General features: G+C 32.3%; 12 protein-coding genes across 18 annotated transcripts; 11 read left to right on the forward strand and 1 right to left on the reverse strand.

The window, feature by feature from the left end:
• The first annotated feature begins 1,730 nt into the window (after nt 1–1,730).
• Nucleotides 1,731–43,448, forward strand: LOC126847522 (FH1/FH2 domain-containing protein 3). Of its 3 annotated transcripts, XM_050587828.1 has the most exons (24): nt 1,736–2,114; nt 2,196–2,270; nt 3,059–3,659; nt 4,689–6,467; nt 6,545–6,630; nt 29,564–29,673; nt 33,478–33,536; nt 33,849–33,916; nt 34,211–34,316; nt 35,350–35,556; nt 35,617–35,797; nt 35,867–35,989; nt 36,190–36,356; nt 36,651–36,779; nt 37,116–37,316; nt 37,389–37,696; nt 38,655–38,792; nt 39,194–39,352; nt 39,416–39,853; nt 39,931–40,073; nt 40,152–40,543; nt 41,773–41,916; nt 42,018–42,096; nt 43,003–43,447. In XM_050587828.1, the coding sequence occupies exons 1-23, from the start codon at nt 2,088–2,090 to the stop codon at nt 42,089–42,091; spliced, it is 5,715 nt and encodes a 1,904-aa protein (XP_050443785.1). In that variant the 5' UTR covers nt 1,736–2,087; the 3' UTR covers nt 42,092–42,096; nt 43,003–43,447. The 3 variants fall into 3 exon arrangements, with proteins under 3 accessions (XP_050443786.1, XP_050443784.1, XP_050443785.1); XM_050587829.1 differs by lacking the exon at nt 36,651–36,779 and having other exon boundaries at nt 1,731–2,114; nt 38,655–38,793; nt 39,192–39,352; nt 43,003–43,448; XM_050587827.1 differs by lacking the exon at nt 42,018–42,096 and having other exon boundaries at nt 1,732–2,114; nt 38,655–38,793; nt 39,192–39,352.
• On the reverse strand, nt 43,186–55,241 carry LOC126847531 (probable chitinase 10). The gene is made up of 7 exons (XM_050587840.1): nt 55,101–55,241; nt 54,840–55,025; nt 45,788–45,999; nt 45,426–45,701; nt 43,922–44,107; nt 43,718–43,840; nt 43,186–43,648 (listed from the first exon to the last, which is right to left on the reverse strand). The coding sequence occupies exons 1-7, from the start codon at nt 55,171–55,173 to the stop codon at nt 43,487–43,489; spliced, it is 1,218 nt and encodes a 405-aa protein (XP_050443797.1). The 5' UTR covers nt 55,174–55,241; the 3' UTR covers nt 43,186–43,486.
• On the forward strand, nt 47,224–53,572 carry LOC126847530 (uncharacterized). Its single transcript, XM_050587839.1, has 2 exons — nt 47,224–47,523; nt 52,226–53,572. Exons 1-2 carry the CDS (start codon nt 47,365–47,367, stop codon nt 53,558–53,560), a joined length of 1,494 nt encoding a protein of 497 aa, XP_050443796.1. The 5' UTR covers nt 47,224–47,364; the 3' UTR covers nt 53,561–53,572.
• A 2,226-nt stretch (nt 55,242–57,467) lies between the features above and the next one.
• On the forward strand, nt 57,468–64,151 carry LOC126847533 (cathepsin B-like cysteine proteinase 5). 4 transcript variants are annotated; one of them, XM_050587843.1, is made up of 7 exons: nt 57,468–57,697; nt 57,772–57,987; nt 59,203–59,403; nt 59,618–59,759; nt 59,843–59,956; nt 60,137–60,265; nt 63,964–64,151. In XM_050587843.1, the coding sequence occupies exons 1-7, from the start codon at nt 57,560–57,562 to the stop codon at nt 64,047–64,049; spliced, it is 1,026 nt and encodes a 341-aa protein (XP_050443800.1). In that variant the 5' UTR covers nt 57,468–57,559; the 3' UTR covers nt 64,050–64,151. The 4 variants fall into 4 exon arrangements, with proteins under 4 accessions (XP_050443800.1, XP_050443799.1, XP_050443798.1 ...); XM_050587842.1 differs by lacking the exon at nt 63,964–64,151 and having other exon boundaries at nt 57,470–57,697; nt 60,137–60,472; XM_050587841.1 differs by lacking the exons at nt 57,772–57,987; nt 59,203–59,403; nt 59,618–59,759; nt 59,843–59,956; nt 60,137–60,265 and adding exons at nt 61,726–61,941; nt 62,906–63,106; nt 63,326–63,467; nt 63,551–63,664 and having other exon boundaries at nt 57,473–57,697; nt 63,835–64,151.
• Nucleotides 64,152–68,924: 4,773 nt separating this feature from the next.
• LOC126847528 (putative uncharacterized protein DDB_G0282133) lies at nt 68,925–71,578 on the forward strand. The gene is made up of 3 exons (XM_050587837.1): nt 68,925–69,067; nt 69,887–70,518; nt 70,610–71,578. Exons 1-3 carry the CDS (start codon nt 69,007–69,009, stop codon nt 71,516–71,518), a joined length of 1,602 nt encoding a protein of 533 aa, XP_050443794.1. The 5' UTR covers nt 68,925–69,006; the 3' UTR covers nt 71,519–71,578.
• A 3,364-nt stretch (nt 71,579–74,942) lies between these two features.
• LOC126847529 (putative uncharacterized protein DDB_G0282133) lies at nt 74,943–77,549 on the forward strand. The gene is made up of 3 exons (XM_050587838.1): nt 74,943–75,046; nt 75,866–76,497; nt 76,589–77,549. Exons 1-3 carry the CDS (start codon nt 74,986–74,988, stop codon nt 77,495–77,497), a joined length of 1,602 nt encoding a protein of 533 aa, XP_050443795.1. The 5' UTR covers nt 74,943–74,985; the 3' UTR covers nt 77,498–77,549.
• Nucleotides 77,550–82,770: 5,221 nt separating this feature from the next.
• LOC126847535 (uncharacterized) lies at nt 82,771–87,594 on the forward strand. Its single transcript, XM_050587846.1, has 4 exons — nt 82,771–82,911; nt 86,206–86,400; nt 86,938–87,222; nt 87,332–87,594. The coding sequence occupies exons 1-4, from the start codon at nt 82,864–82,866 to the stop codon at nt 87,389–87,391; spliced, it is 588 nt and encodes a 195-aa protein (XP_050443803.1). The 5' UTR covers nt 82,771–82,863; the 3' UTR covers nt 87,392–87,594.
• A 1,065-nt stretch (nt 87,595–88,659) lies between these two features.
• LOC126847534 (uncharacterized) lies at nt 88,660–91,120 on the forward strand. The gene is made up of 3 exons (XM_050587845.1): nt 88,660–88,987; nt 89,130–89,321; nt 90,595–91,120. Exons 1-3 carry the CDS (start codon nt 88,910–88,912, stop codon nt 90,982–90,984), a joined length of 660 nt encoding a protein of 219 aa, XP_050443802.1. The 5' UTR covers nt 88,660–88,909; the 3' UTR covers nt 90,985–91,120.
• A 9,510-nt stretch (nt 91,121–100,630) lies between these two features.
• Nucleotides 100,631–105,871, forward strand: LOC126847526 (glucose dehydrogenase [FAD, quinone]-like). The gene is made up of 6 exons (XM_050587835.1): nt 100,631–100,852; nt 102,121–102,347; nt 102,439–102,609; nt 103,394–104,112; nt 104,185–104,472; nt 105,014–105,871. The coding sequence occupies exons 2-6, from the start codon at nt 102,149–102,151 to the stop codon at nt 105,491–105,493; spliced, it is 1,857 nt and encodes a 618-aa protein (XP_050443792.1). The 5' UTR covers nt 100,631–100,852; nt 102,121–102,148; the 3' UTR covers nt 105,494–105,871.
• A 3,950-nt stretch (nt 105,872–109,821) lies between these two features.
• Nucleotides 109,822–116,926, forward strand: LOC126847524 (glucose dehydrogenase [FAD, quinone]-like). Its single transcript, XM_050587832.1, has 4 exons — nt 109,822–110,229; nt 111,513–111,993; nt 113,214–113,718; nt 114,059–116,926. Exons 1-4 carry the CDS (start codon nt 109,981–109,983, stop codon nt 114,756–114,758), a joined length of 1,935 nt encoding a protein of 644 aa, XP_050443789.1. The 5' UTR covers nt 109,822–109,980; the 3' UTR covers nt 114,759–116,926.
• A 147-nt stretch (nt 116,927–117,073) lies between these two features.
• Nucleotides 117,074–125,474, forward strand: LOC126847527 (glucose dehydrogenase [FAD, quinone]-like). Its single transcript, XM_050587836.1, has 3 exons — nt 117,074–118,116; nt 123,553–124,058; nt 124,347–125,474. Exons 1-3 carry the CDS (start codon nt 117,387–117,389, stop codon nt 124,956–124,958), a joined length of 1,848 nt encoding a protein of 615 aa, XP_050443793.1. The 5' UTR covers nt 117,074–117,386; the 3' UTR covers nt 124,959–125,474.
• Nucleotides 125,475–130,408: 4,934 nt separating this feature from the next.
• LOC126847523 (glucose dehydrogenase [FAD, quinone]-like) lies at nt 130,409–139,334 on the forward strand. 2 transcript variants are annotated; one of them, XM_050587831.1, is made up of 8 exons: nt 130,409–130,602; nt 133,050–133,287; nt 133,399–133,521; nt 135,411–135,666; nt 135,742–135,899; nt 136,498–137,048; nt 137,687–137,952; nt 138,948–139,334. In XM_050587831.1, the coding sequence occupies exons 2-8, from the start codon at nt 133,114–133,116 to the stop codon at nt 139,316–139,318; spliced, it is 1,899 nt and encodes a 632-aa protein (XP_050443788.1). In that variant the 5' UTR covers nt 130,409–130,602; nt 133,050–133,113; the 3' UTR covers nt 139,319–139,334. The 2 variants fall into 2 exon arrangements, with proteins under 2 accessions (XP_050443788.1, XP_050443787.1); XM_050587830.1 differs by having other exon boundaries at nt 133,050–133,521.
• The last annotated feature ends 4,845 nt before the right edge of the window (nt 139,335–144,179 follow it).

A 144,179-nucleotide genomic window follows, 5' to 3' on the forward strand; every position in this document is an offset into this window, starting at 1 on the left:
GACCAATGTCAAATAATGTCCAATTCAGGGTAATGATTTTATCGTGAACCACTGTATATTTCATAGGGTTTAATAAGAATGTGATCTCAATTGTTCACATTATTGTTTTTTACCCCTCACACTTAAAGAGTCAGTCTTAGGTTTATACTTTAATTTTAATAAGGGTTCAACGTTGTTTACATAAAAACGATTTGTTTGTTATACAAGTGTTTTGTGCTATAATTATATATAATATATAAAAATTCACACCGTATGCATTGGTGCTTGTTGGTTTATTATTCTGAATCACATAAAAACATGTTGTTGCAAACTCAATAATACCATACATTTTTCAGTACTCATATACTATACATATATGCATAAGTTATATTCCGCTTCAGATTAATGTAAACAAAATGAATCCCAGAAATAACGTCACCGAGCTATTATGAAAATTATAATTTTTATAGTTTTTATAGGTAGTAAACAACAGCTTTAAAATTTGGCTTACAATCTCATAATAATTTTCATACATTATATGAAAATGTCATTTTCATGACAAATATAATTCATACATATATGTTTAATTTTCATAATAGCATAATATTAATCCTACTGTACTGTGCTGTTACTTGTTGAATGTAGAACATAGATAGTAGAAAAATATGATAACTAGATTAATGATAATAATATTATGTATTATCATCATAGCAGCAGTTAACAACCTACTTTAGAAAATATGAATTTAAATAAAGCCAGTAAACTAGCAAAGAGGCTTACAGTAATTACGGTTTTTTTTTTAAATTATACATCAGCTAACTTTTTAATGAAAACGCCCATTAGTTTATTTGTTAAGCTTGTGTACACTTTCGACTTTATTACACTCTAAAAATAAGCATCGTACTTTTCCTTAAGCGCCGCCGCACGTACACTCACTGCAATACTTCAAATACCTATACCGTTTAATCATACATAAGGCCAATGGTGTTGTTCTTAAAGAATGCCTACCGAAGAATAGATGAGTGGTCAATCAAATTCGCTATTTGATAATATTTATATATTATTTTTGTTCAAATACCTAACTATAGCTGCAATGTCAAACTTACATTAGGAATTCATATTGAAGGCATGGAAACGGCTAGGCCTTGTGTGTGATCATCACACACTATGTATTAATGTCTTATATTATATAGCTTTTGATTGGTGTGTTATCTGTGTCTGTCTTCGGTTTAGTCATGATAAATAGGGAAATGCGTTTCGCTCTATTTTCGTATATAAAAAGGAAAATATTAAAATATAATTCTAACGCATTTTTTTTCTTTCGTGCCGTGTACGTGTTAGAAGTATAAAAAACACTATTGTACATAAATTTATACAAATGTGTTTTGGCAACGACCGCCACACAGATACACTGGTATATTATTATTTTGGCAGTTTCCACCGCGGAACTGAACATTATTGTATTCTGGGACTAATGCTTGCGGTTTCGGGATAGAAGGAGGAGAGGCCTGGCGTGATAGACAGACACACAGAATGCTAGTTTGCCAAATTTCCTCAATTGCAATCTTCCAAATGGACGGCATTTTATAATTTTTATATCTTAACAGACACGCACAGTGTAGGTCGGTCTTTCCTCGTTGGCAGCGGTCCGCTCTATTCTCCAGAACTTTCCATTTTGTTTTAAAAGTTTACAATATAATAATATGTTCTTTTTCGAATATTACAACAGCTTTTGTTTTCCATCTTTTTTTTTTTTTAATAAGTACATTTTATTCGTGTCGAGATAAATCGTTTTGTCAACCGAATACCAGATAACCGGGTTAGGTTACCCGGTTACCGTTACCAGGTACCCACCACACACGTGATTTGCGCACAAGCGTTGTGTGTAATTTTCGTGGTTTTCAATTAGATTTGGCTTCAAGTTCGCACTAGGCACTTTGCGACCAATACAAAAATAACCATTACGGGATCAGTGGACGTTCATAGCTGTTGGCACGCGTTCAATACTCCGGTGCACATTGCGTTGTTGACATTTCATATCCAGCAGTCGAACTGTAGCCGCTGCTATACACGCCTTGCCTTGATGATAATAATATGCAACCGTGAGCATGACGTCGTCGTATCGAAGCTCCAGAGTAAGTACACACAAGCTATTTATCATAATCACTTAATAATAATATAAATTCATCTATTTCACTTCACCCTCCCCCCAACAGCCGCCATGGAGGTCCCCGAGCCAGAGCTATCCGTCGACAGCGGAACGCCCTTCTTCCACGTCATCGTCTTCGTCGGTAAGTACTGATGGCCGGGTTGCACCAAATATTTACACAGAGATAAACTCGTTTAACTGCAGTTGTAATAAAATATTCTGTCGCATAAACTATGTTTTAAACATTTTATCTGTTGTCAAAAATGTACTTTATCACGAGTTAAATTTTACAGGGTGATTTAACGCTGTGTAAAAATGTATGTATAGTTAAATTTTGTTATCAATGTTTTCAGCGTTAAAGTGGTGATAACGGAAATGTGCGTTATCAGTTTATCATTGATTGGACCCTGTATGTTAATAATATTAACTCCTATTGCTGATACCAGCTGTAGATAAGTTTTGCCGGTTCTGGCTCACCTGGCACCTCGTGAAACCTAACGTATTCAAACTAACCTTACCTAACCTAACCTAACATAACCTACCGCCCCTTTCTCCTCTCTCTACTCGACTACAAGGAATGAATGTCTGAGAGGTGGAGAAATGGGAGGTAGGTTATGTTAGGTTAGGTTGGGTTAGGTTTCACCAGGTGCCAGGTGAGCCAGAACCGGCAAAACATAATATCTACTGATACCATTTATTCGTTAACCAGCATACCGGTAGGTAATAACCCGAATATAAAACAACGATTGAGAAACACTTGTAAATTTAACACATATCAATTTAACAAAAGATAAAGTTTAACAAAAGTTAGTTTATTATGGTGTTAAATAATATTAACCGATAGATAACGACCATTTTGGTGCAACCGGGCATAAGTGTGTAATGCGTTAAGTTTTGCTGCGATGCAACGCCTATGCCGAAATTTTTCAGGGCACCAACCCGAGTCGTTTCCTAAGCGGCAGTTCGTACCGTGCCTTGACCGGAAATTCGGCACTACCGACCCGTACTTACGGCGATTCCGGTTCCGTCACAGCACTTAAGGACAAATTTTCCACCATGGCCAGAGACAAAGCGGTGTTGGCCGACAAACGGATGCGGATAGCCGCGTCCGGCTTTGGCCAGAAACCGTCGTCGTTGAAACCGGGCACGACCAGCGGCCGGTACGGGTCGTCGCCGGCCAGGAGTCCGGTCAAGGAGCACCCTGTGACAGTGTTCGGGGTGTGTAACGTGCCGGAAATCCCCACCGAGAACCCCGCCGACGTCTTGGTATCCGTGGTAACGCGGGGCACGTCTCCTACGCCGCCGGCTCACAGTACGTTCCTTCGGAGCAAGCACGCCGGCCAACAAGAGGTCACCATGTCGATGGTACCGCGCAAATTCCAACGGGGCACGGTACACGTTAACTTGCAGACTGACGAGAAATTCCTAAGGAGTATGCCCAGTGTAAGAATGTCGTCGATACCCGTCGCCGGTACTAGGTACAAAGGCAACAGGCCCGGATATAATTCCGGTTCGACCAGTGAAAATTCAGGTAGTATGATATGCACGGCTTAGTATACAGGGTGTTCCAGCGTGAAAGATAAGTAATAGGTGATTCGAAATCTGGGAGACCCCCAAATAAGCCCCCCGTTTTCATTTTTTCGATAAATTAAAAGTATCGACAGTTAAGTAAAACAATAATGACTTTAAAAAAAAAAAAAATATTCCTTGTTATTCAGTAGAAAAAGTTCACCTTAAAAGAGGGGGAGTCTTATTTGGCCCCTAACTCAAAAAATGATAAGAGAAAAATTATTAGATACAAGAAATAAGAAGTAAATGATAAGTGTTAAAGGTTGTTAAGTTTGTTAAGAGATAGGTGATAAATGATAAGATAGTAGAAGTAAACACAGTATATATATATATATATATATATATAATAAACTAGATTGCTAACTGTACATGCCACCAATAGAGAAGATTGAAGCAGCCACTTTCCGCCATCTTGGTGGGAATTAGAACCTTATCACGTGAAAATAATATATGTTTATCACAATCACAGATATATATTATGTTGATATAATAATATATAAAGATATATATATATATTATCCATTGATAACACACATAAATCCCACCAGAATGGCGGACCGTCGGCTTCAATTCTTATTGCTAGTTAGCAATCTAGTTTACTATATATATATCTGTGGAAGTAAATAATTAGAAACAAGAGATAATAAATAAATGATAACATATTAGTGATAAGTGATGAATGATAAGAGACTAGAGGTAAGAAATAAATAATAAGATAAGTGATAAGAGAAGAGTTAGGGGCCGAAAGGGAATGAAAATGATGTGACCCCTCTTTTAAGGTGAGCTTTTCGCACTGAATAACAGGGAATAACTTTTTTTCTTTTTAAGTCATTATTTTTTTACTTAACTGTCGAAACTTTCAATTTTTTGAAAACGGGGGGCTTATCTGGGGGTCCCCCTGATGTCGATTCACCTTTTACTTATCTTTCATGCTGGAACACCCTGTACAGCGTGCATTTTTAACGGGGTTTTTTTTGTTTTTGCCGTTTAGGTCAAGACCAGGATTCGCATTTTTCAGACTCTTCCAACCAGAGCAAGTGTCGTTCGAGCGGGGCTGATTCGTCGAAACTACCTCAACCCAATAGGACTAGGAAAAGGTCATCGGAAAAAAGTCGCGAGGAGCTGTCCATCAGTCGTTCCCCGTCGGTTTCGAGTACGGCCGAAGAAAAACCCCCGTCCGGTCGGAAAGCGGAAGAACCTAAATTAGTCACCGTTAGGAGTATTGCACCGGTCACGGGTGTAGCGGTTATCTCGGAAACGCCAAGACCGCAGTATCCGATAAAGAAACCCACGGACTGTTCGGATCAAACTTCTTGGTGGTTGCAAGATTTGAGTAATAAAGAAAGCGTCAACAACAAACAACAACAGTCGTCCGTGGACAGTAATGGCTATAGCAGGGAACATAGTTCGGACAGTTCGTACTCGAGTAAAATTCCTACTTATAACATCAGAAAAATGGACTCGTCCGACAGACACCAATGGTTAAAAGAGGCGACTGAGCCCGCGGTAAACCACGAAGACGCGCTGTCGTATCCGGAGAGTACGTCGTGCTCGGAATCGCTGAAAAGTAATTCTACCTCGAGCAGAAATCCTTCGTACGGTCTAAGAAAAATGGATTCTTCCGACAGAAATCAATGGTTATTAGATGCGGTCCAACACGACCCTTCGTTGTCGCACAGTGACAGTATGTCCAGAAGCCCGACAAATGGTTTCAGGCGCATTGACAATGCCGATGAAAAACAATGGCTGAACGAGGTGGAAAGACAAGAAGCCATTCTACAAAATTCTCTATTGTATGGAGACAAATCGGATGCCAGTACTTTATCAGTGAAAAGTCCCGCGCACAAAGTCAGGAAGATGGATTCGTTCGAAGCTCCGTGGTGGTTGAACGATGAGAAAAATACTACTGACGAGTCGAAGCCAGGTGACCAGAATGTGTCTTATGGAGTGAGAAAAATGGATTCGTTTGACAGTCCTTGGTGGCTGTCTGCAGACGAATGCCAACAAGCAAACTCTGCCAGCGATAATTCGCTGGACAAACCCAACTCGCACCGCGGTAATGCTAATCAGTGGAGTCTAAACAACGGGTTCGGGCCTCAAGAACACCATACCAAGCAAAATGGAAATCTATACTCGGACGAAACCGACAATTGTCTGGACGTAAGACGTTTGTATGCGTGGCATAACGACGACCCGTCGTCGATTAAGACATCAGACTTTACCGAGCCGCAGTGGTGGGCAGACAACTACCAAAACACCGATACAAGCGTGTCTACCGACAGTCCTGGATGCAAAAAAAACCCAATGACAGCAGCGTGTAGTCCACCATTAGCACCGGTCAGAGGTGTCAGAAAAATGGACTCGTACGAAAGCCCGTCGTGGTTGGCCAGCGAAGAGTCAGAATCGCCAAGTCATGAACCGAAATACACCACGACAAGTACGGGAGACGCTTTGAGTTGTGGTTCGAAACAAAATAACGAATCGGTCGACAGTAGTCCAGATTGGTGGGGCGAACAAAACGACAGCGACGACGATTTCGTCCGGGTGAAAAGGACGTCCATAAGAATAAAAAAAATCGAAAGTGTCGATAGTGTCAAAGAAGAAGAACCCGCGGAAGACAGGCCTGCCAGCGGGGCGAAGGAACCGAACTTGCAAGACGAACTGGACCAGTTAATGTTGTTCATCGGCGGCTGTAGAAACATAGATGAGATATTGGGAAACGAAGAACCACCGCCTGCAGCCCCGACAACTCCGCCGGACAGCGATTCGGGTAAACGCAAATTCGTATAGAAAAACAAATGTGTAAAACGCAATTTAAACTATGTTTTTTTTCTTATCTTTATACAGACGACTGTGTAGAAATTGGAGTCGATCAAGTTCACATTCACGACAGCCGAGCACAAACTTCGACCATACAAAACAAACTCTGTACGGTAAGCGCATAATATTATAATATATTTTTAACAGATCGACCGTCTTTTAGTGTTCGCAACAAATCACACTGGCCAACACGGTGTATCGCCTTAATTGGATTATTTTTTTGTTACACTGATATGATAGTATTCTAAAAAAAAAAAAAAAAAATTATTCTATTCAATACATTTACAAAAAAAATGATCAACAGTAGTTTTTAACGTTGTGTTTGGTTTTATTTATATTTTCGGTGCATTATGCAAATGTAATTGGGACAATTTTTATCATATTCAAGTTAGGTTAGTATTGGACTGTATTTATTAAAGTATCAAAACATACTATGCTTGTCAGTCGATATTGGATTTCCGTTATTATTACACTCTATTATTCTGTAATAGCACTATTACTCTTATTAAAAATTACATTGCACGCAACGATTTTGGAACAAGAACCAAAAATACATCTGTTTTGTTGAATCTAAATCTGACTTCAGAATTATATTACTCTAGCACGTCCAGTTATTTATTAAAACACCCTAACAACATTGTAAGAAATACAGCTTTATGGTAAAGTGTTCTTTACGTTTGAAACATTTTCTAAAATTAATTGTAAGTAGAGTTCTAAATGGAGAACCGACAATTAATCGTACCAACGTTAAGAATTGGGCATTTTTCGATGGAAAAAATAATACATTATTGCAATTACTATTTCATTTTTAATTTATTCGAATAATGTAATAACTGTAGTTTTAAAGTAGATATTAATAAATATTTATTAATTATTAGGAGGAAGTGTTACCGCAATAAAAACATAAAAACATCAAAAATAATAATAACAAAATAATCTGGTTAATTAATCTGCCTATATTAAAATTGGATAGATGAGTGTGTATTATTATTATGTACCCTTAATTAATTAGTTTTAAATTTGGTTTTTAACAAGTAAACGAGAAAATTGAGGGTATTGAAATAGAATGGTATAAAATAGAAGTAATTGGTAATAATTAAAGAGGCGCATAATAAAGAAAAAATGTGTTCGACCCTAACAGGTGTTGATAGTGTGGAGGGAATCGGATATGACTTGGGGGGGGGGGCTAACTTCCTTATCAGGTGCCTAACAGGTGTTTTTGTGTATATCCCGTTGCTTGTGGGTTTTGCTGTTAGTTATATTATATTTTTAAGGTTATTGGGTACCGGCCAATTTTTAAGGAGTTTTGTATAGGCAATATTTAAGAAAAAAATGGTTTTTAATCAATTTCGACCGTGTCAATTAATTTACCGGTTTATTTGTACAAGCGTCGTGGTATTATTGTGTATTATTTTTAATTTAAATAATTTTGCCATTTTAGTTGATTTTTCCATCAAAAGCGATAAGACTTTTGAAAACACATTTGAATATACAACGATCGGACCGATTGAAGTTAAATGGGTAGTTTTCGACGAAAAAATTGGCCGGTACCCAATAGCCTTAAGTATAAATAAATGTAATTTATTATTCAAATAATAAGTCTCTGTAATATTTTTAACGGTATTTGCGAGTAATTTTCTAAGACACGTAGGTACGCTTTCACTTATTGTTTGTTTTGTTTTTTTCCAACACTCTGACGTCCTCGTCGGCGCCGGCCGGTAGTTAATAGGTATGCACAACAAACAAAGCGTAATCATATTATTAAAAAAAAAAAAAGAACATAATAAATAAAATATACAAAACAAACACACACAAGCCGATACCGCACCGGCCGTGTCTATTTTACCCACAACGTATCCGGTAGTAGTATTTTTCGAGGTACCTACCGTCTCTTTGCAGGTCGCCTTATGTACAGGTCTTGTGTTGTACCTGTACATCAGCTGCTCAGGTATAAGATCGGTTAGGTTAGAGTACCAACGTGGTGTGTGGGAGGGGAACACGGCGGTTCACCGCGGTGCAGCTGACCACACCGGGCCGGCTGCGGGGCGACGGCAGGCGGCGTCCCGGTAAAAGACAACAGTCAGGTCCGCGCAACCGATCTCAGTGCACCGCGCGCGCTCCGCCACGGCCTAGCAAGTGTGTGTCTCGTTTTTTAAGGTTTTCAATACGATATCGTTATTGGTACAACAGTGCTCCCGGTTATGTCGTAGGAACTTAGACAAACAAATAATAATTTACCGCTTTGCAAAACCATGTCGTTGACTTGCCGCGTGCAATACGTGGACGACACGGACCCGTTCGAGTACTCGGCAAACGTGCCAGAGCCTCAGCGAGCGCCGCCTTTGCACTCGTTTTGCCTGACTTTGCCTTTGATCAACCAGATGGCCGCAGTGCACAGGGTGCTCCGAGCCCCGCACAGGGTAAGTGATTTGGGATCAGGAACATATTATTTGTTATAGGCACCCCGAGAAACCCCAATCGATCCCGAAATCGTGTACTTAAAACACTTCAAAATAACCTCGTGTACGCCCCCAATGCTATATGGAACCCCATTTAGCTTTCATCAGTAGGATGGCTTTTTTGCTCGAGAGGAGTTGTTTCACAGCTGTGGTGAATATAGCAGCGATATCTGCCACGGGATTCAACGTTGTGCAGTTTTGTCTAATGTGTATTAATATACGTGCTGCTGCTTGTCACCAAATCTCGAGACTTTGCAATGCACTCGCTTTGGAGACGGGTTCGGGTGCCGGTCGGTGGTCGACCTTGAGACAGGCGGATGCATCGCGCGCGGTGTTATGGATAAATGATAATAATAGGTATTAGAGTGACGATGCGGTGTCGCGTTGGTCGCATGATAATAAATTGATAACAATATAATGCGAAACCCAAAAACTATATTCTCAGACAAGGTATTATAATATGTTGGGTCGGACAAAAAAATAAATAAAAATGTATCTTGTAAATCGAAGCGTTCAGTCTGTGCCTAACGGCGGCTATTATATTGTTATGCGAGTAATACATAAATAATAGGCAAAGATTTTCTATACTCTGTACAGTGTACTTGAGAAGTGAGAGAGGGACCACGAATCAGGATATGTTTGTAATCACTGTAAGGACTTTTGTAAACACACAATACGATTGCACATTTTTAGACGTGTCCAAGTTTTTGTAGTTTTTGACAGTTTTAAATTCGTGAAGAATTTTGTATGCAAATTCGGTCTTTTCGTGGGAAATGTTTTCAACAACCAAGTAGGATATTTTCTACATACATATTTGTATTTTCACGGAAAGTTGAAATGATAAGAATCAAAATGATACCAGTTTTGTTTTACAATTGTTTAAGGAGTTATTGAAACAATTAACATCACCTGTATTGTTAAATATTTTGCTCGATGCGTCCAAATTGTCCATCTCAAGACATAACCGCCGGTGTACTTACTTGGTTTTCAACACAGAATCTGGTGTAGCACATCATGAGAAGCACGGTAATTTTTTCGCATGACCCTCGTTGCACGCAAATCGGAAAAATCGTGCGGCTAAAATATGTGATTAGAACTCGCTTTCTACGCGGTCGATATTTCCAGACATTAGACGGTATTATTATTATGGTTATGGTTATAGGCTATCGTTGTCGGTGCTGGCCAGGTAAACATTATTGTCTTAATAAAGACAGGTGTTTTCTCTAAAATAGAAATAACCCATTAAAAACAATATATAATATACATATAACTAGTTAATTTCTCGAACAAACGAATGTATTATATATTATTATAATATATCAGCTATACCTCCTACTCCTTGTTTGTTTTTGAAAAAAAAAAAAAAAACTATTACCACCAGATAGTACCCAATACAATGGAAATTATTGTACGAAACGCATTTGCCCGCACGTAGCCTGCTGTGCGATTTAGTTGGACTTTGGCGTTAGATAAGAATAAGAATAATATCGTAACGGTTTTACGCGATTGTCACCTGATAATAATTTTGCTTATTTTTGTACCGTACCGTAGATCTTGACTCTGGTGTATATTTTGTTACCTGGAAAAAAAATAATATTACTCAGGTTAATAAGCTGTTAAACTTCAGGCTCGGATTAGGATCACCAATGTGTGTAATTATCATTCACATCAAACCCAAAGAATGATTGATTTTATTTTTGTACGTTTGAATGAATTTCTAAAAGGAATCTTGCATACATTTTTTATATACATTTTCCATTTGCTGGATTCATAACTGGACTATAAAAGTAATGTAGAATTTAGCAAAATTACATTAGACATATTTTCTGATCTTTGTTGGTATATCACTTGTTATGTTGGAATATATTGTAATAATGGAAGCGATTTAATGGAATCAAGTTAACGACGTCCTAGAGAAAAAATCTAAGGTCAGATTTGGATTAAAAAAAAAATATTAAGTACAATTTACATATTTTGAGTTCTAGAAAAAGGGAAAATTTTGTTTTACAATGCTGATAATTAAGTTCAAATTGCAAAAGTATATAAAAGTAGGTTGGACATTAATTGTTAGACATAACTGAAATGAATATAATGCTAAATTTCTACAAATGATAGATAGGAACTCCCTTCAAATGCGTCACCATGATTAAAACACAATAAGTCAATACTAAAACTAATGTATTAAGAATAAATTACAAGTCGTTTGTTCTAATATTCCATGTTTCGGGTTTGGATTTCTGGATAGGTCTTTTTAAACATTTAAATGCGTTTTAATTAATGTAAACAATATGTCAAAAATAGGTTAATGAATTACATATAATGTAAACATCAAAACTTTTAAAACCTAATTCATTTTTGCGTGTTTAATGGTTTTATTATTATTCATAAAATTTGAGTTGTTGCCAAAAAAAAAAGAAGAAAACACGAGTTGCAAAATAATTGATAGCTTATGTGTCATCGCGCATTGCGTTTAGAGTACCAAAATAACAAAAATCGTGTAAAATATAATTTTTTCCACAATAATAATTTCGCTTATCAAAAGTGATTGCAATGTCTGCCAGCAAACCTATTATATTTTAAGGTTAACAAGTATAAAATAAAAACATAGCCACTAGATAAATGCGTCAACGTAAAAATCTGTAACGGCTTAGGCACTTGTTCTTTATTATAAAAAAAAAAAATAATAAAGTCGTTTTCTTTTTTTCCCCTCTATATTCTATTGTTGTCTTATAATCTTTCAAGTAGATCTTTTCACCGGCAATAATAATAATATTGTAAATAATTGCAGTGAACAATAATTTACCAAGAAATCGAGCATAAAACAGATAATAAAGCAGAGCTAAAAAATTAATTAAGTGGCGTTTGCCACAATCCACTTTTTTTTTTGTTGATCATTATTTTAATATTATGTAGTCTATTTAAATGAAAAACATAATTTAAATGTTTTGTTTTACAAAATATTCTCAGGAGTGATTGCTCATCAATGGGTTCTTATCAATGATTTCTTATCAATGATTTCTTATCAATAATTTCTTATCATACCTATGCCAATAATAATAATTTACTTTTGAATTTTTTGTTGATAAATTAACAATAAAAGTTTTTGTTGTTTATCTACTGGAAATCTAGAACTTTGATTATGGCTTCGGTTAAGTCAAGGTAGGTACCAAAGTATCACCACTTCCCCGCAAGTTGGTCAGAAGCTTTTTTAAATAAATATTGCAAATCCATAACATTTTTTATAACTATCCGAACTTTTTTAGAATAGTTTTGAAAATGAAATGAAATAGTGTGTAGAAAGTGGTCTAAAGTTATACATCCGGTAAAAACAGCCATATGAGGTTACATATTGAATTTTAGTTTTTTTATTTGGGATTCATGTAAACACCCGTTGGTTAATAAAAAAACCTGGTTTATTGGTTTACATCTAAAAGTGTGTTGCACTGCTAAACGCGCTGGTAAACAAGGCGTAAGAGAGTTTTATTTTATTGCTATTCTATTCCAACTAATTCAAGCGTTTATCGAGCACCGTTCCAGCGTTTGTAATAACAAATATCATATTATTATGTGTCTAATACAATATAACCAGTTGTGCGCACACACGGTGAATTTTTAGTCAAACCGTGTAAATTTGTATATTATGTTGTTTGAAATAAAGATTTATCGTGGAGAGTCTCTCTGGCGACCAACAACAGAGCTAATTGTGGCTAGTATACATAGTTACCTTATGATATATTTTAGTACTTGGTAAACGTCTAATTTATTATCTATATATTATATTTTATTCAAAGGTCACTCGGGGTTATATTTAAGAATGCAGCAGATAACTGTTTTCCGCCGTTTACAAAAATAAACTTCGCAAAACTCGCCTGCGAACCGCGTTTTATTTTGTGAGATAAAATTTATAGTTCTTCTTCTTTCGGGAAAAATCTTATTATGATTTCTCTCAAAATCTATATATTTTGTGAACTGCGATAAACAACAATCCGATTTTGGCATCGGCTACACGTAAATAAATAATCTATACAAATTATTACTCAGTATGATAACAATACACTCAATACGGTTTTTTATACATATGTAAGTACAGTGTTTACAGTGGGCAATTTTTTTAACCAACTAGTAATCTAATTAAAATTTAAAAAAATCAATCACCATAAGTAAATTAACTTGAATTGATTAAATTTATTGAAAAAAAAATAATTTGATTTAACTATTTAACTATGTAGCTACTTCTGAAGAACTAAAGATTCTTTATTATAGAAACTAATTTAATCAACAGTTCCCCATGAAAAATTAAATAATATGTGTTCACGATTGATTTAGTTTCAACTAACCAACTATTTTTTTTTAAACTAACTTAAATAATTTTGATTTATATGTATTACTTGGAATTAAATTGTTATATTAAACTATTATATAGTTGGATTATATCTTTTGTTATACATATATTCCAATTTCTTTGATGATTTGTGAAATAGCACATTTAAGATGTACCCAATACGGATTCAATTTATTTGAGATTAAGAATTTTAATCATCATAGTACTTTCGATCAATCGATTATTTCTTTTTTAATTTTATATAATTATAATTATTTTTTATATAGTACACCTGTTTAGTTGATACAAATTTGATGAGTAGTAAATTTTGATGTCCACCAAATACCGAATGAATAATTTGTTTTGTTAAATAAATAAATTTATTGGAAGTCTAGCGATTGATGTCCAAACTGTGTTTGTATTGTTACATAGTTTATTCTGAATACCTACCTAATTAGATTTTGTTGTTATGATATCTACATAGATCCATACTTTTGTATAGTTTAAAACATACCGCGCACGTGTTGGGTTATGTATATATATATATATTATATTGTATTATGCACAGTGTGTACTCTACATTTTTCGACAAAAATATTATAATGAGACTCTCCAAACGCTATGGGAACTGTCGGGCGCGTTTGTGACTCGTGTACCTACACCTATTTGGAGGGAAAAAAAGTTTTAAAAAATGAAGTTAATAAAAAAAGAACCTAACCAGAACACAACTACACACAATGTACGGCTTAGGACTAACGAACTACAGAGCTAGATCATTGTTGAACGCTCCTGTTGGCCCAGGTTTTTTTTTTTTTTAATAATTATTATTGTTAACTCGATTTACATAACGAGGGCGAAACGCATTTCCTTTCGTCTGTTGGGTGCACACAAACTGCCAGACTTGTAGTATTATATGATAAATGGGTGTTGCACACGTGGGAAAGATCATAATATATAAATTACAATACATAATATTTGTATAGTGCGATACGGAACTAAACGACAAGAGTAGGTATGTGAAGTTGGTGTTGCTACTCATCATATCTATCTATGTATGTCTGAACGGTTTACACATTATATATTTATGAAGATAAATTAGTAGTCATATTTGCGGCCTCAAAAGTATGGAATTTTAATTATTATTGTAGGTATATTACGCTTGATTTGTTCTGGAAAGTTACATATACATAATATGTCTTGTTATTTGGTAAATTACATTTGTTATTTAGTCGATTTATAAAAAAAGTACATTGATCATTGAAAATTAGCAAAATATAATAATTTCAACTAGTTATTTATTGAATATATACTGAGTCGGTGCAAATAATTAAATACACAAGTGAACTTGGAACCCCCACCCCCTAATGCCTTAGTAGTTGAGGAATTTTCTTTGTAATATAAATAAATACACTTAATATTATTTCTATTATATACATATATTTTAAAGCCTATATTAAAAAAAAAATATAAGCAAATTTTATTATTCTGTTTATAATAATTAACATTCAAGAAAACGATGGTATACATATTTTAAGTACAAAATAGTTGAATCTAACAATTATAAATTATAGTTGTTGCTTGTTAGATAATAACAACTATTATAAAAAATAATTATTATAATAGTACATAATGGCATTCACGCAATTCTGATAATTGCTCATACCGTTTGGTTTATTAAAGAAACAAATAATAAATTGCACTCTTTTGTTTTGATACAAATCACATAACGTTCCAGTATTCGATTTTAGGTATTTGTATAATATATGAATCATAGTTTTCTTTGGGTAAGCCTAGCCCAACCTATGTGAGACAAAGTCATAAAAATTGAGTATATTATGATATTTTCTGTTTGAAATCGGTTTTCTTAAATTACATTTTTTTTTTTTAATAATATCCGATTAACTGTACAATGTGTTAGTAGTTAAGGTAAGGATAAACAAGCTGGAAGAAACGTTTTACTTTTTGAAAAATTTCACCTATAATTCGTTCATAAATAAATTGTCAATAAATGAAAAAAACATAATGGCTAATGAAACTGATACTGACCGGGTCTTTCATTTCGTTAGTCAGTGTCTTAGGAGACATTGTTGTTGTAAAGAAATCTCAGGATGTACGCTGGGATGAGCATTGAACCCATTTAGCAAATTCCCCAATATTATTCTTGCTCTGCACCGCCCTCGTCATTCCACGAGTCGTTCACATGGGCATAATGCAAATGATCACACGGCCCAGGAATACATAATGGCATTGGCGACCTCCAGACGCTATTTTTTTATTAATTCCTTTTTTTTTGCTAAGCAAACATTCGGATCGAATGACTATAAAATCGGATCGTAAACCTTTAGTATTTTTTTTTTTAATTGTATCCGTTGATAGAGATAACCCCAAAAAAGAAATCTTTTAGTATAATCTATTAATTAGGTACCTATCGCCTGCCACTGTCTGTACCTTGTAAAATGTCTCGAGATCAGTATTGAGTGAATTGTGTTGGAATAAAAATGAGATTAATTCAATCACGTTTGTAATGGTGAACGAATTGACAAAATTTAAATTTTTATTGGTTACCGAAATATATTAAAATATAATAAATATTTTAAAAGACACTTTGTTTATAATAAACAGTTATTTATACTCATACATTTCATAGTCACCCACACACTACATTTATATCTCCATTGTAATAATTTTTATTTTCTTCCACTTTAGAGTTCTATAGTTTAACAATAATTAGGTATTTTGTTTTGAAATTTTAAATGAAGTATTTAAATTGTATGTTTATGTCAATAATGCGATTTATGGCAACACAAAATATGTGCGGATCACTTTATATTTATTATTTTTTTAAATAAAGTTGGTTACATACATATTATTACTAAGATGATTATTTTGTTCGAATATTGTTATTTAATTAGCATTGCGAATACAATAAATTTTAAATAATAATTTGTTTTCGCCGAACACAACATTTATTTTTATATTTATTATAATTTATGAACTGTTTTCAATAATTCTATATTTTAATATTCCCAAATGAATAAAATAATATATGTATTTTATTCGTTATTTTTCTTCTATTACATTACAATTTGCTAATGATTGTATACAAATTTTAGCTTTCTGTCGAGTTTTTTTTTTATCGAAAAATCGCATTGGCGTTGAATTAACAAGTTATTCGACGCCCACTTAAATTTGTTTAAAATACAAAAAAAAATATTTTTTTTTGCCAGGGCTAAAACATTCTTAAGGAAGCGTACGGTTGTTGTTTTTGGTTAATTTTGTTTGCTTACTCCGTTCGAGCTCTCTGACGCGATGAATAATAATAACTTGTACATATGAATAAGATAATAATAATATGAAAAACGATAGCATGCCAGAATGGTAATATAAAGTAAACACAAGTATCTGCATACGTTATTAGCTAACATTTATAAACTTAACCGTTAAGAATGAAAGGGTTTCTGTATTATTCACTATGTCTATAAGAATCATATTATCAATGCATATAATAATAATAATTAAAGATTATTACATTGTTGTTCTTGTCGTCCGATAGCGTGGTTTTATTAAGTACCAACACCAGTATATGTACTACTATCATATTATTATCGTGGTTAATGTTCTTAATAATTAAACGAACAATGGGTCGTTTTTGAATTGCTTCGGACGTTTTACTTCCTGTATACTTTTTTTTTTTATACGTCGGTCGGCGTTAATTATTATTTATCGGTTTCATTATATTGTCAAAGACTTGTGAATGAAATTAGTCTCGGTCAATAATCATTAAAATAAAGTATTCGAAATTATAAATGTACTTGGAACATTTTCAATCAACTGTATTCAAAATACCTAAGGTTACTTTTTTCAAAAAAAAAATTATTTAAAGCGCTGTTTTTCGAGTTATTCATTGTTTAAAATAATATATATTAAATAAATTGTTACAAATGTATTTATGTATCAAATGTTAAAAAATATCATCTTAGTAAAGTAAATCCGTTTATTGCTACTTCTTGTTCCTTTCCTCGCTGCATTTATATATTTAAAACATTTTAGTAATGTGTGTGTCATTGAAAAGTAATATTTAATTGCAATTGTCAATATTTGAAGAGTGAATTTGTCAAACGTTCCACCAAGTGCCAAAGTATAAAAATTTAACTTTATAATTTGATTTGTATTTAATTCATTACCGGAAACACTTAAACATATTTTTAAGTGTTAAATGTGATTGCTTTTTTAATTTTTATAAATAACTATTCCTCGCTTGAAAAATTTACAAAAAATTGTTTCCGGTAATGAATCAAATACAAATAAAATTATTAAGTTTAATTTTTATACTCTGGCACTTGGAACGTTTGACAAATTCACTTTTCATTTATATTATTACTATTATTTTTATTAGGTATAAATGTTTAACTCCTTTTAAGGCAAATGGGGTTAAAAGTTCTAATTAAAATTGATTATTTATTATTGTAGTTAAATTTAGTTAGTTTTTTGTATTGCTTTACTTCATGTAAATAATTTTTTAATTTTAATTAGTTTCTTTTTTTTGGCTCTTACGTTCCCTTGCCATGGCCGGGTATTATATAACTTCATTACTAGTACATTTACATTTTTCAAATTTCGTTACTCTTCACACACACACATACACACACACACACATTATTAAATTATGCTCATATCCTATAATAATAATATGTATATATGATATCTTTGTGTTTGTTCAAATATAATATAATTTAAGGCATTGTATATATTATAACTACTAGAAATTACCGTACATAGAACGGGGCATGGTGTTTTTAAATAAAAGAAAAACCAACTATAATTTATCTCTGTTACTCTTTTCCTCTTTACAAGTATTATTGTTTTTTTAATTTTTTTATTACCTATACAACGAAAAGAAGTCGTAAGTCACTAAACATGTAAAACGCAACTGCCCATAAGCCTAACTGATGAGACTCGTTAAGATGAAATGAACAGACACGGTTCGTGGTCGTGGATATCATTCGTTCAATAGTTCAATCTGGACGTAGACATGTATTATTCAGATTATATACATTACCGTTGTATGTGGTCCATTTACCACCGGCGGCATGAGTGCCAGTGTAAATGGGGTCTGTACCTACTACATCTGGAGGTGTTGAAAATATCAAACTAGAGCCATAAGAGATGGCTGTGGGGCTTCTTTACTCACTTTGTAGTCAAGTATTCAAAATTGGAATACACAAAGCTTCTTGTGTAATAAATATTTTTAGTACGTTTGGACCTAATCAAAATTATTTATTCGACTTGCATAATGTCTATATTTTCGTGCCGGACAACAATAATAATAATTATTATTATTACTATGAGTAAAGTTAAAGTTGTACAGGGAAAAATATGATCCGGTCATTTCCCATTGCACAGTATAATAGCGCAGTTAAAAAGGGTTTATGCGATTACCGAGAAAAAATGGGCGTCTTCGATATAATATTATATTATGTACAAATAATAGAACACATTTGAAGAAAGTATAAAATCAAGAATGTGGTGAAGAGTGTTAAAAATCATGACTTAGTTTGAGTTCACAGTTTTACGGGGTCATTTAGGGTCGACAGCCGACGCGACACGACCTGTGTTGAGTCTTTACTTGTATTTGTTTACTGTAACTGATATTAGGTATATACTTTATTATACATGTATAGCAATACAAGGAGAGGCGTCTTGGTGTCTGATGTTTCAGTCTTTATTTTTTTTGTTTTAATCATTTTAAAAGCAGAAAAATTAAAAGTTTTAAACAGTTTTTTTTTTTATTAAGATTGATGTCAGACGATTGTCTCGTGCTTGATAATTATTGTATATGCAAATAATTGTCATCAAATGCCATGTAAATATTGTAATAGTGTCAATTAACATGTTTTAATAGGCGATAAATTCGATAAAAATATAATAACCATTAAATAGTAGTAGGTAGACACAGTATATATGTATTGGAATAGAATAGTAATTGCCATAATAATATATGGAATTATTTCACACCGAACGAATAATAATAATATATATTATTTCACAATTTGCATTTTAAAAGGTGGAAGAATGTCACGTCTCCAGACCACAGCAGGTTTGGTGTCATTTGTACATGAACGAAAAACTGGTTTTCTTTATGTACAAATTTACACTTTTCTCATCTCAGACGGATCCACGAGTCGCACACGCCGCTTTGGTTATGCCATTCGACATATTATTTGATTTGATTTAATGACCGTAAGTCGGCGGCTAGACTTTTAAATATTTTCCAATTAATCGGCTTAATCCTCCATTGTGGCGAAAAAAAAAAATACTTGGGGGAAAAGGATTGCGGTGTGTCGCAATGGATTTATTATGGTGGGTTCAAAAGCACTTAAAACGACTGAATTTTCCGGTCGATTTGGCACGTCGATTCAGCCGGTACGCGCGTGACAAAAATTGAGGTATATTATATTTTTTTCCTTTTAGTTTTTTTTCCCTCCCGTCTTAAGTAAGGTGTATCCAACGTGATTATTTTTAGAGAAGTAAGCGTACACCGTAGTAGTGTGTAGGAGGCGAGAATCGTCCGTCTTCTATATGCCATCCGACCGGGTTCGAGCTCTGACCCACTTTTCCAGGGTGTCGGCCGTTGTTCTGCTGGCAACGCAATCGAATTTGTCCTAGTCGATAGATTTTCGTTATTTTAAAGTGATTAATTTTCATAAACCGACGCGTTTCAGTCGTGACGTTGTTGTTTCATACGCATTTTCTTAGTAGCTTGAATAAAAAAAAAAAAAAAAACAAAGAAACCCAGCAGGGAGGTCGGAGGACTTTAAAAATCACTTTTAAATAAACGCTACAGACTTGCTACTACACGAAGCAATCGTGCCGGTGGTTAAAATGTTAACAAAAACAAAAAAAAAGGAACCCTAATTATTGAAAACGTTCTACAGAAAAACATTGATATGTTATATGGTATATCTTATCAATTATCTGTTATCAGTTATCTGTTATCAATATCCGTTATCTCTAACTGATAGTAAAAGTGTACGAGTTCAAAATGCATAAGTTAGTTTTTTTTGTGCAATTATTTCGATATATTTCAATGTTACAAAAGTACCTATCCAAGATGTACAAAATAATAATCAAATAGTTAATATATTGGAACTATACTAGCCTGTACAAGTTTAGCCGAAGGGATCAATGAGTAGTTAAGTGCAGTTGGTGAGAATATAAAAATAGCGCAATTCATTGAATATAATATCTTCCAACATAATTGTTGTATGTCTGTCATTATTTTCGGTGCAACGCTCTTGTAATGTCAACAGCTAATTTTAGAGTTTTAAAAAAGACTACATTTTATTCGATTTTTAGATCGTTTATTTTTGTTACAACAAATGGGTTTTTTAAAACTATATTATTATTGTTATACTTGCATACAATAGTTAGAAAAAAAAGAAACATTTACCGGGTCTGCGGTAGATACCTTTTCTATGCCAAGAGATAAAAACCGTTTCTAAATATAACAGTATGACGATATCAAAGTAAATTTTAAATAATAAATATAATACAAAATTAAACATTCACTTTGTGGGATCGTCACACGAAGGGAAATAGAACGTATAATAATATAGTGTTGATTATATTCTCAGTGTGTGTGTGTGTTTACACAACCGACTTGACTAATGTTTTTTTACCACACCCTTAAACTTTTTTACCGTAACATGAATAAGCCAGCTGCCATAGTGTTTGCTTTGAAATTTGTAAACAAAAGACAAATGAAATAGTAGTTAACGGAAATTAAAAAAAAACCTGTTTTTAGAATAGTCAATATAATAATTTAGAATGAATTTAAAACGAATACGCCTAGCATTTTGTTAGATATTCTCTTAATTATTTAAAATATCTAATAATAGCATTGTATACTTTTTTAACAGTTAGCTAAACAGGAAAACTCGGATAATTTTTTTTTTTCGGATAATACACGAAAGATGTGTATTGTATTATTACTGTTGACTGTTGTTGTACAAATAGGTAATATTGTTATTCCAATAAATAAGTACGGTTACTGCGGAATATACTGAGAAGCCTCACTACACATAGAGAAACCTTTAAAAAACCTAGTTGGAACATAATAATTTTGGCTTGTTGTAATATCTCTGTATCAGAACTGTTATTTATACACTTAGTTTTTGACATTTTGCAAGATGGACATATTTTTTTACGGAAAAAAATGTCAAGTTCTAAAAAAAAAAAACATGACATTTTTTTGTAATTTTATATTAGCATGAATGGAAATAGAAACAATTACAAAAACATGTCCGAACATCCTACAACTTTTGTCAAAATGTATTTAATATAGAAATAAAATAACGGGGTTTATTTATAACAAAAAAAAAAAAATAAGTCCAAATTACTCGAATCAAAAACTAAGGTTGTTTGAAATGACAGTTGAAAAATACCCAAGATAGTCCAGCTGTAGAATTTTACTATATTTTGCGGCTTTAGGCTTTCATTATCATCGAAATAATAGTCAGTAAAAAATTTCTAAAAATTGGTAATTTTTTTTTTAAGGTCAGACGAATGAATATAAAATTATTAAAATAAAAAAATCAATTATTCAATACACCTATTTTTCAATAAATAGTAAAAGTTTCATTAAGCCGAAAGTTTTTATTCATTCATTGGTCGTGGACTCATAGTGTAGCATATAAATATAATTAAATTTAGTCAGTAATTGTTTTCCTTATTTTAAATGTTTTTTTTAGTAATTAATTTGTTTAATTAAATCGCTAAAAGAAAAATTTAAAAGCATTTAAATAGTGCATATTTTAGAGTTTTTAAGTGCTTGCATATTAAGTGTTTTTTTAGAGCTACAAGTCCTCTGCTCTAAGTCTGATACCTATTGTAGTTTGTGTATTTTTTTCTATTTCAATTTTCTTTAGATTTTTTCTGTTAAATTATATTTTTATATATAATATCCCTTATAATTTGTGCAGATTTTTCAATACATAATATAGTCCACGCATATAGTTCTTAATGTATGTGTATATATTATGTGTATCGTGAGTTTCAAAACTAGTCTCCTATAGGACTTTTCTTTTCTCCACACGCCCTCTGCTGAATATGTTCGTTCTGTGCCCGTTGCATAGGTATTATAATATACAAATATACATGTCGTGTATCAGAAACACTGTTTCCACTACCACACACTACTCCAAGCTCGGCGGTTAGGTTAAGCTGGCGCAAAAAACAATACTTTTCTCGGGTGCATGCGTGCATGAAAAAAAAAATAATAACACTTACCATATAAGAATAAAATGGAGAACCAAGGGGGGAATTGAATCGCATTATACCGCAGCCTCCTACCGGTGTTACTCGTTGGTTTTGCCAACCGTTGTGTTGTGTGTTAGACATTATTGTTAGACACTCATAAGACACACGGGCAAAAGTGTATTAAAAGACAATTGCGTACCTACGGTTTGCTGCGGTTAATAGTAAATAATATAATATTATTATTTTCCATGGATATAGAGAAAATTGCTGTCGAGAGATGGGAGCGAATAGGGCTAGGAAATGACGGTGAACACACTCTTAGATGAAATAATTTATAATATTATATGTAGGTATAGTCATAATATAATAGCGAGAGACGGTAAAAGTCGTGTTGCCTAGTCAACAACCGGTTTGTATACTATATCAACACACACTCACAATATATATATATATTCTTCTTTATTCTTCTCATCTCAAGTAAGTCCGTGTGGTAACTGCGGTGTAATCCAGTTGTGTTGGTCTGTCCAAGCACAAGGGTTTTATATTTTTTATCCTATAACCGCACTCGAATCGTTTTAACAATCAAACTCTCCCGTTTTTGAGCTGTCCACAAAACGTTTATCGCCAAATTACAATCACAAATAAAAAATAATTACACAATTCGTTTGTTAATCGAAACAAAAAGGAAAGTATTGAAATGCCCCAATGCTGAATGTTATATTAAAATGAACTCCGAAAGTCTCTCTCAATTTACGAAAAGTATATTTTAATAATATTCCAACTGTGCGAAACGATTGGTTTTACAAAACAAATTAGAATGAAAATTTTAATTTGAAAAAAAACATGACCAGGCAAAATTATGTATTATTAGTTTTGCTAACCAACGGATTTATGATGTTTTAAATTGCTTTATTTTATTCTAATATATCTTGATCATGATTATTTCTATGGGTCCAGAAGTACTCATAGACCACATTAGTATAGTTATTATAGCAAATCAACAATGTTAACGTTTCCAATTAAATAATGTAAATCGGTGAACATAAATTGTCAGTGTACATTATAAAATATTATGTATTTGGGTCTTGTGCAAATATTTTAAAAAATGACGGAAACATTGGTGGATTAAAGATTTGTCTTAACTTGTGCTTAAGACAGACGTGTTATATATTTAATTAATATACAGTTTACGAATCATTATTTGAAAAATATAAATTTATTTATAACTAAAATTTACATCTGTTCGCTGTTGACCTTCGCGCGAATAATTACAAACTGACATCAAATGCGGTCAATCATTCTTATTTTTTTGAGATAAAAATAAATAATAATAAAAATCTCTCTCTCGTGCCTCGTCCGGATAGATAATTACGTGAGTTTTTACTAAAACCAAAACAATGCAATTATTACTTCAAATTTTTAATCGAATAAGTCACAAAGAACCGCACAGATGTTCAACAATTAATACTTGGTCCACTGCAATATAAAAAAAAAAGTTTAGCTTATCGGTTATTATATAAAAATGTAGGTTTAGTGATCAAAATTGTAAGTAAAAAACACTACTATTATGGTGATAATTTATTAACGTTTTCTTTGGAATATAGCAGTAAAATTTAATAGCTATAAATATAAATATACATATAGGTATTTTTGAACTTGCCAAGATGGCTGTCGTGGATAACGTCATATACATAATATGTATGTGTCGTGTGAAGATGTAAAATAGACTTTTGGTTAATTTAAAAAAATAGTAATTTAGATTCCCATCGACAGCTGCGCGTAGTATTGGGTTACATGCACATATATAGATTTTGTTGAAAATATTATATATTATACTAAGCCGCCGGTGTGTGCATTTATATGCTTTGTGTGCAACCTTGAACTTTTCAAAAGAAACCTTATTTTTTAATCTGCGGCTTTTTAGAGCGTGGGCACCGCCTTATAAAAGTCCTCGGTACACGTTGAGAACAGACGCATTGGGATTTCTTGTAAAAAAATTCTATATTTTATTAAGATTGATTAACGGCAGTATACACACAAACTGGATTTTAATCGGCGTATCGCATATTATAGTAATTATTCGCTCCCACTGTCGTCTCCCACATGTCCGGTTGTTGTTGTAGGCGTCCGAGCACGTAGACCCGATAAATTTGTCACCGGTTTTGCATAACTAGTATCTCGTCTACATAATGTGCAATGTAATTATCATAATAATTATTATTATTGTACCATAGGGGGTGGCTATAGTGGTTTTAATGTGTCGCAAACTGTGGGACTATAAAGTCAGTCTGCCTAGTTAAAATACCGTTCAATACATAGTAGCGATGATAACTTATCAGATAATAGTATCTTGAAAAAAAAAAACAAAAATATTTTAAGATAAGGACACATGAAATCAGTGTGAACCACAGATCGAGTGCTAAAATTTCTTTATCATATTTAAATCGTATGGTTGATAAGAAGTTTGTACCTACAACAATATTGTAATATAACTGCACAATAATTTATATTAATTCATGCGGCTACACTGATACTTTTGCGCAGCCCTTATCAGTCTTTGGCCGAGTGAGCTATCCGTTTTTATATACATAGCTTGTGATAAGGAGTAAATACTTTTTCTTTTTTATCGTACACAGTACTAATCGCTCAACCGATGTGGACTTTTTTTGTCTTTTGTATGGCCATACTGGTTTTAGTCCTACTATTTACTTCACTGTCGCATACAAGCTATAGTATATTTGTTAGTTCATCTCTTTATATTGTTTTTACTCTACGGTCTGTACCGAATTTTCACAACGAATCGGATCCGTTTAACCGTTTATAAAAAAAAAAAACTCATTTATTTCTATTGTTACATATTATATCAAACGCCGCCGTGTGTGCTCTCCAGAAGTTTATGTTATACTACACCGTTTACTCGAGTCAGAACATCAACTGCTCCACTACCCCACCCGTGTCCTGGCCGGTGGTACGTCATTCGATATCCCTTCACCTGTTCACCTTATAATAATATCTGCTGTGCCTACGTTTTGATTTATAACGAATCCGAAAAATCCGGACGATGCACAGAGACCGTCCGTGTAACCGGAACACATTATATTTGTATCACGCCCCCTTTTGGGCTGCTGACCTTGTACCGCCGTGTCTTGTATTATGTGAATACACCACGTTCGGTCGCTTCTTCAACGGTGTCTCTTGCGTCGCCCCATTTCTGTGCGGATCGGGTTTCGTCTGAAAAATAGTAGATATTATGCCAATAGCGGTTTCTCCACATAATAGATAAAAGCAGAAGGGTCACTTTTAAAGTAAACAAAAACGTGGCGGCTATGTTGAAAGGGCATGTGTACAATGACCGTGCCCTTACCTTTTCTTATCTATTCAGTACTATCAGTTTAAAATATTGATATTACGGTTTGTATTTTATAAAATATATTTGTTTAAATTAGTTATAACTTAAATTTATTAAATTGCTAATACATATTATTAAAACCTCTCGAACCAATTTTTCTAGTCATTAAGTCAAATTATTGTTTTGACTTTCGTATAAAAATTATATTCTACATTTAGTTTTACGAAAATGGTCACACTGCGACGCTCTAAGCCAAAGTATCTTCCACGTGTTAATTTTTATCATGCTAAATTTCCATTCACTTTGCGAGTGAATTAAAAAAATTGATCGTTTAGTATTATATAGTAGTTGATAAAATCAATTAGTTAAAAAACTGTGTACAACTCATCGTATTCGGATACCTGAAACCGACGACACTGTTGTAATATGTTGAAAGCGTATATTTTGGATATCTTTTAAGAATATCACAATATGTTAATCCATGTTAGACCATCAAAGAAATTGGCTCCTCTGTAAACTATAATTATTCAACTATACATATACTAAATATCTATTAAATAAAAAAAACATAAAAAAATTAGATAGTTGAAACTAACTCGATGCCAATTAAATATTTGATTTTTAATAAAGGGCTGTAGTTGATTAAATATTTATTATTTAGTTCTCAAAAAGTAACTAGTTCAATTTCATTAAACAATTAAAAATCTGTTAACTAATTTTAATTTACTCATCACACTCGTGTCTGATAATTAATTATTCAGTTTTAATCAGATTAACAGCCGATTGAAAAATTGCTTAAAACTGCCTGAAATCAAATATCAAGTTTATAAGTTGATTTAGTGATGTGTTTGAATAGAACAAAAAAACGTTTTCATTTGATTTTTTTCACTGTAATAAAGCAACTTGTCTTAATTATTTAATTTACTCGTTCATTGAAATTTCAATATTTAATATATTTTGTTCAATAATACAATTTTGAAATAAACAGTTATGTTCTATTTTATGTTTTTTTTTCCTTCGTTTTTTGGAACTTTAAATAAGATAACCCTTTTTATCGAGATTTAAGTACCGAATTTAAGCCGTTTTCACTGCACCGAGTGTGATAATGTGGAATTTTAGGCAAACGCTCTTGTTGAATATTATCATTTTTTTTTATTCATGAATTATGCGCTACATTATTTGTAACTCGATTTGGTCGTAAACAATTATTCCTGAAATGGATTTTCATTCTGTAACACACACACACTGCAGTGGGCACCATTACTTTTGATCGATCTCGGTTATAATTTATATTATGGCTGTTAACGTTTAATGCGGTTTGGGCGTCCAACTACTCGTTACAATAATCTTAAAAGTCCAAAGAGCAGTTTTGAAATTATACGGTGCCTATTCAAGTCTCATACAGTCATCATGACTAAGGATGATCTCTCTAAAGAAAGGACAATAAAATCGTAGTGTGGAACAATGGCTAATTGTAGCTTTACGCGGTTTACAAATTGCCCTTTTTTTTTGATATTATCACATAGTTATGATATTTTGTATTTTTTTGTAAGGGCAAGCATGCAAGTATAACTAATTAAAACGTTACATTATGGGCGTACGAGCAATGGTGTACACATACAGTCAATCATACTGTTAAGTATATAATTATGCTAATTAAAATAGACATAGTAATAAGCATGTCATAACTTATGCAAACATGTAGCTCCGGCACATCACGGCCTATAATTTATTATTGTTTAATGCCAAGTTTACTTTCTATTTATACAAAATCGTCCAACTTGACTTCAAAACGATATCGAACTTTCTCGGAACGGTTAACTCCAAAGAGACCATCGAGTTATTATTATTATTAAAATAGATAAAAAACGACAGTGGTAGATATTTGGATAGATGGGTCATCGAATTTATAGGCCATAAAATCTTCATACTAATTTTTATTTAGTTGTTTATGTGTAAAAACTGTGAATACCATATGGCAGTGGACAGCGTTCTTCTTATAGGTGCTACATGACAAGTATTGACCGAGAAAGCCAGTTTTTTTCCACCCAAAAATTAGAAATTCAATTTATTGAGTAATCTTGAGATCTACTCGCTGTAGTTGTTTTACATGGGTTTCGTTAATTAGTATAGAATAAATTGTCAAATTAGATATTGCTATTCATACATGTCTTCATATAGCGTTATTATAATATTTTACTGATTTTTATAGCATAGCAGTTCGTTAAAGTCTCTGACCGTGCATTTTTATTGGAACTATTAAATAAGATATCTACATATTATAGCGTTTGCACCTACTTATCTCCAACCAACGTGGTGGTGCCAGAACGTGCGAATACAAAGGGAAGTGATGAAATAGCATTATGTATTTTATTTTTTATGGTTTTCTGTAAACGTGTATTTAACGAGTGTTCACGACAGTGGGAAAGAGTTGTTGTCTGCACGAAGGCGTACGCAGGAAATGTTAAAAAAAAACACTAGTTAATTACAAAATTGAGTAGGTTCACTGTGTATATACTTACATACCTACATTTAGATAATATGTCGTTCACGGGTCTGAAATAGCTTTCAAAGTGTCGCGTGTGCCCAACAGCGGTGTTAATCGGTAGCCCATCGATTATTTCAATAATTTTAAACACTTTTGTTTAAACTACACAGAACGATCGACTATTAATTGTGATTAACGAATCTTGACACTGATAACAATTAACACGGGAAAGATACTTAAAAACGCGACGGCCACAGTCTTAGAGCGTCGCAGTGTGACCATTTTCGTAAAACTAAAATTAGAATATAATATTTTTATGCGAAAGTCAAAACAATAATTGATTTAATGACTAGAAAAATTGCTTCGAGAGATTTTAATATGTATTAGCAATTTAATAAATTCAAGTTATAACTAATTTAAACAAATATATTTTATAAAATACAAACCGTAATATCAATATTTTAAACTGATAGTGTACTAAATAGATAAGAAAAGGTAAGGGTACGGTCATTGGTACGTGACCTTTCAACATGGCCGTCACGTTTTTGTTTACTTTAAAAGTGACCAGAGTTAACGCTTCCCCGGTGGCCGTTGTCCTGTGGCGAAAGACACGCGGGGACGATAAGAAGCGGCGACAAGATAATTATTAAGTTTTCCCACTCCGGTTATGTTGTGTGTGTGTGTGTAAACTGCGGTAATATTATTATCATTATTATAACGAGAAGCTGCTGTGAAGAACGACTACGACGGTGTTTTACGGTCGGGCGGTTCTCACGGAACGGAAAACAAAGAGGAAGAAGAGGCGCCCGCTATGTGACAAAAATCTTACACCGTGCGCTCGATCCAGATCCGTCGTCAGGCCGTGGCAGTTTTTTTTTTCTTTTTCTTCTTAGTTGTACACGTTGTATATTTTTTTAAGGTTCACGGACCTTTGGCCCGTTGATAATTACCGTCGCGAATCGTGATCGGTTCCCGGCCTCATTAACCAAGTCTCCGTTGCCACCCCGCACGCACGTCGATAGACCGTAACACTCCCCCCCCTTGGTCTTTCTACCGGTTGGCGGTTTTGTGTGGGTACATTTTTTGACTTTTCCCGCCGTCGTCTGTCTTTCTGTTAACAACAGCTGCTGTTTAACATAGTCGGTTTGGCTTGGTTTTTTTTTGTTCACAGTTGGACGACGCCGCCCTGCAGCTCTACAAAGACGGCGACTTCGGTTCCTATCTGGACATGGAAGCGTCCATAACCGAACAACCGGAAGAGTTCGAGGGATTTCAAAACGAGTGAGTAGACACGACAACAGTAATACACATTATTATCGTCCTAGAAACCCCACAGGACTCTGCGAAACTGTAGATGGTAAAAAAAAAAAACTATGAAATATATGTATAAATCAATTTTTAGACAACTCGTGTGTAAAAACATACAGTGTACGAAGTTAAATACAATTGAATACAAATTTTAAATAAATGAAAATCAGATAGGAGAAAGAAAGAAAGCCGAGAAACTTGTATTAGATTATAGGGGAGAGCGAAGCGTATAGAGGACTGTGGACAGAAGGCTAGTTTGAATTGGGATGGAACTAAAGATAAAGGAAAAAGAAATCGCAGAGTTGGAGTATGGTTCAGTATTGGATCAAAGAGACAAAGATGGAAATATATTAGGAATATTATTGTGTGGAGGTGTAGAAGTTAACTCATGTGTTGGGATTTTCTTAAAAAACATGAAATACATTGCCATATTAGTTCCACTAAACCCTTTTACATTACAAAATATTAAAAAATAATAACGAGCAAATATCAATATCAACTAGTTATAATACTGTGTTATTAATCTAGTGTTTAATTTCTTTGTGTGTGTTTCCACAATAGGCAGCACAATACAATAGCATTAAGTCTAGTTTTCAAATTGTAAGCCCTAAAACTGAAAAAAAAGAAAGTTAAGAAAAAATGTTCTACCTCTAAGCGGATAGGGTTAATGATTTTTCCTTTGCTTACTTTTTTGCACTGTAAATCGGTAACATTTCAAGTTTGGAAGTAATGTGAATTTTTTTTCAAAAAAATATAGTTTGCCATCATTTTGTGATGAAAAATGTGTACATTTTTTTAGTGTGTTATGTAGTTACTGTTTTTCTTGATGTTTAAGAAATTTTTTTTAATTTATTTATGACCTTTTCGCTCACGATTTCTATCCCGTAAACTTTCTACATAAAGCATTCGCAGTCTGTGGGTTAAAAATTGGTCGTGGGTCCGAACACAAAAAAAAAAACAATAATTTTTCATCTCCTCGTCGAAGACATAAAAAGAAATGTCATTCGGGTAGCTGCGGAAATACGGAATGTCTTATTTTATGCGTTTTAAATAACCATAAAAGGCGCACAATGAGAAAAAAAAACCGTGTACAATAAAATATTATATTATATTATGTAGTTTCTTTTTGCGGTTATCAAAGGAATACTATAATTTACTATAGGTACCTCTACACATGTAAACCGTGTTTACCGCTGGTTATTTTAATTACAATGTCAAACCGAGATGCCTATATGCTTGTAGTTTTCCATGCAAATTTCTAAAATGTAATAAATTACGCAGACCGTGATTTAATATGGTTAAAACACGAACTACTGTATTTTTTTTATTCGTGTAATAGTATATTTTAATCTTCGACTTTTAATTAAAATTATATTACTGGTAATGGAAATATACACATACATATATCACATAAATGGAAATCATGGGTAGGTACGGGGTGTAATAAATTACAGCATACAGAATGATTTTTTTAGCATGGACCACTCAGTATCTCACTGGGTTTAATTAATAATTGCATTTTTTTCATATAACAGGGTCACAAATTTCTATGTCCCTATTCCCCTCCCAAACTAGTTTTTTTGTCAACTCAAATGGTAACGCATACTATTGCATTACAGTTTTAAATTGCGGATAATGTACTATAAATTTTGAAGTTTCAAGATTCTAGTAGGAGGAAAAGGGTGGAGTGTGTACTATTATTTTTATCTAAGTGCACTTCCCCTCTAACTTTTAAACTGTTATAACTTTAAAAATAATGCTTCAAGAGTTGCCATTGAAAAAAACTAATTTGGGAGTAGGGAAGGAACGTAGAAATTTGTGGAAAATTGAGAACACATTATAATATAAAAACACTATGGAAAAAAAAGTGAGATATTGAGTGGCCCTCGATAAAAAAAATCACCCATTATAACTAAGCAGTCGCCATAACAGTATGAAACAGTTGTCATGTGGTCTGATTTGGCATAGATTTTATTATTGTAAATTTTGTGTTCAAAATTTCTCAAACATTCCAATCTAAATAACCAAACCAAACATAACGGTATTAAACAAAATAACTATAAATGCTATTATTTCGGTATATTTCAAGTCGCTGAACCGATTTCTTCGTGTAGCAGCTCTTAAGATATCATAAATCGTACCCAAACTACATTATGTAGTTAGCAAACTGTGAATCAATTTACTGTTAATTTCTCAGTCACCGTGTCTCGTCACAAAAATGTGTTGTCGCTCGTGTACAATAACAATATAGATGATAAAATAATAAAGGAACCTGAGAGTAGGTACGTTATGAAAACAGATTAAGATCAATAAGAGCACAAAAAAAAAATAACAAAATATACGAGAACTGCTGTCATTCGGTTAGTTCGGCGATGGTCGCTGTGGTACGTTATTCGAGAGAGAGAGAGAGAGAGAGCTTTATACAATAAAAACGTTTAGATCTAAAAGTCGGATCGGATTTTTTACTTTAGTCACGATTTTGGCCTGTTCAAAAAAAAAAAATGTAATTTCGTATCCCACGGTAATTGTTTGCCATCTCGCCGCCGCCTCGCTCTGCACACATTTAACCCGAACCATTAGTACAATGTCTTTTGTTGCCCAAGAAGCCTCCCTTCGTGCCGAGGTCACGTCCAGCAGTAAACCATTTCTATTGTAAATATACATTTAAAAAAAACCTCAAGTCTGTCATGTACCCCTTAGATCTGTTTTATCACTCATTGACCAACGCCTTACCGCAACAATACCCTACTGTCAACGGTAACTGTATTATAGTAGTTAACTGTGCTTTATCTGCGAATCTGGCAAGGTAGCAGTTTTTACAACGGTGTGTTCGCCGCAGGATCGATTATGCGAAAAGTATTTAATAACGTTAAACTCCTTGAAAATCGAGTAATGCTTTGTTTTTACCAAGGAAAACCCGAAAAAAGCTAAAAACATCATTCCAAGCACAACGTGATGATTCGTGTGAATTTATAACAATATTGTTATCAGTAGATATTTTTTACTTGCTGTGATTTTAGTTGATCAAATTGATTTCGACATGGATATGTCTTTTGGCTTGGGATCAATAAGAAAATCTGTGCGTCACGCTGAACGTTACCGAGGAAAATTTGTGCTTGTGGCGCGATCTAGCGGTTGTTTTTTGAACGAAAAAATGATAAATAATTATCTGATAAGAGATTAAGATACATAAGGATATAACGGTGTATATAAGGGTAGTCAAATGAATTTGTTAGGTAGGCATTTACTTACTGGTGAACCACTGTAATTGGTTTATGAGAAATGTTAAATATTGATCAATTTTGCCAGTATAAATCAATTAAGGCCAGATATTGTAAAACTACTAAAAAACGTTTGGCCAGAACATAATATAATTAAGACTATACTATCATCATATGTATCGCAAGGAGATCATAGATAGGAAATAGTTATACAATTATCAGGACATATCCGTGTAATTAACTGTTTTTTTTTTTGGTCAGACATACAGAGTGATCAATTAGTAACATAAGACACGTTATTTTTTTGGAATAATTTAGTAATTTTTTATTTCGTGTTTTCGCACATCTGTACAATTCCTACTGTAAAATTGTCTAAAAAAAAAAATCGAAAAATGATTTATACTTATATTTAATAGCGTTCAATCGCCTTAGCAGTTTCGCATCGAACTTGAATAGGATTTTATGACCTCTTCGACCCAATTGTACTGTCCGATTTTTGTTTTGTTTTATTGTATTGTATTTTATTACTATTTTTAAAAAATTTTTATCATTTTAGCAAGAGGAACTCGATAGTTTTGCGCACGCAGTTGTCAGTCAAAGTACACACTATAATAGGTGAGTGTACAACAACAATAATATAATGCCATAAATCATGTAAGCCACCTCTAAACACACGGTAGTAAAGTAAGTAAGTGCTGTATTGTGTGTGGGCGGTGGAAAGAGCGTTGGGGCCATTTCGATTTTGAGCCACCACGATTTAGCAGCACTCACTGAATAGGAGAACACACATATATTTTAATTTTTTTGTAACTAATTCCATAATGAGACGAGCGCCAGTGATAATTGCTTTGGTCTTTGGATAATCCACGAATAAACGTGACCTTTTATCTGTTATTTATTGTATTGTATTGTACTATTATTTTCCAGACAAACTGATGAACTCCGAAGGCAAAGAGCTCAGGAGATGTTTGTTCGCGCTCAAGCACATATTCCAGGTGAGAGAACCCACGACGGGGAGTATAACAATAATGATACAATATTTTATAATATAATATATGATCATTATTCTATACCATTATACGCGTGTTGGCCAGAGGCACACGTTTCAAGGTTTAGAAAAAAAAAATAATAAAGTACAAATTCGTTTTGCCATGTGCGATGATTAGAAATGTAAACAGCCCGGTTTATTGTCGCACCTCCTCCGTCCATTATTAATGAACATAAAGACTAATCAAGTGTATAATAATAATGAATGATTATATTATATTGTACACGATTGTGCATTGTAGGAGGACAAAGATTTGGTGCACGAGTTCATCCAGAACGACGGTCTAAGGTGCCTGATCAAGTTGGGATCAGACGTCGACCAGAACTATCAGAATTACATACTTCGAGGTAAAATCTTCTTAAGTCAATACACTTAAAGTCTTAGATCTCGTCCCCTAAATATATTACAATATATTTTGTTCTACATTGATTTGCCTTGTTGATTTCCCAAATTATTCTTGATTAAGTACTCTAATACATCTACAAGTTATTTTGTTGATACCTTACATCACTTGTCTATAGATTAGTAGTGACATAAGCAACCAGTAAATAATTATATATGACATTTAAATAATAACAAGTTATAAAAACTTCTCAGAATTAAAAAAACAAATAGAATAAATTCTTTGATGTACATACTGACAAAGCCAGACAAATCTTCGACAACTTAGATGGTCTGATTTCAATTCTTGGGAAACAGATATTGAATTTTTTGCATTTTTATGTAAAAGTATTGGGTTTTAATATTGAAAAATTGCAAAAAAAAAAATATATATTGTCTATACAAAACTCCTTAAAAACAAACTGCATGCAATCCCCTTAACGAAACAGATTTTTTTTATTCTACAATAAAAAAATTAACCTTATTTTGTTATATGTTTTAAATGTTGTGAAGAGAGATTACTTGAACAATTCAAAAAATACAAAATTATTATAACCCCATACTACTGGAGTACAAATAAAAATTACTCTAAAACATAAATACCAACTTTGGCAAAAATTTTCAGCTATAGTTGGTAGGCATGTAACACAATAGGATCATATTAGATGTTTAGTTGTTTTTATAAAATATTCTCCTCTTCAATTGTAAACTGCTTTCTTAAACAAATACACGGTTAAGTTGAAAATCAAATCAAAATTCTTTTATATAACTGTCGGGTCAAGATTGCCATTAGTATCAAGCAAAGTCCTCTATAGTAGAATTCATAAAGTAACACTTTTAAGGAAACACAGGAAATCAGCTGTACTTGGTTTTCGAGATAGCAATAAGGTGAAAAATGTTTCCTCTTTTTTACACATGTGTACATTTACACCTTGTATTTATTCATCAGTATAATAATTAATATATATAAATATACATTGGAAACCTGGTTTTTTTTAGCCCTGGGTCAAGTAATGCTGTACGTGGACGGTATGAACGGCGTGATCGAAGACAACCCCACGATCCAGTGGCTGTACTCCCTCCTAACGTCCAGGTTCCGGTTGGTGGTGAAGACCGCGTTGAAACTCTTACTAGTCTTTATCGAATACGTCGAATCAAACTGCTTGATCTTCATACAGGCCGTGCAAGCCGTTCACCAAGCTAATGGTACGGTTTTTTTTAACGACACGTGTATCTTTTATTTATTATTTTTTTCCCCATCTCCAGGCACTCCCCTATGGAGTAACGTCATGAAACTGCTTACCGAACCCGACATGGTCGACACCGAACTTTTGGTGTACGCAATGACTCTGATCAATAAGACGCTGAACGGTATACCCGACCAAGACACGTACTACGATCAAGTGGACGCCATCGAAGAACAAGGCATCGAACAAGTCATTCAAAAGTAACTTAGACAAATTTGTATTAAGTTTGAAGTGACTTGAATTTTTCCTTTTCCTTTCCTGTATTATAGGTACATGTCGAAACCGGGCACCGAGCTGGATTTGCTAAGACAACTTCAAATATACGAAGTCGTCCTGCAACACGAAGACGGCGACAACAAGTCCACGCCGATAAGAGTAGATCATTCGATCAGGTATGTAACATATACAGGGTGCATCAAAAAGAAGTATTGGACCTACAGCGCTCAGGTAGGACTTAAATGAAATAGGGAGTTGTCAAGTTTCCAATGACTGCCACTAGATGTCTGCCGTTTGAAACCACACCATTCTTTTTGATACACCCTGTATTCTATTGTATTATGTTTGACTAAAACGTTATTAATTTTTTCTACAGAAAAACATTGAGAAATCGAAAGTCTCTGACTTCGGCGTTGGACACGGTGGAAAGAAGAAAATCCAGAAGACACTCTGCCGGCAACGCGTGCATTCAAATGCCTTTGCTCATGGAGAGACTCGAGATAAACCCACCTCCGCCCAAACCGAATAAATTGCCCCATCCAGGTTTGTACAGCATTCGGCTTGAAATCATAGACGCTTATATCTAATATATCTATCGGTGTTCCTAATAAACACAATAATATTATATTATACTTGGTGTAATGCACATTTTTACCGAATACTCTTCAAGGCGATGCGCAAATACTGTTGTATATGTCATTTTTAATCTCGCTAATTGACTGCGATGAAAATACAATAATATTATGCTAACTATTTAACGACGGTGGACGACTGATGATATTATTGTGAACGTCTTTGTGCCAGTATAAGTGTTTTGTTTGTTTCGCTTTACACCAGGTGAGGATGCCGGGGTGACTCCTGGCTTAAAACGGAGGAGGGAACGTGCTCAAAGACAACGGAGCATGCTGAGAGAGCAATATAAAAATAACATAACCCGACCCGACTGGTCGAGCACGGACGACCAAGGTAAGTGCGCATTGGTGTTTTTTCTGTTTAAGTCTATCAATATATTATGTATAGGTATCAAAGATTATTGGCAAGTCTCATATTATTAGTCGAGGTGCTCAGAAGCCAAACCGATCAACTCCATAAAATTAAAATTTTCAGGAGTTTTTCGAAACAATGTATGTAAGTACTATTACCAATGTACTTGGCGTACTCTAATGGTGAAAAATTCAACTATGGAGTTATTTATTGGCAATTTGAAAAAAAGTGGAATTAATCAGTTTGGCACCTGAACGCCTTAGATGTAATAAGTGTAAAACAAGTACGATGCCATGAACATAATGGTAATATTTACAGGTGAGAGTTCCGAAGGACAACAAAACGGACTGCACTCGTTGAATTTGTCGTTTTGCAACGGCGACTCGCAAGTGCAAAGGGAGAACTCGGTGAAGGACTTAACTCAGAAATTGACGAGCCTCCGGAGTCCGGACGAATCGCCCACAAAACTTGCACCCGCGCTTGGCGACATGAAAGGAATAATATCGAAAGCGATGGAAGGTTAGACGTCGCCGCGATATTATCCGAGGTGGTTTTCAAAAGGATTTTTTTTCTTCTAAATTTTTCCCACAGGGCTCGCCAAGTCTCAGTCGAAAAACGAAGTGGTAAAAAGTCCTACGTCGGATTCGCCGGCCGACGTGCTGTCCCGAAAGACTGAGACCGACCTGCATTGGGAAAAACTAGTAAGCGAGTGCAACCGGTCACTGCAACTGTGCGATTTGGACTTTTCTATACTTCATTCCGACGACGACTCGGACATATTCGCATCTTCCTCGTTGCTGGGCGGCGTCCCTCCTCCTCCGCCGCCTTGTCCTATGCTACCGCCTATGCAACAGCACGTAGTTAAGAAAACCAAAAAGACTGTCAAACTGTTTTGGAAGGTAAATCCGGGCACAATTATTATTAAAGCCAGCAACCCGACGATACGACGGCAGAGTTGAGCGAAATTTAATGTAAAAATGACGAAAACAAAACCAAAAGAAAGGAGATAGAGATGGACATGGAGTTGGAGATGAAGATGGGCTTGAGGTCCACAGCTTGCGTACGAGTCCGCAACCACGGGAGACATTTTCATGTGTGATATAAATATAAGGATATAAGGATACATAAGGATATATTTTCGTTAGGTTTTTTGGTAACGCAGTAAAAACTGTCCGGTTGTGTGCCAAAGTTAAGACATAAGATCTGGAGTTTGAGCTGAAGCTAGAGTTGAAGCTGGAGCTTCGGAGGTGGAGATGGAGTTGGAGATTAAGATAGAATTGGAGATGGAGCTTGAGATAACAGCTTGCGTACGAGTCCGCAACCACGGGAGACATTTTATGTTTATTTAATTATATATAAGGATATAAGGATATATTAGGATTTAAGGGTATAAAGATATAGAAGAATATAAGGATATATAAAAATATATCTGTAACAACTGTGAATAAGTGTGCAAGTCGATTTCAGTGATTTTACAGGGTAGCGATTTTAAACTTTGACCAGCTGCCATAAATCCCTACTTAGCCAATAACTCACATCTCTATCAAGGTTTTCTTGTTGGTTCAACGAGTTAGGCATGTATTCAAGGTGTGCTAGACGCCTCGGGCTATATCCTAGCGTACTTATTCAATTTTGACCAAAATTCGACTTACACGCTTATTCACAGTTGTTATATAAGGATACATTTTTGCTAGATTTTTGGTAACGCTGTCGATTTTTCCGGTTGTGTACCAAATAAAAGACATAACATGTCAAAAAGAATGTTTTAAAGAAATTATTATTTAAACAACGCCCCACTCTGTCGACGGACTCTGTTCTCGTATAGACACTTCAATGATGTTGGTTTGACGATTACAGGAAGTTCGAGACGACCCCGTTGCCAGAATGAAATTGAACTCCGAACGTTTGTTATGGGAAGAACTGAGCCCGGTAGAAGTTGATACTCATAAACTTGAACATTTATTTGAATCTCGAGCAAAAGACTTTATTACCAAGGTAGAAATAATAATAAGCAGCTGTTATTTTATTAATGTCATATAATACATTTATTATTGATGAAATTCGCTGTACATTTGGCCTCATGGTGGTTTCGGGTAACGCAAAAAATAGTAATACATTAATATGAGATACTTACCTTTATATTTGAATAATATAACAATACAATTTCATTAATGCTTAATAATCAACTGTGAAGCTTTATAATATAATGATATTTTGTTTGTTTTTAATGCGAAAAAACTGAAAATACATGGATTGTGTGTACAAAATATTGTTCCAGGAGGTAAGGCTTTTTTTTTATGCTTGTGATTATGGGGTGGAAGCTATAATTAAATTGTGGACATTATCGTTGTAGCGACTTATAATTCATATCATCGTTTAACATTGCGCATTTTCAGAAACAACAAGAAATGAATAAAACGAAAGAAGTAATCGTATTGGATCCGAAGCGGTCGAACGCGATAAACATAGGCATGACGAAACTTCCTCCTCCCAGGTCCATCAAAGCGGCCATATTGAAAATGGATCCGACAGTCATAAATAGGGAGGGCATAGAGGTGAAGGAAACACATAGGAAAATATATTGTAAAGAAATTGTTGCTAATTGTTGCTAATTTTAGAAACTCATGACCATGCTTCCGACCGAGGAAGAACGCACTAAAATCCAAGAGGCGCAATCGGCGTGTCCGGATCTTCCTCTCGGTAGCGCCGAACAGTTCCTACTGACACTGGCTTCCGTATCCGAGTTGCCGGCCCGGTTGAAATTGTGGGCTTTCAAGTTGGACTACGACAACGTGGAAAAGGAAATCGCCGAACCCCTTATGGACCTGATGCAGGGGATAAACATACTGAAAACGAACCGCACGTTCAAGGCGATACTGGGCACGTTGCTGTCGGTGGGAATATTCCTGAACGGGGCCGAAGTCAAAGGGTTCCAGATCGAGTATCTGGCCAAGGTGCCCGAGGTCAAAGACACCGTGCACAAGCATTCGCTGCTCCACCATTTGTGCCATATCGTCATGGACAAGTTTCCCGATTCCACGGACTTGTACTCGGAGGTAATACAATACAATCAATGTCTTTCTTCAATGTCGCCACGTTGACCGGTTTTTTGTACTTTGTCTGATCTGTATAGATCGGGGCCATCACGCGCGCGTCCAGAGTGGATTTTTGCGAAATTTCCTCAACCCTGTCGAAAGTCGAACAGGAATGCCGAGCTTCGTTTGATCATCTGAAAACGATCAGCAAACACGATGGCGCGTCTGCCATTAAGACCAAGTGCGTAGAGTGAGATGGCAATGGAAATGTCTTTTAAAGAATTTAACCACCTTTTTTTTTTTTTTCATCCTCTACCAGGATGTCGGAATTCCTAGCCGATTGCGCCGAACGCATCGTAGTGCTCGGCAAGGTGCACCGGCGGGTCATGAACCGTTTCCATAGGTTTTGCCTTTGGCTCGGCATACCTTTGCCCAAGGTGCAGTTCACCAAACCCAACGAGATGTGCCGCATCGTTTCCGAGTTCGCCCTGGAGTACCGCACGACCCGGGAGCGTGTCATCCAGCAGCTGCACAAGAAAGCTAGTCACCGCGAGCGCAACAAGACCCGGGGCAAGATGATCACCGAGGTCGGCAATAAGATCAACAACAACAGCCAAGACGCCGCCGACACGGAACTCCGGCAGCTGTTGGACAAGGATCCCTCGCACAGAGTGTACTCCTGGAATAGGAATCAAGGCCGGCACTCGATCGGTCGGTAGATCCAAAATTATATTGATTTTTTTTCCACATGATAATGTTTTTAGGTCAGGCCAGGATAGGAATTCGCACCCCAAGGGGGTAACGAGGGGTTGGTAGTTATAGTTTATCCTGCTAAAAATACAAATGTGCAAGCACAAATCAGATAAAACCAGACGGTACATTCCTACATAACCGAAACCATTCTCGACTCGGTGTGTGACCACAGTCTAAAAATTAAACTATTACACATACCATTTCACTGTAATATTTGATCAAATAATTTCAATAACATATCGGTGATAATTAACCAAGATACCAAGTAGATTATACATAGATTACCAAGTATACGTGCCGCCAATCAATAGAGATAAATTAAGTTGCCATTTTCTGCCATCTTTGTTGAAACTAGAACATTTATCACATGAAAATATGCTTATAACAATTTAAAGTTAAGGTAATAAGATAGAATCACAGATATATATATATTATTATATACACACATAAATCCTACAAAAATGGCGAACATCTAATTCCATTCTTATCGTTGGTTAGCATTCTAGTTTATTATACAGGGTGTCCCATTTTAAAATACTAATCGACTTTTCTCCTAAAATACTAATTAAATTAAAAGAGACTTTTAGAGTACAAAGGGAGACGTTAAAACAATTTTAACAAATATTGTTCAAAATGGCTGACTTACAATCAAAAACATTTTTTTTTTTAAATTGGAAACCATGTAGTTTTTGTTAACCAAACAAATGTTCTTATCAAAACTAATAACTTTCGTAGGAAATTGTTTTCAGTAAAACCCATAATTTGTAAATTAAGTCTCTTTAGCTAGTTTTGTTATTTTATTTTGATACATATGGTAACCGTGTGGTAACCTTGTATGTGTGGTAACCTGTATGTGGTAACCATAGTATGTTTATCATTTCCTAACCTAACCTTACCATTAAATTTTCATTATCTTTATAGTTAACGCTATCCTCTTTTCTGTGTATCACAAATACGAATACAATGGATACTACACACATGCCATGATTACCACACATACCAAGGTTACTGAAAATACCGTGGTTACAACACAAACCGAGGTTACCATATGCATCGAAATCCTAATAACAAAACTGAAAATAGCTAAAGAGACTTAATTTACAAATTAAGAAAACATTATCATGATTGGGCGGTTTTTTTTTTTAAATATATGGTTTATTGACAATTTTGTTCAACTTTAATAATAGCCAACACGAACGGTGTTCACACGAACAACGACGACGACGAATTAATCGAAAGCCTAGTGAAAACCGTCACTGCCACGCCGGCAGCCAACCCGAGGACGACTCAAAGAGAACGCAAAAGGACTAAGGACGCCCACAGAAAGTCATGTGAGTGATGTGTTAACAGTTATATGCATAATAATATTCATATAATTTATCGTTGGCTGTACGAACAAAAATTATTGTCTTAATATGATTTACCCACGCAGTGATCAAAAGGTCTCGAACTAGGGACGCTATAACGAGGCAAAGTAGCAGTCATTCTCGTAACTCGATGTCGTAGTTTTGGTAAATTAAAAATATAAATATTGGTTTCCGTTTGTGTCCCGTGTGATTTCTATGTTGAGCGTGATTAGACTTAGACAGACCCATAATAAGAACAATACAAATTCACTAGGAAGTATTAAAGAGAGTATATAGGTGCAATTATAACTGTGTTGGACCAATGCGATTTTATTTGTTTCTTTAAAAAAAAATCAACTTCAAGTACATTTAGGTATTCTATCCGAATTACGTCCACCTTGTATGATAAATTGTGCGCTTTACTAAAATTGCACTTTAACCCTTTGTACTTACTTGTTAAATATAATATTATGACTAGAGTATAGCACGGTCTACTTAATTACACACAATAATCCGTCGACTGTTTTTTGTTTTGAGCAAAAAAATCAGTTTCAATTACCATTAAAAATAATATATCACCAAAGTTACAACCACGAATGAATAATTATTCGATTATAGCGTTATTTATTTATTGTCTTATTATAAGTCTTAATTTATTTCCAAAATCAGATTGAGAGACATTGTCTACAAGATGTTGTTTGGTTTTCGGTTTCATAATAGGTGACATTTAGATAAAAATAGATAAAAAAAACTGTTCTAATTACTAAACTAATAATTGCACATTACGGTTTAACTTTTAAATTAAAAATGTCGCCTACACATAACTCCTTAATAAATAGTATCTTAATAGTTTTTTACCTGTTATCTTGAGCGACGGTGATATTATATGCTTGTGGTAAGCTTGGATAGCTTTAAAAAAACCAATTATTGCTGCCAATACTATTATTTGTGTGTGTTGTGTGTGTATCTCGTTTGTGTGATCTAAATCGGTTTAAGCATATTATTATTATTATTGATTTTTTTTTTCTATTGTGTAGTGAAGTAGCTTCATGTGTTTATTAATGTTTACAGTGAGGCGAACGTTGCGGAACGGATTGAGCGACGAGGACAAAAAGCACTTGGCATCTTTCATAAAAGGCTACTGAACTGTGATATAGAATTGACACCGAATTTTACGACTGATAATATATTAGACGTTTCTTAATTATTTTCTATTATAGATGTATATGTACACATTTATATGTATAAAAAACATTTTTCACTTTTTTTTTTTTACGGTTTAAACACAACCGTTTTCAAGTACGTCCCGTTTCGAGAGATTTTACTTCTTCCACAAACGTTCTCACATTGTTTTGTTTTTTTTTTCGTTCAATTATTATCTAACAGAAACTAAAGATGCAAAAAATTAAAAAAATGATGATCGTGTTGCACGTTAACGCGTTTATTGAATGATTAATTGATTATATATGTGATGTTTTGATGAAAGTACCTATGAAATATACAAATGTAATAATTATTGTTATACTATATTCAGAGCCGTTTTGTATTTTTTTTTTCAATCATCCCCAGGACAGACTTTTGCTCGTCTTCCCTTTAGGGTTTCCTGGAACGCCGTCAGCATAGGATACAATCCACAACCGCATTGATTGTTGAAGTCGTCGAAACCCAATTCCCAAAACATGGCGCCCTTCAGTTGTTTTTCCAAAATGAATTTTGTCTGTAAACACAATGCGCGTTTACATTATCGTTTTACAGAGTAGTTATTATAAACCCCCCCCCCCCGTACTTTTTCTATAAGACTTTCAACGCTGTCGTATCCGACCCAATCTCCTTGGTCGTTGTAAGCGTATGCGCCCACGTGCTCCAAGTAGACTTCGGTCCAATCGTCTTGTTCAATATGTATACAAATCTAGTTGTAGAAAAGCCAAAAACAAAACCGGTGTCAGGTATTGTCAATAAGTGATTACAATATTAAATGCAGAATCTGTACCTCTTGGAATGACAGAACTCCCACTTCTCCGGTAAATTTTCCAGCATCCGGTTCGCGGTTTGCCGGGGCGCCTATGCCGTTTGAGTTTATGTCGGCCAACTTGAACGACTTACCGTACAGCGGCATTCCCAAGACCACTTTATCCGGACACAGGCCTTTATCCAGCCAATATTGGACCGAATCTTGCTAAATATAATAAAAAATCATATTCAGCTAACTATTGTTAAATACACTCTTAATGCACAATGTTAGCTGTTTCAAATTCGTTTAAATTTAACATCCGGTCAAAAGAAATGAGTTTCAATATTATTATTGTTAAATTGTGTGTTTGTTAAGTTTACCAAAACAGGTTACCAAAGCGGTTACCTCGATTCCAACGTTCTCATTGGTTATTAAGCTATGTGATAAGTTATCACTGATAACTGATAAGTGATTGTGTATTATCTTTAATTTGTCAATTTGTATTATTATTTGGCATTTTATTTTACTTTTTTTTTAACGTTTCGGTTTGTATAAATAGTTTATTTATAATGTTTTAACACATTGTTTAGATAGTCTGTACCTTTCTAAAAATAGTTTATCATTAAAATAATATTTTCTATTTTAAAGGCCTAAAAAGAAAAGTAGGTAGCGATAGGAATTATTTCCATTGTTATACTCGGGACAGGCAAGACATTATAAATATTATCTAAATTACAAAATACAATAAATGATGATAATATTTTAACCTATAACGCAAGTCTGTGCCATTCCATTTTACCTAACCTACCTACATAAAAAAACTTTTGCTTACCTAATAACGAGTTATCGAAGATGTGTTTTCTGCTGTTTTCTAAATACTCGATATAAAGAAGTTCCTCATTAAATGTGTAATTCATTATTAAATATTACTAGTATACTCAGTCAACAAAAATTATAAAACAATTTCTGAACTCTAATAGTAAAAATATTATACATAAGTACTACAATACATTTTACCAAGCCGATTTCGGGTGATTAATTTAACAATCGTTTTAACAATGTGTTAAGGCTAACAACGAATCTCGTTGTTAAGTATAATTAACAGTAAATTAAATTCTTAACAAATGTCGATCAAACGGCTGAAACCGGTTGATTATGTACTACTGCAGATTCAAAATTAGCATCCCCAAAAATTCAAACCCCAATCCTCGGATTTGTTCACGTACAATTTCAATGATTTAATAAATAGGTACCCTATTCAAATTCAGAAGCCAAACTGATTAAGAGGCAGTTAGGAAGTTATTGGAAACAATGTGTGTAAGTACAATATTGTCAACGTACTTGGCGCACTCTAGTGGTGAAAAATTGAAACTATTATTAGTCATTTATCTGGGCCACTGAAAATTATACACTTTTGTGTAATCCAACTAATGCGCCTCGTATAAGAATAATTCGGTTTACATCGGATTTTTAGCACCTCCAAAATTTTAGGGTCTAGTAGTCGCTCCTATGAATATTTGCAAGTCGTTAGCAGCCAGCTTACCACGTTCCACGGTCTCGTTTCGCCCAGTTGGTTGGTAAAAGGCGCACAAAGTCCAGTTTTATTATCCCTGTAACTATAATAGTCGTACGCCATTAAACCTATCCAGTCGGCATTCAGGTTGAGCACGTCCACTTCGTAAGACACGTCCACCACCTCCGGATTGGCCGAAACCGCGACGGTCAACAGGAATTTGTCGGCTTGGAATTTTTTCTTCAAGCCTTTCAGCAAGTAGGAAAACATTTTCTTGTCGTGGTCGCCCGGTGACTTGGTGGTGGCCTGAAACGCGAAAATTTGTCACATACAACCGACCTAAGCTGCTAACCTAGCCGGCCGGTTGTGTCGAATCTCTAATTAACCCTCACCTGATAGTAACCGGGATACTCCAAGTCCATGTCTAAACCGTGGAAATTGTTGTCCTTGATGAATTTGTGCGCGTTCACGATGAACTCGTCGATAACCTGTTCGGATTCGAAAAGAGGACTCAACTGTTCAGCCGTGGAATATGTCCAACCTCCAAACGCCAAAAGGATTGTCTTGCCTTCTTTGGCACAGCCCGTTAAGATGGGAACGAGTCCTGTAAATAGCATTTTTTGATGTTTATCAGACGATAATGATTTATTTGTCAGGAGCCAGATTTAGGGGAGATGACATTTTTTTGTAACTTAAATAATTGTAACCTGTACGTTTAATCGGTATTTCTGAATTAAGAATTTTTAACTCAAATAACTTTTACACGGGTAAAAGCACAGGTTTTACACACTCAAAACTTGTCTTAATGTGTGAAAAACAAATTAATAACGTATAAGTTACCAGTTTTAGATTACAAAAGAACCCCCTCCCCCCTATCTAAATTTGGTTTCTGGCTGTAAACAAAATATAAAACGTTTTGAGTTATTGTTTTTTGAAAATAGTCAAAAATTTGTTTTACAAATGTCGTTTTTTCAAAATTTTTTGTATATGATCAAGTTTTGTACGTGCATACAAGATGTGTTGTTTTATTTTTAATACACCAATTAAACAAATTATACAAAATAACTGGCCATTTTCTTTCCTTTACCATTTTTTTTTGTCTGATAATACTAATTTTTGCTTTATTTTAATTCTCTATAACTCTAAAAAAAAAGAATTGATCTTATATTGTCTTATAATTTTATTGGTAAACACAATTTTAAATATTATGCCAAATATACTGCAAACAGTGGAAAAATATTGGTTGACATAAAAAAATCAGAAAATTGCAAGTATTTTTTTTAAACAATTTTTATAGACTGTAACTGTAAAGTATAGAGACCTAAAAACATTATGGATTTAAAGATTTTGGCTTAATATTTTAGTTTCTATACGAAGCTACTCAGGCAAGAAAGTATTGTTTTTACAATAAATATTCCATTAACCAGGACAAACATACCACTAATTCATAAGCCATTAAAAAAATCAAGACATGTTTTCCAACCCATTCCTTGCTGGTGTAGTAGTTTTTTGGTTTTTCTATTTTTTTAAAAAATAATTTTGAGCTAAAAACCACAATCGATGACTAGAAATAGTTTTTAGTAATCGACAAGCTTCTTTTATTTGTTTTATTAAAAATCCTCGCTAGTCCCTACTAACATAATAATCTGTAAGCATTATTATTACCTATCTCTGTATAACATATACCTTTTGATCCAAAACCGTCTTTCATATTATTGAGTAAACGTCAAAGTGTGTAAAATTTACACACGTTCAAGTGTTGGATTCGATCACATACCTTTATTTATTTTGTTAGTGTGTACTTCAGAGAAACACATAAACTATTCAATAAGAAAGTTCAGTCTATAACGCGTTCAAACGTATCATCCACTGTTTTTCAGTTTATAAATTATTATTCCATCGTTTTCACATATTATATTACACAACATAAACGCCATTTACAAGAGTACTAGTATCTCGATTATTCGTAATGGCAACAAATCCGTGTGTTATAAGTTTAACGGTCAAGTTGGTTATCTCTTTGACGACTGTGACGTCAAGTCCATTAACCGACAAGCTTGTACTTAGACCTATCGACGACCAAGTAAGAAATGCAGTAGACGAGTTGGATCTTCGCGACAAAACAAAGGTGAATTAAACACATAAAACGTATGCTACTTGTAATTATATATTTATGCCTCTTTTATAAAATATTTAAAACTGAGTTCCCCCTAAAAATCTTTAGCCTCTATTAAAACCCACCAACTACTGTTACTGGTAAATAATTATATTGATGTTAATGAATAGTATGGATTTTTTTTTTATCTGAATCACAAAGTATATTTTATACCTACCGCCATGTATTTTATCATTATTGTAGGTCGCACACAATGTACGAACTTTTGTTATTTTCACGGGTTTGCCAGGTTTGCTTATTTTGTTTGCTCACCTGGCGAACAAAGGCCTTTGACTTGCTGTCGAACCGGCGACAGTGAGCGCTAACACACCGCCACCTTACCCACTCGGCCACTTCTCCTCCTACTATCATATTACACATGATAAAAATTTTGACTACAATTTGTTCTTTCCTATCAAACAACACTACATTTTTTAACGTTGCGGCGAGGATGTACTTTAACTCGCTGTTATTTAGTTGAAAATTGGTCGGGTCGAGTTTAAATATTTAGTATAAGTCATATTTTTTTTGATGTGCCTCTTTTGAAAACGATTCGACGCTTTGTGTGGTGTTGACTTGACTGTGTAAAACACTGGGAAAAGTTCATTCCCTATTCTAAACCATTTTTTTTTTCAATAAGCACCACTAAATGTTAGTTTTGCAAACTTTAAAAATTATCTTTCTGAAAATAGTGATTATATCAATACATATAACTATCGGAGTTTGGACTAAGTTAAATTAGGTTATATTACTATAGTGTTATAAATAATATTTCTAAATTAATTAAACAAATTACACGTGTAACCTATTATAAATCAGTAAACTACACACTTTCCGTATTTCTTTTTTGAGCTTCCATAATTTCAGTACTTAAATCCTAAAATTAAGCTAAAAAAAATTAGGAAAAAATGAAAAACCTTCCCCCTTCTGGGAGTTTGATGAAGTTTGGATCTGAGGCTATATATCAAAGTGTATCCACACCTAATAAATGTGTGGATGTATTTTTTAAAAATTTTTAGTATGGTTAAGTTAGGTTAGGTGAGTACAATAGTATTAATAGATATGTATTCTTTCTCAGCTTCAGAGGCCGTCGAGGCCCTTTGCTGCAACTTACACTTCCTTCCATTTCTCTCTGCCCAATGCTACCTCTCTATGGTTTTCCACTCCTAGCGTTGTTAGATCCTTTAAGACTTTATCATACCATCGTTGTTTAGGCCTGCCTAAGAGCCTCTCCAATTTCCAATGCAGAACATCTTTTGCAATCGTGTTAGACCTTAGCATGTGACCTAGCCAGCTTAGTCTTTTGGCTCTAATTACCCCAATTATTTTTGGTTCTCCAAAGATGTTATATAATTCTTCATTTGATCTTATTTCATATCTTAGTGTTAAATTGTTTATTTTTGGTCCACATATCTTCCTTAGGAACTTTTATTCCACTATTGCCAGTTTTCTCTCGTCCTCTAAAGTTGTTGGCCGTGTCTCGCATGCATACGTTATGATAGGTCTTGTTATTACTTTGTAAAGTCTCATTTCATAGGATTTCTTTGATAGTAGTTTTGAGCGCAGACACTTGTATGTAAGCACCTGTTGCCTGCTGAAACACGTTTCATTAGCTCTTCGTGGTTGTTATTTTGGCTGTTCAGTTCTGTGTCTAGATACTTAAGGCTATGTACTTTTTCAAATTTGTACTCTCCAACCTGTATGTTCCTTGTCTGATGTATGTGTAGTTGCTGCCTTGTTATACACATATACTTGGTTTTCTTTTCGTTTATTTCAAATCCTATAGCCTTTGTACTTCGTATTAATTCTTCCGTTGCTAGTTTTATATCGCCTTCAGTTTCCTCAAGCACTACAATATCATCAGCATACGCTAATATTGACACTGATTTCCCTACGTCAATTCCTTTATATTTAGTATGTATGCTCCGAGCTACCACCTCCAGTGCGATGTTAAAAAGTGGTTTATATACTAAAATAAAATAAGAAATCCAAAAAAATAACTTGGTTAAATACAAAATCAACTGTGAAAATCATTATTAGTTCGTCAGGTAATGCCCAAGTTGAAAAATGCAATTCATATATTATACAATGAATATAATGAACCTAACCTACCATTTGATTCAACAACAGGGGCCGTGTCAATGTTTTCAATTCTGTGTAAATTAACTGTTCCAACTTCCAATGATTTGTTTTATGTTGCATACAACAATCTATTCTACATTTAACATTTAGCTTTATTTTTAATATTACAAATGTCCATTAGGATGCGTTATTGAAACAATACATCAATGTCGGAAATTATTCAAACGATTTCATTGAACTTCTGAACACTTACAAGACGTTCAAGAACCCTCCCATCAGTTTTAATGATGACGAAATAAGATTATTGACTACCAGTAACACAGAAGATTCAATAAACGATAAAATACTCGCTCAACTGAATTACTATCGCAAGATTCAAGAAATTCAGTGCGCCGACTATTTGATATTGCAGTACATGTTGTATGATACTGAACCGAATACAGAAGAAATTGCTAAGTATGTATACAGTATGATAGCGATGGCATACAAAGGGAAATCCGTTGTATTTAAGTGGCTTTGGGAAATGTACTCGATATCACCTTGTGTCACCGACTACGGACGACGTGGTACAACCATTAAATATGATGATGCAAGATTTTGAAAATTTTCGAAAACCTTTAGCCGATTTGGTAGAAATGTGTGTGCGACATAAATATATAACAGTCATAGATAATGATCAACAAAACCCTGATCGCAAAGTAAGTAGGCCACATAAGGTACATAAATGTATGAGATTTTTTAATTTTAAGATTAAAAAACATAGACACTATAAACCGATGTTGGAGGAATCAAGTAGTAGGCCAAATTTGGTCGTTAATATTGAGGACTTTTATAAGTGGAACCACGAAAAACATGAACTATTTAAAAAAAATACACCTGCATTGCCTCTCAGTTTCAACCATTTATCCTTAGCATGTGTATGGCAGTGTACGACGTTTTTGATTGAACCAATACCGAACGTAACTATTGACTGGACTGCGATAGAGAAGGCGTACACATTGGATCGTCAAACGTTTGAAAAGTGTAGTTTCACTAACTGGAAGGAGTATCCGTTTACATATATTCGTTTTCAAAAATCATTTAGAGATATCATAATGCTAAAACTATATTGTTATATTTATGTGCTAATATCTGTGTATGACCCGTCTGATTATTTATTTAATGTTTTTTTTAAGTCCCTGATTTCCGATATGCTTAAGTTCAGTTACATCGAAGACAAAACATTAAACAAAGTAATAACGTTGTATGATAAAGTCGATGAATCTAATAAAGAAGAGATTGAAGAAGTTTTGCAAATAATAACAGATGAAGTAAATACGATTTTGTCAAATTTAATTATTGGGTATACTAATAAAACTAAATTGGCCGACTTTTCAGACATTGAAACACCATCATGTACTCATTTTCAAGTCCTACTTAAAAGACAATTAGACGATTCAAAATATTTTCTAATGAAAATTAATAAACAACTTATAGAATTTATCCAACAGTTTAGTAGAAGTTTAGACGGATTAACATTGGATGTTTTATCATTCTTTATCAACGCAAGTAAAAATACATACCTTGATGTATTCCCTGAAAATTGATTCAAATGCATCTCATACGAATATAACAAATAATAACGTTACATACGCTTGTTACTAAAGTTATAATAATTACTATAAAAAAAACCGTTTGTCGTTTCTTTTATGATAAATAAATAAACACATATTTCCTTTAACCGTGTCCAAAAACATTAAATTTTTTTACTATGGTATTTAAACTTAAGGTTAAGCTAAGTGAAAAAAGATTAATCGAATACTACAGAATTATAGAATGGCCTATAGACAATAATATAATAACTTGTTATCACACAAATAAAAACAAAATTATTCCTCGTTTAACGGAAAAAATATATGGGAAAAAAAAGATTAGTAAAGGGTTAGGGAGGTTAAGGTCCAGCACCAGGCACCAGTGATTCTCAAAATAAAATACACTTCAATATATTATATTTTATAGGTACCACGAGTTATCAGTACTCCTTAATAAAAAAAAAATAGTTAATTGTTACCTCAATTTTATTATAATGATAATTTATATTTGGCAATTGATTGTACGAACATTATTTCAAAGATGTTAATTTGGTACTCAGATAAAGTTATTCGAAGTTGCTCTTGGTACGCTAACAATGTTCAGGTAAGAGACACTCGTGTCTATCATGGTATATAATAAGATATTTTTAAAAAAGGTATCAGGTAGCTAACGTATTACACGCTGTTATTTATTCGCCTTGTGTGGAGTTAATACAAAAATCATCTGTGAAATTCCCTTAATACTAAAAAAAAACTGTGAAAATCCTTTATAGTCCAACAGGCAATGCCCAAGTTGAAAAATGCAATGAGTATGTTCATATTTAACTGTCTTTATATTATAAATCGAACAACAGCTTGCCATTTGGTTCATTTACCAGGAATCATGTCAATGTTTTTATTTCTATATAAATTAACTGTTCCAACTTCCGACGATTCCAATGATTTGATGTATGTTACATAATAATCTATTCTAAATTACACATTTAGCTTTATTTTTAATATTACAATTTCCATGTTGTTAGGTTGCGTTATTGGAACAATACATCAATGTCGGAAATTATTCAAACGATTTCATTGAACTGCTGAACACTTACAACACGTTCAAGGACCTTCCTATCCGTTTTAATGATGACGAAATACGATTATTGACTACCAGTAACACAGAAGATTCAATAAACGATAAAATACTCGCTCAACTGAATTACTATCGCAAGATTCAAGAAATTCAGTGCGCCGACTATTTGATATTGCAGTACATGCTGTATGGTACTGAACGGAATACAGAAGAAATTGCTAAGCATGTATACATTATGATAGCGATGGCATACAAAGGGAAATCCGTTGTATTTAAGTGGCTTTGGGAATTACATATCACCATTTGGTCACCGACCGAGGACGACGCGGTACAACCGTTGAATATGATCGTGCAAAATTTAGAAAACTTTCGAAAACCTTTAGCCGATTTGATAGAAATGTGTGTCGGACATACATATATAACAGTCATAGATAATGATCAACAAAACCCTGATCGTACAGTAAGTAGGCCACGTTTGTTAAGGAATTTTGTGAAATGGTTTAATTTGAAATATAAACACAATAAACCTGCGTTGGAGGAATCGAGTAATAGGCCAAAGTTGGTCGTTAATATCGAGGAATTTTATAAGTCGAACCACGAAAAATATGAACTATATAACAAAAATACACCTGCATTGCCCCTTAGTGTCAATCATTTATCTTTGAGATATGTATGGCATCAAACATCGTTTTTGATTAAACCAATACCGCGCGTTACTATTGACTGGGATTCTATAGAGCATTTATACATATTTGATCGTCAAAAGGCCTATGATCAGTTTGAAGTTACCCATGACTGGAGAAAAGAACCGTTTAAATATATTCAATTTCAGCAATCGTTTATAGATATCATCAGGGTAAAACTATATTGTTATATTTGGGTGAAATTATCTATGTATAAACCGACTGGTTATTATTTTAAATCCCTGATTTTCGACGTGCTTAAGTTCAGTTACATTGAAGACAAAACCTTAAACAAAGTAATAATCATGTATGACGATAAACCTAATCAAGAGCAGATTGAAGAAGTTATGAAAATAATATTACATGAAGTGAATACAATTTTGACAAATTTAATTAGGAGTACTAATCAAACTGAATTGGCCGACATTTCAGACATGGACAAACCGTCATTAATTCATTTTGAAGTCGAACTTAATAAACAATTTGAAGCATTCGGACGACAGTTTAATGGAAGATTGAACGGATTAACATTGGATCTTCTATCGTTCTTTATCGACGGAAGTAAAAATACACATCTTGCGGTTTTCCCTGAAAATTGATTTATATACATCACATACCTAATACGGATATAATAATTCTAAAAATAATGGTTACAAAAGTTATAATAATTAATATCAAAAAGCCATTTGCCGTTGGTGTTATAATAAATAAATAAACACATATTACTTTTGACCGTGTCACTTTTAAATAAACGCTTCGATGCGAATTTGTGGATAATATGTTCAAACCGGTTATAAACCGGTTTAGAAGTGATATCGCGGGACCAGCAATAATGTACTTAAAATTTAACATTTAGTCTTGTGCAGGGTGGATACGATAAGGGATGATCGTCTGTCTGTACAAATGTACCGTCATAGTTACCCATATATCGTAATTAACAATATAATGACAATATTTTCATTACCTGTTGACTGTTGATTCACACACACATAGCAGCCTGGAAACTGACTATGGCCAAAGTGTAAATTTACCCTGTTTTTGGGATTTTTACTTAATAAAAAAAAAAAAAAATTTACTACAGATTTTTGAGAAATTTGTAAAAAAACACATCATTGTAAACGCACCGAAGCTAAAATGTACAAACAAATTTTTGAATTTTGATTTCCTTAAATGTACTCAAACAGTAATTAGCCATTCTCTATGTAGCTTTACTTCACCTTTATTACTTCATCTGGTCTCCTCTCACCCAAAGACGACTAAAAATATTGTATGAGCTTTACCTTGGATTATTTAATTTTTTATTTTTAAGTGGTCTGTAATGTTACGACGGAAGATTCTATGCAAAAGCCGATTAAACAGATAGTTTTTAGAGCACAACTTATTAAGAAAATTATTATAATTTTATCAAACTATCTAAAATAAATTTGTTAAAAGTAAAGCGTTTTTATAAAAAACATTTTTTTTACTTCTACTTTTTTTTTTTACTACTACTAAATTCTTACAGTAATGCGTTTTTATAATTTTTATTTCTTAAAATAGTTCTTTAACAACTAAACCGAATGATACATACGTTAAAAAAGATATAGAAACGGATATATCTACACATTAAGTTTATAGAACTTTTTTCGAATATATTTAATCTAGTTGTAATTCTGTTCTTTAGATGTATACAAGTATGAACTCTCAACACTGCCAACTATGCACTTACCCTGCACAATGTATGATTACCAAAAAAGTATACATGGTGATTGTTTAATTATAATAATTTAATTTTAACCTTTCCTCCTGTCCTGGATTCGGATAACTTTACAAAAAGCTATCCCACACCGGTTATCGACCAGTGATAATAATTTTTAGTAGATACCTAATCAGTTATACCTTGGGCCATGTCCTCGATGAGCAATCCGTTTTTCTTGTGGTCGTACTTGGCGAACGAGTACACCAAATGTGTGCATGGCGTCTTGCAAACGTCTATTTTCTTAATGTCGTACGAACCGGCTCCGGGTCTATAGTGCGACCAATCGGTGAAATAACCGACCACGACCTTACCGTCGATGCAGCTACCTGTGTGTATGAGCACAGCGATTATATTTCAATAGAAAACAAATTCAAAAAATAACAATAAAATTTGATAATTACACGAAGGCGCCAAGGCCAGCAGCGACAGACAGGCGAAAACCGACAAAATTGTTTGCATCATAAGTTCTGGCATACCTAACACCACAGCGCGGATAGGTTTGAAAAATGTTTGTTTCCAAATTGAAAATGTGTGTACAAATCCAAACTAATATATACCAAGTCAAACCGCACGGATTTTAATGCGCGTCCATGATCGCATATTTTGTTTGTCAATGTACACATTGACTGTATAAATCAGGTGTAGGTGCGTGCAAATAAAAAATATACATATGTACTAAGTCAATACCTAGTCAAAATAGACAAAAAACAAAAAAAAAACACTGGGAAATAATAAATTACCGCACTTTTAGCTGTTAAAAAACACATTCAATATTAGCCGCTGTGTTTTGGCAATTATATAACAGTAATAACAATATTAAAAGTATTTAAGCCTATAACAATAATATATATAATATCTATTGTGTATAATAGGCTGTTTTAATAATATATATGTTGCATCATGAATTTTTAAACCATATCCTTGATATGTTGTCCAAAGCTGTACAAACACAGAGGAGAAGTACCTAATTAGATGAACAAAATGATACTTAACTTAATGGGTAAATGTAGGTCGGTCAATAAATTAAATTCCCAATAGTTTGTGAGTTGACTGTTGTAAAAATGTATTCATTATCGAATGCTCTACTTAATTTTTACTGATTTATTGCTACTGATGTATACATATAGCTACTTAATATTATTCATATTGTTATACACTGCAACAGAGTAAATAAATTATCATGCGCATTTTTTTTTCATCCCAACGATGCTGCCAAAATGTATATATTATTTTTATTTGTAAAAAAAAAAAAATAGAAAAAATCAAATCGAGTTACAAAATATGCTGGCGTTTATTTTTCAGAAGATATTTACCACTATAACGTTAAATGACTTATTAAAATAACACTTGTGGACACAGTGGACTTTAAATACTGAAAGTTAAGAAGTGATAGATGTTGATGTCTTCATCTTTAAAATTTCAGCAGAAATTGTATTTTATTTCTACAGTTTATTTTAATTACAATAATTATTAGATAGGTCATTGGAAAAAAAAATCATTACAGTTGTTTACAACCGTTAAAAAACTACATGTTAATATATTTAAATATTTGGATATAATTGAAAAAAACTTTAAAAAAGAATATCTACATACAATTATTATTTTTCTTTGTGGTAAAAAACGAATACTCGATAATATTACTAATATATTTTTATCAAATCTTACATTCGTAAGACTACAATCTATTATTTTATTCACACATATTATATGCCTGTTTGATTAACGTGGGTATTTATAAAACAATATGCGCAAATTACAATTACAACTATTTAATGTATCGAATAATATTTGTTATCTGTCCGTACACGGTTGCCTATTCCTTTGAACTATATCAACAATAAGTAGACAGGTAGGTACTTGTTGTAATAATTAAAAGATAACAATTATTGTTCAATGTAAAATCAAAACGACTTAAGTACTTAATACTAATCATGCGTTTGTATCTATTTGAGTGGCCGGTGATTAGTCAGGGAAAAAGAATACTCGTTTAAATATTATTTCAACGAGTACACACAAGTCAATTATAATAATACAATTGTATTGAAGGCACTATAATAGTATGTTGTTGGAACGTATCATACACATGTTTCAATGAATCGTTTAAAAAATTAGTCCAAATAAAGTCCACAAAAAGAAAAATCAAATTTACAATAAAAATTAACGGCGATGATGGAATAATAATAACTATTTAAATGACCACTTATGTTAAAAAAACAATGTAAAAAATATGAAAATTCTTATATTGTGTTTAGAAACAAATAAAATATATATATTGCACATAAAACATATTATAAAAAAAGCTTATAATTTATTAAAAAAGATAACTTAGTACTCGTGGAGGAAGAGAAATTAACAATAATATTTTATATTTGTTTAATTATAAATTATTATCACAGCAAAAGAAGATTAACTACTACAAGAAATTTGTCTTACATTTCATGTAAATTAATATAAGGCGTGATTCACTATGAGACAGTTGAGGTCTCTATTAAGATTCATTTAAACATCTTAGTTGTTTTTTTAATGCTATCTTCACCATATTTGACAAACTATTAATATATGTATATATTATAATATTTTCAAATTGTAACCGAATTTTCCTTTAGACGTTTTCTCGTGAAAGCTATACAAGATTAGTAATGTATTACACTTGTATACAAATACTACAGAACGGCCTTATCACTCTGTTTATTGTTGTACTTGTCCGTAAGTGGTGTTTAGCAAATGATAAAAACGCGTTTTGATCGTTTTAATTAAAAATACACGCTATATAACGCGTACAGTTTCGCAAAGTGATCAAAACGCCTTTCGAAAACGTTTTGAATTTTATTTTTTAAGTATTGAGAAATTTCCAAAAACCATGTGGTCGTACAATGTGGTTTGGATAATAACTTTTCTGAGTGCTTCTTTGTTTTCCATCGCAAACTCATCGCCAACGGACAACACCGGTTTCAGGATTATACATGAAGTGAACCACGACCCTGCTAGCACATGGAAGGTATGTGTGATGATAAACAATTTAATTTTTCACCGGTAATTTACTATATTATATTAATAACAACTCTGCTTTAGGCCGGCGAGAATTACATACCGGGCGACAACCCGAAAAGGTTGATGGGCGTTCTTCCTAGAGACGATAATGCGTTCAGACTGGCTCCTATCAAGAAACGCCAAGACACCTTCACGAACGACTTATTGCCGGTTAACTTTGATGCCAGACAACGATGGCCTGAATGTGCTTCGCTGTTGGCGTCGATAAAAGATCAATCCAACTGCGGTTCTTGTTGGGTGAGTCAGCATTACCCTCTCTTTTTCGTGTCGAAACAACCACCCTGAGGGTGGAATTATTTAAATTCAGATTTATAATAGAGAAAAAACACAGGTAATCGCTACTATTTTGAAGTTTGCAAAACTACTATTGTAATAAATAAATATTGAAATTTATAAAATCACTTTTAAACTAAACGCTTCGATGCCAAACTGAAGATGGTAAAAACAAATAACTTCAGTTATATCAGTCGATTTAAAAAAAAATTCAATAAAATCGATTACCGGTATTATACCTACTATCCATAGTAATGGGATATATAAATCACTTTAAAAAAAAAAATAAATGTGTTTATAATTGTGTCATTTCATTTTTGTAAGTTTGCCTCGATAGAAATAACGTGACTTTTTTTACAATTTATTTATCACATAAAATGTTTAAATAACTTTTTACTTTTTAGTGAAATTTTTGGTAAAATCAGGTCGATTTGAAAAATGTAGGAAAAAAATCAACAAACATTTTAAAACAAACGATTATCTTCATTTCATGTCTTTAGTTTGCCTCGATAAAAATAATGTGACCCAATTGTTTTGTTATTTTACAGTTTATCACAAAAAATGTAAAATCACTTAAAAAATTAATGTATTTCATTAACTTCTTAAATTGAGAATATGTTATCGAATCGATTTGAAAAATGTACAAAATAATGAACAAACCTATAAAAAAAAAATTCATAAATTTCACGTTAGGTTAATCGATTACCAATATTATACCTACTAGACATAGTAAAAATTAAAAACCCCACTAGTTTCATCAACAATATTACATTTGATAAGAACTATTTTATTTGTAATCGTGTTTTTAGTTTAAATGAATAAAAAATAGTTTGCCTTGTTGAAAAATGTTATAAGGTATATACGTCCACAAAAGATATAACTTCATTGATTGTTGGCAGACCTTAAGTAAAAAAAAAAATAAAGATTGTAAATGTTCTGGGCAAAATGTAGAATATGGTTTTCTTGGTTTTTCACTGTAAATCGTTAAGTTCGGTTAGGTAGTACATCCAAATATTCTTTACACATTAAGACTATAACACCTTTCAATACCTTCTGGCGGCTCCGCATAGGATTTAAAATAAATATACTTATTCAAGCGCAATGCAGACCTTGCATTACTCCCATAAGTTAGAAATTGTTATGAATCGCCTGTTATAACTAGAAATACTAATTTTTAAGGCCGTGTCCGCTGCATCTGTGTTCAGTGACCGATTGTGCATAGCCTCTGGCGGCGCTGTGGCCATCAATTTATCTGCTGAACAGCTGAATTCTTGTTGCTATAGATGTGGCAATGGATGCGACGGTGGATATCCAGAAATGGCTTGGCATTTCTTTACACGACACGGACTCGTTACCGGCGGAGATTACAATTCAAACGAGGTCAGCCGCATTTCAGATAGCTGTTATATAAATCCAAGTATAAACTACTCTCCGTAGTCTTAGCATCAAACTAAGATCCAAATTTGGAAACTAATTGAGTCGCTTAAGAGCGCTCTTTCGCAACGTCAAACTTGTTTAACTATAGCTTTTCTTACAAAAATCAGTACACCTATTTCGACTAGGAAAACTACAATGATTAATTGCCAATGTTAAGGGTTGTCAGCCGTACAGCATTTTCCCGTGTGGCCGTGGACGAGCCAGGTGCATTGACGACGACCCAGAGACTCCAGAGTGTTTTGTGAATACTTGTTCAAATTCAAATTACACCGGAGATTACAGGGCTGATTTACATTACAGCAAGTGTCGTTCGACTGAACTATTGATAGCTGTTGTCGGTAAAATCAAACGATGAATGATTAACCGACTCTTTATTGTTTAGCCGATGACGTGTACACTTTGACCACCGAAGAAGACATTATGCATGATATATACACCAAAGGGCCGGTTCAAGCCGTGTTTGACGTTTATACCGATTTCATGTACTACAAAAGTGGTAAGTCCGGTATATTTCACTAGTGCTTTCATTTAGTTTATAAGTCAATCGTCCCAGATCTCGAATTTTACATCTCCCACATTATCCACACACACACAATTGTTTACTCTGATCGTTTTTGAATACTTCCGAGTTCTGATCGACTTTCTTGTAACATTTTTTCCATTACTATTATTATAGGAGTATACAAATATACCAGAGGTGCTGCAGAAGGCGGCCACGCTGTTCGTATCTTGGGCTGGGGAGTGGAGAACGGCTTAAAATACTGGCTGATTACGAATTCCTGGAGCTCGTCTTGGGGAGATAAAGGCTTGGTAAAAATATTAAGAGGAGTGAATGAATGCGGTATCGAGAGCGGAGTTATAGCGGGAACGCCTCATTTGCGAAAACATTGAATACAACAAACAACTATTATTTTATTCACACATATTACATGCCTGCTCAAAACATGTAATTTACGGTATTTATAATACAATATGTGCAAATTAAAATTACAGCTGTATAATACACATTGAATATTTGTTTTCTGTCCGTAACCAATTGTCTATTCCTTTGAACTATATCAATAATAGACAGGTAGGTGCTTGTTATAATATTAAAAGATAACAATAATTGTGCAATGTAAAATCAAAACGACTTAAGTACTTAACACTAATTATGCGTTTGTATCTATTTGCGTGGCCGGTGATTAGTCTGGTAAAATATACTCGTTTAAATATTATTTCAACGAGTACACATAAGTTAAGTATAAATAATTGTATGAACGCACTAAAATAGTATACTGTTAGACTATTAAATATACATGTTTCAATGAATCGTTTAAAAATTATTCCAAATAAAGTCCACACAAAGAAAAAGAAAGTTGACAATAAAAATGAACGGCGACGATTGAATAAAAATAACTATTCAAATGTCCACTTCAATTAAAAAATAATTTATGCACATGAAATATAAAAATTCTTATTTTGTGTATATTTGTGTAATTACAAATTATTATCATAGCTAGTCTGATCATCATCAGCGTGATTCACTATGAACCAGTTAATATCACTATTAAGGTTCATTTAGTGTTTTTTTATTTTCAAATTGTTTGTAACAAAAACATATATTTTAAATTGCTATCATCACCATATTCCTCAAACTATTTATATGTATTATAATATTTTCTAGTTAAAACAAAATTTTCCTTTAAAGGTTTTCTTCAAAAAGCTAATGTAATGTATTACCCTGTATACAAATACTACAGAACGGCCTAATCACTATGTATATTGTTGTATTTTTTTTTTTTTTTTAGTAGCCTTTAATATTGTTGTATTTAAGATGAAATCTTATATTTTTTTAAATATCACAATCAATCCACTTGTCCGTAAGTGGTATTTAGCAAATGATAAAAACACGTTTCGATGGTTTTAATAAAAAAAACACTCTATATTCAATATGTATTGAAAAAACGCATACAGTTTCGCAAAGTGAGCAGTCACCGAAAAACGCCTTCCGAAAACGTTTTGAATTTGATTTTTTCGATAATATTTTTTAAGTATTGGGAAATTTCCAAAAACCATGTGGTCGTACAATGTGGTTTGGATCATTTTTCTGAGCGCTTCTTTGTTTTCCGTCGCAAACTCATCGCCGACGGACAACACCGGTTTCAGGATTATACATGAAGTGAACCGCGACCCTGCTAGCACATGGAAGGTATGTGTGATGATAAACAATTTAATTTTGCACCGGTAATTTACTATATTATATTTATAACAACTCTGCTTTAGGCCGGCGAGAATTACATACCGGGTGACAACCCGAAAAGGTTGATGGGCGTTCTTCCTAGAGACGATAATGCGTTCAGACTGGCTCCTATCAAGAAACGCCAAGACACCTTCACGAACGACTTATTGCCGGTTAACTTTGATGCCAGACAACGATGGCCCGAATGTGCTTCGCTGTTGACGTCGATAAAAGATCAATCCAACTGCGGTTCTTGTTGGGTGAGTCAGCATTACCCTCTCTTTTTCGTGTCGAAACAACCACCCTGAGGGTGGAATTATTTAAATTCAGATTTATAATAGAGAAAAAAACACAGGTAAACGCTACTATTTTGAAGTTTGCAAAACTACTATTGTAATAAATAAATATTGAAATTTATAAAATCACTTATAAACCAAACGCTTCGATGCCAAACTGAAGATGGTAAAAACAAATAACTTCAGTTATATAAGTCGATTTAAAAAAAAAATCAATAAAATCGATTACCGGTATTATACCTACTATCCATAGTAATGGTATATATAAATCACTTTAAAAAAAAAATAAATGTGTTTATAATTGTGTCATTTCATTTTTGTGAGTTTGCCTCGATAGAAATAACGTGACTTTTTTTACAATTTATTTATCACATAAAATGTTTAAATAACTTTTTACTTTTTAGTGAAATTTTTGGTAAAATCAGGTCGATTTGAAAAATGTAGAAAAAAAATCAACAAACATTTTAAAACAAACGATTATCTTCATTTCATGTCTTTAGTTTGCCTCGATAAAAATGGTGAAACGTGGTAAAAATTACAAATCACACTAATTTAACCAACGATATTACATTTTATAAGAATTATTTTATTTGTTTTTAGTTATACGTCCACACTAGATACACATACAGTGTTTGTTGGTAGATCTTAAGTAAAACGAAATAAAAATTGTAAATTTTCTGGGCAAAATGGACCATGATGTTTTCTCGGTTTTCACTGTATATCGTTAAGTTCGGTTAGATACCACATCCAAATATTGTTTACACGTTCAGACAAAAATACCTTCTGGCCAAAATAAATATATCCATTCAAGGGCGTAGGATCTATTTAGAATTGCAGGCAATTACACCAATACAGGTCTTTTATACTGCTCTTATGGGTGGAAATTGTTATGAATCGCTCGTAATAACTAGAAATACAAATCTTCAAGGCCGTGTCCGCTGCATCTGTGTTCAGCGACCGATTGTGCATAGCTACTGGCGGTGCTGTGGCCATCAACTTATCTGCCGAACAGCTGAATTCTTGTTGCTATAGATGTGGCAATGGATGCGACGGTGGAAATCCAGAAAGAGCTTGGAATTTCTTCACACGACACGGACTCGTTACCGGCGGAGATTACAATTCAAACGAGGTCAGTATCTCGAGTCGCATTTAAGATAGCTGTTTTGTAAATCTAAACATAAACAATCGTAGTCTTAGCATCAAACTAAGATCCAAATTTGGAAACTAATTGTGTCGCTTAAGAGCACTCTTTCGCGACGTCAATCTTGTTTAACTATAGCTTTTCTTACAAAAATCAGTACACCTATTTCGACTAGGAAAACTACAATGATTAATTGCCAATGTTAAGGGTTGTCAGCCGTACAGCATTTTCCCGTGTGGCCGTGGACGAGCCAGGTGCATTGACGACGACCCAGAGACTCCAGAGTGTTTTGTGAAAACTTGTTCAAATTCAAATTACACCGGAGATTACAGGGCTGATTTACATTACAGCAAGTGTCGTTCAACTGAACTATTGATAGCTGTTGTCGGTAAAATCAAACGATGAATGATTAACCGACTCTTTATTGTTTAGCCGATGACGTGTACACTTTGACCACCGAAGAAGACATTATGCATGATATATACACCAATGGGCCGGTTCAAGCCGCGTTTATGGTTTATACGGATTTCATGTACTACAAAAGTGGTAATTCACGTACACATTTCACTAGTGCTTTCATTTAGTTTATAAGTCAGTCGTCCCAGATCTCGAATTTTACATCTCCCACATTATCCACACACACACACACAATTGTTTACATTGATTATTCTGATTGTTCTGATCGACTTTTTTGTAACATTTTTTTATTATTATAGGAGTATACAAATATACCAGAGGTGCTGCAGAAGGCGGCCACGCTGTTCGTATCTTGGGCTGGGGAGTGGAGAACGACTTGAAATACTGGCTGATTTCGAATTCCTGGAGCTCGTCGTGGGGAGATAAAGGCTTGGTAAAAATATTAAGAGGAGTGAATGAATGCGGTATCGAGCGCCGAGTTATAGCGGGAACGCCTCATTTGAGAAAACATTGAATGCAACAAACGCGCAATGAATGTAAAAAAAAACGAAATTACTCTTTTGGGAACAGACGATATTATTATTATAATAAAATAACCCACTGTGGCCATGTTGAATATCTTTGCTTAAATTCAAAATGCCCTAGTAGTCGACTATTTAACTTAATTCAATTATAGTAGTTGTATAACTAATTATTTTTTTTTTTTGCTGGGAATAAAAATTGAGAAAATATTCATGAAATATGTGTAATACTTTCTAAACTGGTATCCTATTAATTCTAGTTATTATATTCGATTGTGAGTACCGTATACACGCTGAACCCATTAAACTAAATAGAATAATAATATCCAAAATATTTTGCCATGAACTGGTTGAATGGATAATCGACCGTTATTGGGACTAAATATAGGCAACCGAGCAAGCACAGGTGTCGTCTAGTTTAAAACATTAAGGGGGTTTTAATGAAGTTAACCTAGCCTAGTGAAGTAGTAGAGTGATTACTTTACCTGGTAAAGTAATTTTTCGTTTCAAAACTGATTTATGTAAGCTCAAAGAAAATGATAAAACAGATTAGGATGAAATTATGTTTTTTTTCAATTTAAATACACATTATGTAAATGTTCTGCTAGAATTTTTTTTTTTTTTTAACTGAATTCTTCTCAGCAATTCTAAAAACAATAATAAAGTTAGCTGTTGTTGGCACTGCTCGACAACATGAACTTTAAAGTATAATTATTATTAAAACCTGTTGTTAAGAGCAATTGTGATAAACACAGGTAAGTATATATATCTAATTTAATTGCAAAAGAGCTAATATTGTCTGTTGAACTACTAGGTATGTTTTATCATAAAAATTTAAGGTCGTTTGCATATTTTACATCACGGATGAACTTGATAAAAACTCATAAATTCAATCTGCGAAGCATAATTGTCGAGGGTTATATACCTATATTACAATTCATCACATAAGTTGTTTCGATAAGATGCAATTATTCGTTGAATGTATTTATAATATATAATTAAATATTAAAACTAATAAAAATAAAGAGCAAACGGTACCGCATATTAAAAAATCACCTATGACAACTGACTACCATTTTTTTTTCCACTTAAAGGCTTCAAATACAATACCCTTTAGCCTATGCTACAAGTATACTTGTGTCACAAGTAGAATAATAATATTTGTATGTGATTCAATACATATAATAATATATAATTAATATTTAATTACCAAGCTCAAACAAGTCCTGTTAAATGGTATACTTACACAGTACATATTATATGAATTGTGTATTCAAAGTATGAGCACTTAAAAAGAGTTTATACAAGTGGATAATATGCAATTTTTTAGTTAAAAAGAATAATTTAAAAAAAAACCCGTTAATGGTTTCTCATATTTTGCATACAAATAAATGTATAAAAAAAAATACCAATATTAAATGAAAAACAATTAACGGTAAAAAAACGTTTGTCGTGGAAGAGTTTTTTAAAACAAAGTTTACTTTGAAATTTTGAATTAAGTAAAAAAAACATTGGTAAAAACACAAAATCTAGGTTTATTTTTTTTTTCAGCGACAAGTCTACAGCTTTATTTTAGAACAGAATGTTTATTATATTATATGTATTTATTAAACAATTTTAATTATATATATTCTAAAAACTAACTAGTATTACATAATATTTACGCGTTTAATAAATCAATATTCGAAGAAATTGGATTGTTTTTTTTAGGCTTTGATAAAAAAAAACGAGCTTAGTAAAATGCAACGATGCATATATTTTTGTTAACAGTTTTTTAACAACCTCTTTTGTTTAAAATTTGACTTTTACAAGCGAGTCCATACCTATATATTCTGCGCTATGAAATTTTCTATAACATTAGTTGATATTATTGCTGCAATTAAATATAATAAATGGGTCATTAGTGAATATTGATTCAATCATATTATTATGGGAATTACATATATATATATATATATATATTGTTATCTTTGTTTTTATTGTATTTGAATTTAATGATCACATTATCAGCTTTATTGCGTGTATAATTGATTTAGTACAATAATAATTATAATTTATGACTCTTTACAGGCGAATTCGTTTAAATTAACGATAGCAGTCAATCGACCATCCATCCCGTTGAGTGAATAATTATTACAATATTGTAAAGAATCATATTATATTGCAATAATTGAAATTAGTCGAACACCTTCATAATATTTATATATTAAGCGCACTGCCCGGTATTAGTATTGAAACAATAAGGGGTGAATATTTTCACTACACAGGTTATGTAGTTATTAGTCATTGTATAATTTCCAAAATTTAAAATACCACAAAACGTTACCACCGTTGAAAATCCTGAAATCATTTTATATTATAGGGTTTTTCTTGCTTAATCGTTTGGTTTGAATTGCTATTTAAAAATATGCACAATTCCCAATCGACATAAACAGTCATTGTATAGCTTACATAACGCACACATGCCCTTGTATAAAATCTAAACAGGAGCCAAAAGTTCACGCACGTTTTGATAAATAATATTACTGAATTATATGTGATCTATGTGCACACTGCACACTTGCCAGAAATGCATTACACTGCACTCGTTCGTCCTATCCTAGTAACATTACAATGACTTTGTATAATAATAATATGTATGTACACCAATTCATTGTCTATAGATGTGCACGCGTCGTTTACGATAATAATATTTTCATTGCAGTAATCATTTTAGCAATCATTTTTCTAATCAAAGTGCGTTTTCGAATAATTCTAAGATTCGCACAAGCCAGAATGTAACGTCAAACGTGGTGTGAAATATCTATGACTCGTGTAATAAGTGATACCATTAACCTAACTGTCGTACCTACTATTTTTATACATTATTTAATATATTAATATATTCTATTTAAAATAAAATAAAACGGAATCAACTAAGTAGAGCTGCATATAGGAAAATTGTTCTTGAAAAAGGCTTAAGAAAAGAGCATCCGTTGTAGCTAAAATAAATCCTAATTATTTGTTAAAATAATTGCCAATACATAACTATATTATACTTTTACATATGACTATTGTTATGGCGATTCGAGATACAAACAGCACATAATTAAATGTAAAATTATTGATTTAAGCTTCGATGAAAAGTAAAAAAAAAAATTCCCATTTAATATAACGTTTTGTTGATATTGTTTTGTGTTTGTGTACTCAAAATATATATCTGGAACTGTTCAATATTTACTTACACGAGTAAGTAAGTCAGCCCAACAGAAGTCGAATCCAAAACTATATTGGGGGGGCGGAAAAATATAAAAAGAATAAACAGGTTAACACTTTGATTTTAAAATGGGAGAAACATGTTTTATGATTTTTCTAAACAAATTATGACCTAAAAAATATATTGTATTTTAGAAATTTCTTTAACAAGTTCAGAGCTTAAAGCAAACCCTCCAGCTAAATCATAAACCGTACAATATTGATACAACTCTTAATTTTTAATGCAATTTTTATTGATTTCACTGTACAAAGATCAACGCGTTTCTCGAAAATAGGACCAAAGTACATTTATTTATTTTAATTTTTTTCATAGAATCCAAACCTGGCTTCAGAATTTCTCCAGAAAGCTGCCCACCAAGTTGTTTTTAAAATCAACTTCAAGTTGTAAAAAAAAAAACTTAGAAATTTCACTCTCTGTTTTTTGCCTGATTCAGAGCTGCGCACAAACACACAAAAAAAAATAGAGTTATAATTTTTTAAGTTGTTAATAACTTGACAGCCTACAATAATTCTGTGGTTATATTTAGTTTGAGAAAACAAAATTGCCATAACAAATACATTTTTGTTAACTGTTGTGAAAAAAGTCAACTATTTTTGTACAAAATTACAATAAAAATCTAGTGCAAACTATTTGCATTAAAAATAATCTAATAATTTATAAAACTAATATCTTTATTTGTCCACACAGTCCAAACAAGTATATCATTACAACAGCTGTAAAAAACCAACACATTTCTTTATCAATCACAATTTAAAACTAGGCCAGAAAATAACTATCGCGGTATACTATTATTGTGTGCACATATTATTTTGTTTGAAATACAAATTTTAAATATTTTTTTTTATTATAATTATTGGCTGATGATAGTTTTCAACTGTGTAAAGATTTAAAGTTTGTACTAATCAATTTTACTATTTCAATTTTAAAACATAAAACATCTAATAACTATACTGAAAAAATAAAGTATGCAGATTCATATTCTACTTGCAAATATCAAATGTATAAATATTATTAAAGATTGTGTTTATTGTTATTTGTATATTATAAATAATGCAAGAGTTAATATATTTATCTGCACTAACAACTAACAGCTTAATATAATAAACAGCAAATACTATTGACATACTTTAGATAATAATATAGTTATAAAAATGTTATAAATATTATGCCAATCGCTGTAGAATGACAAATACATATTTAATAAAAATATCATACTGTATTTTGTTTATGTAAATGAATAGGTACCGATAAAAAAATGAAATGTATTAATGTTTTCAAAGCCCCTACATTATTTTTTACTGTTCTTTTAAACAAATGTTTAAACGTTTAAAAGAAAAGTATCAAATGCAATCATCACATTATGTTTTTTTACTCTAAAATACACATAAATCAGCTTACATAATTTACAAATGAAGCCTACATTGTAATCTACTACATAAATTGTGAAACCAATAATACCTAGAATGTGTAATGCGATTAGTACAATAGTAAGTATACACGTGCGTTCCATAATACATTTTCAATAAACATTAATTGGAAAAATGCATAAATTCAATATTCATCGTTTTTGGATTTTCACTTATCTCTTACTTATACATTACTTTGCGTCAAAAGCCAGTATATATACTGCAAATGCACCTACAGTAAATCATTCATTCAGTTGTTCACTGTCCAATAGACCAACATACATAATCATGAAGGTGTTGTGTCTTGCTGCAGTAGCATTTGTTGCCGTTGCCACCGTAACGGCGGCTGGTGAGTACCATACAGTTTAAATATACTTATAAATATTATAATGCCTTTGTCGATTTTCAATGGACCTCGATAAATTTAACAAATGCTTCAAATGTTTGATAGCTTTATTAAAATTATTATTAATTTTACTTAAAATATTTCTAACATCCAGTTATCATAATTTGTACATTATATAAATTTATAATTTATTGACTATTAGCTCCACATATTTATAAATTATCATACCGTAGCTCGGTGAGCATAAACCACGTAAACATTACCGAAAAGTATATTTCCTTAAGGTATTATTTTAACCGTATATTTTAATTGATAATAAATCTGAGTTAATTTTTTTTAAATAATACTATTAGTTTTGTTGATATTTAATTTAAAATGTTTATCTTTATTTAAATCGTCAACTCTACAAATAAGTTAATAATATCAAAATTATCAGACATCTTATACAATATGTATCGCAAATACGAATATAATACCTAATAAACGACGATAAAGACATTTATTATTTTTAAACAAGTTTAAATTAATAAAAAAACTATTGTTATTAGATTAATGGACACAGCCTATAGTTTAAAGTAGATTTTTGGAATCCTTTAATATAAATGTTCAAAATAAGATATTACTTCAAATGGTAATTTACCCTAAAACATAAAAATAAGAACTGATTTCACTTGCATTTTAATTATAACTATTTTTTTTTGTTTATAATGCATTTTACATTTTTTTTAACAGTGTTGTTTAGATTTTTAAAAATAAATACTTCAATTTATGCTCAACTAAAATTTACAATTATATACATGTCCGACTTGTTTTATTTTACAGAAAAAACTAGTCAATTGTTTGACAGCCAAGAAAACAACCAACAATGGAGAGAACAAGGCAACAACAACAACCAATATTTGGGCAAGTCGAACGACCAAAGTTTGTCGTACCAAGGGCTCAACAGGAACAACAACCAAGGACAAAACAACATGGGCCTCAATAAACAAATGAACGACAACATTGGCCTCAACGGACAAATGAACCGCCACGTGTACCGCCAACTTAACCAGGACGGCAAAACTTTGTTCAACGGACAACAAAATCAACAAACAAACGGCGATTACAACAACCAAAACACCGGTTACGGCTCGGACGAAAGCTCTGAATTCATGACCACCGGATCCAACTCCCAGGAAGACTACGTTCAGACTGAAGGCATTTCCCAAAAGGACGCCGCCTACGTACTCGGCAACAACGTAGCCAAGAAAATGATGAACTTCGTCGCCATCGCCGAAAAGTACGCTAACGCCAACGGAGCCATCAAATGCGAACACACCGAAGAACACCTCGCCTTGAAACAAATGACCTTGCCGTTGCCAGACCATCAATACTTGAACATCAACGAGAACAAAATCAAAGGTCTCAACCACGGAATCGTCAAGAACATGAGAATCAACACTGAAGAAAACAACGTGAGTAATCAACAATTCAACCTAACCTTTGTGTAAAAAAATATATATTTTAACCCAATAATTATATACTTGTTTTGTTCACCACGTTTAGGTCGATGTAGAATACTTGTTCAACAACTTGGTAGCCGAAGGTAACACGAAGACAAACACTGGTAACAACGAACCGTTCAACGTGAAAATGAACAACGCCAACATCCGTGTCTCGACCGAATTGAACAACCGCAACCGCAACGTCGCCTGGACCCACAGCGAACAAATACAAATCAACACAGACTCCGCTCTATCCCAGAAACACCAAATTTTGAACCAAAACAACGCTGCATCCAAATTCATCCAACACTTGAAGAGGTCTATCGAAAACGAAATGATCGAAAACTCCTACGAAGGTTTTGTCGGATGTATGAGGACCGAAGCCCAAAAAACATACAACATGCCTTTGGGACCCGAAAACGACATGGTGATCGTCAACAAGAGAACCGGCCTCAAGGTTTCGTTGGTCAACACCCAAAACTGGAACGACATTGAATCTAAAGATACCAGGAAAATCAAGTCCGTGTCCGTGCGCCAAATCGAATCCGGAAACGGTTTCAGAGTAAAGGTCAACATTGTCATGTCCAAACAGCCCACATGGCAGAGCGACATCTTGGTCAACAAACAACAACAAACCGCCAACTTCAAGAACGTCAACTTCCAAGCCAACGACATCGTCGCCACCGCTGTTTTAGAGAACATCATCCAAATCAACGGAGACTCACGATTCAATGTTGCTGACGTTCAAGTCAAATTCAACGGTCTTAAATTCAACATTGCCGACAACCAGGATTTGGCAATGGACGTTCAACAAAACCTCCACAGAATGTTGGAAAACAACATGGCTGTTGTTCTCAAACAACAATTGAAACAACAACATCAGTTCTGCCAAAACTCTCAAGACGAGTGTGCCAAGTGTGGCAACCAAAAGCCGTCACTTTTGAGTTCATTATTTAATAAGAAAGTTTAATTTGTTCGTAAAAAAAATGTACTAAAACCTTAATAAAACATCCATAGGCAATGTATACAATTGATTATTACTTTAATATTTACTGTACTCCATTTGACTTCCAACTTATTAATTACACAATCAATATAAAATAATTAAAATTCCCATAACAAACAGCAATTGTTATCAAACAGCAATTGATGCAACAAAACCAGGTCTGCCAAAGTTCTCAAAATGAGTGTGCCAAGTGTGCTAACCAAATGCCGTCATTAATGATGAGATCGACTGTCTTGTTGTAACTTGTTTACAATAATAATACATTTTTTCCACGATAAATTATACAAATTCAATTATATCAATATTGTCTATGATCTATTTAAATGTTTCATTTAATGTACGCTCATTTACTTCCAAAGTACTAATTACACGGTCAGTTTTTTATTGAGTTAATACAATACACAAATAAGTAATTCAGCAGTTTTACTAGAGATACTAAAAAGTTTATCTATATTTATTTTATACTTTATTTTTATTGGCAAATATTCACCGTAAAAAGTTATTTCGTAAATAATATAATTGAAAAATCGTTAATGCAATTATTATTACAAATAATCAGTGTTACAACAACATCAGGTCTTTCAAATTTCTCAAGATGAGTGTGTTAAGTGTGGCAACCAAAAGCCGTTTTTTCTTTATATTTTTTAAATATTTTGAATAATAATATGTTTTAATTGATAATATTAAATTAAAAAATGATATTTTAATTAATGTATGTTTAAACATGCAATTTGCCTTTTTAAGATTACAAACTGTACAAAAATAAGATAAAAACCAAAAATATATAAATAAGTAATCACTAAAATCAAATTAAAAAAGACTTAATCATAGGTACGTATGTTGATTTTTTTAAGTACAATAATGCTCTTAACTTGAAAGTTTCCTGAGCCAAGGTAAAAAAAATCAAGATTAGTAGATATTTTACTGGCTAACCGTAAAGCCAAAGGGAGAAATTAATGATTACCACTATTTGATTAATACAAAGGAATGGGAAACAGATTATGATTACTTATATATTGAGTGGGAATTCGGAATGAAAATATGCTGATATCAGTTAACTAGTACTTACTCAAGATCATTGAAGTCCAAACAAGTAACGTCACATATTTAAATTTACAGTGTATCTGACTATAGCTTTAATAATTATAAGCGAACCGGAAAATACCTTACTAATTATTAAGGCCTTATTAATATATTATATTTATTATATTTTCATAAACAAAAAAAATAAATTTATGATATATTATCTTTAATTAATTGAATAATAAAAAATATGAACTATAACCTATTATAGTATTACGTCTTATAGTTTATTAAAATATAAAAACATTAACAAAACATACAAATTAAATATACAAGACAATTTTAAATCAAATTATTAATTAACATCTATGACTAAATTTCATCCTCTATATTCATTTCTTCTTGTGTGCACAAAACTTTTTAATACTTTTGTAGGAAATGGGTTTCTAAATAAAACACAAATACATTTATAAAACAAAAAACAATCAATGTTTTATGAAATGATTTACGTATAAAAATAATTATTATTGGTTGATAAGACGTATACAACAGGTCTATGAAACTTAATAAAAGCATATTTATTTTTCTATATAGTATGAATTAAAATTTAGATAAAATTCAAGAACTTACTTTATTACATGGTTTAACATCAGTTGAGTTCGTCTTTTGGATATCATAATATCAGTAGGTATACATATTAAAAATAATATAGTAAATATATGAAATTTAATACAATAAAAATAAATGTATATTATTTCACTACTTTAGACATTTAACAAATTATATCCTTAGCATTTTGTTTGTTTTATTAAGAGGTTTCGCGGTAAAATGTATTGTATAGTACCAATATCATCATCGCAGATGTAGGTGGTCCAATATTGGTGTTTAGGTAAAACAGTACAATCAGGTGTTGGTAACAAACAATTATGTATTTCAAAGAAAGCAATACATCAGCAATTTCAAAATTATAACGCTGACAAACGAAAATTCTTCTTTTTAAATATAAATTTAATAAAATTATTTTTTTTTTTTTTAAATAACACCATTAATCGATTTTTCAACAAATTTCCAGTAAGAATTGATAACTAACTATTTTTTTAAAAAATGGCAATAATTAATTTTGAAAAAAAAACACCTCAATCTAATGTTATACATTTTATAAATATTATGAGAATCGTTGTAGAATGTCAAATACAATTATATAAAAACATCATACCGTATACTTATTTTCATAAATTATGAAAATAAGTAGGTACCGATAACATTGGGATGTATTAATGTTTTCAAAGCCACACATCAGTTTTTTACTATTTTTTAAACAAATTTTATGATGTTAATCGTTTGGAAAAAAAGTATCAAATGCAATCATCACATTTTGTTTTACAGATTTAATTTGTTTTATCCAAAAAATGTTAAAACGATTTTCACTATACACTTATAACGTATATTATATTATCATATTTGTATATTCTTAATTTGCTTTCAACTTTTTATTCATTCAAGAAATATTTTTAAATTTTGCTCTGAGAATGCTTCCAACGTTGGAAATTTATTTATCCCAAAATGTTCACCCGAATAACATATAAATAAGTTTCGTGACTTTATTTGCTATGAGCGATTTTTCAAGTTGTTCATTATTAGTTTTCAGGGTAAAGGATTACATTTTCTATTCTAAACCTATTCAAAAATCAACCCATACTAAATTAGGTGCTAGAGGGGTTATCATCGGGCCAAGGGGTGAATTTTCAATATCAAAGAAAAATCATGTTGTTCATAAATTTAAATGTTTTTGGGATCATTGAATTCAAATTTTACAAAATTTTTTTAAAACTACCACTAAATTAAAAAGATAGGTAGAGTTATTTCTTGAATAAAAAAAAAATCAAATTTGTAAATAATTTATTTTGTATATTTATGGTATATATAAAATATACCATAATTATGTCAGTACTTCACCTTCAATTTAATTATTACAAGTATTTATAATAATTCCTGTAGGCCTGTAGTTTTTTCCGTCTCCTATGCTTCGATTACATTATGCCTCGACTCTACTGTACTTGTACTAGTCCTCTCGGGGTAAAATTACTTTCAAATAAACTCTTTGATGCTAATTTGTAAACACTGCACCTAAAATCTGTATTGTAATCTAGTACATAAATTGTGAAACCAATAATACCTTGAATGTGTTATGCGATTACACAAGTAAGTACACACGCGCGTTACATAATACATTTTCAATAAACGTTTATTGGGAAAATGCATAAATTCAATAATCATCGTTTTTGGTTTTTGACTTATGTTTCACTTTTCATTGATTTGCGTCAAAAGCCAGTATATATACTGCAAATGCACCTACAGTAAATCATTCATTCAGTTGTTCACTGTTCAATAGACCAACATACATAATCATGAAGGTGTTGTGTCTTGCTGCAGTAGCATTTGTTGCCGTTGCCACCGTAACGGCGGCTGGTGAGTACCATACAGTTTTAATATACTTATAAATATTATAATGTCTTTGTCGATTTTCAATGGACCTCGATAAATTTAACAAATGCTTCAAATGTTTGATAGCTTTATTAAAATTATTATTAATTTTACTTAAAATATTTCTAACATCCAGTTATCATATTTTGTACATTATATAAATTTATAATTTATTGACTATTAGCTCCACATATTTATAAATTATCATACCGTAGCTCGGTGAGCATAAACCACGTAAACATTACCGAAAAGTATATTTCCTTAAGGTATTATTTTAACCGTATATTTTAGTTGATCATAAATCTGAGTTAATTTTTTTTAAATAATACTATTAGTTTTGTTGATCTTTAATTTAAAATGTTTATCTTTATTTAAATCGTCAACTCTACAAATAAGTTAATAATATCAAAATTATCAGACATCTTATACAATATGTATCACAAATACGAATATAATACCTGATAAACGACGATAATGACATTTATTATTTTTAAACAAGTTTAAATTAATAAAAAAACTATTGTTATTAGACTAATGGACACAGCCTATAGTTTAAAGTAGATATTTGGAATTCTTTAATATAAATGTTCAAAATAAGATATTACTTCAAATGGTAATTTACCCTAAAACATAAAAATAAGAACTGATTTTACTTGCATTTTAATTATAACTATTTTTTTTTGTTTATAATGCATTTTACATTTTTTTTAACAGTGTTGTTTAGATTTTTAAAAATAAATACTTCAATTTATGCTCAACTAAAATTTACAATTATATACATGTCCGACTTGTTTTATTTTACAGAAAAAACTAGTCAATTGTTTGACAGCCAAGAAAACAACCAACAATGGAGAGAACAAGGCAACAACAACAACCAATATTTGGACAAGTCGAACGACCAAAGTTTGTCGTACCAAGGGCTCAACAGGAACAACAACCAAGGACAAAACAACATGGGCCTCAATAAACAAATGAACGACAACATCGGCCTCAACGGACAAATGAACCGCAACTATTACAGACAACTTAACCAGGACGGCAAAACGTTGTTCAACGGACAACAAAATCAACAAACAAACGGCGATTACAACAACCAAAACACCGGTTACGGCTCGGACGAAAGCTCTGAATTCATGACCACCGGATCCAACTCCCAGGAAGACTACGTTCAGACTGAAGGCATTTCCCAAAAGGACGCCGCCTACGTACTCGGCAACAACGTAGCCAAGAAAATGATGAACTTCGTCGCCATCGCTGAAAAGTACGCTAACGCCAACGGAGCCATCAAATGCGAACACACCGAAGAACACCTCGCCTTGAAACAAATGACCTTGCCGTTGCCAGACCATCAATACTTGAACATCAACGAGAACAAAATCAAAGGTCTCAACCACGGAATCGTCAAGAACATGAGAATCAACACCGAAGAAAACAACGTGAGTAATCAACAATTCAACCTAACCTTTGTGTAAAAAAATATATATTTTAACCCATTAATTATATATTTGTTTTGTTCACCACGTTTAGGTCGATGTAGAATACTTGTTCAACAACTTGGTAGCCGAAGGTAACACGAAGACAAACACTGGTAACAACGAACCGTTCAACGTGAAAATGAACAACGCCAACATCCGTGTCTCGACCGAATTGAACAACCGCAACCGCAACGTCGCCTGGACCCACAGCGAACAAATACAAATCAACACAGACTCCGCTCTATCCCAGAAACACCAAATTTTGAACCAAAACAACGCTGCATCCAAATTCATCCAACACTTGAAGAGGTCTATCGAAAACGAAATGATCGAAAACTCCTACGAAGGTTTTGTCGGATGTATGAGGACCGAAGCCCAAAAAACATACAACATGCCTTTGGGACCCGAAAACGACATGGTGATCGTCAACAAGAGAACCGGCCTCAAGGTTTCGTTGGTCAACACCCAAAACTGGAACGACATTGAATCTAAAGATACCAGGAAAATCAAGTCCGTGTCCGTGCGCCAAATCGAATCCGGAAACGGTTTCAGAGTAAAGGTCAACATTGTCATGTCCAAACAGCCCACATGGCAGAGCGACATCTTGGTCAACAAACAACAACAAACCGCCAACTTCAAGAACGTCAACTTCCAAGCCAACGACATCGTCGCCACCGCTGTTTTAGAGAACATCGTCCAAATCAACGGAGACTCACGATTCAATGTTGCTGACGTTCAAGTCAAATTCAACGGTCTTAAATTCAACATTGCCGACAACCAGGATTTGGCAATGGACGTTCAACAAAACCTCCACAGAATGTTGGAAAACAACATGGCTGTTGTTCTCAAACAACAATTGAAACAACAACATCAGTTCTGCCAAAACTCTCAAGACGAGTGTGCCAAGTGTGGCAACCAAAAGCCGTCACTTTTGAGTGCATTATTTAATAAGAAAGTTTAATTTGTTCGTAAAAAAAATGTATTAAAACCTCAATAAAATATTCTAACCATTATATACTATTTTGTAAATTTAATGTATACAATTATTACTTTAATATTTACTGTATTCCATTTTACTTCCAACATATTAATTACACAGTCAATATTAATTTGAATTGTTTGGGAAAAGAATTGAAATTCTCATTACAAAAAGCTGCTGATAAAACCAAATAGTTTCGTTTTCATTGCATATTGTGTAAGCAACGCAGTACAAGTTGACCGGAAAAAAATCAAATGTCTATTCTTACATTGTGATGTTAAACAAATTTAACTATTTAGACAAGTATTGGTTTTTTCAACACTTTGATTAATAATACCTTTTAATTGGTAATGTTATTTTAGTTATTGTATGTTTTAACGTGCAATCAGCTTCTTTAAGATTACATACGGTACAAAAAAAAAAAGATAAAAACAAAATAATACATAAATAGGTAATCACTAAAATAAACAAATAAATTGAATAAATAATACATTTGTTGATTTTTTAAGTACATTACGCTCTTAACTTAAACATTTTCTGAGACAAGGTAAAAAAATCAAGATTGATAGATATATATTATTGGCTTACATTGTGATGTTACATAAATAATACAATTTAACTATTTAGAAAGGTATTGGTTCTTTCTTTATACTTTTAAATACTTATTAATAATATGTTTTAATTGATAATATTAATTTAATAATATTATTTTAGTTATTGTATTTTTTAACGGGCAAACAGCCCTTTAACGATTACAAACGTACAAAAAAGAGACAAATAAAGATACATAAATACTTACGCTTCGATGCAATCAGTAGTTAGTATTTTTAGTAGTACGTAGTATTTTCAAGCCAGTACAGTCAACCCAGCAAAGTTAGAAAGTATTAAATTGAGGTGCTGGTAACTCATAAACTTAAAATAAATAATAAACTGAGATGGCATGTAACAATAATCGAGTTTCTTCGCTTAATTACATTTAAATAATACAATTTTTAACATAAGTTCATTTATGAATCCATGGATTTTTTTTAAAAAGCTTTAAACCCAAGAACGACAATGCTATTAACAAAAAAGTTGCCACGATTTTTATGAGATCGCTCATGTTTGTCGGATTAGTTAAAGACCAGCCTTTCAGAATTACCATGAAACTATTGTCCCTACTAAACTCACGGGTAGGTTTTCAGTAATTCTTTGCAAAACTTCGCTTTGGGCTTAAACTGGCCAGTTGAGTCCTAAAAATACACAAGTATTGAAAGTATGATGTACAATTGAAATTAATAGTTAAAAAAAATATATTGTTATACCACCCACAAACAGCTGTGTTGTCCCCATTGCAAGTGTCAACTGCATAGCTTCTATGCCGTTTTTCGCTATGGCAGCAACGAACACACCTATATGTTATAAAACAAAACAATGACAGGGAATAAAGTAGGTCGTATATATATATATATATATATTTTATTAATTTTCAATAATATCATATCAAATGTTAAAAGCTTAAGTTTATCTTCCTTATATTCTCCAGTGAAGTGTTCTTACAGTAATTACACAATAATTTGTCATAATTTAATTATTACCATAAAAGAATCCAAGCCAAGCTCCTAGTGTCAGGCCAACGAATAAATCAAAAATGACGTTTGTAGTTACCAACGGATATTGTAGAATGTAGAACGAAAGAAACATTAAAAAAACGGCCAGAACACTGCATGCCAATGTGTGCACTATGAAATACGAAGTGATAACTTCAAACATTGTAACACCTGAGATAAATCATATTAAAATATAATGAAATTAAATAGTGAAATTCTTTTCGTACCTAAATAAATTACTAAAAAATTATTTGTCACCTGCTGTCAAAGCTCTATTAAGCAAGCCGTCCACTTTTTCCTCGAGCAAAGAACCCGCAGAACACACACACTGGTATAGTAAAATACAATTCTAAAAACGATTCCATAATCATGTTAGTTTAAAAGTATACAAGTATGCATAGTATGACGTGTGGCTGATATCACACCAAAAAAAAAAACTTAACTAAAAAAAAATGAGCCGAAGGACCAGTGTGAATAAATACACACACAAAAAAAATTGACGTCAATCACAATAAATAATCGGATGACTCCTGGAATGATTACAGATAGGCAACCGAACGTACACCTCAGTAAATATTCCTTTTTTTTTCTTTTACGTACGACGATACACGCGCGCGTTGAACGGACGTAGGTATTAGTGTGTTATTGGTGTTGAACATACCATGGGTAAACCTAGTGTATTCTTGCTATGTAAAAAAATATTTGTACCATTAACACTTATGTACGGGTTAAAAGGCGACCTGAGACATTTATGAATCTTTTAAGCCACAGTACAGCCCTATTGGTGTGGTATTTTTGGAGAAAAAAATTCAGCTTTTTGAAATTTTTGAGCTAGGTCGAAATTTTGGTTTTTTCAAAATTTTGACAATTTAAATCACACAAATGGGCAATTTTACCGGATATTCTGATTGCAGACAAAATTCTCTTGACTTTGATCTAGGTTTGAGCGGATTTAGTGTTAAAATTTAAAATTTAAGTAGGTATTAGTGTGTTATTTGTGTTGGACATACTTATATATTCTTTAAATAAATTGATTTATAAAACAAGTAACTAAAATACGTTTAAATCGGCAGATAAAAATTTTACTGAATACTTACAGCTAATCACTTAACATTTATTTCAACAACTTTAAATGAAAAAATATATTTAATCACCTGTTATTCTACTGCACTAGTACTTCCCGGTGGTCTTATATCATCAAATCCTTCTAGTTTTTTACCATTGACCACGATATCTCCATTTAAACGGAAATCGATCACAACGTTCTCGTGATTAGCAAATTTTGGAACTTTTCTACCGCTGATCATGAGTCCCATTGCTATTTCTCTCTACAGATACACCCAGACTTTCAAAAACACCTACTGGATAGCCTTGGCCTAAAATGTGTAAAAATGAATTATATTTTTTTAAATGAGAATAACTTTTCAACTATTTATAAAACGGGTCTTAAATTACCAACTACTACCTTACTACAATTCTTAAAACTTCTTAATACAGTTATCATATGAATATTTATTGAACTTTTACAAATCCAACAATGTAAAGAAAAACAATTTGTAAAAAATACTTTTTTTATTGATGCTTAAATTTTTACAGGCATATATATATAGGGTTAGTTATTAATTACCTGGCAATCTCAAAACATTTTGTCCCACTCCTTTTAAACCTTCAAATCCTTCTATTCGTTGACCGTTCACTATAATCCCTCCTTCAACATGATACTTAACTATTATTTCCTCATTTCAATTAATTCCCGGAATTGTTATGTCATTGATCACCAGTGCATCTGTACTATGTTTAATTACTACATCTCGATTTCCAAAAAAACCTCCTGCAATTGTCTCTTTGTTGAACACACGGTTGCAGTTTTTAAAGCCCAGGTTTGGATCTAGATCCTTTTCTATGTTTATTAACACATATCCAAACTTCTCTCCTGAAAATTTATTTTCGTAAACCGTGAGTACACAATATTTATATACAGGGTGACAAATTAAACGTACAACACTAATTTTCTAGGAAAATCAACAATTTTATTTTTGTAAACATAAACATACCGCCGTGTGCTGGTGCGATTACTGAAAATAAATAAAGTTTCAAATATACTTAAATTAAATTAATTTAAGAAATTATGAAAATATACATATTATGTAAATTATTAGATATTATTTTGTAAACCTAAACATACCGTCAGTTTCCGGTAGGTTTTCTGAAAATAAGTCAAGTTATAATAAGCCAAAGGGACCAACATAATAAAATAAAAGTACAATTAAAATATATTTACAACATTGGGTACATAATAGGTATGATAGTGAAGACTATTAGTCAAAATATTAGGGATTTAAACAAAAGATACCTATGGTCGGATTTTTAATAAAACACTGGATGCAAAAAAAAAACCAGTACAATTGGGTCGGTGTAGTCACAGACTATAAAAATTAATAATAATAAAAAAAATAACAAAAAATGTTTGTGGTCAGAAAAAATTCCACGTCACAAAATCTGAAATTCGCTTAATGGTTTACTTATAGCAGTCATATTATATAAAATGTTAGTGTTATCAATTTCATAAATCCTTTTGGACATTATTCGGATAACATTTAAAGAAATAATAACATGTAATTAAAATATTATATTATATAAACTGTTGTATTTACTTTCAATAAAAAAAAAATACTACCAATATTGAAAGAAAATTTTACAGACAATTTTTCGGCTTATTAATAAGTTGGTGTAGAGTAGCATTAATTATATTGTTTAATGTTTTTATCTAGGTGATTGGGTGCTCAGTAAATGTAATGTGGACATCTTAATTATATAACAACATCAAATATCTCTGTAACAATAGAAATACAAATTGAATGTACCTAAACTTAAAAATGTTAAATTGATTTTATTGTAATAAAATTAAATGACTAAATTAAATCATTTTTTTGTGTCTGGACACTGAAATTTGTTTTTATTATTTAAACTTTTAATTAATTATTGTTAATTACACAAACTGACATGTAATAAATTCGACAACCATCTTAAACACCGTGTCGCCTAACTCGAACGTCTAGCCTTTCTTCCCAAATGGACAAATAAGCTTCCTCTGCAAAGGATCCGGCGGTTTAAAATTGAAAGATAGAAGGTAATTTCGAAATTACAATTTATAAGCCCCCGAGAATCGACCCAGTTCATAACTGTAGTACAACCGATTTGTTTGAATAATAATTAAATTGTATTAATAGTATATAACTATTGTTATTACCTCATATAACATAAAGTTTACTAAACATTTTAATATCAATCTACTTACTAATTATACTTAGATGATCCCAAAATAGAAACTATAAAAAACCATTAAGAAGGCTTTTGTAGAATCGATCATTCTATTTTGATGAAACAATTGAGTTGTTTAGATGTAGGTAATCCAATGCTTTTATGGGGTTTACATTCTTTCTTGGTAAATTTACTTCACAAATTATTGATGTGTCGTCTGGGGTACCCCACCGTTACCCGTACTATTTTTATAAATTATTTTTGTAAAATCTTTCAGCACAGTAGTTATCTAAACGCGGTTTCAAAAAAAAAACACTAAAATATTGTAATAATTTTACTAAAAAAAAAAAACAGTCTCTTACGATAAATCGGTATATAATTATAAATATATATTGTGAGGTAACAAGGTACAAGGTCATAGTAACGTAGACATTATCGTTTATAAACGATTATGAATGTAGATTTGGCAACAGTATACATTTTTCTCCAGCCATAATCATGTCTAGGTTTGTTCAAATCGTATTAACAGCTTTGGTCGCCGCCCAGGTGAGTGTTTATAGTATTATTAGTCCTATAGATAACCGTTCTTAAACCAATAGTATTAATTATTGTAATAATTTATTTAAATTCATCAGACACATATTTATTGAAAATACACACCAATATTTTGTTAGAGTAACGAAGAAAACATGCTTAGAATATTATAGGGTCATTCCATGCCATATAACCTGATGTGTGTGCGAGTGGATTTTCTAAATGCCTCAAACTTAAATATCCTATGCAAATAGTTCCACGAAATCGAGAAAGCGAAGAAAAAATGTTTTAAAAAAATGGTTGGACTTAGGCGATGCTATATTCTGTAAATTTATTGTAAAAACTCCTTAAGTTCACGACCACGTTACTTAATCAATAATTATGATATCAAAATGCAATTTTCACTGAAAAATTTGAATTTAACTGTTATTTTTCATTATATCATTAAAAAAATTGAAAGTTTTATAAATTTCATTGAATTTTACTCATCAAAGTTAAAATTTCTTTTTATTCTAATACAACTCTTTTGATTCATAATTTTTTTTTAACAATTTTTTTTTATGATGTATAAGTAACTTTAAAAGTTAGCATTTTACTAAAAAGTGCAATATTTAGGAGCCTATAACTTTTTAGGGCTTATGCTAAAAATTCTGAAATTTGTACAGTACTTAATTATATGTATATAAAACATATGGTAAAAGTTTGGTATCGGAGACTTGACTATTACTAGGAGTTGTAAATTGCATTTCGATATTGTACAAATTACAATGCACAAAAGGCAACATGCATTGGAATTCTTTTTTTTTAATTTATACCTAGGGCAGAGGACTTGTAGCTCTAAAAAAACACTAAATATGCAAGCACTTATGCACTTAAAAACCCTAAAATATGCACTATTTATATGCTTTAAAATTTTTTTTGTGATTTAATATAACAAATTAATTACTTTAATTAAAACATTTAAAAATAAAAATACAATTACTGACTAAATTAAACTATATTTATATGCTATACTATGAGTTCACGACCAATAAATGAATAAAAACTTTGGCTTAATGAAACTTTTACTATTTATTGACTTAATTATACTGTAATTAATGTATAGTTTATTAAAGATAGGTATATTGAATAATTGATTTTTTATTTTAATAATTTGATCATTCTTTTCTCTAAAAAAAATTTCCAATATCTTAGAATTTTTTTACTGATTATTGTTTTGATTAATTATTTTTAAAGTAAATGTTCAAAAAAATCCCCCTTAAAATCATATACATCTTAAAAATGTCTCAAAAAAGACCTAAATATGCAACATAAAATTACTGATTTGGCTTTGTCATAACCTAAAACAAATTTTTTTATGGTTGGCCTTTTTATACAGCTGCGCAAAACATATATGAAAATGCTAGAAGTCCTCTGCCCTATTTATATCCGATCAAATTTCGATTTTTGGCTTTTTTATAACGTTTATCTTAAGATATATCGAACCAACTTGAATACCTCTATGATATAGTTATAAATATTTTGAAACCGCGTTAGACAAATTGTATTATTTTTTTGGACGCTTCTAAAAATAAAACAATATGACTTATTGTACTATCTGCTAAAAAAAAAAATTTTTAAACGCTCTTAGTGTATAAAATTATAATACATGATCCTATAATAACTATACGAATCATTTTAGTCAGATCAGCAATTATGTATTTAACTACTACAATGAGTTTGTGTTGTTTTACAAGGCCCGCAAAGATGTGACAATGAAATATTAGTTGATGGTCAAGAACAAATAACATATTAATAATATAATATAGGTATTGTATTTATATGTATAAATAATTTATATCAAAAGTTCGAAACCACTAGAAATGGTTTTTATAATAATCGTTCAATTTCAACTGGTGTTTTTTCTTAATATTTAAAAAAAAACTTTTGATTCGGTAGATTATAAAGTCTTAATACATAAGTTAGAGTATTGAGGTACTGGTATAAGTTATTAGAAGAAAAGCCCTAGAACTATTTGCTTAGTGTACCTTAGTGTTAGAACACAAGTTGTTCTAATTAATTGTGTATTCAGTAATATACTTAAGTAACAAAACATAGAAATCTACAAGACAACATTGTTAATATAAAAATAGATAGTAAAATTGTATCTTATGCCGTTGACACAATTTGATTAGTTAAAGACAATAGTATTGATGACTTCTATAATTATGCTACGCTTGGTTGGTTGAATAGAATTAAAAATTGGCTACATAATATTATTATGTTAGAATTTAATTTGGACAAACTTAAATACTTTTATTTTCATTTATGAAATTCTACTAAAAACTAAAAATATGCTCGCAGAATATCTTAATTTAGTTAATTAAAATATTAATGTTTTATCTTATCGCCAAAAATACCATAAAAAGTTGTTTTTGTGCTAATTTGTAGGCGATTTAAGAAAAAACTAATCGTGCTAGAAAAAAAATCTAAAACAGATTTCGGTTCAGGAAAAAAAACACTCCTTAATTAATTGATTTGATGGTGTTAATGATCTAGAAATACAGACACAATACATGTCAATAGGTCAATATTATCATCGAATGAAACCGAATCAACTAATTGCTAAAAAGATTATTGATGAATAAATTACAAATAATAGTTAATACGCAGATTTAGAATCCCAGACAACAATAAATAATGGCTCATAATAATTTGTATTTTTTACTAATATTTTATTAAACGCATGTCAATAGGTCAATATTATCTTTGAATGAAACCGAATCAACTAATTGCCTACTAAAAAAGTTATTGATAAAAAAACTGTTTTCAAAGAAATATATATAAATAAAACACCAAATGACCAAAATCAAGGGAAAATGATACTAAAACTGCTCATAATAATAATAACACTGCTTAACTTAAGTAACACCACACAATAAATTATTAAACTTAAAACACTGCATTTCACTGTAATGAGGCGAATGTGAGTGTGGCCAAATTCAGTAATATAGATGAGAGATAAAGGGGCTGCAATGAAAACTTTGAGATGGGTGATTTGCATTGGAGTGACTACTGAGTAAGATATATATATATATATATATATATATGTATTTAAGTGGAATCAATAGCAGACAAAATGATGGGGAATAGATTGAGGTGTTGTGAGAATATTTGAAAGACAGGATAGGAAAAACAAGTAGTAAAACGGATGGGAGAAAAGACATTGGAGGAAGAATACCGCTATTGTTGAATCACGAAGATGATAATAATTGATTTGATTCATTGGTATAATAATTTGATTGGTGATAAAATATGTATTTCTAGGTGCTCGGTGCCCCAGGTGCAGACGAAAATGTATGGCTTACTAAAGCACTGGCCACCCAAAAATCAATGAACAAGTCGTTTGAAAACGTTTTCACGAGCGGAGTTGAAGATGCGAAAATCAAAACTATTGCTAATAAGGGTTTTGCCGACTTCACTAAATTCATCAAGGACGGGATAGCTCCGACATTGAAGAAGGTACCTCAGCAATAATTAACACAGAATAGTCGCTTAAGAGTTTTCGATTTGGAAGTAAAAAATTAAAAAAAAAAGTTTCAGTGAGGAAAAGGGATGGGTACCCGCATGTCAAGACTAAAAACTATGTTTACCTAATTCATTCTCTGTTTAGTTTTCTCGTCTACTGTCCAACATTCCGATCCATATAACATTGTCGGCCTCACTGCCGTCCTATAAAATTTACCTTTCAATGTTATAGGCATCATTCTGTCACGTCCTCCTCGTACCCACCATTTTTTTTGTACTACCGATCTTAAGTACTTAACCTATCCACCTCACACACTTCATTATCACCCATCTGCATAACCACCTGTCTTGCCCTATAACTTTCTCCAAAATCAAACACAATTGTCTCCGTTTCATTCATACTGATCCTCAATCCTTTCCCTTCAAGCGCTTTTCTCCGCCCAACTCAACTTCGTTTCTGAGTACAGGACGCTATATTATGATGCTAAAGCTCTATATATTTTTACTCTATGGTTTAATTCGCGGTTACAGGTGGACACGAATCCTATTTACGAGAAGGTAAAGGCCAGATTGAACTATTGGCTTGGCGAGTTGGACAGCTTGAACAACGGAAACGGCACCGATTTGTCGAAGCAAACGGGTCGCACGGCTGTGGGCAAATTCGAAATAGCCATCGACAAGATGGTGAAAAGAGCGCCTGACTTTAAAAAGAAAGTCCAAGCGGCCCGTCCGGAAGTCCGACCGATGTTAGACGACATTGGCAACTTCTTCATGGAGATAATCAACAAAATTGATGAGATTGCAAAATCAGTAGGGGTAAATATTGAGAGATTTTTTTTGATATTTCCTAAAAAAAAACGGATTTTGTTGCATACCTCCATTTTGTTATTTTTCTTAATGATTTTTTATTTTATGTTTTTTTTAGAAACAAGTCCAAGACGCTGGGAAAAAAACAGCACCGACTAAAGCCAAAGGAAGAAATTAGTGATTTTACAAAAGTAGTAAACTGTCTCATGTTTTTACCAGTTAGCTGTATAATATCATATTATAGTCACTGCGAGTATTGGCCGCTTTGATAATTTGCATTAATTATTATATACATTAACCAACTATTATTTTATACACATAAAATCCTTATTATATTGTTTAAACGTGAAATACTTGATAAATAAATATATTTGTTCGCAACTTTTTATAATAATACCGTTACGTCTGTTCCAAGGTTCATTTTACATTTTATTTTATCGGTTCTTTAAAGATAATAAAATGTACTACATAGCGTTTTGGTACGGGTTTATAATAATATGATACTTTATGGCATGGTTTTAATAACAACAATATAATTATTATAGTTCTTATGAAAACTGATAATGATTCATTATCGTATCAATATCACTGCTGTTTTTAATAACACCTGTATGGACTGTACGGACAACATTTATACTTACTTTATCTATATACATAATACCAGGTACAGTTCAATAGTTGGCAGTTGTCGCATGACTGTGGTTGTATAGATACGGGTAAAATTGTATTGACAATTATTTTTGGTCACGTTTGTTTACAATCACCCCACTAGCAACTAATTTGCTTAAGTTAACAAGCTATACCAATTATAAACATACTATATTCGTTAATTGATTATAAATTATTAAAAATTAAGTCATTGAAACTGACCCGTGGATCTGAAAGGGTCAATAAAAAATATTCGTTTACATAACGTTGTAAATTTAATCATTTGTTTTGTAGTGAGAGAGTAAAAAAAAAAACATCAGTACATTAAGATGGAGCATAATATTAGGATCACATAGGCCACAGGTGTTTTGGAATTATTACAACTGAAAGTGATAACTCTTCGACACGAAGCAATAAACGACAAAAATTATTAAGTATAATTCAAAATCATTAAAAATATTATCGACAAGAAATAATAGATTAACCCATAAGGGGTTTCAATAAAAAAACGCAGTACAGATTTGTTTAACTTTTTAAAAAATTGTAACAGGTAAACAACTAAAAAGCCGATTTAAATAGCTTATGCACTACTATTTTATAAGCTTTAGTTAATATGAAGAAATACTTATAACTGTCATCCCATTTCTTATGACTAGAATTTATTTTTGATTGGTTTTAGAATAATAATTTTGTATATTATGTTAAAAATAAACTTATTTCCCAGTGCGCGGCTGAATAATTATAATCAAATATAATGAAACGGTTTCTCGAAAACGGTGAAAATATTCGATATCAGGTTTCACTTCACGGGTATCCATTAACGGCGGCCTGTCGGTGGAATTATTAGTTATCCGACACTTTGTCTAGAGTTTGCACAGGATAATTATACCGATAAGAGTGGATCCGGCTCGTTGGCCATTTAAACACTGCTAAAAGTGTATTGTTCGCCTCTGAAACAGACGGATCCCGGCGGTAAAGCTGATCGGCGTGCATCAAAATTTGCTTGGAAAAATATTGACTTTTTGACAATCGTTTCCCCTCGTGTACAATGGCCGTTTTCAGTGCAGTGCTGGTGTACGCCAGCTTGGCCTTGGCTACAACTTATGCTGTGGTCACCTACGATTATGTAAGTAAAAAAAAAAAACAATCATTTGTGTTTTGTTAAGCTGTGTTCTACATCAAGTGATGATGCTGTCACTAAAACGGTGATCTGAAAAGAGTATTTTATACCTAAATCCGTGTTACATTTTGTTTGTGAAATTAAACAGATCGATCCTGAAAGTATATATACTGTCCACTCGTATCTGGAAGACCAGCAAGTCGCCATCAAAGATTATGTGTCGGCGATAAAATCAACAAGATTGGCGGACGCAAAAATCAAAGAAATCGTAAACAAGGAGTTTGACGGGTTCACCAAGTATGCCAAAGGAGGGTTGAAAAGCCTTTTGGAACAGGCCGAGGTATGAACAACTTAATATAGTAGTCGTTCTGCGCGAAAAATCCCTTAAATTATTATTGTGTGTAGAGTGATTAAGTTGGATAAAATAGAGACAACAGCGGTGTGGTTTGATGAAATATCAAAATTACAATAGCTGGCAAATAGAAATAATTAAGAAATGGATAGAGCCGATATAAAAACTTAGAGTTATGTGGAATGACAAAGTCAGATGATCTTTAAGTGTCAGGAAAATGAGAACGAGTAGATTTAAAGGTAAAATGTTCACAGAAATTTAATAATTGGCTTAGAAAAGTACATCGTACCAAAATAATACCATTAAAGTACCTAACTTTTTCTTCCGTGAATATTGAAAATTTATTTTATTCCAAATTAAATAAAAATTAGAAATTAAAAAAAAATTTTTTTTAACGTTATTCTATTTATTTTTGTTATTAACGTACAGATTTAAAAAAAAAATGTTTTCCTATGGGAGATGTCCAATACGTTTATTAAATATCTATTTTAAAAATGTATGAAAAATTAATAACCAAACACGGATTGATAGAAGAGTAGTTGACAAATATTTGTGAGTTAATTAAACAGGGTTTGACTTGTAACTTGTAGTAAATTGTCACAGTTGTACACTTTTGTATGCCATCATTAGGATTGCTTCGAATAATCATATATATATATATATATATTTAATAGACTGATGTTTTATTTTGAAAAATATTAAACTGTTCACGCGGTTTCAATTACACAGGATACTTATTTTATCGTGAACCACTCAATATGTCTGAATAAGAAATTTAATTTTTGATTTTCATATTGTTTTAATACACTGTGATCTCAATTTTTCACAATTTCGTGTACCCCCCTCCCAACTTGGTATTTGTTTTTTGATAGCAACTTTTGAAACTTAAATGGCAACGCATTAATTTCATTAACTTTTTAAATTAAAAATAATGCATTTACAATTTTTGGCTGGTTGGTATAATCAATTTTGTACAACTATTTTTCACGTTATAAGAGTGAGTTAGGGCGGTAGGAGAAGTGCGTGCAGATAAAAATTATACTACACTCCACCTTTCCTCCTGCCCTACACTTGATACTTCAGTAACTTGAACGTGTGTATGCGTTACAAGTTTCAAAAGTTGCTATAAAAATAAGTAAGTTGGGAGAGGGGGGGGGGTAAAAACAAAAAAATTCCAAAAAATGGAGATCACATTGCATAAAAACATTATGGAAAAAAAATGTGTTAAGCCCATTATGATTATCCTGTATATTTTTTTCAGGGTAATCGGGTGAAGAACAAGAACATAATAGACAAAATGTCTTCTTGGATGAATAAGATCGACAGAGTGAACAAACCCGACAACGAGGACGATCACACGGCAAAACACGCACTTGACAAATTCGAAAACACCGCTGCCGACTTAGTGAAACAGTCTGAGGAGTTCAACGCCAAGGTGTTGGACGACCCGTACGAAAGTCCTCGGCTGATGAGAGACTTGGGCAATTTCATAATGAACGTCACTTCCGAATTGCGCCGTTCCATGAAACGGGCAGCGAATCAAATCAAAGACATTGTCAAGCCGCCCCAGACCACTACTCTTCCACCGGTTCTCAGTAATTTCACCTCAGAATCGTTTATCGGCAATGTATATATTGTCGCAGAGCAATAATATTGAATTTTACACTGTCGAATATCTTAAAATAATAAGTTATTGTTATTAGTAGAAATCCCATTAGAGTGTACCTAAACTATTATTATTATTATTATTGTCTTTCGTTTAATCATGTATTTTGACACGACTTGTCTCCAACCACCAACATAAATAATTGAAATTGCTAGAAGAAAAGTTCATAAAAGGATTTTACAAACTATTTTGTTTCACTATTTTGTTTTATTCCATAGGAAAAGTCTTACACGCCATGACACGAATAAACAAACCAGCACAGAAGAAGTTAGCAAAGTTGGTTCATAGCAATTATTAAATCTGAATGTGATTTTATCACAATTTCCGCTTTGATGCGAATCTAGAAATAGTAAGAATCCAGCACACTATAAACCAGCATAGTCTAAGCCAAGCACAGTTTAAACCACAGTTTCTTACCACCTCTAATCATAGGTTTAAAAGAACTCAATAATATACCTAAAATAGTTCAATATAATTTAGCACCGCAGTCTTCAGTCTTGTAGCTTGTTTATAAACCATCATAATAAAAAAAACACAACATTGTGAAAACAATAGCTTTTTTCACACAAGCGTCGAAGTTGAACAAAAAAAAAAAGTACACACCCGTTTTGCAAACAAAATATACTAGCGGCTTTTAGTGTTTTGGATATTGAATATTGTTAAAAAAACATAATTGGAACAAAACGAAAATTGAATATATTAACACTTATTAAAAAACAAAGAAACTATTTAGGTACAATGGTTTATTTACATAAAGTAATAGTACACCTATTATGTAATACATGTAACTGACAAATGAACTGAATTGATGAACGGCGCGGTAGCTGGTCTAACACCGGTGTTTCTAGAATTGTCTACACTATGCCCCTTTCATGTACCTATATAATATAAATAACTTTATTAAAAAAATATATACATAAAGCGAATTGCCCATTAATCCGGGTTGCCAATAGAACGCAGCATACCAATTAATCGAACGACATAACTTTTTGTATAGAGGGGAGGGTGGGTTGTCTCTATTTTTAGGAGTGAAGAATAGAACTTTTTTAAATTATACTTATCGAAGTAATACTTTAATTTCATGCATGGGTGTTTAATACATATACTATGTTTAAAGTAACCGAACAAAATCCACCTTGACATCATAGAGAGGCTTCAGGCCTCTTATACACACGTGTATAAGTTGTTAACGTACACAACTTTTTTTGTATTATAACCGTACTCTAAAAAACATGAAAAACGACAAAAATGTTGAAGACCTGGTATACATTTTTAAATACTTGTTTGATGCATAATTCGTAGTAAATTTTTAGTTTTAAATCTCATTGTAAAGATGATGGAAAATTTTTAAAAAATTACAAGTTTTTAAACAAAAATATTGTGCTTATTTTCCATAATCCTGAACTAGCCTCCAACCCATGGAAATAGTATAGCTATATGGTGATTTGATTGTTTAAGCCCATGATTCTCAAAATATTATTTCAGATATAGACACTTGTGTCATAAAACTACAAACCATTTTAGCCAGGGATTGAAAAAGATACATAATTATTGTGTGATATATGATAGATTAACTGAGTTTGAGCTTGTAAAAAAAACAATATTAGGAACATATTGTTGAAGTTGAGTTAGGCCTTTTGGGACGACATAAAAAATTCGTTCCAAGAACAATATTTATTTTATTTAGGCGTAACTTAACTTTGACATGTTTTTAATTTTACAAGATCAAAATCTTTTTTATGTCGTCCCAAAAGGCCTAACGTTAACAACTTATACACATGTGTATAAGAGGCCTGAAGCCTCTCTATGATGTCAAGGTGGATTTTGTTCGGTTACTTTAAACATAGTATATGTATTAAATACCCAATTTTCTTATGCATGAAGTTAAAGTATTACTTCGATAAGTACAAAAATATATACCTTGTTTTCGACTTAAGGTCTGGTTTAAAAACAAATAATACAAATGTTGTTGTTTTATTTTAAACAAATAAGTTTTTAGTGGAGGTTACATTTAGTTATCGAAGCCAAACGTTTTGGAAACAAAAATAAATATGACTTGCCTTTGTATTGTGTTGTTTTTTAAATAAATAACATTTTAGTAGATAATATCACTGTATATATTACAGCGTTTATCGTATTTATTTAGCATTTACAAGTCGAATTGTCTTCAAATCAATTTACCGTAACGTTTCAGTGTTAATATAAATTTATAATTTTTTTTACTATTAGCTGCAGTAGTTTTTACAAATTGTATTTAGAAGAAACTTTGCCAGAATGATATTACAAATGTTTTTTGTTCTGACAATAGTTACAGGTAACATATACTATTATATATTTTTACAAATATATTTTTGTGTATGATTTAGTTAAAACAATATTTTTAGATGTTTACATTGATTAGTCTAATGTGTGTTTATTATAATTTTAATAATATGGTAAAAATTTTGTTTTTTTTAAATTTTTTTTTATTTCAGTCATAAACGCAAGACCCGGAGGTAAGTGTTATTATTATATTTTGTTTGAACCCATACGAGTTAGTTATCAACTTTCCTATATTAATTATTAATCATTTTATTTATTCCTCCTAAAATCCTCTGTCGAAATACGTTCTAACGGTGCTCGTTATTACCATGATCTAATATAATCGATTACAGGTTTTAGTGATTATTTTTTTGCGAAATTTGTTTTCTATACTGTTCTATTTATGCTGTTTGGTAAAAATAAAATATCATTTTGATTTTTGGAAATTTCATTCCTTACATTGCATGTATACTGTATAGTACATGTAGTAGTATGTGTGGTACATGCATTATAGTGGTTTTATAGCGTTTAGTTATATTAAATAATAGGTTACGGGTAATTATAGGTTAAGTAACGTTTCAGTATCCATGCCACTTAAAATGTTATGTTAATATTATAGCATAGTTCTTAAAGTTAACGCTGTAAAATCAAACAAATTGTACAATATTATACTGTCTACATAATATGTGAGGGCCTAAAGCAATTCTTTTTTTTCGACAATACTTAACAAACTTGTTCTATTTTATGCTCAATTTATTAATTCATTAATTTAAAATTATTAACGACGCCTTCTTTGATATTTCAAATACATTTTATGAGGCACCCTATTTTATATATTTATTTTACTTCATTTTATTCAAAGCGATTTTTTTATACATGGTTCTGTTGAAAACCAAAACAGTATGTATAACTATATACTATTTTGAAATGTTTAATAATTATTATTAGGTACATATTCACATTATAGTCGTATTTTATTTTATAATAATAATTTTATTTCTATCGTTTTTTAAATAAATTTTTAATTTGAGTGGCTATGTACAGTACTATAGTTTTGATTATCATATTTATTATGTACCCAAAATTGTCAATTTGGTTTAAATGTACAATTTTTTTTTTGTTTTGTTATTTTTGGGCCATTATAACTTTATTCATTTTCAGAAACCCCGCCAGCACAGATATTATGGCCACCAGGTATGTTGACGTTAAAAAATCATTTTATTTCCAACATTTTTTATGATCAATAGTAACTTATTTGGGACCGTAATAACTTTACGTTTTTACGTTTAGATAAGTAAATAATAATTTAGATGATTTTGCATTTTTACAAAATTATATAATTACATTGCATTATTGTATCCGGAATTTATCCCTTGATTGTTACAAATGTATTATTTTCTAGAACCTCCAGTAGAATATCCGGTCGGTATAGATAAGTAAATAATAATTGTAATATTTCTAATGTACAACACAACAATTCATCAAATGATTACCTTCATGTTAAGCAAGACAAATTTCATATGCAGACATATGACTTGAAGTAATACCTTAAAAAAACAAATTTCTTGAACCTAACCTATACGAGTTACATATCGACTTTTCTGTATTGTTAGTGCTATATTATTTTATTTAAAATGAGTAGTTAGATTACTGTATTACTTCAAACGGCGTTCGTACTTAAACGTATATAACCGTGCTAGAGGAGTTTTAGTTATTTCGAGGTATTTATTTATAATTAACGATACTGTAGAATAAAGTGTAATCACTCTTCGCGCATCTAGTTAAAAGCAGATACAACTATTGTTTTCTCCTAGTATAGACTGGAAGAGTAAATAGTAAAAACAGTCAAGATATTTTTGTTTATGCTACAATAAAAGAAATAAAAATAATTGAAAATAGAAAACATATTTTCCCCTATTTTATGATCTCAAAGGTTAAATAATTTAATTAAATCTTACCTTTAGATGTACCTAATTAAATAGAGCAGGTTCAGACTGCAATTATTTTGTATAAACTCTTATATTTTAACAAATAGATTTCATTTTTATAGCTATTATGTACCCTATATTGTCCATTTTGTTTGAATGTACATTTTTTTTATTGTGTTGTCCCTTTGGCTAATTACAACTTTATTCATTTTCAGTAACCCCGCCAGCAACACAAGTATTTTCTAGAAGTATGTTTACGTTTAAAAACAATAAAAAACAATACACATAATATTTTTATTCTTTTGATAATAATCATTTTATTACTAACATTTTTTAATTAACTTATAATCCAATGCGGCTATGTACAATACTTACGTATTTTGAATTATAATAACTTTACGTTTTTTAAGTTAACGTAGAAAAGTAAACAATCATTTTGGTAAATTTCGCATTTTTGACAATATTATAATAAAGACAATATAATACAAGACAATATTACAAGTAAATAATATTTTACATCTGACATTTAATTTACTGATTGTTATGAAATTGTTTTTTTCTAGCACGTGGTATGTATATGTTTACGTAAATAAGTGTATTATAATTTCGCATTTTTTACAATTTATTATACGTTACTTCGTCAGATATTTCATTTAACAGATATAACGAAGGGGTTGGAACAACAACCTTTTGACAAGTTTTTAAATAATTTGCTGTAGAGTTTCACTGGTCGATTACCAGTTTTGAATAATTAGTTTCAAAAATATTAAAGTTTTAAATTTAGTACGGGAGGCGAAGTACGGTTAAGTAATCCATGCAGATAAAGATATCTCTACTTTTCACCTTTCTTTTCGTCCTATTTTTTAAACTCGAATAACGTTGAAGATAGCTATCGAAAACTGGTTATCGACCAGTCAAAATGTTCAGCAAATTATTCTTAATTTGAAAAAAATATTTTTATTTTGTTTTTTTATTTATATTATAAATACGTTTTTATTACAAAAAAAATTTATTTCAGCTGATGATAGTTGTGAGTATACTAAAATTATTGTATTTTTATCAAATTTAATCATTTATTTTTGAAAAATATTTATAAAAAACATTTGTTTTAATTTCAGGTTGTTGGGGTGAGTAACTAAACATATTTTACTTTTATCAAATTTAATAATTTTTTACTAAAACTACTGAACCGAATTTGATGAAATAGATACTACAATAATTTCAGATGTAGTCTTAGCTAGGGTTGTTCTCATTAGCTTAAATCGTCTATAAAGTTAAGTATAAATTAAGTTTTTTTTATTCATTTATACCGAATATTTTGATACGGTAATCATTGAGTAAAACAGACTTGAAAAATTAAGTGTAAACCCACATTGTTATATAAATGTTTTTTTTTTCAGAAAGCGATTTTTGTGAAGGTAGTACAAATTATTTTAAATTATGTTTTTTTATTTTATAATATTAAAAATATCAATGTAATATATTATCTAATATAAATGCCTTATTACATTTAAAGATTTATAGTGGTTTATTATTATTACAGTAGCATTTTTAGTAACTACATAAAATGTCTGTATATTATCATTGAAGTTAATTGTATTTTTTTCAGTATTTTAACGGTGTACCGGGTGATTGGTTAACTATGACCCAGTCACTAACTTATAGAAAATATTGAACTTTTTAAAATTATTTTTAATAAGTATATAACTCCATCCCTTTTATTTTAAAACCATACGAACTTAATTTTTTTAAATGGTAACGTAAATATATGAATATTTTTTTTAATTAACAATAATTTGCTGAACAGTTTGACAGGGTGATAACCAGCTTTGGATAATTAGTTTCAAAGTTATTAAAGTTTAAATGTAAGGACGGGAGGGGAAGTACAGTTGAGTGATACGCGCAAAAAAAACCTCCACTCTCAACCCTTCTATTTGTTCTAAATTTTACACCCTAATAATATTATTATTATCTAAAACTGGTTCTCGTCAGCAAAAATTATCAGCAAGTTATTCTTAATTTAAAAAGTTAATTAAATATATACGTTACTATTTAAAAAACCTTTAGTTTATAAAGTTTTAACACATAGGGACGAGGTTATTTAAAAAAAAATTTATATTTAATTTGTACCTAGTAATAACTATAAAATAATAATTAAAAAAAGTGTAGTGTTTTCTAAGTTATTGACTGGGTCATTGTTAAACAAACACCTGGTATAGGAAATAAAAATGATTTCAAATTTGTATTTTTTTTATTTATATTATAAATAAATTATCAGTTATTAAACAAAAAAATTTTTTTAATTTCAGATCTTGCAATAGGTGAGTATACTACAATTACTGTACTTTTATTCAATTTAACAATGTAATGTTAAAAAGTATTTTTAATAAAAACATTTTTTTTCATTTCAGGTTGGAATAGATGTGAGTATACTAAAATTATTTTACTTTTATCAAATTTAATCATTTATTATTAAAAAATATTTTAAAAAACATTTTTTTAAATTTCAGGTTGCGATAGATGTGGTGAGTACATTAAAATTATTCTACTTTTATAAAATTTATACATTTGTTTTAATTTCAGGTTGTCCGAGTTGTAAGTATACTAAAATTTTTGTATTTTTATAAAATTTAACAATTTCCTATAAAAAAATATTTAAAAAAAAAAAATAATATTAAGTATTAAAAGTATTTTTTTAGTACCACATAAAAAAAAAATGGAAAAAAGTATCTAAGAGCAATTAAATAATATTCATCCGAAATTTTTTTTAAGGTGCTGCCATGATTGACTTGTGAATAATTACTACAATTAATATTTTTTTGTGTTATAATTTTATACTTTTTAACTGAAAAATGCTATTTTGTAATTCATCTTTACTCAATATTAAAAATAATATTCTAAGTATAAAATAATACATATTTTAATAATGACTATTTTATTAACATCTTACATATTGATTGTTATGTGTTATAATTACCTTATATAATATATAATTTATTTTTAGCTATTAAATTTCCATTGAAATGTACTCGTATATAATTTTAACATTATAAAAATGTCCAAGAATATAATATTCAATTGACGACATAATATCATAATATATGTATACATATTATTATACTACATATGTTCAGTTAATTATGCTTTGATGTTTTGATTCCTTTAATGTAAACCGTCCAAAAATCACACGTTACTCACTCACTAAAAAAAAATGTAGACAAATAGAATTGATTTTTTCCAGAAAAGTTCTGGTGATAATAAGTCAATAAAAAAAAAGTGTGTCCCGTATTTTAAGCTTTTTTTAAAAACATTTATAATAATTATCCTATTCTAAAAAATATACTTAATTTTTATTGGTTATTAGGAAGATCAGTGATACAACAGTGTAAACGATGTTAACTAAAACAACCCTTGAAGTCTTGCTAGTTATTTTTAGTTTAGTTTACTTCACATAAAATATAAAATTTATTGTATATCTTAAATAAGAAATGATATTCTTATATAATGTGGTCTCAATTTTCCACAAATGTTTATGTTCCTACCCCCTCCTAAACTAATTAATTTTACATCAACTTTTGAAAACTAAATGGTAACGCATACATTTCATTAACTTTTTAATTCAGAATAGTTGACTAGTCGTTTACCATTTTTGATACTTTTTTCAATGTTATTTAAGTTAAAAATTGTTCATCACATTGTTTAAAAACACGATATAATTTTGCATTTGGAGTTATATTAAATATATATTGACAGATTAAATACTGACTATTTCTTTCTTAGTTTTCTTCTTTGTTGAATGTAATTTTCGATAAACCACATTTGTTGGTCATACATCATTTGAAGAACAAATATCCCAAGGCGATAAATAGAGTGTGACAGCGTACAAAGTAAGATTTGTGAAGTACTTATCGACGAGTAAACCAATTATGGTCCGACACCCTACTTGTATATATTGTGTGTACACAAATAAGATTGTTTGCTTTTGGCATCCGTCAATTACAAAACCATGAAATAACAAAATTAGCCTTCTTGGATTTCTGCAATTCGAAATTACCCTGAACAATGATACAAAGAACAACAAATACAAATAAGGCCAATACAGTGAGGACGGGAAGGTCATAGGTGCTTAGAAATTATTATAACTGGAAGTGAAAAATTACTTTATAGTTAACGCTTGTTAGCGAATTTATCCAGCCAATTTTCTTATAATGTTTTATTTTTCTAGTGTTCCCGACTATGAGTTAGTTGAAGATGTTGTTTTTAACAACTGGAGAGAATACATTTTTCAAAACTGAATTTGATGATTTTTGTAGACCACTGGTCTATAAATATAACTGGTAAACGTGTAGGTTGCCATTTGTAAACCATTAGTTAGTAATACGGCCAGTTGGAGAAAGATGGTTTTAATGCAAATTATTAGAAAAATCAGGTCACTTTATGTCAAAACGCCTTCTGAAAAGATAAAATTTAATACATTTTAAGAGAAATCAACTGGGTTAGACTGTTCAACTAATCGTCTTGTAGACGGTAAAAGTATGCCGTATCAATATGAATCATTATATAGGGTGTCCGTAACTCTGTGCTAATACATTCACATGTGTGCAGACAATAAATGTATTTTGAATTGTGTTATTTTAATTTCTTGATTTTTAAAAAAATCAAGTAAGTATGGTAATTGAAATTAAAAAACTTTGATGTTGTGAGAAATACATTCCCCTCTCCCCCTCTTAAATTTTTATATTTTTTTAATAAATTGCTTAATAATCAATGATATATTTTCTATAATGCTCCGAAAATTAAAAACCAAGAGAGTCTACATACCGACCCCGACTGGCAAGAGTTTTTGTTTAGATTTTCCTCGACAAAAAGTATAGAATTTTCTCTTGACTTTGACCAAATTATTTAGATTGTTCTAATATTAATCACCCGAGGCCAATTATTTTCAGTACAGTCTTGTAGTTTAGAAATCGAAGCGCACCGTGCGGCCACTTGAGTTGACGTTCTGGCTTCGACTTAACCTCGTTTCGGATAATAGAATAATAATTCGATTGGCCAAACTCGCCGTGTATTGTTGAGCATCGTGTCAAGACACGTGTGCGTTCGTCAATGCCTATAGAAATCTGGCGGTTAAAACGCCATTGACACGATGCTCGGTGAAATTTATTGGTATCTGTATATTTTTTAGACACCATTTGAAAAATATCCGACAACCGATTGACCGATATCACTTTCCATCTTCGACGGCGGTAAAGTGAAAAATAGTACGTTTTTCGTTGTAAAATCGCAACAAAAACAATAAAACCATTTCAAGTTCATTGTCGGAGGGCAAACAAGTCAATGTCTCTCCCACAAGTGTGTGCCGGCGCGCGGTTACTTGTTGTGTCAGCTGTACTGAAACAGGTTCGGCACTGAAGAGAGGTGGCCACGTTCTTGTTCATGGATACCGTTATACGAGAGAGGTTCTGTGTTCATCTTTACGCCAGTGTATAAGGTCGTTGATCTAACCGAAACAAGTAGATTCCGTGTTGTTTATACCGCCGTCGTCACAAGTTACCATCCGACAGCATTTAGCGGTATAAAAGATATTTGAATAATAGTTCCAACTGATGTCACAATAAAACCACGTGAGTCTATTATGTACACGTAAATTATAGATGTTTAATTTCATGATAAAATTTTATATACATATATATATATATTAAACGCCTTCAATGGAATAACAGTGCGATCTAAGTTTCCATCTCGTTGATTGGTCTTTTGACAGTTCGTCCTAAACATGGAAGATTCTATTTTTTTAACGAATTTAATCTATTTTAATAAATCTCATTGAGGTCCAACGATTTTTAATTTTAACTTACTCGCTATCACTCCGAACGAAAAATGTGTAAAGTCAACGAAATTAATATATTTTTTTTTTAAGTTAACTACATAATTAAAATCTCTGCAAGGACATTAAAAATAGAGTTCGTTTCAATTTAATAATATACGTCAAAATATAGTTATTTTTCCGAACTCAAATCGTCAAATTGACTTTTAGGTAAATTCATTTTGAAAAATATCCCATTAAGTTCAGTAATAAAAACAAAAAATTAGCCGAACACAAATTTAAATTTCCAAAGAGTTAACTTTTTTTCTTCTTATGGATCTCCTTAAAAGTCAATGGCTATGCAAGAGGAGAGAGTATCATATAAGACTAGATAAATGATATAAGCTTATTGATACATATCATTAACAATATATTATATGAAAATTAATTAAAATTCGTTAAAACAAAACTTATAATTTGTATACATGCTGAAATTTATATAATTACTAATATTCAAATTATGTCTAATGCGAAACTGTATCTTCTTCTCCTTCTTTATCTTCGCCTTACACTACCAACTACACGGGGTCGGTCACCCTAGTCTTACACCTCCATAGAGCTCATAATGCGAAACTATATAAATGTTTACTCCGGGCTAAATTGCCCAAATACTGTTCTCATTTTTGGTACAATAACATTCGAATTTTTTTTCAACTCTACCGAATTAACCGAACATTTTCAATTGTTCTTTATAACCTAAGTGAATTGCTAACTCATCCGGTCTTGCTGAAAGCGTATTTAATGCTTTACTACTTTCCGTCAGATTTTTTCGGCCCAACGCAGATGATTAGGTCTGTGATAAATCAGATTTTCTAAAAATAACAATAATAATAATTAATTGGGTTAGCGAGATGCGGCGTTATAGGTACACGTGACGATTGTCACGTCGGGCGCGGTTTCTATCTTCCTTTCCACTTCCGGCGTGTCCGGTGAATAATAATAATAATTGGCATCGGTTAGTTTCACCGTCGATAGTGTTGACCTCAAACGACGGCGACAACCTATATTATTGCTATTATTTTTCAGAATCAAAGTTGCGATAGCATGCGCTACCATGAGTGGTGTAGAAGCCATACCAGTCGGAGCTTTAGCGGGGGCCGCGTCCAACGTAGCCTGGTTCCTTCCCGTACTAGTGGCGGCAATAGCTTACTTCCACTATGAAGTCAACGATCCCGAGTCCAGAATCATCGATCAGCCGGGAGAACTGCTGCTGGAAGAGTACGACTTCATCATAGTCGGCGCCGGTTCAGCGGGTGAGCCAACAAGAACATTTGGGCTATTGACAATGTTATTGTTTATCGTGTTTAATTATTATTTAACACGCATATTATCCATCCGATTCAGGCGCCGTACTAGCTAACAGATTGACCGAAGTCGAAGATTGGAACGTACTGTTGATAGAAGCCGGCGGAGATGAAACCGAGCTGTCCGACGTGCCTCTGTTGGCCGCTTACTTACAACTCAGTCAGCTCGACTGGCAGTATAAGGCCGAACCCCAGGACACTGCATGCTTAGGTGAGAATCATATAATTATTACTGTAAAAACCCTTCTGTATTAAATCACCTATAATCGAATATCAGAGAACACCGGTATCAATACATAACCATGTTGTCACTCGTCAATAATAATAACATATTGTCACGCTTAACGTTAAATGATTATTCAATATTACTGTGGTAAGACAATGTTTGTGAACGGCATAACTTTCTAAAAAAAATCACCAAATAATGTTTATCTAAGGTGTTGTCTAATCAATTTAAGCTTGTGTATTGTGTGTCACAAGCCTGGTCGGTGAAATGTTCGTTTCTTTCTCTTTCTATCACACATCGTTCTCAATATTATAGTACATTTAGTACATCATTTATACACGATTTGTTTACAAGTATCGTGAAAACTATAATTTGACTAGTAAACAAAAATTATTCTTTACTTACATTCATCACAAAATATTACTTCATTTAACTCACTAGCTACCTATTACTTTGACTTAAACGTCAAAACTTATTGTCTAAATAGGTGTTAGAAATATATTTTTTAAATAACACTGAACACAGTCATATTCACCATTTCACATAACATTCACTATTCCATAATTGTAGAATAAAGTCGTTCTCGTTCACATTAGTTTCCTACTGGAGTACATTCAAACAATAACAATAGGTAATATACTTTTTTTGTACAACAGATTTTGTAAAAAATAAAATATTGTATACTTGGGTATAATATCAATACTGTTTTGGAGAAAATTATTTTTTGGAAATAAAATTATAGCTTTTTTTTTTTTTGTTCTCTTTACAGCAATGCAAAATAAACGCTGTAACTGGCCTAGGGGTAAAGTCCTGGGTGGTTCTAGTGTGCTGAACTACATGATGTACGTTCGTGGCAACCGAATGGACTATGACAATTGGCTGAACCAAGGCAACCCTGGATGGGGTTACGACGACGTGTTGTACTACTTTAAAAAATCAGAGGACAACCGAAACCCGTACTTGGCACGCACTCCATACCACTCAATCGGAGGATACCTGACTGTTTCCGAGGCACCGTACAAGACACCACTGTCCGATGCGTTTGTCGAAGCCGGCCTTGAGATGGGCTATGACATACGAGACATTAATGGCGAGCGTCAAACGGGTTTCATGATACCTCAAGGCACTATCAGAAGGGGAGCGCGCTGCAGCACAGCCAAAGCTTTCTTGAGACCTGCTCGACTCAGAAAGAACCTGCACGTGTCAATCAATTCACAAGCTACCCGTGTAGCTATCAATCCGGACACGAAAATTGCTTACGGCGTCGAACTGGTCAAAGACAAGACTCGGTACTTTGTCAGGGCGACTAAAGAGGTGATACTTTCGGCCGGATCGATAAGCTCTGCTCATTTACTGATGCTCTCCGGAGTCGGCCCTAAAGATCAATTAATGAAATTCGGTATACCCGTTCTGGCCGATTTAAACGTCGGCAAAAACCTTCAAGATCACATCGGGTTAGGAGGACTAGCGTTTGTGATCAACCAGCATGTAAGTGTGCAGGCAACGTGAACTATATTTCCAATAATTTTTTTTCACGAAGTTAATGACATTGCATTTAAGGTCTCGTTGATCCAAGAAAGAGTGGAAAACGTCCAGACCGTCTTGAACTATGCGACGATGGGCGACGGACCTCTGACGGTCATGGGCGGTGTCGAAGGGTTGGCCTTTATCAACACCAAGTTCAACAACAAATCGTTTGACCAACCGGACATTGAATTGCACTTTGTGTCCGGTTCCACTAATTCTGACGGTGGTGTTCAATTGTGGAAAGCTCACGGTCTTAGAGAAGATTTCTACAAATCTGTGTACGAGCCCATTAACAACAAAGACGTTTGGTCCGCCATTCCTGTAAGTTTGAATGCTCGACAGTCTTATATTTTAACAGAGTTCTATTTAATAATTCCAATAACTAATTCGTATTGCCTAACTTATCTTAATCATAGCAAATCTGAGGGTATGCTATGCCAACTGTCAAAGCTTAGACGTCTTATTAATTTTTGAACTCTTAAAAAGGACACCATACATCAAATTATATAAACCAAGGGGAATTAGCGCAGTTAAAAAATATGCACTGAGTTAAATGAACAACACTATGTTATAGCGGTGGCATAGGGCCTAGATGTCATAAGTGAATACTGTATATATTCATAATAAACATCTATGTCCTCTAACGTAAAAACTATGAATCTCAGTCTTCCTATACGAGTGCACGACGTGAAATATCTATGCACTTAGGCCACCTTTGCTCAATACTGTCGATAAATACAAATTACCTCTGAATGGAGAAAACATTGGGTTGAATCCGACTGATGATTTCCATATAGTTGTTGATCGAGATGACTGACCAATTGTTGTAAACTGAAAACCGTGTTTCGTTTTTGACTTTCAGATGTTGTTGAGGCCGAAAAGTCGAGGTGAGATTTTGCTGAGGAGTAAAAATCCTTTCGACTATCCGAGGATCCTGCCCAACTACTTGACGGAACGGGACGACGTCGACAGGCTGGTCGAGGGAGTGAAGTTTGTGGTGGCCATGAGCCACACCACGGCTTTCCAAAAATACGGCAGCCGCCTTCACAACATACCGTTTCCGGGTTGCGTGGGCGTTCCGATTCACACGGATTCCTATTGGGAGTGCATGGTCCGGCATTACACGGTGACCATTTACCATCCGGTGGGCACCGCCAAGATGGGGCCGAAATGGGACAGGACCGCCGTCGTAGACCCTAAGCTCAGAGTGTACGGGATAAAAGGTCTCAGAGTAGCTGACGGATCGATCATGCCCACGTTGGTCAGCGCCAACACGAACGCGCCAATCATCATGATAGCCGAAAAAGCAGCGGACATGATCAAAGAACAGTGGTTAAACTAAAAGTGAAAAAAAAAAAAACCACTGAACTCGATATAATATCGAAAGCGTATTCAGATTGAAAAATGTCCCCAGCCGGGAGGCGGCCATTTTGTGCACAAATTTCGTAGAAAGTAAAAATGTTACGTCACTTTTCCATGATACAATGTTGGGTTAGGTGATGATAATCTTATAATGATAACTCCGTCATATATTGTTTGATAAATCGTAGAAAAAAAACAATAAATGTCATGGACAAAACAATGACTGTCCACAAAATGGCAGCCGAATATATGTAGGAAATACGCGTTCCATATTATATTGTGTTCGGTGAAAAAACACATAACACTTGTTTGTTCTTTAACCGCCGACATTTTTGTGATATAAAGTATTTATTCTGTACATTGAAACGTTATGATATTATTTATTAATTTTTTTTCCTATCAACAATAAACATGTGGTATGAACGCCATTCAAATGTGTCGCGAGTCTTCGCAGAATGTAGTACGATTTGATTTTATTCACAATAATTAAACTAATATGGTTCCTACCGTACAGAGCAATAGGCAAAGTATGCACATTCGAGACATTTAATTTGCCTAACGAACCGCATTAGTGTTTAATCGACATCTATTAATAGTACCTAAGTATAGTAAAACCAACATGTTACATACTATTATTGTGGACTCTGACTGCCACGAACGCTTGTCTTATTATACGAAAAATTATTATTCTTGTTCTAGTAAACAAAATGTATTGATTTTTTAACGGGGTTCGCCTAGAATATTATACGAAGTTTTATACTTTTATAGATTTTCTCTTTTAAATCACTATTGTCGGTGCTTTTTTGTACTAATTTTTTTTTTTTTTGTAACGGTATTTGTTGATGTTTGGACGTTGCTTTAACGGCTAATATTGTTACTACTTATATCTTGTATTATTATTGTACTGTATGGGTCTAACGAGCTTTGATTTTAACGAGTTGTATTTTAAATATCGTTGACATTATTAATGTTCTATTTGACTTGTGATCAATAACTGTCCTGTTAATTATTCGGTTCATAATAATAAGTCGACTGTTTTTGTTTATAATATGTCTCAATTACACGTTCCTGGAAAAAAAAATAATACTGGTTAGTATATTTTTATTACAAACCTATTCAATCCGCATATTGGGAAGGATTGCAATTTTAATATATTTAAATGTAAACTAGAAAAATACGCTACAGTAGAAAATGTTTTTAGACCCTCGTCTAGTTTTATAAATCAAGAAGAACGTGAAATACATTTTTTCAGATTATAACTTTGTCAGAAGCAATCAGGGTCGAAGTTTCTACAGTTTATTAATTAGGTATGTCCTTATCCAGATATACATATGATTAATAAAATATTCTCGACATATATTCAGTTTAATTTCCCGCTCTAGAATTGTTCACGAGAGACAATCAAAACTCAGTGATGCAATAAAAATAGCAACAAAAACGTCCATTGAATTATTTGCTTCCTTCGAATTGGTACAGTTCTAAAAATACATTTAGAATAAGAAATATATTAGAAAATTGTCATCTGAAATACATATACTCAATAAGGAGATCTAAAAATTTGTCATTATTATCCTGTAAGTATCAATGGAAACCTTGGGGTTATCAAACAGTAGAAATATGTGTCTGGGTACTAGGAAACATAATAAGTTGTTTATGCGAACATATTCTTATAGTTGGTGCCAACATAAAATAAGTGTTATATTTAAATATTGATGAATTAATTAGGTATTTTCAATATAATATATTTTCAAGAGATCATGTATTTATAAACGTTTAGTATATAAAATACAATTTTTTTTATTATTTTGTCAGGTTCGTGCAAACATTTATTTTTTTATAGTGTTCAGTAGAAATAGTCGTACAAATTATTTAGATCACACGGTGATGTTAGTGAAGCTGACAGCAGCTATAGCAAAACAATATCAAACATTTCTTTTTTTAGGAAAGTCAAATTTTGATATTCAACTCCATCTGATTATTTTATATAAAAAATCCTAAAAGCGTTCTTACATAAAATATAACATATAGCTATCATCATAATATGGTTTCTTGACCAATTCTTTATAAAATATTAGGCAATAGTTTTATTTTTATTATGATTGATGTTCGTTTTATTCAAATTACTTATATTATTTCAATGATGATCATTAGGTTTTTGTGAGAAAATATTCCTTACCGAATACATGATTTTCCAACATCATAGCCAATAAAACAGATAATAATAACAAGTTGCAAATGATGTTAGATATTTCAATTCAATTGCTTAACTGATCCAGAATATTTGTTGAGGTTTCTTTTTAAAGTTCACTACACTATAGCCCATAGGGACGCCAATGTCAATCGCAAAGACCATAGTAATATGCAATTACCATTTTTTGTATGTGACGCACAAACTGTATATTTAGGTCATGCGAGTGTCGTACTCGATAGTCTCGGTCATGTTGAACACCAAGCTGGCGACTTCAAATCAAATTTCAGAAAAATCAAAATATAGTAAATTAAATTTGTTGACGTTATAATATTGTATTTAAGTACATAAAACTAGTACTGGCATTTTATTTGCTCTTTTGTAACGAAATCCGTCAGTAGTAAAATAATAATAATTTAACTTGATAATTATGTACACACACACATGTGTTATGATATTTTATCTAACTGCACAGTATTTTTTGCCAAACACTATTATTGATTAGACACATATAAATTGCACAAATAAATTGTATAATTATAAAAATGTATTGCGTTATGAGATTAAAACATTAATGTTAGTAAACTCTGTTAGTTGTTGATTACATTAATTTGACACAATATGCTTATTTTACATTGAAGTGTCACAAATACATGTATCATATTATGTTCCGACACTGTAATTTTCAAAATTCTACATTCCACCTAAAAAGTGGTATCAACATCTAAAATATTGACAATCAATTAAATGTCGATTGAAAATGGAAAAGAATTGTATAAAAAGTCAATAACTTTAACTAATAATAATTACTAATAAGTATGATTGTGTTATATGGACATAGATTACCCAGACTTGTTGTTTAAAGAGGTCAGTTATTTTAAGTTATTCTAATTTGTTTTGTTTTTTTTTGATAACTTTCATTATGTCTTTGTAATAAACAATTGGCCTTAAACTCGAATCATGACGATGGTATAAAATGTTTTTTTTTATTTGCCATTGTCGTAGACACAAAATAATTTACTTGACAGGTAGTTGAAAATACGCTTATCCGACAGATTTTTATTGAAATATGTGTAAAAAAAATCGTAACTAGTATTAAAACAAATTTATGCACTTCATAACAAACATTCCACGCTATATTAAAAGGACAAAAATAATTCATGTTATGATATTTTTCTTTTTGCATGAATAATGCATTTGTTTAAGTATTTATTTACATAATATATTTTAATTAGTTCTCTATCAGTTTTACAATTTTAAATTAACATTTAGTTGTTAAGTGCATTTTTTCAGAGTTTAACTTTTTTCAAACCATTTAAAAACATTTTTTGTGGTTATGAAAAACAAAATTTGTTCCTCCAAAAATATGTCTTATTTTTGAAAATCTTAGATTTTCGTTTAATTAAGATGAAAACAGTAAAAGATATGTCTTTAATTTTAGAAATGTTTTAGATATTTTTTATTAGTTAAAAAATGTATTGAGTTAATAAATTAAATTAATGGCAAGTCAAACAAAACATAAACAATAACAACATTAACGAGTTAATGTAAATTTTTTGAAAAAGCGGCAAATTCCTTCCAAAATTTTCATTCGGAAGGAACGTCTCATTGTGGAGCGTTGTAATGTAAAATAAATTATTATACTTACAACAGGTACCGTTTGTTAGTGTGTGGTGTATACAAATAATATTTGCACCTGACCCGGTCGAATTTCAATTGAAAAACTGTTTGGAAATGTTATCCGTCAGATCAATGTTTTAGCTATTATTAAAAAATGGGTTTTTGTTCTCGGCGAATATTTCTAAAGTATAACATAATAATTTTTTTTTATATTATTATATGTTGTTAAGTAGGTAGGTCAAAACAATAAACACAACGAGACACCTTTGAAAACGACAAATATTTATAAATCAAAACACCGTATTTATTGTTCGATTAAAAAATATATATATATATATATATGTGTATGTATGTATCAAAACGACACATGTTCGATGAAGACAAAAAAAAAAAAAAAAAACAGACCAGTAGCAAAACGAACACGTTTGAAATATTTTGTTCTAGGACGCCGTCCTACAGTTTATTATTGACTTTATATTATTGTGCAGTTATGGCCTAGTCGTACGGGTTACCGGTTGCGGTGGATGTATTTTAAAACAAAAATAAGTGTTTTTTTTTTTTTTTAATTTTAACGTCAAGTATGTACGCGATAATTTTCGTATCGTAGGTCTCTTCTGTCTGCGATTCACTAAGAACTATACAAGACCTAGCAGCCGACGATGGCTCCCGGCTTGTACACGGCCAGGCTGGCGGCTCGCATTGCCCTGTCGTACGGGCCGAGTGTCAGCTACATAATCCTGCTACGGGTGGCGGTATTGTTTTTCCGGCCCGACATCGAAGACGCGGGAAACCGACTGTTTGATCACAAGATGTCGCAGATTAGAGACCAGTACGATTTCATAGTGGTCGGAGCCGGTTCGGCGGGCGCCGTCGTCGCCAACAGACTCTCGGAAAACCCCAAATGGACGGTAAATGCATTGCGAGACAAACCTCCCCCCCCCTCTGGTCCTCTAAAAACAACGCTGTTTTTGTCTTATAAAAATCGCACAACCGATTCATTCGCGTAGAAGAACAAAAAAATCGTACTTGAAAGTTACTTTGTTGGGCCGAAAATTTAAAAAGTCCACCCTTTCCCGTTGAAAATAGAGAAAAAATGTTTAGATATTTCTCAACTTAAATTGCGGCGCCCTATAAGTTTGTTACAAAAAAAAATAGTACAATTAGTTCCAAATTTGTACTGGGATATTCTATAAGCATAGTACTACCGATGTCAAAAATAAAAAAAACTATAAATCCCTTCCTCTAGAAGAGAGGTGGACACTTTTTCTTTATTTCGCCTAGTTTTATAGGGTATAAGGTCGGAAAATTAGACCAAAGGCAGATCCAGAATGAGCTTATAACAATACATACAACTTTCTGAAAAATCTGTAGTCAAACTTTATTTTTGTATTAAGGAAAATCCCTCAAAAAAAAAAAAGGTAAAACTACACATTGGCCGTAGTCTGTAACTAGGTTTTTTAGTCTTTGAAAATATTTTCACTATATTGTTAATTACGACACAATATGTGGATAACTACAGTAATAAAATATTCCAGACAGACGATCAACCCTAATACGAAAAATAAATTGTTAAGCACATTATTGTCATTACAATGCTTTTATCGATATTTGTACTTCTACCATTACAGATTTGCATCGTTGAGTTTATTTGAAAGTGATTTTTTCATTGCTCTGGCTTTTTATATTATTCCCTTTGTTATGTGCTTATAAAGATTATTATTGATCGTTAAAAAAAAATTACTTTTGTTTTAAGAGGACATCGTGTTAAGGAGTTAGGTATAGGCAATTTTTTGCAAAATCTTTATTTAAACGTCAAACTCTTTTTAGTAGTTAATTTGTTTTTCGGATTATCACAGCATCATGACAGCGATTTATAAAAAAAATATTCATCTAAAGGTGTTCACGCGAACCCGGAAAAGGACCTTCAAAAGTGATTTTAGAGATAAAGCATTTATAATAGAGAAATAAATAGAGGACACGATTTCCGAAGGTATCACTTGTGTGTTATCTACAACGCATGGCTCCTTCGGAAATGTTGGCCTCTATCTTTTTTAACTATAGGTGTTTTATCATCTAAAATCACTATGAAAGGTATCTCTTGTCTGTTTTGTTGGTCAGACATGTTGAAAACCGTCGGTGAGACGTCAGACGTGCTCTTAATGTGACTTATGGCATATTCGCCGTTTTCTAGGTGCTGCTAATAGAAGCCGGCATCGACGAACCGGCTTTGTCGGACATACCGTTTCTGTATCCGTCCCTGCAGCGCACCCCAATCGACTGGCAATACAAGACGGAACCCTGCGAACAGTCGTGTTTGGGCTTCAAAGGCCAAAGGTCTTCGTGGCCACGCGGCAAAGTCATCGGCGGCAGCAGCGTGCTGAACGCCATGTTCTACGTCAGGGGCAACAGGAAGGACTACGACGCCTGGCAAGACGCTGGCAACGACGGTTGGGGCTACGAGCATGTGTTGCCGTACTTCAAGAAATCCGAAGACATGCGCATACCGGAACTGATGGGCTCAGAGTATCACGGCACGGGCGGCTACTTGAGCGTGGAATATTACCGTTCGCAGTCGCCGATCGTCCGGAACTTCATGGAAGCCGCGGCGGAACTTGGCTACGACGAGACCGACATAAACGGCGCCAATCAAACCGGTTTTACGAAATCTCAAGGTAAACAAACATGATATATTCCGTGCTGTTAGTGCTGAATTGAAAAACAAAAAAATAACGCATTCCGTTTGAAACCGACTTGGCGTGGATAAATTAACCGACAGCAAAGCCAAGCGTTATCTTGAAAGTCTTTACAAACATGTCGATCCACTTTATGTTGGCCGGATGAGCGACGTAGACATGTTTAATATGCATTTAATATGTCCAACAGCGGGTGTGGTCGTTAGGTCTGCTAGCGTTGGCATAAATCGTGCTCTCCGTTTTAATGCTTGTTGGGCTCTTTTAAACACAACAAACGATTTAATTCATAATACATTGTACAAATCTCATTGTAAGAAATGCGACGAGCTCGTAATAAGTACTAAATATGTTATTCATTACAAGCCAATACATTTAAATATAATTAAAACGATTGGTTTAGGAATGTAATCAATTTTACTGCAATCCAATGGTGTGTAATAATATTATTACCACTGTGGTAGCTGGCGTATAATTATAGTTTAAATAAATGTTTAGTACTTTTACAACCATATTTTTAAATTTGTATTCATTATAATTCAAGTTTTTTTCTATTGACAAATTTGAAAAAAAGACAATTGGATCTGCTATACAAAATATTAATCTTTACTTTTCATACCTTTCCCTTCGATACCGAAACTTACCTTTGCTTATAGACATTTTCATACCCCCCTGACTGCATGTATAACCTAATCTAGATTAACCTTCTACAATCTGCCTTTCTTTTCAAATCTACTTTTGTTTTGTTCAGACTTACGCATTTGGTTCATCAACGTCATGTTCTACCGAACTTTTGTAATTTTTTTAGTGTATAATTACTGAAATAACCGATCTATTAAGCTCATCTTAAAGTACTAAATAGTTATTTATATTGTGTTGGTTCAAATTTATCGTTTTGATATGCTCATCAAAAAAAATGTTCTTATTAAGTCTACTGTGTTGAGGTTATACAATCTGGCTTCCGTCATATGCTCCTTAATTACTCCTCTTTTTGCAGTCTGAAACGAATATGTGTGCTATATTTTTTATTGTTTTTTCCTTCGACATTAGACTCATCGACTCTGCCTAAAACATATAATATTACATATGGACCCTCCCGTCTACCTTACACGTATCTCTGAAACTATAATCAATCTAGTCCTAGTAATGTGACGTTAGTACGACTCTTAATCTTGATTATTTTTATCGTACGATGATTTCAGGAACCTTAAGGGACGGACTGAGGTGCAGTACGGGTAAAGCGTTTTTGAGACCGATCAAGGATCGCCCGAATCTCCACATTAGCGTACTCACGCACGCCCTGAAAGTGGCCGTAGAAGATGGCAAAGCTACCGGCGTGCTCATTTCGAAATTGGGTAGCATTCCGACCCTAGTAAAAGCGCACAAGGAAGTGATTTTATCGGCCGGTGCCGTTAACTCTCCGCAGCTGCTAATGTTGTCCGGTATAGGTCCCGCCGACAAACTGCGAAAGGCCGGCGTTAAGGTGGTCAAACATTTGCCAGGGGTCGGCAAAAACCTTCAGGATCACATAGCGACGGGCGGTGTGACTTATCTGTTCGATTCGCCGGACTGTACAAGTCCACTAGGGATGGGAATCGTTTTGCCCAGGGTGTTGACGTTGAGCTCATTCATTCAGTTTACCCGAGACCACATGGGTCCATTATACAGGATTGCTTTAGGCGAAGCAATGGGATTCGTCAACACAAAGTAAGTATTTTTTTAACAGCACTCAGAGTCTAGATACATATAATAACTACGAGAATTTTGTTCAACAGTACAAGTGTTATATAGCATGTTATAACAGTAAGAGTGTTTTGTTAATATATTGAAGATTTTTGAATTCTTGTGTTGTCTGTTGGGTAACCAAATGAGAGTTAAATTCTCAGACACAAAGTAAACTTCTTGTTAGGCAATTCATCGACCAATTTAAATTCTAATTTATTAGGTATTTTTTTTTTTTTTGTAAAAAAAGGGAAAGATACATTTTTATCTGAAAACGGCCATGCCCATAACAGTCGTTGTACTTAAGGTCAATATTTTCCCCCAGATACAACGAAGACCCGGACTGGCCGGACATTCAACTTTTCATGGCCACGGCGGGTGACAACACGGACGGCGGACTGCTGAACAAGCCGGACGTGGGCTTGACCGACGATTACTACGACCAGGTGTTCGAGCCGATCCTCTACAAGGACGCGTACACGGCCGCGCCGCTGTTGCTGAGACCGTACAGCCGGGGTCACATAGAACTGGCCAGCGACAACCCGTACGATCCACCGCGGATCACGCCCAATTACCTGAGCGACCCCAGGGACGTGCGGACCATGGTGGAGGGCATAAAGATAGGGTACGCCATGAGCAAGACGGCGGCCATGCAACGGTTGAACGCCACCCTGCACGACATACCCACGCCGGGCTGCGAAGAGCACGAGTTCCCGTCGGACGAGTACTGGGAATGCCAGGCGAGACATTACACCATGACCATCTACCATCCGGTGGGTACGTGCAAGATGGGACCGGACGACGACGAGTACGCCGTGGTCGACAGCAGACTGAAAGTCAGGCGCGTCAAAGGACTGAGGGTGGTGGATGCGTCCATCATGCCGACCATAGTGAACGGCAACACCAACGCGCCGACTATTATGATCGCGGAAAAGGCGGCCGACATGATCAAAGAAGATTGGTCAACGTACACGTTGACGTTCGAAGCCAAATACGCCAAGAAAACGTACAAAAAATGGTGGTAAACTACTTGTTCAAGTACAATCGTTCACTGTTAGGGTTGGCAATCGAATAGGTGGGTACTTGTCGAGTTGAGTCGTATACGAAGTAAAAGTAAGACCAAACATTGTTATTTAAAAGAACCAATCCCGTTTTCCGCCAAAACTGTATATACCTATACTTCCGGAAATTCCTTTTTATCCGTTGAAAACGTCTAACTATTCAGCCAATTATTTATTAGCTACTAAAATGTAATCTTCCGTTTCCGTTAAACGAGATAAAAACCGTTACTTTTTATACTATAGTTTAAAAAAAAAAAATTATTTCCAAATATTGTTGAGTTTAATTTTAGCGCCTGGTTTATGAAAATATTCACCATTGAAGAAAACAGGTTTATTTCTTTTTATTTAGAAAATATTTGGGTTTCATAGGTTTTACCCTTTTTTGCCAAAACAGAATCATTCATTCGCTTTTACATGGATTCCTTTTCACATCTAAAAACAATGCAGTTTTCTGATATTATTTTTTATCAATTTAAAATTAAAATTTGTCAATTAGTTGTATACTATTTGCTTTTTTTTAAGTCTGCCTATCAAGTTTAAACGAAAATGCGACTACAGTATTTTTATTATAATTTATGCTATTATTTTTGTAATGCAATGTATACTTTGTATATATTTGCTAATTCTAAAAATGAAGGAGTTAAGTTTTATTTATTTTTAAAATTAGGTATTTATTAAAATAAATTTGTGATGTTTCAAAATGTTTTTATATTTCAATTAGGGTTCAGGTGGTGTTTCTTCTAAACAATTTTTCGTGCTAAATTAAAAGTATGTAGGCAAAGATAATTATATTAATGACTGAAACAAAGATAATTTCATTTGCTAAACACAGCGTGAGGGGCACACTTATGTATGTGACACATTTGATGTCAGTCTTTATTTTTCAAATTTTACATTGCGTGACAATAACACAGCGCGTTGCAAATGAGAAAATAAATCGTAGGTAGGTGTATTGTATGTATTTGTATAATTTCTCTAAGGATTCGCTGTATTTTGTTTTTTAAATCTTTAGACATTATAATAATAATTAGTAATTACTAACTGCATTAAAAGTATAACTTGATAGATATAAAACATATCTATCGAGTGAATGAAATTTGAAATTAAATGTAACAATAGGTATATAGTTTTTTTACAGAATTAAAATACAATTTTTTATCGCGTTTTACTTGATAATTGTACGCAGTCTTATAGAAAAACTACAATAATAATATACAATGACTTGACAAATCAATCCCATATAGCCACAAAGGGAATCACACGTTATTTTGGTTTCTGGAAGAGGGAACACTATATACGGTTTCGGTGGAAAACGACGACGGTCGTTTCGACGTTAAGTTTGTAAACAATTTAATTAATAATTATTTATTTTGTAAATATATATAATTTTAAGATTGTTGCGTGTTAAATTGACGATTTCGTGTTTTCTAATTATTATAAATATAGTTATCATAATAAACGAAAGCTCGCGTTTTTGTTGGCAGACACGAATAATATTATGTATAATATTAATATACATACATGCGTTCTGTAGGTAATAATTATAAAATATCTATCCGTCTGCGGGTTTTAACGAACGGTGTAATTATCGCTTTTAAATTCTACTCTAACGGAACTGCGATCTTGTTTGAAAAAATGAAAATACATTTAAAAAAAACAAACCTCACCTATAAGAAGGGTTTCTCTTCTAATGGGCGGGTACATATTATTTTTCTTTTGGCGCCTGTATGCGCTATTTTCTTTATCGACATAATGACGAAAACGGGTTTGTCGCATTAGCGTCATCGTGGGGAGAGGGCGGTGCGGGGACGGATATACAGGGTGTCCCACGAACATTTGACAAATGAAATAACTTTAACTAAGGTTTTACTAATAATTCATTAGTACTCATTTACGCTATAAACGCCACAGTCCGTATTGCTTTGGACATCTAGTTTTGGATAGTTACTCTTAAAGTCGTTTAATTGTTAAGTAGTGGGTGGGAGGTGGAGTGCGGTAGAGTAATGCGTGCAGATAAAAATAACTCCACTTCCTTTAAACCTTTAATAACTTAAAAAGTAATTATTCTGGATAACCGACAGTCAAAATTATCGGCAAATTGTTCCTAATAAAATTGTCATCTAGAATTAAAAAAAAAAACTAAAACAGTTAAATGCCGTATAATAAACGTGATGCGTTTATAGCGCAAATGAGTATAATTTAAAAAAAAAATAATAATAATAATTTGAAAATATTCTCTATAACAAAAGTTTTTAGCTTGTCGAATGTTTGTAGAACACCCTGTATTATACAAAAGTGAAAAAATAATAATATTTCCGTTTTTACTTTCTTATGCCGGCAATAAAGGCGGATTATTATCTAAATACACACTGCGCTCTTAAAAACAATAGAGAAAGTTGATTGGCGGCCACGGGGTATCGCCAAGTCGGTGTATTGGTATTAGATTTTTCAAGACCAGATTTCCACTTCAGTACCGAACCGATCTCCAAAGCCTTCGGTTACGCGTGAAATGACTAAGCAAAACCGGGCAGTTATTATTTAATTTTCGCCATCGTCTACCCGCACGTCCAGGCCTTTACTGCGCGCGCGACCATGTCTTCCGAAAACTGCGAGTGTTCGTTCCAAGACTCTTCGTTCTTATCGAGGTCGTGCGGCAGCACCGGCACGCTGGCGTTCTTCATGTCGCTGGTCGACCTGATCGTCCGGTCGCAGTGCTCGCTGGCCGATCCCTGTCGGCGGGCCGGCGACAGAAAGTTGCCGACGGGCCCGTACTACGCCGAGGAACTGGACTTCGTGGTGGTCGGCGGCGGCGTGGCCGGCTCCGTGGTGGCCGCTAGGCTCAGCGAGGTGCCCGAGTGGACGGTGGGCCTGCTGGAGGCCGGTCCCGAAGAGCCCACCGCCACGTCGGTGCCGGCGTTCGCCACGGCCGCCCTAGGCACGGAACTCGACTGGCGGTACCTGACCGAGCCACAGCGGTTTGCGTGCCTAAACGCCGGCGGCGTGTGCGCGTGGCCCCGGGGCAAAATGCTGGGCGGCACCGGCGCCATGACCGGCATGATGTACTCGAGGGGCCACCGGCTCATGTACGACGGTTGGCGCGACGCCGGCATCACCGGTTGGGGCTACGACGACGTGCTTCCTTACTTCAAGAAAACCGAGTCCAACCGAAACCGGGACATCGTGGAGCCGCAATACCACGGGTTCGACGGTCCCGTGGCCGTGCAGACGTTCCCGCACCGTCCCGATATGGCCGAGTCCATAGTGAAAGCCGGCGAGGAGTTGGGTTACAGATCCGGCGACTTGAACGGACACAATCAAACAGGTATACTTGACTTGTGTATGTTTATTATGATATTATTTTTTTAGGGCAACCCTATACGGGCAAAACGCAATAGTTTCTTTAAAGAAACTAAAATATTGACAAAACTGTTTTTAATGTTTCGAAAATAGTTTTTCAACTTGGCAGTTGTTTGCGCACAGCAGTTATTTTTAATTTTTTTGTTTCCCCTTAAAATTTTACTTACTAAGACTCCACTATATTTCATAAAAATGATGACAATATTTTTTAATTTAGTAAAATCATTAAAACATCATGTATTGGCAGGAAATAAAACATTAATTTTATACATTTTTACTTTGTAGATAATAGATTGTATTCAAAAACGCCAAACAAAACGTATATTATTATACTTTTATAATTGATTAAATATTTTCCATAAAACATAATATTAAGCACAATATTTGTATTTCTATGTAGGATATAGTAAAAATGACAAATTTTTATAAAATGCCGATAAAACTCTTTTTAAAATTCAAATAAGATTAAGAGATAATATTTGTCACAATATTCATGAATATCGTTAAAACATTCTAATATCATGTTTTAATAAGAAATCAATTATTAATACTATAAATTTAATATGTTTTGTACATATATTATTTTCAAAAAACAATTATACCCACATAATGTATTTTACAACAATATGTGTGCGTTATTATTGAAAAGTTATTCAATGTTTTAAAAGTATATAGCATATTCTGTAAAGAAGATTTTTACATAAACGTTAATTAAAAATAGAATAAATATTTTTACAGTACCTACTTTAAAGTCATAACTGGTCCAGTTACGAACAGCTTAGAGTTGAGTGTCATGTTTTATTAATACGTTTGTTTAGGTTTTATAAATGTTTCGGCTTTGTAAATTTATTGTAATAAACTCATTTAATAAAATGTTCTAAATTAAAAACGCTTTATCAAAATGTATCATCTATCTAATTACTATAAGAACTGAATAGTAATTGAACAGTTTGGTATTACATAAAAAAATTCCAGTTTTACAAAAAACTTACAAAATTATTTAATTTTGACCAGTTGTAGTTTGACCAAATAATCAGACAGTTTGATTTTTGGTCGATTATTGTATAGATACTTTTTAGATTAAATTGTAAATACTAGTTTTTTGTCAACCCACCGTAGGTTAGAATAGACTAGATTACTATTACACCGTCGCTTGCTGTTCTCTAAAACTGGTAGAGAATTATTGATTTGTCCTAAAAACCTCAAAACACAAAACAGGATTCCAGAGGAAATTCCCAATTGAAAATCTTAAAACGAGACGATTTAATTTAAATAATGTTAGTAGTAGAACTAAATAGTTTTATTTAAATAAATGTTTAAGCTATGGACTATTTAAGCAATATCAGCACTTATATTTAAATATATTATTGTAATAAGATATTAGGAAATTAGAATAAATATAAAACAATTGTTTAAATACAGATTATAATAAAATTAATATTGATATTTATAAACAAAATATTTTAATACGGAAGCTATTATATGATAACATATTTTCAATTGTTCTTTAGTTTCATTTAATATCAAAAAATCATACTTATGATGTCTTATGGTAGGAAACTATACATTTTTTTTCATTAATCTTTTGCCCTAGGCAATTACAACTCAACAACATTAACTGTTACATGGCTATATTATTTTGAGTTTCGAATTCTGTTATTTACTACTATAGAGAGGTCCTACTGATATATTATGATGGTTAGTGTAAAATACAATAATGGATATTAATGTTTAAAAACCCCGAATAAATGTGATTATAAATTATAACACAGCGTAATAACTTAGCAGTTATAAAAAAACATTTATTTATTTAGAATAATTAAATTGCTTTATGTTGTTTAACTAGAGTATCATTTTGCTTTAAATAGCGAATAGAAAAGTATTTTAAATTAGAAACTATATATTTCTTACTATACAAAAGGTAATTGATTATATTATTAACATTTGTTTGAAACATATTTGCAAGTATTACAATTATATATTATTATTATTATTATTTACCATAGCACCTATTAATCGAAAATATTTCAAAAGTACTTGACATTTTTTTGAAATAAGTAAATATAACGAGTAGATATGTAACTAAACCTTAGAATTTAATACATAAATTTAAATTTGTACATTTTTTTAGAGAGCCGACATTTTTTAAGTTTAAAATTGTTTAAAACTTCAATTTTTTAGAGTCATATTGGTTTGATGCTTTTTATTTGTAGGTATTGCCTTGTTGCTATTGAATAAAGTTAGACAAAAGCACTGCATGGCTAAAGAGTTGTGTACTGAATATACTTTTAAAAAAGATATTTATAGGCGTGCCAGATAAACAAAATAAGTCTATGTTCATTAAATGTTATAACCATTATATAATTAATTGTAGAAATAAATAGTTATAAGCTATTATTTCAATAAAAAAAAAAACTATTATATAATTAAAATTGGTTTCCCAGTGAGTTATTACCAAAATTAATGTCTATTTTTATTTGGGAAATTAAAAATGAAACTAAAAGACATCAATGAAAATGAGGGATTTATAATGAATAGGCTTCAAACTGTGGCAGTAAAAAACCCGTTTTACTGGACACTTACTTATACATACAAAACATTTGATACTTACATTTTTTGACGTGTAAAAATTAAGCAACTAATTCATATAATTTATTCAAAATTAGCCATAATTTTATATGTTTCCTTGCCAATGTTAGGTTATGTCTATTGTATATAGGTGATAATACACTTGTTAAATATTATGATGTAAACTAGTCTACTCCGTCGTACCATACATTTATACTAGCAACGTTTCGATAATTATGATGTTACATATTATATTATTGTGTTTATTACATGGGTAATGTGTTGTGTTACGCATAGAGATGGAAGACATTTTTTCTCATCTGTCAATTCAGTAATGGACAAAAATACCATGCCGGTTTCGCATTATTTTAAAAATAATATTCTTAAGCATACAGTAATAATATAAAGATATGAAATAACATATTATAATAGCTTGTATACTTTTGTGAAGTAAACTGAAGCACTAAAACCAGTATGACCACACAAAAGTATAGTGAGTCTTCGTTGCTGAGCGGCTGATAGTCTTTAAGATGAAATGAGCTTTTACCCCTTATCTTGAAATATTTTTGTTTTTTTTTCTTCTAACTAGGCAGACTGACTTTAGTCCTTATGTTCACGGGTCACATCACAACTTCTTTCGGTATTTCGGCACGAGTATTTCGGTCTTCGGCGGTATTTTGTATCTACTGTAGAAGAACCGATTGGTTTCAGTCGATATTGTCATGGTCATGTATAATAATATAAATTAATCGGACTGACAAGCTCGGTCTAAACGCGTTTTGTGCAGACCATCGATCGAGTGTGTAGGTGTGTTGTTGTGACTTAAACGAATGATAGAAATTGCAATAAAGTACGACGAATTGGAATGTGGAAACTGTACCGCGGTATAGGCATATTGAAAAAACATAATACCAGTTATAGTTTTGTATAATATTTATTATATTTTTTGTCCTAAGCATGTAGAGGTGAAATATCGACGGGTCGATTGCACACCTTTGCGGCGCGCGCGAATACAATAATACAAATAGAACATACAATAAAATATTATCCATAATAGTAATAACACATACATACATACATACATACACGCACAGCATACAGTGCACTACAAAAACCGGCTTTGATTTGTCAATAATTGAACGCTGAAACCATTACATATTTTTTTTATAGAAGCTGTTACCGTTTAAGTCCGTCAAAACGGAAGGAAAACGTCGGTTGAAGGTCGACACGATAATAGGTGTGAAAGAAAACCTAAATAATAACATACCAAAACTTTTTTTTTTTGTATTCTTTTCGGTTTATAAAAATGTTTAATTATTTTTTTTCAAAAAACAATCCGTACCCACAGCGTAAAAATACTTATTTTTTTTCGAGGTTTGGCCTTTTCGTTTTTGATCAATTTCAAATTTCGTCCCAGGAATAAGTAAAGTGTATAGGTACATTCATTTATTGCATCTATTGTAGTGGTTGGAACCTTTTACTTCTGGACAACTCTTTCGGTAGTGTTAATATAACAACAGCGTACTCTGAGTTTCGCTAGAATAGTCAATTTCCTATTGAAAACTGTAGATGTCCACCAGCAAAACGAGCCAGAATTATCCTCGCTCAATTATTTTTTTTCCTGTAATGTGTTTATCACTTTTTCATGGATTCCCAACCGTTTAGTTGATGTCGCATAACAGCGTTTTTGTTAGATTCCATGTGGAGTGTTGACCATAAATATATTATATATTACTGGGCAGTGGTTAAAAAAATGACAATCCGTCATAAGTACCTGTAGTCACAGGCTCCCAAGCAATCAAATAATATAATTTGCATACATTTTAATACACGGTTTAAGCCAATATACATTCAGACCATGACAATGGTCGTCGGACCATGTTCAAGGGATTAACAGTTCATCGTTACCAGTTAGCATTCTGGTAACTATTATTCTCATCTAGCCATATAACTATTTGCTTATAGACAACGCTTTCCAGTAGACAGTTTTCACATCTCCCCGTCTGTCTAATATCTTATTAAATCATAAAACTTTGATTGGGTGTAATAGATAAGTTAATGGTTAGCATGCGAGAAAAAATATGACACTATTAGGTGATACAAACAGGTAACTCTCGTTTTTGTTTCTGGCTTTATGATCACTTTTGTTTTGATCATATTATCTATGCTTAGATTCAGATTAAGATAATATAATGGTATTTATATTCCATTACTATCGATGGACTGTCTCAGTTATCTAACCTTACCTAGTAGCACATAAAGCGTACGATGACACTCCTATGAAACTTTGAATAGAGTCCTAGGAAAACTCTCATTTCAATCTGAATGCACACTCCTAGGATTAAAATTGGGAGCTCTTAGAAGTGTTCAAACTGGAACATAAACTTAAGTTGGATTGGAATAAACCAAAACATGAGTCATCTGAGGTCTTCATAATTTTGATAAGGCATTCCAAAACGTAGACAATATGTTTATTTGCATGTTACTAAAACTGCATTCACACTATCTCGCTAAATGCCATTTGACAAAAGCCGCATTCAGACTGATATCGCTCGAGTGTAGGTCCTATTTAAATAAAGCTAATAAGAACGAATAGTAATAGTGTGCACGCGTCAACTGGCCTTGTCAAATGACATTCAACGGCATAGTGTGGAAGCAGCTTGAGATTTAAGCGCTTTGCGTTTGAAACAAATCTCGTTCAATAGAGAATCTTCTTGATCGGCTGACGGTATAGTCAACCTTTAGTGGACTTGCTTTTATCGTGGAGTAAATTCAAAGCCGTTAGGATATAATTGTTGATAATTATTTTGACCGAGATAAATGTTGATTTTAGGTTTTGCGATTGCGCAAGTCATGATGGAACACGGCTTGAGGATGAGCACCTCGCGGGCATTCTTGCGACCGGCCAACGACAGGAAAAACCTGTACGTGAAAATCAACAGCCGTGTTACCGGACTGGTATTAAACAAGTTCAACAACCGAGTGCAGGGCGTCAAATACGTGGATGAAAACGGCGAGCACATGGTCCGAGCCAGGAAGGAAGTCATCCTGTCGGCCGGTGTCGTAGGATCTCCACACTTGCTCATGGTTTCCGGCATAGGACCGGCCGAAGATCTGCTCAGGGCCGGCGTGACGGTGTTCAAGGACTTGCCGGTCGGTCGCAACCTACAACATCACGTATCCGTTAGCATTGCTGCCACCGTCAACGCGTCCGACCACGAATACCACCTGTCCATGGACGCCGTATCGGAGTTCATCAGCAACCGAACCGGACCTTTGGCTAGCACTGGACTGACCCAGACAACAGGGTTCCTGACCACCACTTACGCAGAAGACGGTGTTAGTTTTGTATGCATACAGGGCGTATCACGATGATCTGATTCGTTCAGCCGGAGAGAATATTAGTGATGACTGACGAGAGTGATGAGTGTGAAACATTTACGCGTCCGACCATCGTGATACACCCGATATATTCCAAACCTAAACGTATAGAAATTGTTTTCTCTAAAGTGGCTGCACTGAACATTGCAACCCTTGTCGAATCAATCAATATTTTGTTGGAGCCACTCCTCTGTATTACCCTAAGATTTTCGATGTGCCTTATTTGAAGTATGAATATGATTTCAGATTCCCGATGCTCAACTGTACTTTGACGGACTGGCGCCGAACTGCGAAAAAGTGTTGGTAGATGCCGATTCGCCGGCTTTCAGGGCCGAGGAAACCCGACCGTTCGTCTGGGCCCGGCCCACTTACCTGTTGACCAAAAGCAGAGGGTACATAGCTCTGCGCACGGCCAACCCGTTCGACGACCCGATTATCCAGCCCAACTACTTCCAAGACTACCGGGACGTGCTGGGAATGGTTGACAGCATCAAGATCGTGCTCAAGATGATCAAGTCGCAGGCGCTCAGGAAATGGGACATGCAGGTGGACCCCACCCCGGAGCCGGGTTGCGAACACTACCCTCACGGCACCGACCCTTATTGGGCTTGCGTGGCCGTCACCGCCACCAAAGCGGAAAACCATCATTCGGGCACGTGCAAGATGGGACCTTCGTGGCATCCCGAAACCGTGGTCGATCCGGAGCTCAGGGTGCTGGGAATACCTAACCTGCGGGTGATGGACGCTTCGGTTTTCCCCACGGGACCCAACTGCAACCCCATAGCGCCGGTGATAATGGTGGCCGAAAAAGGGTCGGACATGGTAAAGGAGACGTGGGCCGCGTTTAGGAAAAACTGACTGCCGCCATCATCGGGCTAACGAACAAATAATTAACTATGCGCATTGTACAACCGTCTAGGCACCGGACGACCTGTCTAGGACCTTGATACGAGACCTACACGTTTCAACACGACCGGGTGAAAACAAAACGATCAAGTGTGGCGTTCGGTTGTTATAAAAAAAAAAAAAAATAGTGACTACCGATCCGAAACAAATTAGTTCACTGTAAGGTGTCCTACATTGTATTTAAACATTTCATCATTGTTATAATTACTCGCTAATGCTCAAGTGTCGCAATTCGAATCGTTAGCTAAATATTTACAAAGTGTTTAGTCCCAAGTCAAATTTGTGATATCTATATACTTTGATTTAATTATTTATTATATATTTATATATTATTATGTTTTGTGTTAACGAGCAAAACAATCGATGTGACAACTGTTCGTTTCGTTCTACATTCAAAATCCACGTGTAAATAAAAAAAACATTGTCGTAGCTACGTTTTGCTTCGCTTATTTACATTAGGTTAGGTTAGGTTAGTGTATTATGAATGGCTTCAAAATGAAAAAGTAAAACAAAAAAGTGACATAACACAAACCGTTTTTATTTGTTGGGAAAAAGAGTACCTAGTACAATAGCTCTTCAGTTTTTTATTGTAAATAATTGTTTGTTATTTCATAACTTATACATTTTATTTTGATATAAACTAATAGGTAGTAATTAAATAATTTCCGTTGTTTTCATATATATATATATATATATATACAATAAATACATTTGTATTACATATTTTAATTTAGTAAAATTATTAATAAAAACAAATTGTTTAGATGAAAAAATGTATAATATAGGTATATGTTGAGTTGTAACATGGACGCCCCTTGTCCAATGAGCAATTTATTTTAATTTGTAATCGCTATCTATTTTTTCTCAAATGAAAAATTTGGCACGTAAATTAATCTAGGGTTCTTTTATTAAAAACAAAAAATGGAATCATGCAGCATTTTTAGAATTTTGCAAGTTTCCATTAATATAATAAGGTAGGTTTAGTTTATTGAAACGTTAAATCATAAAAATTTAAAAAAAAATTAAGCTAATGTTTTATATTCGTATTATGTTAAAATTTGTAATCAGTAAATGTTATAGTGATTTATTCATCAATATAATTTACCTAATAGACAATGTTTTTAAAATATTTAATTTTAGATTTGTTTTTTCGAACTTTTTTGTATTGTTGGAGTTTTAAATTCTAGACCAAAATTTATAGTGGACAATAAATGTAGTGAACCTAACTTAAAAAAATGTATCCAATATAAAACTGAAATCAGGTTTAGGTAAAAAAAATTAAGTAGATATTCCAAACCTAAGTGAAATCTTCCAATATTACCTTAAATAATCCAATATTTACCTTAAATACATAATTTTACTCAATTAACTCATAACATGTATATACATGACTTATTGATTTCAGGTTTACTTCAGGTATTGATTTCAGGTTTCAGGTAGAACCTGAAATCAATAAGTCATGTATATACATGTTATGAGTTAATTGAGTAAAATTATGTATTTAAGGTAAATATTGGAATATTTAAGGTAATATTGGAAGATTTCACTTAGGTTTGGAATATCTACTTAATTTTTTTTATTAATGTGCTTCTGTTAATGGTGTCAGGATTTATCCCTGATGTAAAACAATGAATTTGTAAAAAGATGGAGCTTGATGTATATTATTTCAGTCAACGAAAATATTGCAATTAAAAAATAAAATTCACATTTTTTTCACAGAAGATGGTGTCGTGACGTAAATCATAATTAACCAAAGCACTTACATAGAAGTGTCGCCATTGGGTGGCTACTTCTCTCACATGTTTCATGTCAAATAGATCTTACTTCCGCATACATGCTTATTGTGAATGAAATTACAGATTGTTTGTTTTCAAAAAAATAAAAACATTTTTTTCACGACTAAACGATACAATATTATTACATTTTATAGGTGTTGCATAGGTGTTGGTTACTGTAAGTTACATTATTGGACATAATACCGATGACTAATAATAATAATAATGATATATTATTGTAGTTTTCATCAAGGTTGGCTGCAGAAGTTAATTTCATGCGTATTTCACCGCAACAACTGTTCATCCATATCGACAACGTTTGCTGATTTATAGGTTTCATCTGAACTTAAACTGAACCAAAAAAAAATGTACCTAGAATGCCATGTGTACTTTGATTTTGGATTACTTAAGTGCGTTGCTTAACACAATATTACGTACACATTGCTGTTTTCAAAATGTTCGTTTTACCAGCGGTTAACGATTTAATTGTTTAAGGTTTGAAATAATACAATACTGCGCATTACACAATTATACATATGTACGTGCGAAAAAAAAATACAAAATAAAGCATGTTACCATTTACCCACAAAGCAATTTTTAAGTATCAATAATATATTTTCTGAATTGAGGTTTCGTATCAAACGTGTCCCCCGTGGTCAACATTTTAATAATAATATTCATTGGATAATATGTAAAATTATATTTTAGTATAAATAATTATTGGGTGCTATTTAAAATATGTTATTTCCTAATTTATAACTTTCCAACAATGTAACAATATTTAATTTCTTGCTAAAACAGGTAATATAAACAAAATAAGCTAAAATTATTTTGTCAATACAAATAATTAAATACATATTTACATATTTAAATTATAATTTTTTTAAATGAAATAATATTCGAAAAAAAATATAAATTCGGTAACAAATCTTCAACAATACCTTTATGTTATTTTAAAATAAAAAAACAATAATAATATTAATAATTCGACAACCAAAAAAAAAAAAAATGTAGAATTTCCGGTTTGTGTTTGATACCACAAAGAGTTACACAACCATTATATTGTGTAAATAATATTATCTAAAACAATATCATGTACATATATATTATCTGTGTAATCTATAATGCAATTGTCACTGAGTAAATGTATATAAATATATATATATGTAGGTAAGTTAAAAAAAATCCTCAAACAAACGTGATCTAATACAAAATAATATTGTATTAAAGAAAAAGTGTCCGCACACCATAATATTATTATTACATATTTTATCATAACTATAAGTATCGATGGAGTAGGTAATATTTCAATGAATTTTTTTTCAGTCGTTGAATAAGAAATTGATAAACTTTAACGTACTTACCTATACATGTACTTCTCTTCTTCTAACCACTTAATTATTATAAGCAAAAAATGTTATTTACCTATGTATATTTTATAAAATACTTTTGCACATACAATTATATTTATACAATTTTAATTTCATAATATATTGAAATTTCTCGTTTTTACACGAACGAATAAAATATAAAAAATATAAAAATTGAGATAATAACAAAAACATACTATCTACCAGTTACAATTAACTTTTACTTTGTCACTTTAAGTGTTTAATTATTTTGAGGTTATTCAAGCTGTTTTATTTTTATTTTTAAAAAATTCAATGTAATTTTCTTGTACAAATATTAGCTTGCAAACACATTTCGGTCATTTCACTTTTCATAGTTTTGCATGGAGAAATATTTATTTTTATTTCACGTCTTCTATTCGAATAGTCAGGCGGTAAATCAACAAATTTTTTTCTACTTCTAAGTGATGTTATGTTTTGAAATGTCGATTGTTTCTGTATTGTTGTTGTAAAATTGTTGGTACGATTAAAATAATTACAGTTGTTATGGGATGACAGCTTTTTTTATTCCTGGTTTCTGTTTTGATAGTGCAAAAAATATGGATTGGAAATGGTGTTTATTTAAATACTAATACTATTGTTCGACTGTTATTATATTGTTTTGTACGGTATGACAAACAGTAGAGAATTTTTGGTTTTTTCTTAAATCGATACGCCTGACAATTTAATTTACTGTATCATTCTATACAATATCTTCACAGACAATTCGTAACTCGTTCTTCTCGCACATAACCTCCCAATAGAAATCTAATTATGGCCGTCATGTACACGTACAACTGTACCTTAAGACGTTGTCTTTAACTTAATATGTAACATGACACGATTACTTTGTTTGTACCTAATCGTAAGTCATTGTTTTTGAACCTAAAAATTACACTTTTCTCCATTCTTATTTACACAAATTCCGAAGAAACCACCTTTAGACTCTTAGTTACGGCAAAACTAATGGTAAGGTTGCTGATCAGTTCAAGTATAAACTCTCCTAGAAATAAGACATATCTAGATGAAATAACCGTATTGACAATATTATGTCTTGAATACAATATAGTATATTTATTGAATACACAATAAACACTTTATGATCGAATAATACTATTTTTAAGATTGAAACACTAATCCTTGGAAAATTAACGATATAAGAAAGTACATGGCGTGCTTTTCCTTTATTAATTTAATCTTTTTGCCTTACATACAATATATAATACTACAATGTTTTTTTATAACATGTTTAACAGTGTATGGAGATTTTTTTTTGATAACTTACAATATAAATGCATTGCATAAACTAAACAACTTTTTCATAGTAGTAAGTTTATATGTTATGTTACAAACTGTTATATATTTATATTATATGAAATACCACACCAAAAACGAATACACTAAACGCCTTTGAATAATTAATGTCACTTTCTATTGAATAATACTAACGTTTTAGGTTTTAGAATACTTTTGCCGTGTTGCATGAACGATCATCATTAAGTGTTTAACGAATCATTACAAATTATTATTATTATTATTATTATTAGTTGTAGTAGTTCCTTTAACTGCATTTAATAGTCCTCGTTTGGTCTGTTGCATTTTAATGAACCGTTAAATTTGTTCAATTGTAGCTTCGATGCGGCGCTGATGACGTGTGATTCTATTTGTTAGTCAGTAAACACTACAAATTTTGTAATACTGGACCAATTTCTTTAAATATTAATTTTATAAAACAAAATTTTTGTCTATTTAGTAGTTTGAGGAAGGGGTAAAAATGAAAAATGTCATTTTTTCACTAATAAAAAGTTGTTTTGTTTATTGTGTTTTCTTAGCCATAATTTTGAGACCTTTTAGTTGAAGACTTGGTAGGACTTAACAATTAGAGAGATCTTATTTGTTTGAGTTTGTGCGTTTTTCAGTTTATTTATTTAATTTTTTTTTTTCGGTTTACAGTACACCAAATTTGTGAAACGACAACAGAATTAGAATAATATTTACAGAACAACTTAGGCACGATGATCATCTTTGCTGAGAAATTAAATAATAAAGAAAACCTTTTTTTAAAATTTTGTTTAATACCAAAACTAGTAACTAGGTTATGATACAAGCCAATTTCCAGACGTCAGGCCAGTTGCGCGTTTTTTCGCTGCTGGAGGGAAGTACAGCGATATCACGCTTGGCTCAGTAACACTAAAATGTTCAATTGCCAACCAATTGCTAATCGAATAGATCATGTGGAACGTTTTATCTCATGTTGTGTTTGTCGTCCAACATTGATCGTTTTTGTGTATTTACCGAACGGTCGTTGGTTATATGTTGATAAAAATAGTATTTATTTTATACAAGTGTGATATTGTATTTTATAATTATCAAAGACCACAGTGATTTCGACATAAGACGATGGAGGATATAAAAACGTTATTAATAGACCAGGTATTTATTTTATTTTTATAAAATTAACTATCTTATATTAGTTTTAACGTTTGGCATAGACTTTGCAGATTTGTTAATAAAAAAAAAAAAATTATTAAAATTATAAATTTAATAACACCAGTTATAACTTACATTTACAATGTGAAACGTTTAAAAAAACTATTTTCAATTACTTAATTACATTTAATTTAAAAAGTTAAGTTCAACTAAAAATTACCAAAATTAAAGAACTTGTTTGAGAAATAAAATGTTTTTTAAATAAATTGAATTTAACTTACACTCTTACTTGAAGTTTGAATAAATAAATGTTTTTCAGTTATTTTTGTTAATTTAATTTAGTTTAAAAAAAATTAAAAAAATATGTTTTAAGCAGAACAAATAGAAATATCCATTAATAATGGTTTATGTTATTATCAATCACATTTGAAACATTTCTTATTAAACAAATTATATACAAGTACTTACAAGAATTCAACTGTACTTACTGAGAAATAGCATGAAAATTAATCAAACTTAGAAGTATTTTCATGACTTAAATCAAGCATTTTGTTAAACGTTTTGGCGCTGTATGATAAAATGTTCTATTAAGAATAAAGTAATAGTTGAAATTTGGTTGCTCAGGTTCAACTAACCAAGTAGTGTGTCCAAGGGAAGAAGGTGTTAATTATTTTCAAAAACTTTAGTATAATTGACTAATTGTTCCATTTTTATTTCCATTAGTTCATCAAGACGGATCTTAATGTAGTAAAATAAAATGTAAATTCCCAGGAATAATTTTAATATATGCGCTGAAGTTGTAAATGATACAATTTATTCTAATCGATTTGTGTTTGAGAGCTGTTTAGTTTCTATGTTTGATGAAATAAGTCAAAAATGTTTTATAGTTTTACCTAATTAAGTGTGAATTTAAAATTTGAAGGAATAAAATAATATTTTTAAAACTCAAAAAATTAAATTTGTTTTACAGTGATGATATTACAAAAATTTATTTAGGTATTATGGAAATAGTCAAACTGAAACGTTCACATTTTACAAAATCATATGCGAAATTGTCTAATATAATAATATAACGTTTAAACTTATTTTTGGTTGCTTCAATACTCTGTACACAGTACACGCACTGTTAAAAATATAAAAACTTATAAAACTCTGCAGCGAAATTCGAGTTAGTTGTTGTATTTTCAGCTTTCACGAAAAAATTATCATTACTCAATCTGCTAACGCTTATTTGTATAGGGAGAGCGTGATCGAATTGGACATAGGAAAACACTTATTCAACCGAAAAACTTTTCTCTGATATTTTCTGTTACAAAACTACACATTACAGTGCTCTGTTTAAAAATAAAATAAGTACTAAACACAATAGGTACGTTAAAAAAAACCAAAAATGTACCATAGAAATTGAATTTGCCAATACATGTTTAGTATTTTATTTTAAATCTTATAAATCACTTATATTTTTATTTATAAAAAACGTAAAATCTTCAAAATTTCAGCCTTAAGATCTCGATTTATTCAATCTTTTTTTACGAATATATGTATTCAAGATTGAAGATTCAACTTGAGTTATAAATAAATGTAATCATAAGTAAAAAAAAATAACTTTAATTTAAAGGCGTATAAATAACAAAGTATTTTATTTTAACTTTAATTGTTTTACTTATTATTTAAGACCTACACCCTAACCTAACCTTGAAATACCAATATCTGATTTTTATAACATAATATAATAAAGATTTTTATCAAAACTTTTTTAGTTAAAAAATAATTATTTTATAGAAAAATGTATTGCAAAATTAAATATGTATTATATTCAATAGAGCTCATTTTAATACATTTATGCAATAAATAAATACGTTTTTAGTATCCAAATAATTATTTGTAGCTACTAATTTATAAAAGCCAAAAATGTATCGTAGATATTTGGATAATTTAATTATAATTGAAAAATAGTTGATTTAGTCGTGATTAAACGGATGGATAAATAATGAAATAACAGTACATTTTTGAGTGGTGAATTTATTTTTGAAACGTTTATCGGATTAATATCAAACTCTGGTTTTAAGTGACATATTTTCAACTGGTCAAAGGTAATTGCATTTTAAACGGTAATGCTTAGGTTTATGAATCCTGGGATGTTGGCAGGGTTTCTGTTCATTTGGGTCAAGTCCTGATCACAGATCACAACTGCCTTGCATTAATAACAATAAAATATAAAATCGACATTTAAAGATGTTATATAATAGTGTTGTTGTTACACCAACCCGGATTTTTAAATCCGGAAATCCGAATTTCTGAATCAGAAAATGACAGAATTTTCGGGTATTTGAGTTTACATTTGATCAACACAGATTAGCGTCCAGTGCCACAGTTATGTAAACATTTTAATTTAAGATAATATCGTTCAGAAGGGGGGAATCTTAGATGTTTTTTTTTTATACTTTTAGCTTCTCCGGAACAGCTAGAAGTGCGGAATTCAATCTGATACGGGATCGCTGGCGAACGGACAACATGACTAAACACTACTCGACGCCGTTCACGCCCAAGGATGTGACGGGCATGTGCGTGCAAATGAAGAAGCCGCTGCAGGCCTGCCATACGGAAAACTTTGTGTTCCTGCGGTTTCTCATGCACCTGTTCGGCTACACCGTGGACGGACCGGCCACCAAGTCTCCAGCGAAACATGTACTACCACTACCACAGCAGCGGTCCGAATATTATTCGGCACCGGAGCCCGAACACTTTCTGGCCGGTTATGAACACGTGTTCGATGAATCAATTATGTCGGTTTTCCAGAATAAAAGGCGACGGAAAAGAGCTGCTGCCGGAGAGCCGGAGGAGTACGATTTCGTCGTGGTCGGCGCCGGGTCGGCGGGTTGCGTCCTGGCCAACAGGCTGACAGAAGTCAAACACTGGAAGGTATGGCGAATCTAGTTTGTTCGATGGGAAAATGCGCACCGTTTTCACAGTTTGGTAAACGCGTATACTTGATAATTATTACTGCGTGCCAGGTATGCGCCGGTTCAATTACCAGCTATTGACTATTTAAATACAACCGTACACACATACACTGTAAAAAAAAAAAAAAACGTAAGATTTTTTTTTATTTAGAACCACCGCCGCCACCACCGCTTGAGCACAACCAGAGTTGTGCAAATTCTTTTTCGAATAAAACGTTATTCCGACAATTTTTTCACAAATTATTCGAATGCCTCGTTATTGTTTTCCTGTATGTACAGAAGAGTGGTTCTAAAATACAATAAACAAATTAGATCAAAAAACCGTAAATTTGAAAAACTTTAAATTCAACCCGTGCCCCCCCACAAGGGCTGAAGTTTAAATGGGATTTAACATAGGATCTCGACACTTGTGCACAAATCGATGCATACTTTTTTTCCTACTCGTTAGTTTAAGTGGAAATTTTGATGGTTTTAAAGCTTAGAGTCTGCTGAACACGTACGCCAGTACATAAAAGTTCACACCTGTCAAAATTTCTGCTAGAAAATTTAACGAAAAATAAATGTATTTTGGTTATTTTTTTGGGTTATTTTCAAACAAGAGAAAGGTTTAAATTTCAGAATCGACTTTTTATAGACCACTTTAGGATACAGTTTTCATATACATTTTCTTAATGAAGTATATATTATATTTATACCAAATTATGTTTTAAAAAATAATTTAAATAAAACACTTACACACACTATTTCAATAATATGTTTGGAATTATTCGAATAACTTTTACTTGAATAATGTGTTATCTAGATGATTATTTAGATAACGTTTTATTCGAATGATGCACGACTTTGAGCACAACGATCAGTGATACACATTGTATTAAGTAAAACTGCGGAAATAGGCTTGTTATTCTTTATTTTTGTTAAAAAACGCACCACGCTGTTAATTTCCTTGACGCCGCCTATATAGTTATGGTAATTTACACGCCTTGTAAGTTGTAGCACACACATAGATAATATGTTTATTTACATCTATAGTAATTTGTGCACATTTGTGAATCGATACGTTCTTAAATAATATAATATATATATATATATATATATATATATACAGACATTATACGAGTAAACAAGTAACTTTAATATAATATTATATTTATTGGCATGAATACTCATGACGAAACGTAGTAAGTAACTGAATGTTTTCGAAGAAGAAAATCGCGGCCGATCGGTATTCTTTTAAGAGATTTACTTAATAAAAACATCATACCGAAGATCTTTAAACAACTTTCGTCGTACAGGACACTTAATTTCTTGTTTGGATCTATACTTAATCGTTTAAAGTATTATAGACGTTATGCATGGGATGTTCATGATTTGTAAAAACATGAATAGATCAATAGTAAATTTCATACTGCAGTACAGCTTGAACAATAAGTGACTTTGGAATGCGAAAACTGCTTTGAAAAAATATTAAAACACAAGTGCATCTCATCGATATAGTTTTATTGGTAAAAAATACTTTAAACTTTTAAACCACGAGGGTTTTAAATTTCCCGATTCAAAGTAGGTATTTAGAAAAGTGTGATTTTTTTTTTAATTTTTCCTCTCCGAAGTACTTCTTCTAACAAGTCGACACAACCGCACATCATATTATTACACTTGCTCGGCTCTACATAGAAATCACCATCATAATATATTCATTGATGGACTATAGTTCTATTTCATTTTACTATTGCGCTTAAATCGTTTTATTTACAAACCGTTCGGCACGAAAGAAAGGTGTGGTATTATATTTTTTTAATTAGGGCGTTTGCTCATATGTTTTAAATATTTTTTTTGTTCCATTATTAGGTATTGCTATTGGAAGCCGGCATCGAAGAACCAGAATTTTCTTCGGTACCCGGTCTGGCTCCTTTGCAGTTGAATAGCAGAATCGATTGGAACTATACGACCCAACCCGACAAGCACACGTGCCGTTCCAGACCGGGTGGTGCGTGCAATTGGGCTAGAGGTAAAGTCATGGGTGGTTCTAGTACGATAAACTATATGATTTACACACGAGGTAACATGGAAGACTATAACGAATGGGAAGAAATGGGAAACTATGGTAACTAGTAATAGTACTTTCCAGTCAAGACAGTGAATTATTGTTACAACAGTTGTTTTGCTATGGTTTCGGTAGGATGGGGATACGGCGAGGCACTTTATTACTTTAAGAAGTCAGAGGACAACGAAGATCCAGAGGTTTACAAGAAGAATCCTCATTATCACGGCAAAGGAGGGTATCTGACCGTCGAATGGTTTCCCTACGTGGACGCGACCGCCGTCGCTTTAATACAAGTAGGTATACTCACACAACTAAAAGCAAATCCGAATTATAGAAAAAATATTTTTTGAATTTATGTAGACTATGCTGTAGAATACATATTTTTGTAATAAATTTGCATTTCAATACCAAAAATTAAATTTTAAAACCAGAAATTTGATTTTTTTTTTTGGATAGTTTGGAATTATGTCACGTCACTAACGCAATGTTATAAGTTATTGAAAAATGTATTAGTAAAAAAGTTGTAAGCCATTGAAAACATTTCACGGAAAACAGAAATCATTGTGACTTTTTATTAAGGAGCAAAGGTTAAGCAATATTTTGACGAAAGTTGACCAAGGAGACATTTAAATTTTTTATTTTTTCCACAATTCATTGATTTAGATAAGAAAGTTTACTCCTGCCCTCGATTAAAGATAGAGAGCGCCACAAGATCGTGCGACAAGCGACTAGTACTTTTATATCCGCTTTTTCAATGCTCGTTGGGCAACTATAAGTTAATCAATTTTATTTGTCATCCATTAAGGTTGTAATATAAAATTACGTTATTTTCACTTCGACGTGGAGTTCAGAAAGAGTTGGTTTTTATTTTATCGACACGGGTTTGTATAGGCTTGGAAAGAATTCGGCTTGCCATACGTGGACGTGAACGGCCATTCCCAAATTGGAGTCACTCATCTGCAGTCCACGGCCAGACACGGTCAGCGGATGAGCACAAACACAGCGTTCATACGGCCCATAAGGAAAAAACGGAAAAACCTAACGGTTCTGACCGACGCACACGTCACAAGGGTGATCGTCGACAACAAGCACGCGGTGGGAGTGGAGTATCTGTTCAAGAAGAAGATGCGCAAGGCTTACGTGAGAAAAGAAGTGATCCTGAGCGCCGGCTCGTTGAACTCGCCGAAGATACTAATGCTGTCCGGTGTCGGACCCAAACGCCATTTGAAGGAAATGAACATTAAAGTGGTGAAGGACTTGCCGGTCGGTAGGAACCTACAAGACCACGTCACGGCCGACGGCGTGGTCATCAGAGTGAAGAAGACCGCCACCGACAAGCCGTTGAAAGAGAAAAAAAAAGACGCCCTTTTGTATAAACACAAGAGGAAAGGTCCTTTGGCCGCCACCGGCCCGTTGCAGTGCGGTGCTTTCATTCAAACCAAGTACGTTTTGTCAATACCGTTGTAGACTTAAGGCGTTTGTGTACGCAACTTAACGTACATGCCGTATGTTTTCAATACACAGTGAAACGTTTTATGAAATCTTTAAATTTGTATTCGCTAATAATTATTATTGACTGTCGTGCAAAAATTATCCGAACTAAGAATAAAAGTTTAGAACGACCCGTTTTTTATAAATTAAAAAACAATTATATTTATCCAAATAATGTCCGCAACTATGAGTAGTGTTTTTTTTTTGTTTTAATATCACTATTTCATTTTACAAATCGTGTAAGCAGAGTGCCTAGTTTAAAGACCACGTCGTAATTTATAATTAGAAAGCAACTATTTCACTGTGTATTGTTAAGCAGATTTTTTTTTTAATAAAATCACTACAAAATCTTCTAATTCAACGTCAACCATACAATACGAATTCTCTTTTGCTGGCTATGCATGCTAAATTCCAAAAATTCTAGTGTCATTTGCTGGAAAGGTATTTTCCATTAATGTTCATCCTTATCTGGTGCATTAGACATACACTATTAGTCTCGTTACTCGATAAATTCCTAAACATTAATTATGATTTAATCACAATAATTGCACGGTGGATTTAAAAGTGATTTACCAATGTTTTTCGACAGATATGAACACTCTTTGGATCTACCAGATATAAATTATGCGTTCGACAACGGAAATGCGAAAGACTGGATTCTTGATCCTGCCAACGCGACGGCAATGGGGATGTCTCCGGTTTCCTATTATGAAGCCATTAATGTCAGACCGATTCTGTTGAAACCAAAGAGCAGAGGATACTTGTTGCTGAATAATACTCATCCGGTTTGGGGTCAACCTCTGATATATCCGAGATTTTTCACAAAAGGAAATGATCTTCAAGTGCTCGTCGAAGGTATGATTTCGTTTTTGCATGAGATATAACTCATTGTTGTTGTTATTGTTATTAAATTTACACACGGACGAGAATTTCCAGTGAAACGATTAATATTCGTCCATTAGCCAAAACGATTGTGTAAGATTAGCATTTTTGACATTACAAAATATTTTATTTGCTACTCAGTTTAATTGCGTATAAATGCATTAGGTACGCTTTATTGCGGACCTTAAAACGTTAATATGGAGTTTAATTCGATTTTAATAACGTTGAATACATTTTCTAGTGTTCATAAGAAGCTAACCCGTGTGTCAGTTTAATTGTGTTACAAACTAGCTGTTAACACAATGTAGAGAAGTGTCAAAAGTCTTTGTTGTTTTGTTAAATTGAGCATTTAATTGACAATTATTATCATAAGTAATTTAAACCATTTTCAAATTTGGTAGCCAATTTCCAACAAATCCTTTTTTAACAACATCTCCCTATTTAACGGGGTATGGAGGTTTTTTTAACTTGTTATAAGCAGCCAAGTGGTTTTAATTTACATTAATAGTTATACCTTATAGTATATTTTTTATGACAGTTTGGTGAGTTCCTGGGAGATTCTCCGATTTGCAGAGTTGAGTTTTTACAAGAAATCATCTTTTTAAATTACTTTTAATAATAAGTAATAATCCTAGAGGTATGTGATCATTTTGTAACAGAAGTCTAATATTAAAAAAAAAAAAAACTAGTTAAATCCAAAAATTCTGCTAATCTACATGATCAAATAAATTGGGGTAGTCCACATAACTCATTAAATCCAGATATCCAATCCCACCCCTAGTGTTAATATCTGTTGATAACTTAAAGGAAATCAAGTGTCTGCGACCGGTTTTAAAAGATAATTTTCTATCACTTTTTATTAATTTTTTTTTTTTTAGTTTTGTCCTTTTGTACGGCGAGAACGGCTCTCTGTCCTCGACAGAACTACAAAGGGCTTAATATTGTTTGTTGGTTTTTTTTCTGTCTAGGAATGAAAGTCGGGGCAAATATAGCGAAGACACACGCCATGCGTAAGGCCGGTGCTGTTCTGGTAGACCATCCGGCCAAAAGCTGCAAGAAATACAAGTTCGGCAGCGATGACTATTGGGCGTGTGTCATAATGGAATACACAACTACTATTTACCATCCGGTGGGTACGTGCAAAATGGGACCTGAGCACGACGAAGAAGCCGTTGTTGACCCTCAACTTAGGGTTTACGGGGTGGCTGGCTTGAGGGTGGTCGATGCGTCTATCATGCCCACGATTGTCCGGGGCAATACCAACGCCCCGACCATTATGATAGCGGAAAAAGCTTCGGATATGATAAAAAAATACTGGTTAAAAGACCATCATTTCTGATTTAACAGCAATTATTGACAACAAATTTCATTCGCCAACTTATAAGACAGACTTATAAAAAAAATCGTTAAAGTAATCAAAGAAAAAATATTACAATTGTTTACGTTTCTTAAAAAGTCTTAAAGTGACTGTAAAAATTATGGAACAAACGTTTAAATAATAGTATACAAATATATTTTTTTGAAATTCAATAACTCAAAATATTATAATAACGACTATATACATTTTACATACCTTTATAATTATTTACAAGAATAATATATTCCTAATCAAATACGTCATATAAAGTCTAATATTTAAGATGTTGCCGTTAAAACTTTTACTTAAAAATAATGCAACTAATAGTTTAAAAAAAATAAGGACTTAAATGCTTTTGTCATTAATGCCTTTGCCCTCTGTAAACATAAATTGTCTAATATTATAATACTTTTATTGGCAATGGTGATTAAACAATTATTATTTATACTAACACATGTCCAAATGAAGAAATATTCTTTAAACCTTCGTTCGTCAGACTTAACGCGATATTACTGTTTTATTTGTAAGCCTTATGTGATATTATATTAACTATCTTTATAATTGTAAGTAAAGTACTGTAATGAGCTGTCTAGAATATGCACCCTTTGTACAAATTATATTAAAAAAAAAAACAGAAATTGCAATTTTACTTATTTCTGTAAACTAATGAAAATTTAAACTAATATCTTACAATCTACTGACATAACGTACTCACAATATATACAGGTTTCTTTTACTGATTTCAAGATTCGATTTTTTATTTTTTTATGTACAATAAGTTACACATAACGTTAAGTTGTATTTGTATTAGAAATTCAACAAGTTATAATTTATCAAAATTAATTAGTTAATTTTTAAGTTAACTATATTTTTACTTTTTAATTATATCAAAATACTTATTTTTTTTTATTCTTAAATCGTTATGTTTACCTATTTAATACTTATTCGGGTTGAATGCCATAACAAAGATTTCAATTCTCAATCTTTGGATTTAAGAAGTGATAAATTGTTTAACTTGTTACGTTTATTATACAACATAAAATATAAGTAAATAATAGAAGAAACTTTAATTATGTATTATAATTTAAAAGACATCCGTTGATCGTACAATATAGTATATGTATAACAGCATATTTAATATTGTATTTTAGATTTGAGTTTTATGTTACTACTTAATATTATATATTTTTCTGTTTTTATATTATTATGATATCCCAAAAAAAGTTTTTTTTACCATATTAGCTCAATTAGTTTTTTTTGTATTGACAACACTAGTTATAACATAATCATAATAGTTATAAACCAATTGAATTCGTATAAATTCTAGATCATTGTACTTTAAATATTGTATATATTTAATATACAAAGTGTATAAAAACTGGGCAACTTAATGGCTTATGTACATTATTTTTTTAATTTAGGTTGAAGGGAAAAAAATATTAATTAAGTAAACAATTTGTCAAATTATTAATTAATTCAAATTTGTAAAATATTAAAATTTACTAACTATGTATTTAATTAAACTTAAGTAAATTAAAGGAAAAAGTTTTACATGATTTGAAATTTGTGTTATTCAAAAAATTAATGTTAAATAGTAAAAGGATTAAGTTATAATCTAGATTAGTTAATTTAGAAACTAAAAATGTACGTTATGATTATGTTAATAATAACAAAATAAAAGACCTAATTAGGATAAAAGTAAAAATATAATTTAGCACGGTAACACCTTGACTTGATATAATATTATTTTGTACATGTTTGATTGTAATAAAGGATAGACGAATCACTTGTTATATTATCACTAAATAAAATAAAAAAATGTTAATTTACTATTATTAATAATGAAGTAATAATTTATGAAATATTATTATTTATTTTATTTCAATTAAACTTAACATAATTTAACAACCAAGAAGAATATAATAAATGTTTGGAAATTTCATAATATTATAAATGACAGACAAAAAAGTAAAAAAAAAAAAACGAAATAATTGCAATTGTTTTCTAAAAAATTAAGTTAAGCTTGTGATCAGTTTAACATTTTACAAAAAAATGTTATGCAGCTTACATTATGTATACATATGAATAATACTTACAAATTATTATATTAAGGTATAAACGTTTCCCATCTACATTGTATCGTATAATAGTTATTTGATACAAAAACAAGGAAAAAGTTTTTTTTTTTTAAGGAGTTACGACCGCTGTATCTAAACGTGCAAATAGTCCTATAAAGAAGCTGTACCTCTCCCCCCCCCCCATTAGTTCTGGTGCTTACTTGTTTCACTTTTTCTCTACTTAAACTCTATTGGTGAATGCCAAATACAATTTAGTAGACGGACCGTTGCACAATAATGTGTCTAATTTGAAGCTTCATCATTTTAATGCGTTTACAACAGTAGTTCAGCGCGGTGAACTCATACTGTTGTTATAAGTATACTTTATGTCATTACTTTTACTCTCAAAGTACCTACAAGACAATCACGAGTCCTAAATGAGTTTGCAGTTGATCTGAGGATGTAAATAGATCATTGCGACTATGGAAATGCAATCTGAATGACAGTTATGAGTCAGCAAATTGTTTAATAAGCTAACAATGTATTATTATTATTACAAAAAGACGATTGGCCTACGATAATGTTACGCCTTTAAAACTAAAACGGATGAACTGTTTATTTATTAAACAAATTTTCTTAATCATACAAATGTGTTACTCAATATATAAACTCGTATGAGTATAATGCAAATAATAAGTGACAAGTCGATAGACGTGCAACAACATTATTCGTTTATAGAAAATTAAATAAAAATTCTTAAACACACTTTTTTGTACTGTTGCATAGCCGACTATAAAATACTACTTTTTTACCTGTTTATTACCTATTTGATTTCCAATCACATGGTATGTTGGAAATTAATTAATAGCAAAGCTGATTTATTTTTCAAGTATTAAGTATTATTCCGTCCAGAAACATATTTACAGTTATTAACAATTTTTGTTATTTTTAGTACTTTTAAACACAAAACTATTCATTACTTCTATGAATTTAATACACTATGCACCTACCAATAAAATAATACCACAACGGTAAGGTAAAAATAAATTCACACGCTATTGGAAACTATCCTAGAATTAAATATTCATGTTCTCGTGAAAGCTGTTAGATGATAATTTATATTATAAAACATAAATTAGAAGCTATTATTACACAACACATACACGTCACGGTTTTTAAATATAGCCGCTCGCATGGACTAACCTATACATTTAGGAAGCACAATATACAAATATTGTTATCCAGAAAAAAACGTTTATGTATACTTTGGTGTTATTAAAGTTAAACAACGTTATGAATTTAGATTAATTCCTGTAATAAACGTTTTCAAAAAAATATAACTCTGTAAAAAAAAAAAAAAAATACTTATATTTTATCGCAGTATAATATTGTGATGTTTTAATAGAACTATTTTATTAAGACACTCTATTACTGTGCTAATTATTACTAGAAATTGGTATTTTAATTTAAAAATAATAATATACCTAGGGACTGAAGTGCTACCGTAACGAAAGCGTTTAGTAATAAAAGTATAATTATAATATTTTATTAAACCAATCGGCCACGATCATCATATTTTTAATACCTATATAATTATTTTAATTTACTAATGCAGGTAATTTCATAACGGCTGCTGTTATAATAATATTAGAAAACATACATTAAAAAACACTCACATGATCCCAAAAATTGTGATATGAGTTGGCAACATTGTCACAGAATAGCAAAAAGCAGAAGGGTCACTTTCAATGTAAACAAAAAAGTTACCGCCATTTTGTGACGACCTATTTAGTATTATAATGTGTTATATATACACAGCAAATAATAATAATTTATATTTTATACATATTTGTATTACCATTTAATAGATATAAAAAAATTATAACGGTGTAGTCGTAAGAAGATGGCCGACGCGTTTTGTATGATAAGTATCTTCCCCGTGTTAATTTTTATCAGTGTCTGTGGCCTGACACTGTCTTATAGACAATTCGGTTTGTTAGCCTAAGTTAAATGATTATATTATACTGTATATATATAATTATTTCTCCCAAGTTCGGGAAAGTCTTCCATCGTTTTTTTTTTGCGTTTTCTAAAAATTTGTATTTTTTAATTATTCTAGCTTTGATTTCAAGCCTACACATAATATATTATGGTACATTTCCAATTATTATTGGAAATATGCGTTAATTATGTAGGTAACGACTGTTGCCTACCGCTGTTTGTCTGAAAGATGACCTATGCTGTTGCCTAACGACAAAAAAAAAGAAAAAAGAAAGCATGTGGTACTTACTAAATACGGTCGGTTATAAGTGTGTAGCTATAAATAAGGACAGCGGGAGATCTAAATTCCCTATTATTCAATGACTAATCGACACGTTCGGCGGAGTCATGCAATTACAATTGCTAGTGTACACTTCGGATACCGTTTTTGACACATTTTGTCATTCTAAAATAATAACACACACAATAATCATTATTACCCCTACCACGCCAAGCGTTTATCGCTGCTTGTTACTTTTTAAATTAAACAGGCACCAAAGTTGCACAATGTCGACGGTAGGTATAGAGTTGGTTTTGTTATAATGCGTATACTGTCTTAAACTTAAGGCAAGTGCAGTAAATAAACACCTTTTTTCCTTTTATCTTTCTTAATTTCATATTATATTACGGTTAGTACAATTTTCACTGAACCGATGATCTCTAGTACAGTGTACTTTACTACTCGAAAGTAAATGGTAAATACTAAATATCCTAATTTTTGCTGTAACCTACGCAAATGCAGTCGG

This window comes from Adelges cooleyi, unplaced genomic scaffold, assembly GCF_023614345.1.
Source record: "Adelges cooleyi isolate 19-005CV unplaced genomic scaffold, UGA_ACOO_1.1 ACOO_flye_CR_arks_rails_tigmint_CR_PRNA_108, whole genome shotgun sequence".
NCBI lineage: Eukaryota > Metazoa > Arthropoda > Insecta > Hemiptera > Adelgidae > Adelges > Adelges cooleyi.

Bases quoted from the DNA above. Each gene is read 5' to 3' on its own strand.
- LOC126847522 (XM_050587827.1), top strand. From the start codon at position 2,088: ATGACGTCGTCGTATCGAAGCTCCAGA. The intron at 2,115-2,195 runs GTAAGTACACAC...TCCCCCCAACAG, and splicing joins CGTCGTATCGAAGCTCCAGA to CCGCCATGGAGGTCCCCGAG. The intron at 35,557-35,616 runs GTACGGTTTTTT...CCCCATCTCCAG, and splicing joins AGCCGTTCACCAAGCTAATG to GCACTCCCCTATGGAGTAAC.
- LOC126847533 (XM_050587843.1), top strand. From the start codon at position 57,560: ATGTGGTCGTACAATGTGGTTTGGATAATAACTTTTCTGAGTGCTTCT. The intron at 59,760-59,842 runs GCAAGTGTCGTT...TTTATTGTTTAG, and splicing joins CAGGGCTGATTTACATTACA to CCGATGACGTGTACACTTTG. The intron at 60,266-63,963 runs GCTTGGTAAAAA...GGGGAGATAAAG, and splicing joins CTCGTCTTGGGGAGATAAAG to GCTTGGTAAAAATATTAAGA.
- LOC126847526 (XM_050587835.1), top strand. From the start codon at position 102,149: ATGAGTGGTGTAGAAGCCATACCAGTCGGAGCTTTAGCGGGGGCCGCG. The intron at 102,610-103,393 runs GTGAGAATCATA...TTCTCTTTACAG, and splicing joins CCAGGACACTGCATGCTTAG to CAATGCAAAATAAACGCTGT. The intron at 104,473-105,013 runs GTAAGTTTGAAT...TTTGACTTTCAG, and splicing joins ACGTTTGGTCCGCCATTCCT to ATGTTGTTGAGGCCGAAAAG.
- LOC126847531 (XM_050587840.1), bottom strand. From the start codon at position 55,173: ATGCCAGAACTTATGATGCAAACAATTTTGTCGGTTTTCGCCTGTCTG. The intron at 46,000-54,839 runs GTATAACTGATT...TGCTATTTACAG, and splicing joins CATCGAGGACATGGCCCAAG to GACTCGTTCCCATCTTAACG. The intron at 43,841-43,921 runs GTACAGATTCTG...TTCTACAACTAG, and splicing joins GAGTTCTGTCATTCCAAGAG to ATTTGTATACATATTGAACA.
- LOC126847529 (XM_050587838.1), top strand. From the start codon at position 74,986: ATGAAGGTGTTGTGTCTTGCTGCAGTAGCATTTGTTGCCGTTGCCACC. The intron at 75,047-75,865 runs GTGAGTACCATA...TTTATTTTACAG, and splicing joins TGCCACCGTAACGGCGGCTG to AAAAAACTAGTCAATTGTTT. The intron at 76,498-76,588 runs GTGAGTAATCAA...CACCACGTTTAG, and splicing joins TCAACACCGAAGAAAACAAC to GTCGATGTAGAATACTTGTT.
- LOC126847534 (XM_050587845.1), top strand. From the start codon at position 88,910: ATGGCCGTTTTCAGTGCAGTGCTGGTGTACGCCAGCTTGGCCTTGGCT. The intron at 88,988-89,129 runs GTAAGTAAAAAA...GAAATTAAACAG, and splicing joins CTGTGGTCACCTACGATTAT to ATCGATCCTGAAAGTATATA. The intron at 89,322-90,594 runs GTATGAACAACT...TATTTTTTTCAG, and splicing joins GCCTTTTGGAACAGGCCGAG to GGTAATCGGGTGAAGAACAA.
- LOC126847528 (XM_050587837.1), top strand. From the start codon at position 69,007: ATGAAGGTGTTGTGTCTTGCTGCAGTAGCATTTGTTGCCGTTGCCACC. The intron at 69,068-69,886 runs GTGAGTACCATA...TTTATTTTACAG, and splicing joins TGCCACCGTAACGGCGGCTG to AAAAAACTAGTCAATTGTTT. The intron at 70,519-70,609 runs GTGAGTAATCAA...CACCACGTTTAG, and splicing joins TCAACACTGAAGAAAACAAC to GTCGATGTAGAATACTTGTT.
- LOC126847523 (XM_050587830.1), top strand. From the start codon at position 133,114: ATGACTAAACACTACTCGACGCCGTTCACGCCCAAGGATGTGACGGGC. The intron at 133,522-135,410 runs GTATGGCGAATC...TTCCATTATTAG, and splicing joins CAGAAGTCAAACACTGGAAG to GTATTGCTATTGGAAGCCGG. The intron at 137,049-137,686 runs GTACGTTTTGTC...GTTTTTCGACAG, and splicing joins GGTGCTTTCATTCAAACCAA to ATATGAACACTCTTTGGATC.
- LOC126847535 (XM_050587846.1), top strand. From the start codon at position 82,864: ATGTCTAGGTTTGTTCAAATCGTATTAACAGCTTTGGTCGCCGCCCAG. The intron at 82,912-86,205 runs GTGAGTGTTTAT...ATGTATTTCTAG, and splicing joins CAGCTTTGGTCGCCGCCCAG to GTGCTCGGTGCCCCAGGTGC. The intron at 86,401-86,937 runs GTACCTCAGCAA...TCGCGGTTACAG, and splicing joins TAGCTCCGACATTGAAGAAG to GTGGACACGAATCCTATTTA.
- LOC126847527 (XM_050587836.1), top strand. From the start codon at position 117,387: ATGTCTTCCGAAAACTGCGAGTGTTCGTTCCAAGACTCTTCGTTCTTA. The intron at 118,117-123,552 runs GTATACTTGACT...TGTTGATTTTAG, and splicing joins GAACGGACACAATCAAACAG to GTTTTGCGATTGCGCAAGTC. The intron at 124,059-124,346 runs GTTAGTTTTGTA...ATATGATTTCAG, and splicing joins CCACTTACGCAGAAGACGGT to ATTCCCGATGCTCAACTGTA.
- LOC126847524 (XM_050587832.1), top strand. From the start codon at position 109,981: ATGGCTCCCGGCTTGTACACGGCCAGGCTGGCGGCTCGCATTGCCCTG. The intron at 111,994-113,213 runs GTAAACAAACAT...CGATGATTTCAG, and splicing joins CGGTTTTACGAAATCTCAAG to GAACCTTAAGGGACGGACTG. The intron at 113,719-114,058 runs GTAAGTATTTTT...ATTTTCCCCCAG, and splicing joins ATGGGATTCGTCAACACAAA to ATACAACGAAGACCCGGACT.
- LOC126847530 (XM_050587839.1), top strand. From the start codon at position 47,365: ATGGCAACAAATCCGTGTGTTATAAGTTTAACGGTCAAGTTGGTTATC. The intron at 47,524-52,225 runs GTGAATTAAACA...CCATGTTGTTAG, and splicing joins ATCTTCGCGACAAAACAAAG to GTTGCGTTATTGGAACAATA.